At 37.4% G+C, this 129,339-nt stretch overlaps 6 protein-coding genes across 7 annotated transcripts in view; 4 read left to right on the top strand and 2 right to left on the bottom strand.

Annotated features, from left to right (window-relative positions):
• LOC6046596 (formylglycine-generating enzyme) overlaps positions 1-404 on the top strand; it is a 1,390-nt gene extending 986 nt beyond the window's left edge. Inside the window, exon 2 of the mRNA XM_038249294.1 lies at positions 1-404. This exon is cut by the window's left edge and continues 770 nt beyond it. Within this exon, the coding sequence (XP_038105222.1) occupies positions 1-248 (248 nt within the window). The 3' untranslated portion in view covers positions 249-404.
• A 3,465-nt stretch (positions 405-3,869) lies between these two features.
• On the bottom strand, positions 3,870-5,045 carry LOC6046597. Its single transcript, XM_001863736.2, has 2 exons — positions 4,927-5,045; positions 3,870-4,866 (listed from the first exon to the last, which is right to left on the bottom strand). Exons 1-2 carry the CDS (start codon positions 4,973-4,975, stop codon positions 3,920-3,922), a joined length of 996 nt encoding a protein of 331 aa, XP_001863771.1. The 5' UTR covers positions 4,976-5,045; the 3' UTR covers positions 3,870-3,919.
• A 10,072-nt stretch (positions 5,046-15,117) lies between these two features.
• On the top strand, positions 15,118-58,216 carry LOC6046598 (esterase B1). Its single transcript, XM_038248734.1, has 8 exons — positions 15,118-15,225; positions 27,934-28,199; positions 37,564-37,686; positions 37,740-38,041; positions 38,279-38,988; positions 39,046-39,224; positions 39,280-39,563; positions 57,618-58,216. The coding sequence occupies exons 2-8, from the start codon at positions 28,029-28,031 to the stop codon at positions 57,817-57,819; spliced, it is 1,971 nt and encodes a 656-aa protein (XP_038104662.1). The 5' UTR covers positions 15,118-15,225; positions 27,934-28,028; the 3' UTR covers positions 57,820-58,216.
• Positions 58,217-62,048: 3,832 nt separating this feature from the next.
• LOC119765265 (zinc finger protein 675-like) lies at positions 62,049-64,857 on the top strand. Of its 2 annotated transcripts, XM_038248787.1 has the most exons (6): positions 62,049-62,153; positions 62,424-63,513; positions 63,573-63,848; positions 63,905-64,276; positions 64,432-64,637; positions 64,698-64,857. In XM_038248787.1, the coding sequence occupies exons 2-6, from the start codon at positions 62,442-62,444 to the stop codon at positions 64,755-64,757; spliced, it is 1,986 nt and encodes a 661-aa protein (XP_038104715.1). In that variant the 5' UTR covers positions 62,049-62,153; positions 62,424-62,441; the 3' UTR covers positions 64,758-64,857. The 2 variants fall into 2 exon arrangements, with proteins under 2 accessions (XP_038104715.1, XP_038104716.1); XM_038248788.1 differs by lacking the exons at positions 62,049-62,153; positions 63,573-63,848 and having other exon boundaries at positions 62,314-63,513.
• Positions 64,858-66,065: 1,208 nt separating this feature from the next.
• Positions 66,066-84,028, top strand: LOC6046599. Its single transcript, XM_038253600.1, is given in 7 exon segments — positions 66,066-66,462; positions 66,539-67,044; positions 67,560-68,603; positions 68,664-68,985; positions 70,567-71,157; positions 81,825-82,670; positions 82,673-84,028. Coding segments are annotated over 6 exon segments (3,822 nt in total). The 5' UTR covers positions 66,066-66,462; positions 66,539-66,600; the 3' UTR covers positions 83,248-84,028.
• A 5,415-nt stretch (positions 84,029-89,443) lies between these two features.
• Positions 89,444-114,105, bottom strand: LOC6046601 (torso-like protein). Its single transcript, XM_038266746.1, is given in 4 exon segments — positions 89,444-91,177; positions 91,180-91,666; positions 98,120-98,599; positions 114,019-114,105. Coding segments are annotated over 3 exon segments (1,083 nt in total). The 5' UTR covers positions 98,375-98,599; positions 114,019-114,105; the 3' UTR covers positions 89,444-90,836.
• Between the last annotated feature and the right edge of the window lie 15,234 nt (positions 114,106-129,339).

Below are 129,339 nucleotides of genomic sequence, written 5' to 3'. Positions count from 1 at the left end.
GTCCGGTGGATCGGTTCTCACAGAACACCTTTGGGTTGCACAGCATGGTCGGGAACGTGTGGGAGTGGACGGCGGATCGGTGGGACGAGGAGGAAAAGGTAAGTCCGCCGAACAGGGTGAAGAAGGGTGGTTCATATCTCTGTCACGAGTCGTACTGCTACCGGTATCGGTGTGCGGCGCGGTCGCAAAACACCGAGGATAGTTCGGCGGGGAATCTTGGCTTTCGGTGCGCGGCGGATCCGGAGTAGATTCGAGGGTGATTATGTACCGGTAAAGTATTTTTAATGTTTTTATGCATAACATGGAGAAATCTTTGGATAAGTACATAAGTTCTCTCTTATTCTGCTATTCATGTCGTAGCTCGTCAAAATTAAAATACGAATGTATATCGCTATTCCACATAATTATTGAATATTGTATAAAATGTTTGAGAAATCCCTGAGTTATAACTTAGATTAAATTTTACAAGAAAGGAGGATGTTGCGAAGGGAGTTTTCAATGGAATTGTGGGGACTTAATCCAGAGCCGACGATTAAAACTAGGTTTAATAACTAACTAACTGGTTTTTATTGATTACGACTTGGAAAATAGTTATTTGCAAAAAATCCAAAAAACCCCGAGTTAATCCCACCAGGGGTGAGATAGAGACTTTCTTACTAAAGAATATAACTTCTTTCGATTCATAACATCGACGTGATACAAAAAATCTTATGATGAAAGCAAGGTATTATTTATGATGTGTTTTCCAAAAGAAATTGAAAACGCAATTTTCACCAAAAGAATATTTTTAATAGTACAAATTCTTAATCAAACAAGCGTTTATGACAAACGCAAGCATGGCAAGCTTCCCATGCGCCAGTGACGACGCACACCGCTGTTTTGGTTTTCTAGTTTTGGTACGAGCCCAAAAATCGAACAAAGCAAAACCGAGTTAACCGCACAGTGGGAAGCTTGCCATTCAGCATCTACGAAAGTGAGAGAGCCAGAGATAGCTATTTTGACGTAGACTTACGTCTTTGTCGAAGGTACTGGGGTGTCATTCCAAAAAACCCGGGACGAAGGCCCTGGAATATTGCGTCATCCGTCAATTGCTTATATCTCCCTTCCCTCAAATCGAATCGGCACGATTTTGGTTCAATTCGATTCGAAAATTATTCAGCAATTTGCTATGAAACTTTCATTGTTGGCAAAATAGTTTTACTATTGAAACAATTGAATGTTTTAAAATGTTTTCAAAAAGCAGAGATTTTGCAAGCAAAATGAGCGCTTCCCACTCACGGACGGGAATGTCAAGTACCTATTTTGAGGGGAAAATCATCCGAGTAACGCGACCGAGTGTCGGTCGCGAAAAAGGAGGGGAAGTAGCAGACCGAAATCATTTATAAGAACGCGCGCTCAGCCCATTCTATCATTCACGTCTCAGACGTCGGACCGGCAGCAGCAGCAGGAAAGCTCAGCCCAGAGCAACAGCAGCAGGAGAGAGAGGGACCAGAACTGCAAAAGAGGTGCGCATCGCCTTCTCGTCGTCACCGTCAGCCAGTTGCCTCTCGATGGCCGGACCGTTTGGATCGTCCCACCCGGGACGAGGCAGCAACAAGATGGGGCGCGCGCTTGCTGCCTTCTCGTCGAAAAGTTGCCTCTCGTGGGTCAAGCCGTGGTTGTGAAACTTCCAAATTCTAGTTGTTAAACTTCCCAACTCTTTGAGTTGCCTCACTCCCCGTCCCTCGTCCCACCCGGGCGAGGCAGCGCAATGAATAATTACAGTTTAAATATCTGGAACAAATTTTGGTTTTCGGGGGCGACGGTCTGCACAGCTTTCTGAGGCTGCTCCCGCCCCCAACTCCTAAAAACCTGGGCCGAAGGGCCTGGAATACTGCGTCATCCGTCAAACGCTTATATCTTCCTTCCTCTAATTGAATTGACACGATTTACTTCGGGGGTGACGAATTGCACAGCTTGCTGAGGCTGCCCTCCCCCTCATTCTGCTACCAAACATTCATTCGGTTCGCGAAAAAATCGTTTTTCGTTCTTCTCTTTCCTTCCTCCATTTGATGTTGTCTAGTCAAAGATTTATCAACACATTCAAAGTATGTTTACATGATAGCTGCGGTTTTGTTCGCATTAGATTTGCCAACTCTTTCTAGTAAAAGTCAATTCGAATCGTATATAAATTCTGTTTCAACAACCGGTACGTACACGGCCCGATTGAATTTACCGATCGCATTCACGATCTTATTCCGTTAATGTATTTCAAGTGTCTAGCTAATTCATCAAAATTAAGAAATGGTTCACATATCAAAACTTTACGTAGTCTACGCCATTCCGGTTATGTCTGTGACATAACTACTTTGACTTTTTTACAACCGCACCACTACACACTCAATCGCAATACCTTCCTTAGGTAGATAGCCATTGCGTCGCGAGCATTGAAAATTTTGAAAACGATATAAAGCTTAGAAGCTTAGAAAGCTTCTGTTGGAATCTAATGAACTCTGTTAAATAAACTTACGAAATCACAACAAAATGAAGCCTATTTAAAGGCGATTTTAGGAGCACACGGGAAACAAATTGTTTGTACCCGGATGAATGTCCTATGCCACAAAAGTTTTTGCATAAACATTGGACAGTTATGCAAAAACGGACAGAGCAAAAGAAACCGAAAAGCTACGATATCTTACATGTTGAAGGAAACATCGGTAGACAAGCTCCCGCGCCAGTATTCGAAGCTCAACTTGACAACTTGTCGACTTGGCAACGAGGCGTCGAAAATCAATGCAGTATCGTCTTATTTACGAAGATGAAAATGACGTCCAGCCATAAAATAAAAACTATACCTTTCTTTAGTAAGAATTGCAAAATAGAAAAAAATAGAGACCGCAGCCATATCTCCAAACGATCAGATAGATATCAGCGAGTCGTACGTTCTCACCGCGACCAATGAGCCAGCCGGTTAGGTAGACCATGAGGAGGAGGGCAACAAAACCGAATATCACAAGCTCGAGTATCTGGCGGACGTTTCAAATGAGAAGGTAGGCATTCCGTTGTCATCGAAGGCCAGATTGCTCAGCAGTACGAGATCTAAACGACGGAGAAACTATGCAGGCATAGTGACAGGGATGATCTTATTGCTAAAGGATATGTTACAAAAGGTTTCGAAAAAAACGACGATCTCAAGAAAAATTAAAAAAAAAGAAACAAAAAAGCTGCAAAAGGTAAATCAGTAAAGCACTTGGCGGTTTAAATCAATGAACAAAAAAAAACCTCTCTATTGAAAATAGTCTCCAAACAATCTTCAAGAGACCTTAGACAACATTTTCAATGTGTACGGATGAACTTTCATAAAATTTAATCAATCACCAATCTTTGTGATATTCATACTTTGCTTTTCATTCATGACGTTTTTCGTTTTCCAAAATATAGTCATACTAATCAGCTAACAACTCCAAATGGCTCATACAGCACTCGACAAAGATAAAACTTACAACGCAAACACGTGGTCAAAGCACAATAATGTTCATGGGATCGAAACATTATAGTTCGCAGTTGGATAAAACTAAAGTTTATTGATGCATTCTAGGTACTTGAAGTCCACATCTGTGTTAGGGAAGCGCTTTTTCGGTGGTCAATTTTCGTCGGTGCTTGTGAAGCGCTTGCTAGTTAATTCTCTGGTTCTCTGATAGTAAAACTGTTTTGCCCAAAGTTAAATAGAAAATTGTTGAATGAATTCTGCGTCGAATGGTGCAAACTCCGTTCCATTTCGATTTATCTAAACGGAGACATAAGTACAGAGAAATCCAAATCGATTTGAGGCGCGAGCCAAAATTCTCACTGGGAAAGTTTCTTTTTAACGCAACATAAACAACCCAACAAAATTCAACGAATTGCTTTTGTATTGATACAGTTCAACCCATTCGCAAGCTCAGATGTTGTGCAACCAGGACAAATCGTCCTCCACCGCCGGTTCCCCCTTAACCTTCTTCTCCTTCTTGACCTTTTTCCTCGCGGGCGACGGCACCACATCGACCTCTTGCTTGATCTGCTCCACCGGGATCATCATTTCATCGCCCGAATGGTCTGAAGCCTTGCGTTTCCTCTTCTTCTTCGACGGCGAACTGCTGCTTTTCGGTTCTTTGGCCGCTTTTTCTTCCTGCTGCAGATAGCACGCCTCTGCACGTTGCTGGGCCAACGAAAGGGATTTCTTGACCTTTTTCGGCAGTTTGAGTGCTGTTTTGTAATTTAAACCGAGAAGTGGGTGGCGATCGCGGAGGTTTTCCGGGTACGGAACGGAATCGTCTTCATCTTCTGGGAGTGGAGCGCCTTCCTGTTTCATTGAAGCTGTGTTGCTTTTGAGCACGTCGCGAATTTGAATTGTTCCCTCGGGGATAAAAGATTTGAATTCGTTCCCGGACAAAACTACAACCGGCTTCCGGCTTGTGTTTTCAACGGCGAAGCCCTCCATCGGTGGTTGACCTTTGAGCGTTGATTTTATTTTACTCGCTTGGCCAAACCGACACTCCTCAAATTTAGCACCGAGCAGCAACTTCTTCGCGTCCACCGAAGCCGGGCAGCGAACAATCCAGACCTCGTCATCCGGGTCGGTCAAATCAACGTCGACGCAGTACTTTTTCTTGCTTGGCCGGACGTATGGGAATTTGGAAAAGTACTTGTCCATTGTGGCGCCGGACCGTTCCGGATCGACGGGACTGGCGATGCGCTCTTGGGAGGCCGGTTGGTAGTCTTCGGAGTCGTCGTCGCCGGAGGTCGACCCACTGCTGCTGTTGCTGCTATCGGCATGGCGTTCGGCTTTCAGCGGTGATCGCTGAGTGGAAGCGGCTAGTGGAGTCGACGGAACGTCGCTGTCGGAGCCTGCAATGTGGTGTGGTTCACATTGGTTACCAGCTGAGTTGTTTGTTGTAGTTTCCTTACCTGTATCATCATCGGTGGACGGTCGCTCTACTTTGATTTTCTGTACCATTTTTTGGTATTTTATAGAATATTGATCTAACGAAGCGTGTTCGTGCTCCTGTTCAGAAGATTCCAACACCCTTACCAAAAATCATGATTTTTTGAGTTCCAAATCCCACTTTTCATACGAATTTTTCAGTTCAACCCATATAACCATTTTTATGGTTGTAGTACCTGAACTCAAAAAATCGTTTGAAAAGTGGGATTTGGAACTCAAAAAATCATGATTTTTGGTAAGGGTGAACACATGTGTTGGAACAAAAATAAAAACATCAACACTAGTACGAGGGGTCACACAAAGAAGTAGAGGTTACAGCCTGTTACCTACAATCTTTGATGCAAGCTTGCACACAACTTTGAAGATCAAGGCCAGTCGTTTAACCCTCTACAAGCCCACCCAAAAATCAAAATTTTACTTTAAAAACATTGAGCAACTCTGAATTATTCGAATATTACGAGTTTGATGGGGCCCGGGTTGAAGTGATAAAAGCTGCTCCGATAAAAAATGCACAAGATTGCTGGAAATTCTATATCTGGAGCAACATTTGAAAGGGGCGGTATGACATTGCTCTAACGGGTCTTACGGTCTCTCATTACACGCGATTGAATATTGTACGATCAGTACCTTGCTGGACTCGGTCGTTGGAAACGATCGTCGGCTCAACGACCGACGAAATAGGCGGCGGGCTAGATGTGGGCATAAAAATGTCAAACACTCTCCCCCTCTCACTTCGTCTCACCATCCAGCTGCAGCTTTGTTGACCAAATTTTTTTCAAGAAAAATATTATTATTCCGACTGAATAAAAAATTTGCGAGCATGTTCAAACAATTATTCCTAATGTCGGAGAAGTGATTAAAAATCAAAAATTTTATCCATATTTTTTCTATAACTTGAACATTTTCACTCCAATTGAGAACCCCTAGGTCTATCCACGACCGTTTCCAATGACCGTGAGAAGATGCCTGAAAATCCAGCTGCCAACTGAATCCACAATAACAGATTGTCAAGGAAAACAGATTTTAGATTAATTTTTTGACAAATGAAAGTGGGGCAAATCGAGTGTTAAAGTTTGACTTCAAAAAGAAAAAAATAATCATGAAACATCTTATAATTGCTCAGCTTGCATTTTTGTAAAACTTGCTGAAGTCTTTTTCTCTTCTCCGCATTTTATAGGTCTTTTGGAGCTCCTGAAAATGTATCATTTTTGATTATAACTCGGGACTACGGCAACTAAATTCAACCAAACTTGTTAAAAATTTTCGACACATTTTTTTTGCCGTGTTGTTTTCGTATTTAATTGCTGAAAATATTAATTTTATTATATATTATTTTAGCAACAGGGCGAAACCTTTGTTTGTTCTCCTTTGTCTCGTAAATTGATGACACCTTTGTTTTGGTTGAGTGGGTGGTGTATTCTGTGGGGCGTAATTTGAAACATGTTTTGCTGGTTGGTAATGCATCATTTTTTTTTAATCAAAATATTAATTGCTTAGCTTGCGATTTGAATTTCATTTTTTCCCATCGATTTTGCTCAGAGTGAAGGGACATAAACTTGAAAAAATATCAGTAACTTTGCAATTCAGTAACAACATTTCAAAAGGGCGAAACCTACAATCCTGCCGTTTCGGGAAAATCAACATTCAAAATTTTGCAATTTCGATTAATTCCTATTTCCACAAAAAAAAGCATGAAAACCATCAATTTTGTCAACACATAATAGAAAATAGCAATTATTTCATCATAGAGAGCAATTTGAAATTAATAACACCTTGATTAAAAATTGAGAAAAAGAAATTACGCCTGTTTAAAGAGTGTGCCTACATTTTCGCCCCACCGTATTCGCCACCCACTCAACCAAAACAACGGTATCGCCCGTCAGGTTACGCTGCAAAGCAGATGTAAACAACCGATTCGCCCTTTTGTGTATTTTTTCATTTTTGGGGGTTTTAAGGAAAAAAGTGGTTAAACAACTATTTTATCATTGTGAAACGTTACAGTCAGTGATAATACAGTGATGTTTGCAACCTCAGTGATAAAAAATGGGTCTGGAAAGCCTTCAGAAGGAGTCCGATTCAACCCAAAAATCGTTGGGCAAGGATCACGGCTATGATACACAGTAAGTAGCAAGTTGGTTTGAGGATGTGGTCTATATTGAAGTGACGTTCCTTGGGGTGTTCCCGCCGGAAGTGGAAGACATGGCAGCAGACGACTAGGCCACCCCGCGGCACCATCTTTTCAATCTTTGCATAGCTTCAATGGTTACGGAGGCGATGATTTTGTACGGTATTCCTCCTAAACCTCCCTACACTAACCTTTTGTCTTGCAACTGCTCGACCCAGAATCCCCGAATGTCCCAAGAACTGGTAAATTATGGACCTTCATGTCTGGATTGTGAAACCAGACCAGATCCGATACTACAATAATTGAAATTAAAAAGTTATTTAATTGGGACACATTCAGGATCATACAAATCTGTGTTTGTTGTGGAATTGTGGTCAGAGACATCAGAAACATACATTTTGATCCATTTTGAGGATTGTCAGGTTTAAATTCACTAAATTATAACGAAAATTTAGTGTTTCTAAACTTGCAGAAAACACTACATTCGCCCCTCGTGGTTGGGTGAAAACACAAGGGCGGAAACTCGATTTGGTTTGTTTTGATTGATGTTGTTGATTAGCCCTTTTGTTTTTTGCTTGTAAAACTACGTATTTTTGGAATTTTGAGATGTTGGAAGGTTTTTTAGAATCAGTTTTGTTTGCTTTACATGATTCTGACGAAAACCCAATTTGTTTACATCTGCGGGTTTCGCCCTTTTGAAAAGTTGTTACTGAATATTTTTTATCAATTTTTGATAGGTAAAATTCCTTAAAACAATTTCTAAGTGTTGGGTAGGTATTATGGTATTAATACTTTTCTCTTTTAAATTTTTGTTTTCATCCATTCTTGTAGAAACAGGATTTGACTAAACTTTGAATGTTGAATTTCTCGAAACGGGAAATTATGAATTTGCTGTTTTCTAAAAAAAAAATATCCGAACATTTCATCAGAGCACATCACCATTGGGGCTGTCGATGATTATCTTTAAGTGATGATCCGAACAAAGTTCTACAAAATATAAAAATTTTGTTAACAACAAAAGTAGAACAGTAGTCGTATGACCGCTACGCCATTGGCCGTGCTTTCGTTTTAGTCGCTAAGGGCATTCACATTTTACAGTTTTTTTTTTCGGGCCAAAACCCCAAACCCCTTAAACCACGCACACATGGCGCTCACTTAAAATTAAACCACTTGAAATGTTTTGCAACAACTATTTATGAGACACAGCACGATCTGAAGGGGGATTTCCTTTCACCTTAAAAAATGTAACCAAAAATAAAGGTTCGTCGTCTGCCCCCCCTCTTTTAAATATTATGATCAGCCAGCTGATCCAAGGTCAGTCACTTTACCGGATTGCACATGGTCCGGTTCACAAGACAGTTCAATTACTGTTCGGAAACCAATTTCGGTATAAAAAAACAGAACGAACCAGCACCAGAACACTCCTGAGCGCCAGATCAAATCATACGCATGGAGATCGTGGAACGGCTGAAGTTTAGTGCGTTTCTTTGTCCACACGAAGAATCAGCACGTGTGTGATGGTCAAGATGCAGTTTGGAGGATAATTGATCTCGGAAGATTTTTTTTTTGCTTCTGAATCTTGTAGAATCGGACGAGCACATGCGGCTCTGTACGCTGCACGCGTGGTCAAGGTTAAGCGAAGGAAGTAGTTTAGATCTGAGTTTTGATCTTCCATTGAACGAAATATCACCTGCAAGGTATAATTTACGGAACAAGCATTTTTTTTTTTAGTTTGGGCTTAGAGTATTTGTTTGCACTGCATTTGGCCAAGGTCAAAACGAACACATTTTTTATGTCCTACACAGAAAAAAATATGTGAATTTACTCGACACGGAAAAAATGAATCACATGTAAACTCAGTTGATGTAAACTTGAGATTCGATATAAACGGTTGAATCACACGTAAAATCATGTTTTTACGTATAATTTGTTGCAAATTTACATCAAATTGCATTTGAATTTAAATGTTTAATGACGTGCAAAAGTGTTGCATCATAAATGATGTAACAATCACAATTTTTTTTTGTGTGTAGGCTTAGTGATTTTTCACGCTCGAAAACTGACAATTTCACGGGGACCTCAATTTCACGCAAATTTCGCGGAACGTGAAAAATATTAAAATAACTCTGAAAATCTAAAGTTTTTCAAAAAAAAAAACAAACGAAACATAATGTGGGACATGCGTATTCTCATTTATTGAACTGCTTTTTTAAATATTCGACTAACAAATCTTACAAAAATGTTCGCTGATTTGCATCATTTTATTGAATTTCATATCAAAGCAATATTTAACAATCTTGTCCAGCCAAAATGAGAGAAATAATTTGAATTTTTGCGAAAAATAATTAATTCTAAATCAACACGCAAAAGTAATACATTAATTTGTAATAAAATCAAAATTTTTATTCAAAATGAAAACAAAAACAAAAAAAAAGTAGTATTTTTCAACTTTCACGGGAATTATCCACCCAACTAATGAAATATCGTTAAAATTAAACAGGACTCAGAAAAAAACCTGAAATGTTTTTAAAAGTTTATTTCAAAGATAAAGAATACCCTTCATTTTAATTTGAATAAAACAAAGCTTGATCTTTTTAATTTAATTTGAAACTATATCTTTCAAATAAAATAGCATTAACATTTTTATTACAGCAAATAAAAATATAATTTATTTTTTTCTATAATGGTTCATATAAAGCTTTTCAACTGTAAAATAATAAAATTTACATAAATACCTAGTCTGTATGGATGAAATATTTATTATGTTGTTATTTAAAAAAAAAGATTTGATAAATTGATAAATTTAACGAATTTTACGTCGTCCACGAAACCGTCAAAAATCACTAACCCACAAAGAAAAAAATATTTCTGTAAATTAACATCATTATCATGATACCTTTTGGTACATGGTACATGATGTATATTTACATTAGGTTCATTGGAAATTTACATTAGGTTCATTGGAAATTTACATTAGATCCATTGGAAATTTACATTAGTTTTGAAAATTTACATTAGTTTTGGAATTTACATTACTTTTAGAATTTACATTAGTTCAAATCAACTAATTCTGATTGGCCAATGGGAATGAGAAACTCGACTTGGATTGCAGTAGGAAAAGGGTGTGGCCTATGTTCTATTTTAAAATGAGTGAAGCGGGCAGCAAAAGGAAATTCGGATTTTAAAAAGTTGTTTCACAGGTAGGGGACGCTTTCTCGTCGACGGCCAAGTGGAATAACGCTGGACTGGAATCGAACGGATCGAGTAGAATGTTCAGTGTTACTGCTGCTACCCGCTGCCGACTGAGCCATCTTCGCATTTTATAAACGAGCGGCTAAAGCATCAACTTGTTCAGGGCGAGGCTCAGGCAGTGGGCCAGCGAAGTATGAGAGCGATAGAAAGTAGAGCGTCCAATTTCTCAGGTTACAAAATTCCCGGGAAACGGGAAATTTTCAACAAATTTTCCGGGAAATCTCCGGAATTCTCGGGAAATTTGAAATTTAACGAACATTATTCTAATCCTCTTTCTGATTGATCTTTTGCAACAAAATTGTATAGAGCAGCAACTTTAATGGTCAAAATGAGTGTGTGGATCAATTTATGAGTTGACTGCTTGTAAAAAATCATGCAACTAGTGCGTTCATCCCGGGAATTCCCGGGACAAGATTTCCGGGATTTTTTATAATTTGTCCCGGGAATTCCCGAAATTAAAAAAAAAAATGGTCTGGAAATACATCCCAAGTAACATTTTTTCCCAGGAGTTCTACAAGAGCTCTTCAAGATAACTACAGCATAGCAGTTTGGACCGCGGTAGGATAAAATTCTCTTCAAGTACTCTTCCAAACTCCTGAAGAAGTTTTGAAGAGAATTTTATCCTACCGCGGTCCAAACTGCTATGCTGTAGCTATCTTGAAGAGCTCTTGTAGAACTCCTGGAAAAAAATGTTACTTGGGATATTTGGTTGTGGAAATAGATGAACAGTAATCGATAATAATTTTAAAGCATTATAATCTGTATTCAGCATATATCAGCATTATATTGGTTTATTAGGCAAACTGTTAAAATTTTAGTTTACCGATCTGAAAAATGCCTTTTGCTTTAAAAATTTCCTATTTGATTTTATATATTTTTAAGAGATTGGAAATCTACATATATTTATGATTTGGAAACAATCAAATCAAATTATTTTTCATCAAACACCGGCATGTGTGGCAAATCAGGACAAATGAAACGAATTAAGACAACTATTTAGCTATTTTTTTGCATGATGTTTTGAATGACTTCGTTTAAAACAGGAACAGAACAAAACAATTTCACAGAAAACCGATTTCCAAATTTATTGCTCTAAAATTTCCTTCTCCTTACTTATTCAGGCTGTATTCCTGTTTTTCCTAGTTTGCGGTAGTAACTTAAATATAATTTATAAAATATTTTTTTTTTGCAATTTTTTTTTGGTGAAAGTTGAACTTTTCAGCAATAGTATCAATAAGTAAAATCTTATTTTATTTTTTCAAATTTTAACGGTGAATTTATTTAACACATTGATGTTTCCAAAAATTCCATTCAAAAGGCGTTGATTCAGGATTGCAAAAAATGTTGCAAGCAACTTGTTGTAAAACTTGTTTTTTACAGCACTTGTCGTATTTATTTATTTTAATTTCATTTAAGTTATTCAAAAACTGTCATCCTTGTTTAGATTGAAATGTTGATTTTCACCAGATAATATGATTGAGCTAATTCTATGAATTTAAGCTTGAAAACCATAACATATAAAATGAAAACATAGATTTTATTAGTGTTTCAAAAAATTCCCGAGATCCCGGGAATTCCCGTTTCCCGGGAAATTCAAAACCCTGGAAAATTTGACGCCCCTTGCAACTTTGAGAAAATATGTAAACTTTCTAATTTTTAAATCTTTCAAATCGTCCCAAATGAATGAAAATATTTTTAGTATTTTTGTTGAGAAGGATTTTTTTAAATCAAAGTGTTTGGACAGTGAAAATCTATGCTCCACAACCATAAAATTGCTTTTAAATTTGTCTCAGTGACCATAAAAATAAAATAAAAAAACCAAAAAATTCAACCTGTGAATAAATAAATAATCATTGAATTTACCTTAAAAATCTAATTTCTAGCGCTTTTTAACTTGAAAATTTGATATGAAGTTGTTTTTTAATTTTTTTTAATGGTTTTATGATATGATTTTAGTTATATGGTATTCAGCCTAATAAATCAATTAGATTAAAATAATTTTGAGTATTTAAAAGTGGTTGAAATTCAACGATATTTTTTTCATATCCTATATCCTCTTTTGCCCTTGGTAGCTCACGTGCTTCTAATCTAATCTAATCTAATCTAATCTAATCAGACCCTAGCGCAGCCAATCTTTCGAAGGGATCCTGGAGAGCGCCTTAGGTTAGATGACGCCTAGCACTCTTCTTGTCATTTATTAACATGTGTAGTGCGCCATTGCACAAAAAAAAAGCTCACGTGCTTCATAAATTTATAACTTCAATCTATAATTTCTCGAATACTTAGAAACAAATTCTTTTCACACAAACCTTTTCAAAAAAAAATATTATATCAGTTCAATTTCCATCCAACATGTTCAAGGTAAATAAAAGTCAAGCAAATCTCAATGTTGATCTTGGACGGAAGATGTAAATATCTTATTTTCAAATGATTTTACAAAAAAAAAACATTCAAAAAGGTTGTCAAAAATAAAATAGTTTATATTCATTCCATAACAGCGTAATTTTTTTTTATTATCTGAATTAAACCTTGACATGAAATTTACAGACAAGCTGATTGGTTCATTACATTGAAATAAATAAAATCAAATCAGGTTCTCCAATTTATTATTTTTTGTATAATTTCAAAACATTTGTGCCAAAAAGGTAGGAAAATTTATACTTCTGCTTGTATTTCGGGAATCTCCGGGAAATTAACAAATTTTCCGGGAAACGGGAAATATTTTTTTCCGGAAAATCCCGGGAAATTTTTCCCCGGGATGGGAAATTGGACGCTCTAATAGAAAGAGAACCAAATATTACTATTTTTAGTTAGGGTAGTTTTGAAGTCAACGTTTGGCAGAAATACATTGGATATATGATTTACATTAAATAGGAATTTACAGGAAGCCAAACACGGGTAGAAATTCATCAGATTTGAGTTTCCATGCTCAACGTTTCCATTAGATTCATGATTTACATTAGATTTAGATTTACATTGGAGCAATTTCCATGACTTTTTACTCTTTACATCATATTTCAACATTACATTGAGTGAGTTTACATAAGAAACAGTAATTACGTGCTGTGTAAATTTACATATTTTTTTCTGTGTAAGGTATCGCGATTGAGTGTGTAGTGGTGTGGTTGTAAAAATAGCTATCTCTGACTCTCTCACTTTCGTAGATGCTGAATGGCAAGCTTGCCTGCACTGTGCGGCACACGCGGTTCACTTGTACCTCGGTTCTGCTTTGCTCCTGCTTTTTTCGGTTTTTGGGCTCGTACCAAAACTAAAACACCAATTGGGTACTAAAGCCCTATGTCAATTTTTATGTACAACGGTAAAAAACACGATTAAAAACCATTTCTGATCACTTTTTTTCATTTTAATGCAAAATTTTTTTTTGGCAAGACAACATTTTTTCGATGGATCAACTATGGTCTCCTTGGAACGAACTGTCAAGTAGGAGCTTTTCTGTCAAGAAGGACCGCGAGGCTAATTTTTTAAAATTGATTTAAAAATCCATTTTAAACTCTTTGTGGTCGTACAAAGGGTCATTGTACTCAGAATAATAAGCTTTATCGCTGTAAACTATAATATCAGCAATCTAAGCTTCATTTTAGGATCCAATACCGCGGTTTTCGACGTCACTGGCGCATGAGAAGCTTGCTATGCTCGCGTTTGTCATAAACGCTTGTTTGATTAAGAATTTTACGATTAAAAATATTCTTTTGGTGAAAATTTCTTTTTCAATTTCTTTTGGAAAACACATCATTAATAATTCCTTGCTTTCATCATAACATTTTTTGTATCATGTCACTTTCTTTTGTGCTGACGTTATAAATAAACAAAGTCGATGTTATGAATTGAAAGAAGTTATATTCTTTAGTAAGAAAGGCTCTATCTCACCCCTGGTGGGATTAAATCGGGGTTTTGCTACTATACAGTAGATTGTTTAATTTACAAAATTACTTTTAAATTTTTTAGGCACTTACGTACGAAAACAGCTACAGTACTTGTTCGGTTACTGGGCGTTACCGGCCGGATATTTGAAGGGTACGGTCTGGATTTTTTGAGTTACGTTACTTTTAATTTTTTGTTGATAAAATATAATGCATCGATGATCCCCTCGTCATTTTTCGATGAGCCCAGTAAGCGAGCAGCATTCTATCACTGGGTACGTTCTCAGCCCGGTTACCGAACAAGTACTGTATTACCAGTAGTGCTTGGATTTTTTTCCATAGAAATAAGTTTCAAAATGGCGGAATTTCTGGTTGTATCTATTTGTCAACTAGGTATTTTAATTTTATACCTTTTCCGTAAGTACTTCTAAATTTAGCTTGAAATTTGAAATACAGTTTGCTAACTTCCGCTCCTTATACTCAATTCGGAACCAAGTAAAACATATTGTTATGGCCTTTAATTTAAAATAAACATTAATTCAACTTTAACTTCAAATTTGTGTCACAAACGCGTTCTAGCGCAACCAAAGCTAGTTCCTCATTCCGCAAATTCTTCTTTTCCAGATTCAGTCAGTCCAACCGCACTCTCACGGAGCAAAACTCCAACTTGTTTCTCTCACTACATTGCAAGCCTCAAACTTCACACGCCATGCACGCACGTGGCCGGTTTTGCGCCAAACCTTAACGGTCAGAGACTTGCGCCGTCAAACATATTAAGCCAACTTGCCTTGCCGGTCAGTTCTACTGAGCTGAGAGTATACTATGCTACTCCGTGCTTGACGTGTTGTATATACTAAGCTCGTGCATCGAGACAACTTTCCGTCAGTCAACTGCCAGCAGTCAGCTGGGACGGTCGTGGTTTTTTGTTGTTGTTGCAAAGTTCGGTTCTTCGGAGTTTCGGCGTTTCGGAGTGTGGCAGAGGCTGCTCGGCACAGTGGAATTGGGTAATTTGAGCAGAAGTGATTTTGGTTTTTGGAAATGGTTTCAAAATATTGCTTTTCATTAGTTTTCGTGGAAAAGGAAGTTGAACGAGGAAGAAGTCTTTCAAAATTCATACAATTCAATTTGGAGCGTGAACTTTTGAAGATGTCGAGCAAAACTGGAAACGCTTTTTTATTGGTGTTCCAAATCGTGACACCGAATTAGTGGTCAACTCGGTTGCCACATTTGAAACGTTTGGCAGGTCCGTGTACTACCCAAAAGTGTGACTAAAGAGGCTGGCAAAATGCACAAGAAGAAGAAGAAGATGAGAAGAAGGAAATTTTTAGCAAAGCAAATGGCAACGGAGACGAAGAACAGACGGAAAACTGTGTTGATAACAGAGTCAAAGCCGGGCCAGGATTAAGTAATAGTGTGTACAAGAAAAAAATAAGCAAAAAAAACGAACAAGTAAACAGAAGTAAACAAGCAAAGTACAAGAAGCGAAGAAAGAGTGTGGATGAAGTCGAAAACTGAATTGCTGCACGAGAGTGAGAGTGAGAGTGAGAGAATGAGCAAGTCAAAATGCGAAGATTTGCGGCGAAGAAATGGCGCGAAAAATAAACGGATTTTGAATGGATGCAGACAAGAGCTAGTGGGGCCAGTGTTTATTTCATTTACTAAAGCTTACCTTCGAAGCTAGCTCGAAGTGATGTGAAGGAGAGAGAAGTAAAAGTGCGCTGGAGTTGCTTAAATCGATATTTCGATGGTTGATTTTGTACTGTTGCACCCTAAACGTGAATTGAAAGATGGTCGAATTTATGAAATGGAGGCCAGCTTTTTCACGATGCTAATGTTGATTGCAGTTTAATTGTAGAAGCAGTTCGTAGCTACTTGTAAATTAATATTTTATAATTTGAACAAAAAAGTTTCGTATTGATTAGAGAAGCTGTCAAATAATGAAGTACTCACAATACATTTAAATGTGTCAAAATATACGCACGCGACTGCTGGTGGGTTAAAAAAAATAACTTTAACCTGCAAAAGTTGTCAAAAATTACTGCGCAGACTTAACACGAGAGGAAAAAACTTCCTTTGAAAATAGTTTTTTGATGTGTTTTTTTTAAATCGAAGCCCGCCTATTTTTTTTTCCTCACCAATTCCTAGATATATTTTTTTTTTGAAATTATGCTTGTTTAAACTTTTTGTCAACAACTTTTGTTTTCAGACAAAGATATTAGAAGATGTCTGACCTTTTTAAAAAAGAAACTTTACATTTTTGTATTGATAAAGTTTTTGATTTTTTTAAAATGCAGATTGATTTAATTTTCGTCTGAAAATCTGAAAGCAATGTAAAATGCATTTTGCCACATAAATAATCGTATTTAGCACTTTTGAGTTGGTTTAAATATTTATTTTTTTAATTCCGTAGTACAGCAACTTTTTTCGTAATTTTTTCTTAATTAAAACTTATTTGTTTCGAAAAGTTAAAAAAGCTTAATAACAAAATTAATAATATTTCAAAAACAAACCCTGTTAAAATAACAAAAAGTGTTATTATTTTATCCTGAACTTCAACTTTAAGATGATATAAATAATAACAGTTTCTGATAAAATAACAAAATTTGGTATTGGAGTGATATTATATTGAAAATGTTTTATAACACGCTAATAAGAGGAAATGTTATACATTTCAAAAACTCTGACTTAGAAATAAAATTACCATAAATGGCACAAATGGAAAAGTTTTAAAGTGTCCATAACACAATCAGTTATTATTTTTTCTTTTGTTAAATATGTTTAGAACTTTGGGATAATTTTGTCCAATTTTTTCGGTGTCATTATTTTGGCCATGAAATGGGGTCCTTAAGTTAAAATGATTCTTAAAAGTTGAAATTTTGAAAGTTGATTTTTTTAAAATTATTTGATATACCCCCTAATGGACTTTGTTCAAAATTGGCTAGAACTGTGGGAAAATTTTGACCGATTCGTCAGGGTCAGTAATTTGACCATAAAATGGGGTCCTTTAGATAAAATTAATTTTGAAAGTTGCTTTTTTTTAATCATTTGATATACCCCCTAAGGTACTTTGCAAAAATTGGCTAGAACTATGGGATAATATTGACCATTTTTGTCGGGGCCATTATTTTGGCCTTGAAATGGGATCCTTTAGCTAAAATTATTCTTAAAAGTTGAAATTTTGAAAGTTGATTTTCAAGGGACTTACTAAAATTGGCTAGAACAATGCTTAATATTGACCAATTTCATCGTGGTCATTTATTTGATCATGAAATGGGGTCCTTAAGCTAAAATTAATCCGATAAAATTATATTCCCTAAAGGAATTAATTTATTTATTGAGAATTTTTGAAATGTGAATAACAAAAACTGTTATTATTTTCACAGCGCGAGGAAGTCGGAGCTGTCGTTGAAGTACGAGGTGGAGTGAGACCTCGGAGACGGCATCGGATTCAGCTAGTTTTCAGCAACTTTTACTTGGAGTCGGAATCTGTGAAGTTGGGTATTTTTGGAGAGCTGAAGTCGACGTTGACGTCATATCCTGCATCCAGAGTCGGAGTTGTCTTCAAAGTATGGATTCAAAGTTGCTTGAAGGTTCCTTGAATCTGCAGCCCTGACTAATACAGAAGAGTTATGGCAACTGCAGGTTTATTTGCAAATTGCAAATAAACCAAAACAGTAACTTTTTTTTGTTATGGAGACGTACCAGTTCAATAACAATTTTTGTTATTATGCTGCTCCACCTCTCCGCACAAAATAACAAATCTTGTTATTCCTTCTGGATTCCTTCTGTGTTATTGGTTTGTTATTGCAATAACAACATAAAAACAGTTTAAGTTATTCTTCGAACAAATCTTTTTTATTGATTTTTGTTATTTTAAAAACTAATACGATCAACCCAATAACATATTTCGATCATCTCACAATATCAAAAACTGACCTTCCCAAGGTATTTTCGTCTGCTCGGGTAGTCAGCATTGCATTTTTATGGAACTCCTTTGACAATTTTCCATCAAAACCTGAAGAAAGTATTTTGCTCTAAAAGGTGCATAAATTAACTTAATAACTTTGCTAAATCCACCCAAACACCTACATGGTTGGTTCAACAGACTTCTCTGAACATCATAACTTTTTTGGTTGAAAAAAATCAGGTTTCAAATGTGAAGAAAAATGCAGTTTAAAAAATTTCATATTTTGGTTCAGTGAATTTCATATTATTGCGACCACATTTTATGAAAAACTATGAATTTTTACTACAAAACAAACACAATTTGATACAAAAAAAATTAGTTTGTGTATTTCGATTAGAATAAGTAAATCAAAATTATGTAAACAATATTAAATTAGCGATTTTTATGAAAAGTTTGATAGGATTTCATACTATTCAATGAGTTTTGCTATATCACAGTAAAGAATGTTGTCGAAACGGTAGTTAACAGCATTTTGATTAAAAATGGATAGTTTTATTGAAAATATTTTTCCTTTATCTACAAATATGTCTTAATAGTCAAAAACCGTCAAAAATATAACCTATATCAAATAAAATCTACAAATTACGGGTGGCCGTCTTACCCCCGGAGGAGGTGGCCGTCTTGCCCCCAAATAAATTATTTATTTAAACATTTTTTGTAAACAGTTCATCGCATTTTTTGAACTTTTTCGAGGGACATAATCTAGGGAACACTTCAATTTGACATGAAAAAATATTTGGAGACAGAAAAACATGTTGTTATTTAACAAAAATGCCTAAGTTGTAATTCATGAAAATTACATCCAGTTTTAAGTTAAAAAATATTTGTTTATTTTGAGCTATTTTTATACTATTTCAAACAATATTTCTGGCAAAGGTTACTCCATATGCATTATTTAGCATGAGGAACAGTATTGCTGAACATGAACAGTAATATTCATTAGTATACTTATTAAAACAGTGGGGTGGTCGTCTTACCCCGCCTGGCCGTCTTACCCCCAGCTCCCCTATTATTATTTCTATTCATCACCCAGATCCGAAGTTTTGATTATCCAACCTGAAATTTTTCCGAGGCCTTCGGATAATCGAGTCTGGACTGTATATCATTTTAATTTTTCGAGCTACCACCTCTGGAAGGATTAGTAAGGGTTTTACAAACTAAATTTATTGTTTAAATAGTTTAAAAAATGCAACATAAAAATGTTTTGCATGTTTTTCAAATTTTATTGCCTTTTTAGAAGTTATGTTTCCAACAATCAATATTATTTAAAAAAAAAGGTTCGTTCAGTTGTCTTGTAAACATTAGTTTTTCAAAAATCTAAATCTTAATTTGTTCTTCAAAAGAAACATAAAAAACATTGAAAGTTATTGAAAATATTTTTACGATTTAAAAAATATTTAAAATGCTGAATTTTTGCTTGTTTTCTCTCAAATTTTAAAAATTGCAAAGTTATTATTGAACTAAACCGACCAAAACAATAAGCAAGAATCAAGATAAAATAATAAAACAGACAATAATTCAAAATAGAAAAAAAATTCTTCTAAAATCGAAAAAAAGTCGGTTCAAATCCGGCCACACTTTCGTTTCAATTACATCAGCAAGTGCTCTCAGTACATCCGATCGCTTACAGCAAGTTGCGCAAAAAAAAAAAGTGATTTAAATTTAATATTTTCAATGCCACCACCCCAGGCCGGCTTCGTCAATTCAAGGCTTCCATCAGTCCAGTCAGTGGTGGTTGTCTCTTGGGCTAATACGTCGCGTCGTCGTTGTCGGTGCGGGTGTCAAAACACCAAGATGAATCAGTCTGCGGCTCTGCGGGTTGTAAACGTTAATGAAAAGAAGATGTTGATAGTGTGGTTTTGAGCAGAGAGTTTGTTTGTGAAGAAGATTGTTTGCTTTTTTCGTATTTCTTTTGTGTTCAAAATTTGGGTTATTCAATTGAACACGTTTACTTGATTTAAATTGATTGTTTTAACAACTTTAATTAACTTATTTTTGTAGGTGTAAACTTTTTAAATGAAAAACACAAGTTCATCCTTGGGCATTAATTTTCAGAAGCATAAATCATTCAAAGGGCACCACCAAACCGACTCTTGGTCTACCGGCGGCGGCACGACTGGAAAAGCTATTCATGTTCTTGAAGAGCGACTTAGTCCAGCAACCGCACAAAAGATGTTAAGTCTTTTGTAGCGTTTATTGTGGTGTTCCGTGCTCAAGTTCAAATTTTACCCCGAAACCATGAGGCGTGCATTTTTGCGTGAGGAAGTGTGTGAATGTGAGTTTTGTGTGTGCATGACTGAATGACACTGACTTGACGTGTCGTGGGCCAAATTTGACATTGGGCTTAACGAAGCTAAATTCAATAATAACACCCTTGTCCCACGTTTTGTAACTTTCACTGCTGGATTCAATTTTGCAAATTTACGACCAGACCAGTGACAATTCGCTCAGTGGGATACTATCATAATATTGACTCTTTATAAATTTCAAGACATACCATAAAGTTCTGTGTTTGATTTATGTATTGCTTTATGATTATTGTTTGTGGATTTGTAAATGCTCTTACAGATTTGACTAGTTAGTTCGATTTTCGCTACTTGGAATGTCCGCTAATTCAAATGCTAGCAAATATCACATTTCGGCCCCTTTGCTAGTCGGTTTCGTGCTTTTGACAGCTGTCAGTCGTTCCGATTAGCGAATTCGGATTCGCTGATTTGAATGCACCTTCAATCGAATTAACGAATCCGCACTGTTTTTTCCCATTAGCAATGCCCAATAATGTAATCAAATCAAATAAGAAAAAATGATTTTTTTTTCCAGCAGATGAAAATGGAAAATGGAAAATTTAATCTCTTGTTTTAAGTTTTACATTTCTTATGTTAAAAATATTTGTTTTGAATATTGAAGAGTGGAGACTTGATAAGAAAATGTTTTTAATTTTTACATTGTTAGCCAAATAAAAAAAATCCGAGCTTCCCAACAAATCAAGAGACAAAAAATTATTATTAAATACTAAATCAATTGTAAATTACTAAGCATACATCTTAAAACAATGATTTTCGTTCATTTCCTCAAATTGAACACTTTCAATTTGTTTTATGAATCATGATTTTTGAGGATGCACATTAAAAAACTGAATACCTACTACATGAAAATATTTTTTTTATAAATTCACGAAAATTTTGCAGAGATTGGTTCGAAGAATAACTTAAACTGTTATAATGTTGTTATTGCAATAACAAACCAATAACACAGAAGGAATCATGAAAGAATAACAATATTTGTTATTTTGTGCGGAGAGGTGGAGAGGCATAATAACAAAAAATGTTATGGGTAATTCTCCGCCAACTCACACAGCAGTTGCCCCGACCCCTCTTCGATTTGCGTGAAACTTTGTCCTAAGGGGTAACTTTTGTCCCTGATCACGAATCCGAGGTCCGTTTTTTGATATCTCGTGACGGAGGGGCGGTACGACCCCTTCCATTATTGAACATGTGAAAAGAGGTGTTTTTCAATAATTTGCAGCCTGTGATGAGATAGAAATTTGGTGTCAAAGGGACTTTTATGTAATTAGACGCCCGATTTGATGGCGTACTCAGAATTCCGAATAAACGTATTTTCATCGAAAAAACACTAAAAGTTTTAAAATTCTCCCATTTTCCGTTACTCGACTGTAAAATTTTGGAACATGTCATTTTATGGGAAATTTCATGTACTTTTCGAATCTACATTGTCCCAGAAGGGTCATTTTTTCATTTAGAACAAAATTTTTCATTTTAAAATTTCGTGTTTTTTCTAACTTTGCAGGGTTATTTTTTAGAGTGTAACAATGTTCTACAAAGTTGTAGAGCAGACAATTACAAAAAATTTGATATAGAGACATAAGGGGTTTGCTTATAAACATCACGAGTTATCGCGATTTTACGAAAAAAAGTTTTGAAAAAGTTGGTCGTCATCGATCATGGCCATTCATGGTCACCCGCGACAGGCACGGACGACGAAACAAAGAGAAACGCAAAAAGTAACTTTTTCAAAACTTTTTTTTGTAAAATCGCGATAACTCGTGATGTTTATAAGCAAACCCCTTATGTCTATATATCGAAATTTTTGTAATTGTCTGCTCTACAACTTTGTAGAACATTGTTACACTCTAAAAAATAACCCTGCAAAGTTAGAAAAAAACACGAAATTTTAAAATGAAAAATTTTGTTCTAAATGAAAAAATGACCCTTCTGGGACAATGTAGATTCGAAAAGTACATTAAATTTCCCATAAATGACATGTTCCAAAATTTTTACAGTCAAGTAACGGAAAATGGGAGAATTTTTAAAACTTTTTTAGTGTTTTTTTCGATGAAAAATACGTTTATTCGGAATTCTGAGTACGCCATCAAATCGGGCGTCTAATTTTACATAAAAGTCCCTTTGACACCAAATTTCTATCTCATCACCGATTCAGGCTGCAAATTGTTGAAAAACACCTCTTTTTTCGCATGTTCAAAAATGGAAGGGGTCGTACCGCCCCTCCGTCACGAGATATCATAAAACGGACCTCGGTTTCGTGATCAGGGACAAAAGTTACCCCTTAGGACAAAGTTTCACGCAAATCGAAGAGGGGTCGGGGCAACTTTTCCCGATTTCGTGTGAGTTGGTAGAGAATTACCCTTATTGAACTGGTATGTCTTCATAACAAAAAAAAAGTTACTGTTTTGGTTTATTTGCAATTTGCAAACTTCAACGTCAGCTCCGACTTCCTCGCTCTGTGAAAATAATAACAGTTTTTGTTATTCATATTTCAAAAATTCTCAATAAATAAATCAATTCCCTTACGGAATATAACAAAATTTTAAAAAAAATCTGCTTTCAAAAGTTAATTTAATCGCATTAATTTAAGAGGCAATATTTGTAAATTCTGCTCGGTTTGTTCTAGAGGTCGTATCGAGGTGCTCCGATTTGGATATAACATTCAGCGTTTGTTTGTCTATACATGAGATGAACTCATGCCAAATATGAGCCCTCTACGACAAAGGGAAGTGGGGTAAAACGGGCTTCGAAGTTTGAGGTCCAAAAAACCTAAAAAATCTTTAAATTGCTCGCATTTCCGTAAATCTTCATCAATTCCAACTCTTGTAGATGCATTTGAAAGGTCTTTTGAAGCACTTCAAAATGAGCCATAGACATCCAAGATCGGCTTGACTTTTTCTCATAGCTTTTGCAAATTACTGTTAAAAATTGAAAAAAAAAGCTAAAGAACCCCATTTCATGGCCAAAATAATGACCCCGACGAAATTGGTCAAAATTATCCCATAGTTCTACCCAATTTAAGCAAAGTCCTAGGCAAAGTCCCTTAGGGGGTATATCAAATAATTAAAAAAAATCAACTTTCAAAATTTCAACTTTTTAGAATAGTTTCAACCAAAATAATGACCCCGACAATCGGTCAAATTATCCCGAAGATCTAAACATATTTAACAGAAGAAAAAATAATAAAAGATTGTGTTATGGACACTTAACAACTTTTTCATTTGTGCGATTTATGGTAATTTTATTTCTAAGTCAGAATACCAATCGAATAACAAATTATGTTATTAGGAGAGTTTTTGAAATGTATAACATTTCCTCTTATTAGCGTGTTATTAAACATTTTCAATATAATTTCACTTCAATACCAAATTTTGTTATTTTATCAGAAACTGTTATTATTTTTTCTTTTTGAAGTTGAAGTTCAGGATAAAATAATAACACTTTTTGTTATTTTAACAGGATATTATTAATTTTGTTATAACCGTCTGCCCGGGTAATCTCTTTGCTGTATTTTGCTTTGTAACGGTACAAAACATTATGTTTCGGTTCTCTGAAAAACTCTATGATAAAAAATAAAAAAATATTTCGGTTTAAAGAATTCTGAAATCAGATAATCTAAACAAAAGTTTTTTTTTTTATTTTCAACCAAAACAGCAATATTATAACAAAAAAACTTAACTTAATCCACCATTAGGTGGTTGGTGCCATCCTCGCATATTTTTATCAAAATATCTAAGATTCGGCTCAAAAAAGTGTATAAATAACACTTAAGTGCTCATAACTTTTGATGGGGTTGTCAGAACGTCAATCTTTTACGCCTTGGAAAGGTCTTTCAAATACCTTTTCTAAAAATGTATAGCATGGCCGGTTTTTTTTTTTACAAAAACCACACTTTTCACAATCTTTGGAAGTTTAGCTAAAATCGTTTTTTAGCATATCTTTTGAAGTATTTTTCTAAACTTTATAACATTAACTAGGGTCTTGTGGGACCCCAAGACGGATCGAATGAGACCAAAACGGTCCAAATCGGTTCAGCCAGTCCAGAGATAATCGTGTGCATACACACGCACAGACATTTGTTCAGAATTTGATTCTAAGTCGATAGGTATACGTGAAGGTGGGTCTACGAGGTCGAATAAAGAAGTTTATTTTTCGAGTGATTTTATAGCCTTTCCTCATAGAGGTGAAGGAGGCAAGAACCATCGCAAGAAGCATATCTCTATAAAGTAGAAAAATTTGCTCTGATCTTGTTTAAAGCTATTCTAAAAATGAACATGTTTTAACTTGACACTAATGAAACTAAGTTCATAGTTTCTTTTGAAAAAGTAATAAATTCTTTATTTTCAATTCAAAATTTATATATTTTTCAGAATAAAATAGTTGATTGAAGAATCTGTAAACAAAACATTCAACTTCGTAGAAATGTGAAACATATGTATAAAAAACTTAAATTAGCTACAAATGTACACAACGGTGCGTTTTTTATAACAAACTAATATTAAATAATTCGGTATGTCTGATATTTGGCACCGTGAAAGAAGGGCTCGTCGGGGGTCTAGAGTAACTTTTTTTGAAGTTTATGTTTCGATTTTATGGGACATTTGTTCAAAAAAGTCACAGAAAATCGGTGCATTCATGTTGGTATCACTCAAATTTCTGTAAATATGCTTTGGACCCGAGCAGACGGAAATAACTTGGGAAGGTCAGTTTTTGATATTGTGAGAAGATCGAAATATGTTATTGGAATGATCGGATTAGTTGTTAAAATAACAAAAATCAATAACAAAGATTTGTTCGAAAAATAACTTAAACTGTTATTATGTTGTTATTGCAATAACAAACCAATAACACAGAAGGAATCATGAAGGAATAACAAGATTTGTTATTTTGTGCGGAGAGGTGGAGCAGCATAATAACAAAAAATGTTATTGAACTGGTATGTCTCCATAACAAAAAAAGTTATTGTTTTGGTTTATTTGTAATTTGCAAATAAACCTGCAGTTTCCATAACTCATCTGTACTAGTCAGGGCTGCAGAGTCGGGTACCTCCAAGCGACTTTGAATCCATACTTTGAAGACAACTCCGACTCTGGATGCAGGATATGACGTCAACGACGACTTAAGCTCTCCAAAAATACCCGACTTCACAGATTCCGACTCCAAGTAAAAGTTGCTGAAAATTTGATGAATCCGATGCAGTCTCCGAGGTCTCACTCCAGCTCGAACTTCAACGTCAGCTCCGACTTCCTGGCTCTGTGAAAATAATAACAGTTTTTGTTATTCACACTTCAAAAATTCTCAATAAATAAATCAATTCCTTTAGGGAATATAACAAAATTAAAAAAAAATGAATCCTCAAAAGTTAATTTTATCGGATTAATTTTAGCTTGAAACCCCATTTCATGGTGAAATAAATTGCCCCGATAAAATTGGTCAAAATTATTTCATAGTTTTAGCCAATTTTAGTAAAATCCCTAAGGGGGTATATCAAATAATTAAAAGAATCAGCTTTGAAAATTTCAACTTTTTAGAATAATTTTAGTTTAAGGATCCCATTTCATAGCCAAAATAATGACCCTGACGAAATTGGTCAAAATTATCCCATAGTTCTAACCATTTTAAACAAAGTCCTTTAGGGGGTATATCAAATAATTAAAAAAAAAATCAACTTTCAAAATTTTAACTTTTCAGAATAATTTTAGCTTAAGGACCCCATTTCATGGCCAAAATAATGACCCTGACGAGATTGGTCAAAATTATCCCATAGTTCTAACCATTTTAAACAAAGTCCTTTAGGGGGTATATCAAATAATTAAAAAAAATCAACTTTCAAAATTTTAACTTTTCAGAATAATTTTAGCTTAAGGACCCCATTTCATGGCCAAAATAATGACCATGACGAAATTGGTCAAAATTATCCCATATTTCTAGCCAGTTTTAGCAAAGTCCCTTGGGGGATATATCAAATAATTTAAAAAATCACCTTCCAAAATTTCAACTTTTTAAAATAATTTTAGCTTAAGGACCCCATTTCATGGTCAAAATAATGACCCTGACGAAATTGGTCAAAATAATCCCATAGTTCTAACCATTTTAAACAAAGTCCTTTAGGGGGTATATCAAATAATTAAAAAAATCAACTTTCAAAATTTCAACTTAATAGAATAAATTTAGCTTAAGGACCTCATTTCATGGCCAAAATAATGACCCCGACGAAATTGGACAAAATTATCCCATAGTTCTAGCCAATTACAGCAAAGTCCCTTAGGGGATATATCAAATAATTTAAAAAATCAACTTCCAAAATTTCAACTTTTTAGAATAATTTTAGCTTAAGGACCCCATTTCATGGCCAAAAAAATGACCCCGACGAAATTGGTCAAAATTATCCCAAAGATCTAAACATATTTAACAAAAGAAAAAATAATAACAGATTGTGTTATGGACACTTAGAAACTTTTCCATTTGTGCGATTGATGGTAATTTTATTTCTAAGTCAGTATACCGAACGAATAACAAATTTTGTTATTAGGAGAGTTTTTGAAATGTATAACATTTCCTCTTATTAGCGTGTTATTAAACATTTTCAATATAATATCACTTTAATACCAAATTTTGTTATTTTATCAGAAACTGTTATTATTTTTTCTTCTTGAAGTTGAACTTCAGGATAAAATAATAACACTCTTTGTTATTTTAACAGGATTTGTTATTGAAATATTATTAATTTTGTTATTACCGTCTGCCCGGGGAGACTCTAACCAACTATATTTGACCAATATTTGACCTCTACTAAAAAAAATCGAGCCAGATTTTCCATATTTCTAGCTTTCTTTGAAATTACCTGAAAATCCAAGCTGGAAACCCCGAAACGACCGAAAGTAAATCTTTTTTTTTTGTAAAATTTGTCATGAAAATACAGCAAAACATAGCCCGGATACGAATTTGAGCATTAAACAATGCAAAACATGGATTATTTATTTAATAAGCTGCCAATAGGCCCAATAGGCTCAGAAAATTATTTTTTCAATCCTCTGCCACATTACACCGTTACATTTTAAAACATTTTAGAATCAATCACATTGTGGAGACCAGTTTTCTGAACAAGTTCCATAAAAAGTATCATAAAAAGTATTCCTGAAATGAATGACATAATGTTTAGAACTAACTTATTTTGTGGAAATGCTGGTTACAAGAAAAATAACTTATATTGCAACTTGTATAATTGGAAAAGTAAATAATATAATTAAGAAAACAAGTGGAAAACAAGCACAGAGGTATAGGAGAACAAAGCTGAACCGAAGTGAAAAAAAAAAAACAAAGAAAAGTGAAAAGCTCTCGTGCCATCAAGAAGAAGGAAAAAAACAAGCAAAAAACGGTTTAGCCAATTTCTTCTTTGAGGTTTTTACGTTCAACCATTTCTTGCTTCGCCCCTTTCACAGATATCTGACCATCAATCAGCAGCAGTGTTCTCTAGAGAAAAAAAAAAGTGTCGCAAATACGAGTATTTTTTTTTTCGGTTGTGTCCAACTGGCCCATGTTCGGCAGATCGGCATGCAGCTTTAGGGGTGGAAAACTGTCCATAATGATGAAGCTGCTAATACTGTCACTGCTGTCGATTGGGGCTGCCCACTCGAGCTACGCGCTGCCACCGTCCACGTTCGGCGATGCCCTGGCCAGTGCCGGCCAGCTGTCCAACAAGTTGAAGGTAAGTTTGTCGTTAAATCTATCACGCATTGGAAGTCTTGATTGTTGGGACAAGCCAAATTTTATCATCTTCGCGCATGCAATCGCCAAGGTTCGTCGTCTGCGCAGCGACTCCCCGAGCAAAGCGTTGAGGTCTTTTGTTTGTTTGCAGGCTGATGAACGCTATCGCAGTGGCAATCGGGTCTTTGGATTTAGGTTTCTCCAAACAACTGATTAATTGGAAAGGGTGTTGCGTGGTTCTCGCGAAGGGACTGTCATTTGCATTTTGATTTTAAGGGGGAGACTCAAGGTGTGGTGAAGAAATTGTATATATTTTGTAACTTTAAATTTTATTGTTGACTATGTCAAATGCAAATCGTTTAATGTTGAAATCAACATAGGGGCTAAGGACATCCACCAGATTTGAATGATAAGTGGAGGTAGTGAATGAAAATCATATTTATAGACTGTCTAACATAACAAACTGCGAACCAGCCTCAAACTCAAAGAGTACACGACAAAAATAGAATCCAAGGAAAGAGACCCTCAGTCCTCACTTAGATTTTCTCTAAGTTCAATGTCAATGCTAAGTATACACTCCATTGACACTATAGCTTTGCAGCAAGTGCAAGACAAATTACACCACGTGTATCCGCTCTAGACTCGATTCCTGCTCCACTACACTCGGAAACAAGAAAGAAAACAAATCACTCCAAACATAAACCATTGCCACCACACGATGTCAATTCAAAACGAATGTTGGCGCGAAAAAAGCGGCTTAACATACGCGACACGCAACGTGTTTTAACGACCGCCGGTAATTACTTACTAGTGAGACGCGTGCCTTTCGTGAGAAAATTACGAAAAAAAGAGGTACCGGCTCAGCGTGGTTGGTTCGTGCCCACTTCTAATGCTTGAACAAACTGGCTAAGAATTTTTAACGCAACGGCTTCTGACATTTTAAGTGGCCGCGACTTTTGCGGTTTAGAACGCAAGCGTGCTTTAGTTGATGAACTGTAAATTGCAGTCCAGCTCGCCTAAGTTGAGTTAACGTTTTGCTCTTTAGGGTTTTAAAGGTTGCTTTCGACCAGTTAGTTGTATATTTAATTATGATTAGAAACTATTAGCAATAGTTTCCAACATTTAAATTGTTAGTCTCAACGAGATTTAACTTCACAACTTCACTGAAGACACCAATTCGATCATGAAAACTCTTCTCGAGATACAGATTTTCGAATATTTACGAGCCTATTTTGTATGACCAGCTCCCAAAAATGTATTGCCCGGGCAGACTGTAATAACAAAATACTGTTAAAATAACAAAAAGTGTTATGGAATATTCTTGCAAAATCCATTTTTGCATAAGAGTTCAATAACATTTTATGTTATCATAACAAAATTTGTTATTGGTCTGATATTGATTGAAATCAAAAACAACTTGAGAATGACATTGATTGTTATGGAAGAATAACTCCAACTTTTATTGGGATGTTCGGATTAGTTGTTAGCAGGGCTGCGGAGTCGGGTCATATTTCAAACGACTCCGACTCCGACTCCGACTCCGGCTTTCTCAGATTAGCTGACTCCGACTCCGACTCCGGCTCCGGCTTTAAACAAATGGTTGGCTCCGACTCCGACTCCGACTCCGACTCCGGCCTACCAACTCTAGCCGACTCCGACTCCGACTCCGACTCCAGCTTTCAATAAATGGTTGGCTCCGACTCCGACACCGACTCCACATGTTTTTAAATGTTTCAAAAGTTAGTTAACTATTATTAGTTAATTATTTTTAAAACATTGATAAGTAGGATTATTTAAATACTCTCTAAGCGTCATGTTTTTCTCAAGAAAAATAAGTTAAGCAAAAGTAAAATAAAGTAAATAAACGGAAAACGTTATGGAAACAGAAATCAAAAATCGAGCCAAACATTTCATTAGGGCACAAAACCAAAAAGTAAACATTCGGGATTATTCCACTATTCCACTCCATAGTACACTCCCTACATGCCCTCCAAGAATCAGATTGATAGCAAACAATTTCCTATTGAAAAAATCAAAAAAACTAAAGGGCACATAACAATGTTCACTCCAAACCAGAAAAAAAGTTCAATTGTGCCCTTTTCTTTTTCGTTAGTTTTTCGTGGTTAAGGAACTTTCTATGTTATAAAGTGAACTTTTCATACATTCTTAACACTAATTCTCTTCAAACAAAGTTTCACCAAGGGTTTCTGCAGAAAAAAAACTTCGTCGAAATACAATATTGAATACGGCCCGCGGCTGCTGTTCAGTACACTTTTGAAGAATTTTAATGTTTCACATACCTTATCTGCTCCATTCGATCATAAAACTTCACCAATTATCAAAATTTCCACTGAATTCCTCATTATTTCTAACTAAACAAAAGGGCCCATAAACATCATTCAAAACAACAATCCGGTGACAGCGCTTTAGTGCCCTTTTAGTTCTCTTCGAAATTGCATTTAGAAAGGGCCCATTATGAACAGCAGTTGGAAAGCTAAAAGGGCCTAATAACGAGATTTTTAAAATTATGAGTTTTATTGCGAAAATCAACATAAATTAAGAAGCAGTAAAGCAGAGTTGAGGATAATGGTGTGTTTTATCGAATCATCAGTAAAAATACCATCAGTCATGCTTATTTTTTAAATAGGAATTGAAACAAGTTGTCCATTTTTTGCAAGCGATTTTCTCGAATCGCGGTTTTTGCTTTTGTGCCCTAATGAAATGTTTGGCTCGAAATATCTTTAGTTTTAGAGGCATTTTGAGAAGAACAGTTTTGTAAGTAAATTTGGATTTACTTGCTTAACCTCAAATTTGAAAATATTTTTTTCAAAGCTAATAAATTTAAATATCAAATTGTTTTTTTTGAATGAATAACTTAAAGAAATCTGGCCTTAATGATCTAATGAACATTAAAATTCAATTTGCTCACTTTCAGGCTGACATTTGTAAGAAACAACAGTGACAGGCACCTTGTTTTTTTAAATGACAATTTTAAACGAAACTTTTTTTTGTTTTTTTTGTTAAGACGTACATGGACATCACGCCATGGCTGAAGGAGATTATTATTGCAAATCAATGTATCTAAACAAATTATTCGTGGAAAGGACGCTGGGACGTGTCTTTTTCAAATATCTGTGACATGGAAAATATTTTCAATTTATTTTAATTTTAAAATTTTATATACTTTAAAAAGGAGGTGCACGATACTTCGTGAATCTTCACCTAAAACAAAGCTTTATGGATGATCTTGCGCCTACATCAAAATATATGAAAAAACTTAAAATATAATAAATAACAAATGTCCACAAGTAAAATATTTTCTAGGTCACAAATATTTAATTTTTTTTAAGGTACATTGATTTGCAATGACTATCACCTTCCGTCATATTGGCGTAAGACATACAGTATGGAAAATTCGTACCAGTTGATAATATTTTGATTCTGTGATTTTTTTTAAATAAATTAAAATCCTACATTTTGTTTTATACATTTTTTATTAGTTCATTTTTGTACTGAATTCTTGAGATTTGTTCAACAATAATTTGCAACGATATCAAAATAGTTTACCTAAAATCAACATCAACATCAACAATCAATGATTATTTCAAATTTGTTGCAACTTCTTTTGACATTTTTTGTTAGTTTAAATTATTTTAAATGCAACACTTTGATTTTCTTGTACTCAGTTATAAACAAAATGCGCATGTCGAGTTCCAAGTAAGAATTTGTTATTATCGTTGATTATTTGTTACAAAAGTTGAACTGTCAGTGACTCTTTTTTGATATGCAAAAACAGTGATTACTATTTATAATGTTTTTATGTACCTCGTAATTTTTTCCTAAAACATGATTTAACTTAAAACCTCTAAGACATTCGCTATCGGGGTAAAAGATGACTTTGTGTGTACTTTTTTCAGAAATAACTGGATGAAATTCGGTCAAATTTGAATTGAAAGGGAACATAAATATAGTCTGACTACATAACCAATATTTTTTATTATTTTTTGAATTATGATACTTCATACTTGGGTAAGAGGTTATCATTTAGTGATTATAGTGTAATAAGTTATTACTAATAACACAGTTAGAGCTTTTCAATCACAATAAAAAGCTTCAAATACATAATGGCATCTGATAAATCAATTAAAAATATAAGTTGTTTTGTAAATTAAGCTGTTAGATAGGAAATACTGAACAATAAAAAAAACATATTTTTTTTTTTGAATTTAAGATAACTCCGGCTCCGACTCCGACTCCGGGTTATCAGAAATCTTCGGCTCCGACTCCGACTCCGACTCCAGCTCATAAAATTTAATCGACTCCGGCTCCGACTCCGACTCCAGCTATTCGAGTTTTGACGACTCCGACTCCGACTCCAGGTCCCCAAAAAGACCCGACTCCACCGACTCCGGCTCCGACTCCGACTCCGACTCCACAGCCCTGGTTGTTAGAATAACAAAAAATAATTACAAAGATTTGTTCGAAGAATCACTAAAAATGTTATTAGTCTGTTATTACAATAACAAACCAATAACAACAAAATCATAACGGCAAATACCAAAACTTGTTATAAATAACATAAAATGTTATTGGCCTAGTATTTTCAAATATAAAAAAATGTTATTCCCAAGTTATTTCCGTCTGCTCGGGTGAGCCTTTTTTGGAAAAAACTGAGAAATGCCGGGACCCGTGGTGTAGGAGTAAGCGTGGTTGCCTCTCACCCAGTTGGCCTGGGTTCGATCCCAGAAGGTCCCGGTGTCATTTTTCGAGACGAGATTTATCGCCTTCCATCGGAAGGGGGCAGTAAATGTTGGCCCCGGTCTAACTTAGAGGTTAGGTTGTTAGCTCAATCCAGGTTGTTTCTCTGGGTCCTGTCACGGTGGAGTCGCTGGTAGGCAGTTTGACTAAAGTCGTGAGTTTCGAATCCCGGGGTGGTTGGTAGCTTAGGTGTAAAAAGAATAATTTGATTTGATTTGATTGATGGAAAAACTAATGTTCCAAAATTACTTCTTGTGACATGAAAAAATCTTCACTGGAACCGGAAATGGATCTTAGTTATATATTTTTTGAGCTGGTTCGAATTTTCTGAGGCCCTTCCTTATGACCAAAGGAGCCATTTTGTCATAGGTTCACCCATGCAAAACTCCATACAATTTTGGCAGCTGTCCATTCAAAACGTTACTTAATCCACCGTAAGGTGGTTGGTGCCTTCCTCACACTCATATATTGAATTAATTTAGTGGAAATATCATCATTCTTCTTTAACAAGTTTAACACGTTAAGTTTTATCACTCATTTTTGGAGTTTTTTTTTCGAAAAGGTCCAATAAACCAAATTTCCAGTTTTTGCTTTTTGGGTGTTTTTTAATACCCCTGACTCAAGGCGCTTTCAAAAACACCCAAAAAGCAAAAACTGGAAATTTGGTTTATTGGACCTTTTCAAAAAAAAAACTCCAGATTTATTTAAATACCCTGACAGACGGACAGGGCCGAAATCCGCCCGACTTTTATTTGCTTTTATTGCAAACTATTCTTTTTTGTCTTTTGATTTTTGACTTTTATTTGCTTTTATTTGCAAACCATTCTTTTTTGTTACAGTTGTCAAATGAAGGTAAGGGTAATATGTCACATTTAATTTTTTCACCGGAAAATTTGATTAAACTAATTCTAATATAGCACAGATGCCAAGATCGGAACTCGGGTTCGGTAAATCCTTGGTCTTATCCTCGGTGGCCGTTTGTTTTTTTCAACTCCATCTAAAATAAAAGGTTTAACATGATTTTTATCAACGCCTGCCAGGATTTTTTCACGCACTAAATGGCGATCGCCATTCTGACATTCGATCAAAACGCACGACAAACGCTCGAAAATGGCAGGACTCAATCGACATCGAACAGATAACGCTTCAAATCGCACGACCGTGGGACTTCAGTCTAACAGGGTAAGGTTGACAGATCATCAACCCATCCAGACAACATATTTATCAAAATATCTGAAATCCGGCCTCAATAAGTGTATAACTTACACTTAAAGGTAAGAACAAGATTGTCCGTCAGGCCTGAACGCAAACGCAAAATTTTGCGCCTGTCATCATAGCCTGCCAGTCATCGACCATTGAACAAAGCAACCCCTGCAGATTGTTCGACTGACAGTTGATGGAAAAATCGAACTGGCACAGCGTTCTGCGTTCACCACTGCGTCGAACGGACTATCTTATTCTTAGCTTAAGTGCTAAGAACTTTTGATAGCATTGTCAGATCTTCAATGTTTTGGACTCGTTGGAAATGTCTTTCAAATACCTTTATACTGCAATTCCTCACGAAAACAGCATGATTCGAAAAAAAGTTCTCCGATCGGGCTCAAATTTGTTCTGGGGTTTCTTGGCCGAAATAGTTAGACCCTTACTTTATTGTTTGGTCATTAGGGTGACCTACGCCGTGTTAGGGTGGTCCAAAAAATGACAATTTTCATCGATTTTTGCAAAAACCACATTTTTCAAAAAAATCATAACTCCGCACCATTTCAACCGATTTTAGCTGTCTTGAGCGCAAACCTAACATTTGAAAAGGTCAAATGAAAACATAAAATGCTCTTTTGGTGGTCTCGGGACCAAAGAGCCTATGTCTGAAAATATTTGTAGCAGATTCTTCGGAAAATTTCACATAATATATCACAAAATGGTGAAGTTTTGTTTTCAATATTTATCTCATGAAATATTGTAGCTGTCGCTATTCAGTGGTTTCAAATGTAGAAAGTCCTACATTTACAAAAGGGAAAAGGGATACCTTAAAACTAACTTATAAACTATAAAAAGAGCGGATCAATGCAGCTGGAGGCTGCAATGATTTTTGTCGAAATGCATCAATTATCTTATTGGACATAACATCCAAAGTGTCAACTTCAGCTAATTTATGAAGCTCACTGGTGCTGAACCAGGGACGAAGTTTCAGAATCATTTTCATAATTTTGTTCTGAATCCTCTAAAGTTTTTTCTTCCTGATTAAGCAACAGCTTGTCCAGATCGGCACAGCATAAAGCATTAACAGTTTATTCTTGAGACAAAGTCTAGAATTTCTGTTTATAAGGAGAAAGCTACTCACCTCATGATTTCATGTTGTACTCAGTGATATTCTTCGCCATATAATTTGATATCCGATCAACGACAAATTTAGCATGTTGTGCAACATAAAAAACCTTAAATTGCTGTAATTTGGCAGCATAATCTTGCATAATCCTTTAGACAAATTTTAAAGGGTTCAGGAATGGAGTACCCGCAGTCGAGCAGTTTTTGACAGTTCGCTCCATAAGAAATACATTGTAGAAAAAAGCAAAAACTGCTCGAATGGAAATGCTCCATAGCATCATTTCATGCCAGAAAAAGGTATTTTTATGCATTTCCCTTGCTATTTACCTCTGCTCGGGTTATTTGTCCAAGTTAGGTATACCAAAACTTGCTATTCCCGTGTTATTTGACTCTGATCGAGATGTTTAAGTTCTTCCTCTGCACTCATTCCAAACCTTATTCACGAGATTTAAACAATAATTGTCGATACATGACTGCGGGTTTCGTCTCTTATTGCGTACTTCTCTAAGATTAAAGAATATCCATCACTTGGAATGAAGGATATGTAAAGCTAGTATCTTACACACGATCTCTGTAGCACGGTGGTTGTTCTGTTTTTGTTTCTCAACGCTATAGAGAGGAAGCATAAGAAATACTCTGTTCACTGCCATGGCCACTATACCATGGATCATCAGACGGCCAGTGCCGTTCTTTTTTAGCTTGCTGGATTTATTCATAAATTGCTCTCGAAATGTTTTTCTCCTTTGGTAGCAGCGTTTTTATGACCACTACTTTACGGCACTTGCAGCCGGCGGTGGCCACTCACCGGTTGTTTGGCTTTAATTTGATTATTACGATTTATCGCGATTTGTTTTTACATGGACGGAAATCTAACCGGAGGTGTCGAGTTTCGATCTCTTATAATCCATGCTCTTGATCAAGTGAGTTGATCTTACCGGTGAGGCATGCAGACTTGTCCTCGACATAACCAGCGGGGATAAGTACTTCCACTTCTACTTTTAAGATCAGATCGGCAGGTCTTGGTGGGCATATGAATGATAGATGCTCGAGTTGCTTAGGAATGTGCAGTGAGAGCGCTCGATTAACCTTGACCGGACATACCTTGACCATCGTGGAATGGATTTGCGATAAGTGAATCAAACTATGTACCGTGTTGTTTGTAGATTGGTCATTCAAAGGCTCACAAATTGGTCATTGGTCATTCAATCACTCAAAAATGAGCTTTTGAGCTATTTACGGCAAACGCTCCGTGTTCAGAAGGTCGTTTTGTGGAATTTTTTATAAGGGAAAATAAATATCATTTATCAGCTTCGTTTAACGAGGAAGTTTGCGGAGTTTAAGTCTACCATGTTTATATAAGTTTTTCGAAATAAGTTCAGGAATAAAACAAATCAACCAAATAAGATGCCACCAGAAGGCGTCATTAAAAACCCACTTCCAATTTTTAAAACAGCCATCAAAAACCACTCACCCTTGTGTTGACACGGGCACGCGCGACCTGCCTTTCGCGCTTCTCAAAACCATAAACTTGAGATTCTATTAGCGCCTTTCCGCTTTTGTTCGAGCTGGATGTTGTGTATATTTGTAGAGGATAAATATTGATTCAAACCAAGACAAGGGCAGCTAAATACAACCTAGAAATGTGGCCAATGTTGGCCACATGCGTTGTGCTATGAGGCTCTCGTGACAATGGACGAATCTAATCGAGAGTTCATTGAATAGAACTAATTGTCACGTAATTGCGTTTAGTGGCTGTTTAAAAGCGAACATGGGTAGTGCAAAAGTGCATGCATACATCTGATTAAAATCATGTTCAAACTACTTTCCGTGTGTTGTTTTGTTCCGCTTTTAAATTGATATCAATAACAATAAATTCATAGGCCCTTTTAACGACGTGCATCAACTGACAGTTAATGAGTGAAATTTAACGTTACCTTAATGATGATTGACCTTGAACCAGTTCAATGTTAATCAACAAATAGGTGATTTAAAGTTTTGTTTGGAAACTGTCAAATAAACCGTCAAGTTGAATTTATCAGCAAAATTTCTAAAAATTATCATTAAACTAATGATCTCAATGTTAAATTTGACCTTCCTGGAGAATGTTTTGTTTACATTTGAGGAAGGCAACGACGCTTATCCGTAATTCACACATTTTATTCAACAGTACTCAATTTCCCGCAGGTGTGAAGTCACGCAACACCTCAAACATTACTCAAGCGCTTACCTTCCTTCAAACTCATTTAGCAACTTTTTTTTTGCACTTCTCCGCTTACTTCCAGGAAACCGTCGCATGGAAGACTTTCGCCGGAATCGCACGCGAGTCGGACTCGCTCAACTCGCTGGTGAAGTTCATCCCCCGAACGACGATGGGTTTCGTGCGGGAAGTGGTCAACACGTTCCGGGTAAGCCGAATCACGGAGTCTTAAATGTAATTTCACTAACCGATTCTGTTTAGCAAAAGGACACCCGCGCCATCGTCCTAACCCGGTTGGGTGCCCTCGAGGGTCGGATCCAGAAGGTAAAGGGCGGAGCCCGCGGGGAGTTTTTCGCCTTCAAGGGTATCCGCTACGGACAGGCCCCGGTTGGGCCGTTGCGGTTTAAGGCGCCCGTGGCGGAGCTGCCGTGGAAGGGCATCAAGGGTGCCCTGCGGGAGGCGTCCGTGTGTCCCCACCGGAGTATGCTGCTGGACAACTTCAAGGGCAGCGAGGACTGTCTGTTTCTGAACGTGTACACGCCGGACTTGCCGATCGGAGACTAGTGAGTTGAACGCATTCTGACAGATTCTGACTTGACAGTTGACGTTACCTTAGTGTTGATTGACATTGAACTGGCATTATCCAAGGAGGCTCAAGGTGCATCAACATTGAGGTAGCGTTCGCAAAATGTTAAATTAGACAGAATTATGGCAGAATAATGACTATTACTGACGCCGACCTGGTCTAAATGCAGATTTTTGTAAATTCTGACTAACCCAACTGTATTGGCTATTTCCAGCAACCCCAACTTCCCAGTCATGGTCTGGGTCCATGGCGGTGCCTTCTCGTTCGGCTCCGGCAACGCCTTCCTGTACGGTCCGGACTACCTCGTCCCGGAGGGGGTGGTGCTGGTCACCTTCAATTACCGATTGGGTCCGCTCGGGTTCCTGAGCGTCGGTCGTGACGCTCCTGGAAACGCCGGCCTCAAGGATCAGGTGCTAGCCCTTAAGTGGGTCCGAGATAACATTGCGGCGTTCGGGGGTAATCCGAAGGAGGTCACCATTTTCGGTCAATCGGCGGGAGCCGTTTCGGTGCACATGCTGATGATGTCTCCGTTGGCGAAGGGTCTGTTCCACAAGGCGATCGCCCAGAGTGGTTCCGCGCTGAATCCGTGGGCGATGGCTACGAACCCGAAGGAGAGGGCGTTCCGGCTGGGGGCTCTGATGGGTTGTTATACGAACGATACGGAAGAGTTGTTGTATTATCTGAGGAGGGCAAGCCCGCAGAAGATCGTTGATCTGGCTTCGCGTACGATCACGCAGGAGGACGTTAAGCGGAGCATAGGGTTGCCGTTTGTGCCATCGGTGGAGAACTGGACCGGGGGGGACGCTTCCGATGAGGCTCCGCTGATTTCGGAAGATCCGTTGACGATAATGAAGAGCGGAAAGTACAACAATGTCCCGCTGATTGTGGGCTTCAACTCGCACGAAGCTATGCTGTTCTTGAGACGTAATGTTTTTCAATTGAAATTTGAAGAAGTTAATGTTCATGATCATTTAATTTCAGGAGTCCACAAGGATCCAAACCTGCTGCAAAACATCGACGGTGACTTCCAGCGGTTGATTCCGGTTGATCTGGAAGTGAAACGTGATTCTGAAGAGGGGGCTCGGTTAGCGCGTTCAATGCGCAAGTTTTACCTGAACGATGAGCACATTACCAACTCGACTGTTCAGAATCTGATGGACGTAAGTAACCCATTTCCCCTCTTAACATCCGTCTTCTAAAACTAATATTCCCCAGCTAATGTCGGACGTGATGTTCGAGCACGGGATCGCCGATATGGCCCGGCTGCACGCGGCCCACAACGGGCACGACTCGACCTGGCTGTACCGGTTCGCGTACGACGGTGCCCTCGGCATCTACAAGCGGATACTGGGCATCGAGTGGCCGGGGTCGTGCCACGGCGACGAGCTGGGTTACCTGTTTCACTTTGGCGTGCTCAACATCCGGCTGGACAACTCGTCGCTGGAGCTGCAAACCATGACCAAGATGACGCGGATGTGGACCAACTTTGCCAAGTACAGGTGAGGGGGCGAGAAAAGACCGGTGAAGCTCCCGAGCTGCCGTCGGTGATGAAGATGTTGCATGAAGTTATCGCGAGTCATGCCGACAAAATGAAAATCAGCGAAGCAAGACTTGCACCTAGACTGGCACTAAAAATAGTGTCTTCAAATCGTGAAGTGCGTAGGGTCATCATAAGACATTATTTTTTCCAATTACAGGGAACTTTCAAAGTCAAGGTTTGGCAAGGTCATGAGAAACAAGCCGACTTGATAACTAAACGTCTCGAAGACTTGATGACTTGGGACGACTAGACGACTTGAAGACATGACGATTGGACGACTTGACGACCTGGCGACTTGACGACCTGACGATTTGATGACTAGACAACATGGCGACTTGATGACGGGACGACTAGACGACTTGAAGACTTGACGACTGGACGACTTGACTATTTGACGACTTGACAACCTGGCGACTTGACGACTTGATGACTAGACGACTTGAAGACTTGACGAATGGAAGACTGGAGGTCTTGGCGACTTGACGACTTGACGACTTCGAATTAGTATTTTGTTGTTTAATGGTTGTTTACTATGTAAGAGTGCTTCTGCACAGTCGAACCAACGAGAAATTTCATAAAAGATCTAGTTATTGTGAACGGTACCTCATTGACGAATACCTACCCTCTCCCTAGAAAGTGCAACCTACTAATTTTACTCGCAATGAACCTGTTTGCAACTCAAGATACCCTTCGCAAACAACCAATTTTGCCTGCTTTGGACATTTCTTTGCCTTTTTCCATCAGAACCTCGACCAATTTCGACGAACCTGTCGAGCCAGAAGACAAAACGACCGATATTGCCATCAGCGGCTTACTCATATGCGTGTTTCTGCTTTCAGTAATCAGCGCACAGGCGGTCCAATCCCCATCGCGGGTAGGTCGGTTACATCACCCTGACTTGGTTGAAACACGACCGGCAGTCTACACGAAGATAAAAGGGGACATTTTTTTTTTAAACAAGAGAGAATTGCAAGCGCGACCTTTTTGTTGTTGTTGAATTTTAACAAATTTTCGATTAACCCAATTAAACGTGTATTTTTGACATCCTTAAAATGTCAAAAACACGCTTGCTAGAAATAACTTAAAATCTTTGCTACCTTCATGTTCGCTTCCACAGTATCATGAATAATTTTAAGAGTCCAACTTTTACCAAACCAAGCCGACTTTGCGCAACTTTGGTCGGTTGTAAATTAAACTCCAAACTGCAACACCCCCAGAAACAGCAGCCAGCAGCACCCTGTAGGTGGTGGCAGACACATTATTGCAAAAGGGTTCGCCGTGATAAGCACAGTGACTTAAACAAGTATATGCGCTCATATATGCTGCCTCTTTTGTAAGAAGGTTGCTTTTTTACTGCGACAAAAGAGCCTAATGTCGTAAAAAGAGGCACCAAAGGAGAGAACGCGCCAATGTGGCATGCACCAAGCAGTAGTAACTCAAAGGTAGGAAATTTTGCGTACGACTCCGGTAATGGGCGGTTTTGTTCGAAAATGAGCGTAAATCACCATCTGGGGGATGCGCGCGTGGCCGTAAAACGACCGTTTGGGGTTAAGTATGCGTCCCGACAATGGAGACATTACGATGCATAATCGGCAGTTGCGACGAAAGTTTGTTATCCAGCTGTGAAGTGATGTGTGTGTGTGAGTGCTTCCAAAATAATACCTGCAGGCCGGCAGCGAAATTATGGGAAAATTGAAATTTGGTTGCCGGAGTTATCGCTTGAAAATGTTTACAATAGTCGGGCATGTACGTGTGTCAAACGCGTTCTGACTAAAATCCGTTGGACCAGTTGTCGCACTTACAGCAATTTGCAGGGTGTGTCAAGATAGCTCGAACAGATCGAAAACACTTTCAAATGAAGAGTAACAACAATGCACGGAGTTTTTCCGGTTTTTGTTGGAAATCTCGGGACTGAAATCCTCAAATCATTTTGGTCCAAAATCGACGTGCAATAAGATGTGCTATCACGATCGCGACGCATTGGCCGAAATTACAAAAAAATCAATTGTGTTAACCTTCTTCCTAAGGTGTTAGGGTCTATATGACCCAGACGGCTTATAAAATGTGCTGTGACTTTTATTCATTCTAACATACAGACTTGAAACTTTCTGACTTTTCCTAACTTTGTAAAATAAACATTTTGCAACCGGAAGCAACCTCCAGCGCCACCTAGAAAGGGCGCTACAAAAAAACTTACGCCACACGCTAGGCTTTTACCAAAAAAGTAATCTGACCTCTTCCAGGGTATCCGGAACCGGTTCCGGAGTGGCCAGATATGGTCCAGTTGGCTTTTTGCTGGTTCCGGTGTGCATGGCTTGCAATTCCATTAAATTTGATATGTCGCACGTTAAATAGCCATTTGGCCACTTCCAGGGTATCCGGAACCGATTCCAGAGTGGCCAGATATGATCCAAATGGCATGCAACCTGTTCCGGAGCGTATGACTCGTATTTTTAGATATTATATATAGTTTATTATGCATTAATCCATAGCTAAATCTAATAAAACTCCGGAGAGCCGGTTTGCCGGAAAATTTGTTCCTTTGGAATCGATTCCCTGGAACCAAAGTGGCCAAATCCGCATAGCGCAGGTGCTTTTCTAGACATTTATACCTTTTATTTACGTCCAAAAGAACGAAAATCGGTTGCAGCGTTTTCAATTCCGGGATCATATAGACCCCTTGACACCTTTAACGTAAGTTTTTCTTAACACCCCAGGAAGGTTGATGAATTATCCTTACAAGTACGTAAAACCAAGAGGTAGGACAGTGAGTAACTGAGTTACTCAATTTCTCAATGTTACTCAATCTTACTCAAAGTTACTCTATTTTTCTCCTGAGTAATTTGAAGCCAGGTTACGGAATTCTCGAATGCTCATTTTGACAGTTGAAATGTTTACAAACAGTAAGGCTCAGAAAAGATAAAGAAATTAGTTGGTTTTGGTTGCAGTTTTTTTTGCTAATTATAATAATTGCACTAGGCTGGGATTGCGACTTGCGTCCAAATACGACAAAATTGCTGACCCGAGCAGACGGAAATAACTTTGGAATAACATTTTTTGATATTTGAAAATACTATACCAATAACATTTTATGTTATTTATAACAAGATTTGTTATTCGTCGTTGGGGGAGGGGGGTTGGAGTCTGTGTTACGCTCCATACAAAAAAAAATAAAATTTGCATGGAAATGTTGTTACGAGGAGGGGGGGGGGGGTCTAAAAATCCATTTTTTTGCGTTACGTAATAAAATAACGCTCCCTAATCAAACTTTTTTAACCGTACTTCTTTCCTTAACAACTGAAATGCTTTATTTTTTTGTTCAAGAGATTGCAAAAGGCAACTTTAAGCACTTTTTTCAATTGATTTTTTTTTTGAAAAATATGTATTTTTTTCATAAATTTGAGATTTAAAAAAAATCTAAATGCACCCCAAAAATTTTTAGAAGCAAAATCAAACTAATTATCAAAAAGTTATTTTTTTTTGAATAAAATAGACCGTATTCAAAAAAGAGCCATTAAAGGATTATTTAAAAAAATACAACTTTTTTTAACAATATGTCTTGTTTTATGAGACAGATCATTGCAAAGAATTGATATTGAGCTAATTGAGATTCATCTGGTGTTTTCCAATTATTCTAAAAAAAAAGATGAACATTGAAATGACTTCGATAATTATAATCAATCTACTTTATGCTGAGCAGGGTTGTTAAAATATCAAAATATCAGCTCTCAGCAACTACAATTATCTCGCCTGAATATTCATGCCTCAAATACAACTGCTCTTCTCTCTTCATTGAAACTCTCAGCGACGAACATAGCCGAACACGTTTTCGTGTTTACCCACTCGCGATTGACATTTTCCTTTTCTCTCTCATTCTCGCTTCCACGAACATCCTACCGCAACAGCGTTTAACCACAAAAGCCGCCATAAAACCAATTTTGCAAACGCAGTTTGAAGGGGCGTCATGCGTGGTCGGCTCCTAATCGCCATCTCGCGTTTTCTCATTGCAGTTTTCGGAGAGATTGAGAGACTCAGCGGTGAGAGCGCATAGTCGAGGAAAAGGGAAGGAGTGATAGAGAGAGAATGGCATCGCTGGGAATCAAGAGACACAAGAAGAGATCTCACAAGCTATAGTGACGGCTGCTATACTCTCGGATATTTTTGGTGCAGAGATAATCAATTGATAGCTTTTCTATCACTCTTTTGCAACACTGATGCTGAGCTAATAATATTAATCACTTTGTTCCATACATTTGAAAATTAACGGCAGGTTTGTTTGTCCCATCCGAAAAATGTTGAAATCTGTTTTTTTTTGTTTTTTTAAAAAGGTCAAATGAACCAAATTTTTAGTTTTTGATTTTTGGGTGTTTTTCAATACCCCAGACTCAAGGCTGTTTCAAAAACACCCAATGAGCAAAAACTGGAAATTTGGTTTATTGGACCTTTTTTTTTAAAAAAAAAACTCCAGAAATATGAAAATTTGTCCCTCTCAGAAATATTATTGCTGAAATTGGATAAGGGACATTTATGCCAACATGGACAGATACTTCATGAATGTTATGCTGATGTCAATAATTGGCGAAATGTCAATGAATTATTGATTTTTTTTCCAACTTTGCCGCTATCTTTCGATCTGTCGTTCCAAAATTCAGAATGCCAAATGTGCCAAAAACGACAGGTTTGAGAAATTTAAATTTAAAAAAAAAAAAATTTTTTTGGTTAGAGATAAACAATGAAGAGATTTTCTAATTGTTTATGTATTTTAAATTATTAAAAAAAATCAACAATCGACTACACTTTAAAAATATAACGTCTTATTAATTTACACTGTGCATCAGAGCAAGAAAATGGATTGGTTAATTGGGTCCTAAAATGAAGCTTAGATTGCTGATATTATTGTTTACAGCGATAAAGCTTATTTTTCTGAGTACAATGGCACTTTGTACGACCAAAACAGTGTATAAAATGGATTTTTAAATCAATTTTGAAAAATTAACCTCGCGGTCCTTCTTGACAGAAATGTTCCTGCTTGACAGCTCGTTCCAAGGGGACCATAGTTGATACATCGAAAAAATGTTGTCTTGTCATTATTTTTTTTGCATTAAAATGAAAAAAAAAAGTGATCAGAAATGGTTTTTGATCGTGTTTTTTACCGTTGCACATAAAAATTTACATAGAGCTTTAGTACCCAATTGGGTACAAGACAACATTTTTTCGATGGATCAACTATGGTCCCCTTGAAACGAGCTGTCAAGTAGGAGCTTTTCTGTCAAGAAGGACCGCGAGGTTAATTTTTCAAAATTGATTTAAAAATCCATTCTAAACTCTTTGTGGTCGAACAAAGGGTCATTGTACTCAGAAAAATAAGCTTTATCACTGTAAACAATAATATTAGAAATCTAAGCTTCATTTTAGGACCCAATTGAAATTAACTTTATCATTGATTTTGTTGACAGCTTCCAACAATCATGTATAAATTTAAAAAATATGCCAATCCTTACTTTTACATGATATAAAATTTATGCAAAATAAGTCATTCGTCGTCGTTGATTTTTTTGTTATTGGATTGTTATTGTAATAACAGAACACTTTTAGTTATTCTTCGAACAAATCTTTGTTATTATTTTTTGTTATTTTAACAACTAATCCGATGATCCTAATAACAGTTGGAGTTATTCTTCCGTAACAAAAAATGTTATTTCAAAGTTGTTTTGGCTTTCAACCAATATCAGACCAATAACAGATTTTGTTATGATAACATTGTTATTGTCGTCTGCCCGGGGATCTATAAAAAAACTGCCAGGTTCCGTGATATGGTAGAGCTGTTAGATACGCAGAAGGAGAACCTGGAACTTGCGATGTGGTTGGCGGCTTATCAGAAGACATGCTCCGTTTCCGTCCCCCTTCAACAACTGAATCTTCCTGCTTAAGAACACTTCGTACCAAGGGGTAGGACTGTGAGTAATTTTGAAACATTTTGAATAATTTTGAGTCAAATTGAGTCACTCTCGTTTTTTAAAGATGTTCAGTTTTTCACGAAAGACGTAACCCGTTTCGACACTGACGTTTGGATTGACACGTCACCAAGCATGATCGAAAAATATTCTCCCCAAATTCCGGGAGGTTTTCAAGCCGCTTGTGTTTCTTTTCTACAGCAAACGTAAAAAATCAAGCCGGATTTCAGTGACTGAAACCTGCGTAGAAGAAATGAACTGGCTTTTTTTTAGATTCGTGCGGTATTCTGCAGAAGAATTAGAATAGCTGGTGGGACAAGACTCCAGCGAGATTGGAGGGGCGCAACGGGTACGGAGAAAAGAGTAATGCAATAAATGATAAACAAGAGTAGACCAATTCTATTTTGACTAAATATTCTCAGACCAATACAACAAAAGGCATGCCCTAAAACATACAGCTCTTGCTCGGAATCAGTTTGGAATCAGCATTAGGTTGCCCTTTGGCGTGATGGTCACCTTTGATAGGGCGATGTTGAAGGGTCACTTTGCGACACAGTTAGAGGATTTTGTCCTAAATCTGAAATTTAAGTGTTTACGTCTTGCTAAAAAACTCAAACTGCAGCTTGTTGAGTGCAATTTTTGGAATCATTTCATATTTTGTTCTTACAGCACCTCTTCCTTCGGAACCTTTTTGTTGTTGTGGTGATCAAACTGGCAAGAAGCTCTTAAAGTCGCGGTCACTCAAAACTCACAAACTCAATCTTGGGCTCGACATCAACTTCCTGAACCCGTGTATCCGCAGCCAGTCTGTTTTCAATCCTGGTCGTTTTCGTCGGAATATGGCCCGTTGCAACACTCCAATGTGCTTGCTCACGGGCGGTCAAATTTTTGGTCCTCCCGGTTCCACGCACTGGCCCCCAAGGGGAAATCGAAAGGGGAAAAAGACGAGGATTTTGCATGGACCAATTTTACACAAAATTGAAAATTTTGGGCCGCCGAAACACGTTTTCTGCTCTTTATGTTTTTGTCGATCATGCTTGGTGACGTGTCAATCTAAACGTCAGTGTCAAAACGGGTTACGAGAGTGACTCAAAAAATTTCAAAATGTCTCAAAATTACTCACTGTCCTACCCCTTGTGTAAAACACTTTGTCATTTGGCTAACATTGCCACAAATTACCATTGCATGGATGACCGGCTTTGTGTGTGGGAGGTGCTTTGGCAACCACAAACTTAAACCGCAAGCAATCGGAACTTACATTTATTTCCCAATAAATAAGTATCCGTCGGTGGTTTTGCCCAACCCGACCATACTATGAACTCTGCTCAACCGATAAGCCCCCGAGACGGGAAGTAAGTCAGTTATGCCAATTATACCCAAACCGAAAAACAAACGCAAGCTTACTTTTCTCAAGTCTGCTCATTGCATCGCGTGACACGATTTCTCGTTAGACATGAAAAATTGGCTGCTGCTGCTACTGCTCAAGACTGCCTTAAGTGAGTCTAGGGTAAGTGCCAACAAAAGCATACTAAAGGGGTTTTAACCATCGGGCTAGCCGTTGCGACCATCAGAGCTTTCATCATCCCCGACAGCGATGTGAAGCGAACCTGAATCAACAGTACAAAAGCATCACGCGCAATTATAACACGTTGTTGTTGGTTAACCCCTTTGGGCAATGGTCAGTTACTTCATAGTAACCGATTGCCATTTAGTTTTAATATAAGTAACTAATTTTAATGAAGTTCAAAACTAGTTTTATTTAGAATATAATAATAAACTATATTGATAAAAAAGTAGTGTTGCACCCCTAGTACATAACCTAATTTGTCCCAATTTCAGGTAGGCATTATCCAAGCCCCTGCAAATGGCGTGATTGTCTGCCTAATTTGATCCATCAAGTGGAACAATGACCATTGACACCTCTCAAGTAGCGTTTTACACAACAATTTGTACAAATTTGGGCACGTGTGATTTACATAAGACCAGATGCACACTTGTTTTTTTTCTCCATGGGAATCATCATCGCAATGTTCTTCACAATAGGAAACCGTGTGGTCCGTGCTCAGTTCATGTTGAGGTGTGATCAAGCCAAACCATAAAGCATGCCATAAAAACAAGTCACTTATGTGCACTCTGCTGATCGACATCGCGCCGTTGAGCGAGCTACTTGGCAAATGTTTGTAACACTTTGAACCCGTGTAGACGTCAGATGGTTGAGCTTACGCAGTACCTACAATGAGTGTGCTAATTTGTTAATGAGCTTAATGTGTGATAAAATGTTGGTAAGTGAGTTTAGCATTGCGAACATGAAGGGTGAAATTCTAGATTCAGTTCATTTTTTCAGCTTATTTTTTCATTTATTTTTTGTCTTTTTGTATCTTTGCAGAATAACAAGAATGACCCTAATTCAATTCAGTAAAGATTAACAAATTTACTGTTTTACAATGTTTCAAATAAGGGTCATTATTGTTATACTGCAAAGTTACAAAAAGACAAAAAAAAAAAATAAATAAATAAAAGAAAGTTGTATGTAAAAAAGGATGAGTTGTTGATGATTCCGGAGGAACATTAAATTTCCCTTCTTATGACACAATTTTTGACAGCTGAAAAACGCAAAATGGCTGCAGTTTTAGAACTACAGTCGACTCTCTGGCTGTCGATCTTCTCGATATCAATATTGCACCAGCTGTCAGTAAATTGTCGCTTTAAAAAGTATGATAGTAGTATGCCTAAGGCTACCAACTGATTTTTTCCTTACTATACGGATTTTCGAAATTCTTCACGCAGAAAAATAAGGAATATTTGAATCAACAAAACCTTTTGTTGATTTGAAAATCAAGATATTTGTGGAATCAACGCTAAATGTCAGAGTAACTTTTTCAAAACAACAAAAGATTTTTGTGGAATTGAAAAAATCAAGGTTTGTTTCAACGCAAAATCGGCGTTGATTATATTCAACAAAAAATTTGTTGAATTAAACCTCGTACAAAATATTTTTCTGCGTGTTCGCGGATTTTTAACAGGCCTGAGTAATACCGTTGGTTATACGCTGGAAGTGGGGACGCGTTGTCGTGATTACTCAGGTTAATTTTTTTTGTGTGCTTTTGTGTCGCTGTTCGTATAGGGTGAGTGATTGTGGTAATCGAATGAGAGTGCATAATTGGCAAGAGAAGCGCGATGTCGTCAAAAGATATTTGGAGTGAAAAGTTTATTTTGTGTGCCTTTTGTTTCGCATTTTTGTCGTTAATTGTATGCTGCGACGAGGCCACGCGCTTGCCTTACTGAATTATTTGCGTGTTTTATGTGCTTGTATAATCTTAATTAACTGTTTTGTGATTTTCAAAGCCCTTTCTATATCAACGTTGATTGGACGGCACGACGTTGTGTAAATTGTGTTTACATTTTTTGAATAAGGTTTTATTTTTTTACGGTGAAAAAGCCATTTCTATACAATGATCGAAAGACGCGCTGACATTTGGGAACGTCGAGATAATAGTGGAGCAAAATAACTATGTGTGAGTGATTTTGTGTGTTAACCAGAAAGAACTTCCCATAGCATCGTTACTCGGAAGGCTCGCCGACGGGACTGTTATGAAAGTCCTCCCCACAAAAATATTAATCACGTGATGCTTGAAGGAGATTCTGTGGATTCAACGGTCTCATGCGGTATCAACAGGTATATAGCGAAAAGCTGTATGCTTGATGAGTCTGCAGCTTCAATTATCGGACTAACATTCCTCCCTTTCGTTGAGGCTGCAGGCTTCTTGGGAGGGCGCCGGTATTGACTAATAAAGTAGGGATCTTCAGAGGTTAAACAGTGCATGGATGGTTGGCTCCCACTGATCATTTTTGATTCATTGTTTAACTTCAGCTGATCTGTCAATAACGGAGTAGCAGCTCATTGGCTGTCAACCATGCTCATGCTCTTCGCGGATTTTTAACAGGCCGGAATTTTTGTAGAGAATTTTACGCATAATTCGGATTAGTACGGAATTTTAACAACTTTTTAAATATTGAATTGCTTTTTTGATTTGGTCGAAGCTTTTGTTAACTAGAAATTTGTATTGTTCTGTGAGTTAAATTTAAAAAGGGAGAGTTTTCCGGGGTTTCTTCAATTCAAACTTGATTATCAATAATTCTAGAGTTTTTGAACTATCGTCTTTCATATGTTGATAGGACCTTTAAAAAACTCTAGAATTGTTCTTTTAGAAATTCCTTACTAAATATATTTATCCATTTCCAAAGGCTTTCTAAAACTTGTGAAAACATTTGAACATTTGAATTAACAAATCTAGAGTTTTTTAAAGGTCCTATAAACTGTTGTGTTTCACATGTTACAGGACCTTTTCAATAAAAAAAACTCTGGAAAAGTGTTCGTGAAAACACTAAGAACAATATTATTCGTAAAAGCAAACTTGACATTTCGTAAACTTTTAAACGTTTAACAAAAAATATTTAAAAAAAATTGATGAATGATTTGATTCAAATCACGGTTTATTTTATGAATACTTTTAAACGTGCAAATCATAAGCACTCTGATAGCATTTTGTGAAATTTGTTAGCTGTAAAAACGACATAGTTTTATATTTTTAATTCTCAAATTTATTAAATTTAATTTATCTAAATAATTCATTGACAGTTTTTGTTACACCATGGTGTCATATCGGCAAAGTGTACGGATTTTTGCTCAGCAAGAGTTGGTAGCCTTATGGCCTATCTACAATCACTTAGCTTAGAACATCTAAGTAAAGTAGTTACTTAGGAAAGTCTGCAACTTACGTTCATCATCCACAATCAACTTAGAAAACTTGCTGGGCTGATATACGTTGCTATGCAGTTGTTTGTTTACCTTTGATATGGAAACGTCAACTTACCGTAAATTTTGAAATTTTCCAAACCAAACGTCAGTTTCTAATTTGATTACTTTTCCATTGTAGAAACTCAGATTCATTTCCATTGATTCAAATTCCTAAGCTAAGTGAAATTTTCTAAGCTAAGTGATTGTAGATAGGCCATTACAGTATGCCTAGTATGCTTTGATTTTCCGTTCTATAATTTGATACCTCCCGCTCTCGACGGTCCCATTATCGACAACGAGAGGGTCCACTGTATTTTTGGGTTTTTAGATAATTGTTTTTGAGTACATCACAAATCGCGCATCAAGCTTTTTTTTGAGTGTTAAAAAATTAAAGAGTGGTAAAAAATTAGTGCTTAAAAGTTGAACTGGTATTTAGAGGTTGTTTTTTTTTTGGTACAGAAAAGTAGGCCATTTCGTCATTCGAAACGACAGGAAAAGTAAGTTGTTCCACGACGGAATTGCAAAGTATTAGTCTATACAAAAAGTTTCCAAAAGAAGTTTTTTTTCCCAGCGCGAGTCGTACTAGGTTCACCGAGTTGGATAAATTTGCTGAGTGCTGAAAAAATCAAGTTTCGCTACGAGTTTCATACAATTTTTTTTGCTATTCCAAACAAATCCTTGAATGGAATTGTAAGTCAAATGTCCATGTATCGAGAAATTCAATTTGAGAGTGTGTGCGTGCAACTTGGAGTTAAACCTTCCGAAGTGCCATGGGAACCTTCACAACAACTGCACAGAAAGTTTAACTCCATGTTGCACACACTCTCACTTTTAATTTCTCGATTCCAGGGATGCACTTTGTTTTTTGAAAAGTCTGTGTTTTTTTTTTTAAATTCAAGTACATCAATTTACAGTCATGGAAATTCATCTGAAATTGACTTTTTACGCACGAAAAATTTTGCTGTTGATATTTTTACAAAATATTAATTTAATGAAGTTTTTAAACAGTCTGAGCACCTCAAAAATTTTCTGACACAAGCTCAAATGTCTGTGAGACACAGAAAAATCTGTACATTTGGCATGATTGATGTATTCAGTCAATGCATCGTTTAACTCAAAACATTGTTGAAAAGTATAACTTTTCAAAACAAGTGCTGAAAAGTTGGCATCCAAAAGTTCTTCTTTTCAGCATTTGTTTTGAAAAGTGTTTCTTTTCGCTTCTGTTATTTTTAATAGAGAAAAGAAGGCTATTCAAACCCCTACCAAATTAAACGATCACTTCAAATCAGCATGTCGGCATTGTCATCACCCTTCAACCCGCATAAAGTTCTCGGTTCACCGGTTCTAGGTTAGAACTTCAGGTGCATTCCACTCACTTCAACAATGAGGGAGGGTCATTCGCTGGTAACCTCTGGCCATTCTTCAGAACCAGATGCAATTATGCTTTCGTCGCGCACGGTGCAACCCTCTAATTACCGATTTGCCCACGCAAAACAGCTCGTTGATTAATGACCCGACATTACCTGCCCCTACCTGTGTGGGGCTCACTCGGTGTTGAGAAGTCTTCTTGTAACCAGATTTAATGCTAGGCGGGAGCTAAAGTGGCAAAAACTGTACCCCTTGAAGCTTAGCCGATCTGTCGTCGAGTGTAAAGTTTGCAATTTTTGCAGCCAACTTATGTCATAGACAAATAGAGACAAAACGGTTGGCATTATGGGCTGTATCTGAACAAAGTGACAGTCTAAAGTCTGATTATCTGTGCTTGATCGGTTGATCATAGAGACGTTAAGTCTAGTTAAAGAAAAACCTAACTTGACACGATGAGGAAGATATAGCGATATAATCTGCAATGTTTGTGGCGACCATTCACCGGTGGGGTGAGAAAACCTCACCACCTCGAGCTGTAGTAACTGATACTAACTAATTCACAGCTACGGCAAAAGCCAGACCAGTCGGCGGCGTTAGAGGTCATACCTTGAGTCAACTTCCCTGCAGCTATCAGGGCACCAAAATCGCAAGAACGGCAGTTTGTGACGAATCGATCGATTTTGCTTCTAGTAGAAATTCTATTGGTTTGCAATTAAGTTGTAAAACGTGATTGGTATCTTTTTGTGGCTGTTCGTTGAAACTGTTTACCTTGAACCGAATTGAAATGGAATCCTAAATCTTTGTTTATTTAGATTTCTCAAAATTCATGAAAAATTTATTTATCATTTTGTTTAAATTATTGAAAAACAACCATTCTAGTGAATTCAGACAAGAGAATGCGTATCGAAAAGCAGGGTGGCCACCTCGGGAAAAAACCGGGAATTTATTCCACCGGGAGAAAACCGGGAAAAACTCGGGAATTCGACTGACAAATCGGGAAAATATTTTAAGTTTTGTCAAAATTTGACAAATTCCTCTTAAATGACTTCAACGTATACTTTTCTCTATTAGAATATTACTCTAGTTATTGTAAATGAAGAATTCGGGAAAATAATGTTTGAATTTGTGTAATAGACTCAAGCTACTAGGCTTTGATTGTTTTTTTTTTTGTTGGGTATTCTATTGTATATTTCTTTGGCGAGGGGGAGAAGCAACTATGATTACCACTTACACCACCGGACCCGGTTTAAAAAACAAATGTTTGATAAGTTGCAATTTTTCTGATCAAGTTCGCGGTTCAATAGAAAATTTACTCAGCGCTATGATTTTTGATGTCGTATTTCAATAATTATTGAATTTCATAAGCATAATAAACAATTTATTTTTGTTTGATTATGTATTTCAATATCAACTTGAGGGTGCACAGCAGCCAAGGAAGTTGTTGTCTTTTTATTCCAAAATTGTCAAGCTTACGGATTTAACCCAACAACAATATGATTGTTAAAAGAGTCAAAATCAGCTTTGACACATTCTCCGGCAATGTACACCTTAGGATGAAATTTTGAAAAGCATGTATGAGCTATTTGGATATTTTTCCTCGATTCTAGACTACTTGAAGCTTCAAAAATCATGGTTTTCATTAATTGATCATTTGAATATCATTTTGTACAAGTTGGTTAGGTTATGCATCAATTCGTGATAAAATCATCGTTTTAAAACATTTTTCTAAAAACTCCTGGTTTTCAGCGAAACAAAATCCAAAAAATATTCTTTTGATTGAATTTTGTAGGTTTTTAGTTGTACTAAACGGAAATGTCATGGGTTTGCAGTTTATCTTAAGTTAAGTATTTTTTCAAACTAGTGTAAGTTTACCATTTTATTGCGTTGCAACGTCACGAAAAAGGGACATTTGTTTATGTCAACAAAAAACAAAACACTCAATCATTTTGATATTTCGGATGCTCTTTGTACTTGGAAAGAGCTTTCAAATGCAATCTAGAGCGACTTAATTGGTTGTCTAGATCCAAAGTTACAACAGGTTTAAGTTTGCGTTGCAACGTCACAAAATTTTAAATCATATTGGTCACATGGCAAAAAAGGTGTATGCGTAGTTGGTTGTTGAAGATAAAAGGATACTAAATATTATATATTTGTTAAATAATGTTTCCGAGCATATTTACAGAAGAATTGTACATGGGTCATTCACAAATTCCGTCATTTAAGTTTGATGCAACTCGAAAAAAAGTATTTTATGAAACTTGATGAACAAACCAAAATAGACCGATGTTCACAAGGGGGAAAAATTCTAAAACTTTCAAAAAAGTAATCACGTAGTTACTGGATGGCCCCTTTATGATAAACTGATTTACGTGAAGGTTCATTCTAATACAACGCAATGATTTTTTTTATCTCACACCCTTATGTAAGTCAAATTACAGTAAAATTCATTAAACAATAAAAATCACGTGATTCGATTGTTTTTTTTTCACAAACTTTTGTCACTCTGTTGTTGGACGAACCCTTACTTAAAAAAGTTGTATGCAACGTTTTGTTGTTCACAATTAAAAATGTTATGTTGCGCAGTAAAACAGTTATATTATTTCCTCAAATTTAATTTAAAAAGCACAAATGTCAACAAAATAAGTTACATTGTTTGCAGATCACCCCTTAGGGGCCATGAACAAACGATATGGGCACTTTATTTATAAATTCAAAATAAGCCCTCCTGAAAACTTGAAGCTCCTCACCTCCCTTCTAAAACTTCCACGTGTTTTGTAAGTTGCCCAAAACCATTAAAATATTAAGGGAGCGTTCTTGCATTACGTAACAAAACATTTATATTTTTAGACCCCCTCCAATACATTTCCGATACACTTTTTTGTGTAAATCCTCGAACCCTCCTCCCTCCCCCTTGATATTACTCCGTTACGTAATGCATGGACGTCCCGTTACCTGGATAGAGGACGGGAGTGGGGGTTTCTTTCGTGATAATGGAATAATACAAAAAAAATATTTTGAAAACCCTTTGGAAAACTTCGAAAATCGTACTGCAACTGTGAAAGCAGAATAGGGGGAGGGGGGTCTAACATGGGCAGGCCAATCAATTCACATGTCCTTGTACTGTCTATTAATGTCTTATAATCAAATCTTAACCTACAGTTGTTCAGCCTAACAAAAACTATGATTTATTTTGAAACTATAATTTCGTGACGTTGCAACGCAACGAAAAACCCTGTTTTCAAAAACAGAGCGTTGCAACGTCACGAAATGTAAGCGGTCTTCAAAAATCGAGGTTAAATTTTATCGAAAAACTAATGATTGCATTCGATTTGTTGGCCAATTTTACACTAAAAATTGAAGAAGAACTCCTAATTTGCCGTTTAACAGAGCAGAGTTAATGGCGAAACATGAATTGGGTCAGGATTGAGAAAAAGTCATGCGTTGCAACGTCACGCTACATATCCCCCTCTCAAAAATAGAATATGTGCTTAAAATAATGTTTTAACATTGTTTCTTATAGGAAATTTAATGTACTTTCCGAATCTGTAATAACATATGTACCTTTTCAATGTAATTTTGAGTTACAGCCGAAATACTGAAAAAAGAAAAGTCAAAGCGTTGCAACGTCACGGCGGAATGTGTCTTTATTTTTTTTTTTGTTGGCAGTAACTTTAGGCAATAAATAACCGATAGTTCCCATAATTTCGAAGATACTAAAATATGCGTACCGAAAATCGTGGTGCAAAAAGCTTAGCTTGATGTGCGCCGTTAAAAATAAGAATACAGTTCAGACTCGATTATCCGAAGGCCTCGGAAAAAATAAAAATATATAAATATTGAAATAAAACGCCACAGTTTCAACATTTGCATGGAAAAAGTGTTTTAAAATGCATTTTACACTTGTTCAGTTGTTTTGCAATCATTAGTTTTCAAATAATGTAAAATTTAACGAAATCAAAAAATTAGCGAAAAAAAAATAATAAACATAGACAATTTTCAAAAATTCTAATGATTTTTAAATCAACCCAAACATGCTAAAAACGATTCTGAACGCAGGTGAAAACATCTAAAATTGATTTCAGTTGATTCCACTTAAATTTTCATTATAATTTAGAAGTTTTTTGAAAAAAAAAATTGCCCCCTGATTTTTCGGGCCAATTTTGAAGGGGGGAGGCTAAAACTAAATAAAATTTGTACCAGCCTAAACTATTTTAAAATTATTTAGAATTATGAAATTCAAGATGGCGGCCAAAATGGCTGAAATAAAATATTGAAAAAATGCATTTTTAAATTTAATAGGCAATCAGCCACTCAACAGTGACTAAAATTAAGGCGCTGAACTCGAATTTGATGTTAACAGTAAGAAAATAAAAAAAGCCAATTGTTTTTTTATTGTTCAAACCTTCGGATAATCGAGACGGACTGTTTACAATGTTTACTGTAAAACATTTGGTGGAATTTCAAAAATCTGTTTTCAGTAGTATTTTATAAGATGATTTTTTGCTTTCTCAGTCAAACAAATTATTAAGGACAAACTGCCATGAAACTTTGTGCTTGTGTTTTTAAATCAGATTTGAGTACTTTTTTACAATTTTAAAATGTCGGAAATATTTGGTATTTAAGATATTTTTTTATAGTTATTTGGGAATCTTTCAACAGTTAAATGCCTATCAAATTGTGTTCAGATTCAGAACATTTGGAAAATATCTTTTCTTTAAAATTTATTTTATAAATTGTAATTTAAATTTTAAATAAAATTTTGAGATATTTTAAAATTACAATATTTTCAGAGTTCAACTGCATAATAGTCATTTCAATACAAACAGTCACTTTTTATTTTTATTCAAACACAAAATTGAGTTTTTGTTGGGTTTTATTTAATTCTCATCTGAAAATTCCGTAAAAAAAGATTAACTGAATTTTGGCTGTTTTGGTTGTGTTGTTCAGAAAATCGCAGCACGGTCAATTGATTTTTTATCATTCTGTGTTACTCAAAAATTTAAAAACATCCAAACATATTTATTTTTTTCTTTTTTCAATAAATTTGGCACGGCTCATACAAAGGATGTATCGAGAATTATGTTTATGCTTGCGCGATCTGGGAGTCGCGATGAGGGGTTGAAGTACAGGCCAACCCAAAGGGGTTTTTTTGACATTAATATTTTTTCTAGAAATCATCTCATCAATACCTAAATGCTTGCCGAAGATACTAAATCGATCCGCTAAAAATGTTTTTAGTTACCGATTGTTTAAATATATGGCACTTTTTCTCTGGGAATCGTTCTTCTTGGATTTACAAAAGCTTTTTCAAAGAATACTGGAGAGTATTTGCATAAATGTTGTTGTCTTTTGCAAATATTTTCTACCCATACTCATACCCAACATTGTAAATGCTATTTCCTGCTTTACAGTAATAATTTATGTAATTCTTAAATTTAATACAAAACGATTTTTTATTGATTTTAAGTTAAGAAAAATGGTGGAGCATGGAGATGAAAAATCACAAGCATTATGGAAAATAAGGATTTGGACTAAAAACTTTTAAAAACGGCTTCTTACTTTTTGTTCTCAATTTGAAAGCTCCCTTGAGAAATAAAAATATTGAACCAAAAGTATACGTTGTGTATGCGTTTAAAAAGTATTTTGATACTAACGTCAGTCTATAAAAAAAACATTGTAATTTGATTTAAAACTATATGGAAAAATTCCTTCAGGCCTCGGGAGAAAACCGGGAAAAAACCGGGAAATTGAAAATCCAAAACTGGTGGCCACCCTGCGAAAAGTTAAACTTTTCAGATGAGTTATTCATCTTGACAGCACCATGAAAACTTGAGCAATTCTCAAAAAAAAAAAAAAAAACTAACCTCAATTTCCCCTCTTTTCACCCCGCCAGCAACCCAACGCCGTACGGGGCGAACGACGCCGTGGTCGGGCTGCGCTGGCCCTGCCTGATTCCGAACTCGATGACGGACCTGCCGTACCTGGACGTGACGAACAGTATGACGGCACGGCACAACCCGGACGCTGAACGGCTTCGCTTCTGGGATCGCACCTACGAAAAGTACAACGGCCCCATCCTGGAGGGGCGCAGCTAGACGCAGATTCCGAGGGTGTTTTTAAAATTAGTGTTTAAAAAAAAAAGAAGTTGAAAATAGCTATTATTTCTGCAAAACAAAACAAGATGGAACTTTTTTTCCAGTGCTGCTATATTAGAAAACAGAATCATGTATTTTTAAACATTGCTTTTCTCGCGGTAGATAAAAGTATGAGTGAGATTGAGTGAGTCCGATGCCAGTTTTAATAAGTGAGAGGTTTTTGGCGGAAAACTTTCTTGTATTTGAAAATTCTAGTTTCCTAGTTGAGTAAGCCTTTAGAAAACTAGTGAATTCGTTGCGTTTTTTTTCGGATAGTTTTAGGTGAACCAGATTATTGACTGACTGACGAAAATGTGTTTTAAAAGAAGATGAAATAAACGATACCTGTTCTATAAAATGTTGTTTTTTTTTGTTGTTCCGAAAACCGAATAAAAACAAAACATAATAACCAATGTTGATTATCCGACACACCTTTGCAATTTGCATGAAAATTCCTTCGGTGCACGAATTCAGTACACAGTTGGAACATTAATTTAAATGTTTAGTAAATTTAAAATTAGGCGATAGCAAATATGTTCAAATGTTTATGTCACACTCCTCCTTCAAAATTCAAAATTGGTCCTAAAAGTCAGGGGTCAAAATAATATTTAAAAAAACTTTAAAAGTTCAATGAAAGTAGATGTCTAATCAACTGGAAACAATCGAAAATACATTTTTTGTAGCAATTTTGTTTTTCGCAAAAACGTTTTTTTCGACTTTGGAAACGAATAATTGCAGAACAACTGGACAGGAATTAACAGTTTTTTTAGGTTATTGATAGACCTTTCCGATCAAATAAAAAAACTTCCACTGGGAGACCTTTCCATTGTGCTCTGAATTTGGAAAATCTGAAAACCCTATCTAATGGTAAACATGATTTAGTTAAATTGATTGAGCACCGAAAGTTGGATTAAGTAACGTTTTAACCTGTAGAAGTCATAAACAAGCTTCTTTAACCTTGCTTCAAAATGTCGTGATCGGAGACATTCTTTTATAATAAAAACACAGCTATTTTGCAATTAACAAACGGCACATCTTATTTCACACAAATTAACCACAAAACTGATTCTGGTTAAAATGTCTCTAAAATTTCAAAATCATGCCTAATTTTAGTACAGTTTTATTTTTTTGGCTGGATACAGTCCAGACTCGATTATCTGAAGCCTCGAATATCCGAAGTTTCGATTATCCGAAGGTTTGTATGGGACTTCGGATAATCGAATCACCAAATTTTTTTTCTCTTTCTTGTTTTCAAATTCGAGTTCTGCAACCCCATTTTAGTCAAATTTGAAAAGTTGATTGTCTATTAAATAATAAAATCCATGTTTTCAATATTTCAACACCGCCAAATTGGCCGCCATCTTGGTTTGAAAAGTCTTAAATCACTTCAACGTAGTTTAGGGGTCATACTTAAACTTGACAATAAAAAATTAGGCAACGAAAAATTATTTTTTTCGTGATTCGATTATCCCTATTATCCGAAGTACCTTCAAATAATCGAGTTTGGACTGTACTAAAATGTAAAAGTGGTTTGAAAACAATTGATGATCTCCATTTGAAAACATTAATGATCTCCTATGGTACGTTCGTTTGAACAGCCAGTGCGGCACTGAGTGCCACACTCGTCGGTGCCAGTTTTGGTTCAAACGAACACTCTTTTTCAGTGTGCATGGAATTCGCACGAAACTATTGGCACTACGCCCCCCGGGGCATGGCCTTCCTCTAACGTGGGATTTCTGCTCCAGCGCCTCTGACGAGACAGGAGAAACAGGAGAAACCGGGACCGACGTTTTACTTCACCATCCGATAGAAGCTCAGTGGATAAGGCGGGAATCGAACCCGCGTCTCATAGCATCATCGGGATCGGCAGCCGAAGACCCACATGGAAATTCGCATGAAACTGAAAAAAATATCGAGTGCGGCACTAGAGTTTCAGTTCCAAGATGGCGACGAAACTCGTGCGGAACTAGCGCGAGTTTCTTCAAACAAACACTTTGACAGCTCTGAGTGCGGCACTCAGTGCGGAACTAGCAATCAAACGAACGTACCACTAGATTTGCCAGCAGTTCCAAATAAACGTGCATTGCGGGAGTGACGATCACGACAAAGCTAAACTTCAACACGTCTGTACCAAATCTGTGTGAACGTGTTGCAGCAATAACAACAACAATCATCCGTACGTCAAGTTTGTTTTGGTTTGTGTGGTGAAAATTTGCACAAAGTGTCAAGTGTTGCATCCAGCCCTCTGTCACGACGGCCGTGTTTATAAAACCTAAATGTTCGACGCGAACATGAAGACAACAAAGAAAATGAAGAACGCATTTGCTGTCAAAATTTGAAAATAAACAAACCGCGTGGTAAAAAAGGCATAGGGTACGTTAACCATTAGTGGACCCCTTTCCTATAGTGGACCCTCTGAGGGGTTTTTGATGAAAAAATCAATAAAATCACAATTTCAAGCGTGTTGTTGTCTACAAATCTTTTATTTGGCATGTTCAGCATCATTTAAAACAATGTTGACTGACATTGAATCGTCCTTTTCATCAAAATAATTGTTTTGAGTTCGACATCTGAAATCAGCCATGGCCACTAGCATTTTCACAACAAAACAGCATTTATATTTTATTATTGAATTAACTATCCAATCATTTTTGACTGATCATTTAACTTCAGCAAGTCGAAATAATGTAAGTTTAAGGAACTTTACTAAAATAAAGCGAAGAACTGCTCATTTTTGAGCAAAAATTAGGGGGGTCCAATATAGGACAACGAAAATCCAAACTTTTCCAAAAGTGGACCCTTGTAAATTTAACCTTCAAAAATGAAGAAAACGTTGTATTTAAGCAAAAGTTTGTCTTAAACATACAATAAATACTTGTTGTAATCAACCCAAACGCATATTTTTTCAATTATGAGTATAAATATAGCTGATTTCATGTTAAAAGTACCAACAATTCTGAAACCGTAAGAATTTAAAATTAATCGAAACTATAGTTAATTGTACTTAACTGAAGCATCATAATTGTCGTTTGAAATGATATTTTATAATAATAAATCAATAACAATTTTTTTTTAATAAACGTGAGTGGTTTTATCAGCAACTGTAAAGCAACTGTATTGTTTAGTTTCGGTCCACCATTTATGTAATAAATATGGAAAAATTTGAATCAAAATAACATTTTTAAATTTATTTTTATTTTAACAGTAGTTTTTGAAAAGTTTTCTCTGATCTTTTTCGGAAATAAATGTGTTTAAATGTCTGTTAGATTTTTTCGTTGTTTAAAACCAAATTTGTTAACAAAACATATTTTCTTATGATGAAAAGTGAGCAAAATCCATCTTTTATTCATTATATCTATCATTAGACCTACACCATGCATCAAAACATCCAAAATCGTTTAAATTTGGTATAAAAATAACAGTTTGCCTATAGTGGACCCGGGTCCACCATCGGATTATGGACCCGGGTCCACTATAGGAAAAGGGGGTCCATAACAGGCAAAAAAAACTTTTTTTTCAAATGGCTATTTTTCTGCTCAAAAACGAATAACTGATGAAACAAATAGTCAAAATTGTTCAAAAGACTTCAGATTTCATTGTTTTGTACAGAGGGTTATGAAAAAGTGCTTAAAATATTAAAAATTTGTAAAAAATGTGCTTCGGCTCTACTAGGGGGTCCACTAATGGTTAAAATACCCTAATTTCATGATGTTGAAATTATTTCCGACACGGATTTCCAAACACAAGTTCCCGAAAGACCCTATCCGCCAGAGACTATGGATAAAAGCCCCGCGAAATTGCGATAAAGACGGTCACGGATGTTTCTGCACTTGGTCGGTTAATCCCTGCCGGAGATTGCAGCGAGTTGTTCGGAAGGATCTACAGCGGGACTTGGCCAGTCCCCGGTCCAGTACTACCCGGCAAATCTTCCAGGTCAATCGGAAGCAACAGTTCTCACCTTTTTTCGTAACAGATTTACACACACAAAAAGTGATGTTTCTTGAAGATTTGGTGTAAACAAACAGACAACACCAATACTGCTACACTCACAGAGCCCACGCAGCAGTATTAGTGAAGAGCCCACGATAAACAACGTGGGCTCTTCACTAATACTACTGTGGGGCTCTTCGAGGTTTTGGTGACTGTCAAACGTTCTAGCCATTTACAGTGGTGCCAGAGGGTTGGTTGCATCGGTTGCATCTTTGCTTTTATTCAAGTTTTAAACATAACTCAGTTCTGTTTTTGATGATTCAAATGATACTTGTAGTGTGATTTTTATGTAAAAAAACATTGGAGTAAGTAGGGGGAAATCCTCAGCAGATTAAGGATTCGGTCCAATGAGAAGGGAAAGGGTGTTTCATGTTCAGGCGTTTCATTTCGCTTTACGAAACTTCGGATTGCTACCTAGTGTGAGCTCTAAGACGAAGTTTTTGTTCAGAAAATTGTTGAAGCAATTAATTAATAAGCAAATTATTTGTAGTGAAAGAACGTTATTGAACAATATATTATGTATACATTTTATTACATTCAAACTCATTTTTTTCAATATCCGATTGTAAATTCAGCTGTACTAATCGACCAAAATGGACAGCAAAGCAAAGATTAAACCAGAAATGGCAGTCATTAAAACTGAGCCTGTCGATTTCGAAGAAGCTCAAATCTTTGAAACTCCTCTCGAGCCAATGCAAGATCCAGAAATTCCTTCGTTCCAACCGGAACCGTTCTGCTCACTTTGCCTTCGGGAACGCGTCACAAACACCGTGTTTTACACGTTCGACGTTGAATGTTCCGGCTCACTGCGCGACACGCTCAAGGACACCTTCGGGCTGGAACTTGCTCCGAAGAGATGCCACATCTGCACACCCTGCCGGAAGCTGCTGAAGCTGGTGGAGAGCTTTCGGGATTGTTGCTTGAAGGCTAATAGTTGGGCCGAACAGCACATGCAGGTCGAGCAGAAAGCAACTGCACCGCCTGGAATTTTAAAGTTGGGTGGAGATTCGTGGTTTTCCGATGGGACTGTGCAGGCGATTGATTTGGTGACGGATGCGATTAAGGAGCGGACTACGTTGATTGTGGAGTACGATAGGGTGGAGGTCAAGATGGAACTTGGGGAGTCGATGGTGGATGATGGAAGCAACGCTGGATCGAAGAGTCGGATTAAGGAGTGTAGAAGGTGCCACCGGAAGTTTGATGGACTGAGGAGTTATACTTCGCATAAGAAGTGTTGCAAGGGTGTTGAGGAGGATGACAATCTACATTGCTGCAGCATTTGCTCGGTGTCGTTCCGAAGGGAGCAGGACTTGGAGACTCACGTCAATATGCACGAAGGTAACAAGCCTTACGAATGTCGGGTCACGTGTGGCGAACGGTTCTACGGGAAGAACCAGCGCTTTCGTCACGAGAAACTTTGCCGGAAGCAGCTTGGCATGGAGAGGGAACCTTCGGAATGTTCAGATCCAGAGACGGACCATGAACCGATGGAGATCAACGAGTGTGAGCGGTGTAAGAGAAGGTTTGACGGCAAGCAGAGCTTGATATCACACATTACGCATTGTCAGAAGGAAGGTGACGCTAGAAGACTGTTCAACTGCGATATTTGTTCGATTTCGTTCTCTACAAATCAAATGCTTAAGGCACATTTGAACAAGCATAAAGGTTTGACTAATTGTGGTTTCCGCTTTTGCTAAACTAGTCTAAGCTTGATTTATTTTAAGGGATTAAGCCGTACAAATGCCGCAAGTTCTGCGACAAGAAATTCTACGGTGGAGTTTTCCGATACCGACACGAGAAGGTCTGTCGCGAGCTGGAGGTAAAAGCGGTCGAGTGTGCGGATTGTCATCGATTCTTTTCGGGCCATCGGGGACTGCAGATGCACGTGAAGACATGCCGGAAGGATCAGCAAGACGACCGCTTGATGTATACGTGCGACATCTGCAAGATATCGTTCACCAACAAACTACAGCTGGATGAGCATCGTAACAAGCATAAAGGTTGTGACGAAATTATGTTGAGGGTAAAATTACCTTCAAAATAACATTTATTCCAGGAATCAAACCATTTGAGTGCGAGTTCAACTGCGGGAAAAGTTTCTTCGGCCCAGGGTCTATGAGAACACACGCAAAAATCTGCAGCCGAAAGCCGGCACTTTTGCGACCAGAACCACCCGTCGAAGAAGTGCCTCCAGCAGAGCCGGAACCTAAATCAGACCGAGAAGATCCAAACGCACCGTTGGAAGTGATCCGGTGTGAAAACTGTGACAGGCTGTTTGACAGTAAAGGTGCCCTCATGGGTCACCTGAAATTCTGCCGACCTGGAAGCACGCCGATCAACAACGATCAGCTCTTCTACAGCTGCCCAATCTGCTCGGTATCGTTTACGCGGAAGCCGCGACTGGAAGCCCATCTCAACAAGCATAATGGTGAGTTGTGCTTCGACCCGGTCTGAAACGTGTACGTACCCGCTGTTGCGTTTGAAACGGACTACGTAAACGATTCGAATTGGATTCCGTTTCAGAATTCCGATTGAGTTGACTGGGGAGGAGTTGTATCGATTCTATTCAAAATTCCGTTTTAGGCATCAAAGCATTCAAGTGCGGCAAGTGTGGCCAAGAATTTTTCAACTTGAAGCCGAAAAACAAACACGAGAAAAATTGCAACGTGTATCGGTGCAAAACTTGCAAGGTCGAATATTCTTCCAGTCAAGCGCTGGTAGATCATGTGAAGGAAGTTCATGCACAGGAAAATTACGTGCGAAACGTGCGGAGCACAGTTTCTGAGGAAGTTAGTTATTAGATGATGCAAGTTTGAGTTTTTTTTCTAGCTAACAATCTTAAATTTCAGCTTCAACTTTATGCGACATCGACGGCAGAAACATCCGGAAGAATTTGCCTCATTAGTTGAGCAAACTCCGGAGCAAGCGGCTCTCTAATCTTGAGGTTCTAACTGAAAACGGCACCAAATTATCCCTAAAATGAAAAATTCAAATCCAAACATCTAGTAATTAGACCCGTTTTTCTTTTCGGTGTATCACAAAAAGTCCTTTAGGTTATTTGGTGGTTGGTAGAAACTTCCGTTCGAACACTCCAAGGGCAACCGAGCTAATCAGTGTCTTGTCTTGTCAGGTCAGCTTCATGACTCGTTGCACTTGGTCCGATGTCAAGTTTTTTCGTAATCCATCGTAATAGCTCGATCCCTCTGTGCTCCCTTAAGTTGATAGATGGTGTCTTTCACTTTTGAGGCAATGACTGTCAATGATGGATCTGAATTCTGGGTTCAGAAATAGTAAATTGAAATGAAAATAATAGTGATTATATTTTCATTTCAAATTTCACTGTATTATGCTTCACAATCAACACAAAGAAACCCATTTTTTGTTTGAAACATTCTGAATCAAGATTTTGAATATTTTTCTTCTAAAACAAACATGGCCGCCAAATGGTCGATCGGGAATGATGCCTTTCAGAACCTCAAGCCAACTAGATAGGAATCCCAGCAAGCTTAATGCAAGAGTCTTATCTATCGTCCTTGCATTATGGGGTCGTGTGTCAATTTATAAATTCAAAAATTTGATAATGTTGATGATCATGATGGTTGATGAAGATCTTCTGGTGACCTTGTTGTCCTTCACTTTACCAGTTCATTTCGATAGTGACTTTGGGTTTTCTCACGTGTTTTGGTAATTAATTACTGAGGATCTAGCTGCCACCGAAAAACACAATGGCAAGGTGACCAACGGGGGCTCCTAACCTTCTGCTTGAAACTCAGTTCGCTTAACCTTATGACTTGCCATCCTCCAGTAGACGGGTTTCACCTTGTAAGCGGAGATTCATGGGTTCATCTCAGGGTAGCAGCTTTAGGTTCACGTTCTCTTCTATCATGTGATCAAACTTGGGACATTCCTTTGCGCTTCTTTCTAAAAGCAAAACATATTAACCAAAAGCACAGCAACTTAAAAGTTAAAACACTCGGAGGCAAAAGGGTCGATGTTTTGTTGCGAAACGTCAAACGCAAACTGACAGTCACGTGCGTGGTTGCTGTGATCACACCTCGCCATCTATTTACACACCATCAGCATTAAGTTGCTCTTGCTCTCTCGCCAAACAAAGTTCTCTCTCTCTAAAAATGCGTTCATTCAATATGATTCAACAACACAAAGCAGAGAGGCACAGAACGTTGCATACCATTACACGTTTTACACGTACACAGAGTCAGTCTTTCATAGTAGCAGCACAGGTGTGTTTGTTGCAGTCACACACAGTCGTCAGTGCGCGAAGAGAAGAAGGCAAGGTTTGCTGCGATAATTTTTTCCTCCAATACAATTCGTCGTCGTACAATTTGGAACGGAACTATTTTTTGTTTCTAATTGGCCCTGGCCAAACGGAACGCAACGGACCTAGGCCAGGTGTTACGCGCTCGCAGCGAGATCGGAAGTAGCGCGACTTGGTCGTGGCTTGGGGTGTGTGAAGCGACTCGGAAACAGGAAACCCCCGTCTTCGTCACGTCTATCGATTTTGGCTGGTTGGCAGCTGCTCTGCTGGAAAAATTCCTCTGAGCTGGTGAAACGTCATATGACAGCAGCGAAAAGTTGGAACTAATTTGCGCACAGGTACCTAGCTGCAGGTTGCTTTGTTTTCAAGGGTTACTTTGATAACAGTTCGCTAGTAACACTTGCCCGTTTCTAGCTGGTTCCTGCGATTCATTGAGGAAATTAGTACCGTTCAAGGTCACCTGCACGAGGACGACCATGTCTAGCCAAATTCCGCCGCTCGTTTGTCACACTCCGCCCCCGGATTTCGGAGACGAGGAGGACGACCTGCCGGACGATGATGACGAGCAGGACGAGTTTGATGATTACGGATCGACGGGGCTGCCCGCGGTGGCCAGTACGTCCAACCTGCCAACCCCCATTCCTCCGGCCTTTTCCGACGGCGAATCAGCCCCGGTGACGCCTGCAAAAGTGCCAGCGCCTCGGTTAGAGGACGTTCCGGATGATGACGAGGACGAGGAGGTGGGCAATGACAGTCACAGCTTGGATCTTCCGGTGGTGGTTACGGCGACGGTGACGGCAGCAGCACCGATAGCTACGCCCAGGATGGAAAGTCCGCCGTCGTTGATCCTCTCGCAGCACAACTTTTCCGAGAATGATCTGCCAAGCGAGGACGATCAGGATGACGACGAGGAGTTCCAGGTGAGTGACGGAACTGGGATTAACTTGTTAACCGTGTAAGGCAGCATTGGCTGAGGCACGAAGTGATTTGCTTACAATTTTTCGACTCTCCCCGCAAACGTCAAACCATACAAAATTGCTGCGGAATCTTTTCGGAAAGAGATCCGGAAAAATATCACTTACCTCCCAACCGACCACTGACCTTATGTAATTTTCTTCGTGTAGACAATCCAGACTCCGACAGTCGATTCTGACTAAACTTTATCATTTTCACAGCTAAATTTTACCTGTTCAAAAGTGTCAATATGCACGCTTGTTGTGAAATATTTTATTTCTTTACACAATCAACCGAAATTACGTAATGTTTGTATGGTTATCAAAGGTTATCAACCCCCAAATTTATATTGTTTTTCATCAAGGGGGCATTCATGCATTCATGCACGCTTTCTGAGGACTACTTTGTTTTGGGTTACTTTACACGGTTAACACATATAGCACAAACAAACTTTACGCAAAATCCAAACGCAAATTTCCAGGATTTTGCCTTCCACCCGCACGTGGCACCGGAAGAGGACGCCGTGCCGACCGGTGCCGAGGACAACCTAAGCATTCCGTCGCTGCACTTGGACACCGAGCTGTCTAAATCCACCACGCCGGTGCAGCTGTCCGAAAACGAGGCAAGCGAACGGAACCTCTCACCGCAGGAGGACCCCGCCGAGCATCCGCAAATCGAAGACGACGACGACGGCGAGGACGTTCCGGCCGAACTGACTACGCCGGTCGTGGCGGAAGAGCTGGGCTGTCGGTTCGATGACAACACCGAGAACGATTTCACCGACTTTACGACGGCGTCGAACGACGCGAGGTCCTCGGCGGTGCTGGAGATCCCGACGGCCAACGATGTGTCGTTCGACGATGACTTTGCTCAGCTGGAGTCGACGCCGTCGGCGGACAGCAACTTTGTGTCCGGGAGTCGAACGACGGACTTTGCCACGTTCGATGCGGATTTCAGCAAGTTTGACTCATTCCAGGCGTCGTTTCCGGCCACGTTCGACGAACCGGTGGCGGCCGTGGTCGCGGTTGTCGTCAAAGAGGGAACGATCGCCGCGGAAGATCCCGCCCAGGATGATTTCGATGATTTCCAGGAGTTTGCCAAATTTCCCACCGGTTCCAGCGCTAGTTTCGCTCAACCAACTGCCACGGAGGAAGATCCCGTTGAAGATGCGGGTGACGACGAAGACGATTTCGGCGAGTTTAGCGACTTTAAGCAGTCGGAAGTGGTGGCTACGCCGGTGATCGCTGCTCCGGCCGTTAGCATTCCAACGTCACGATCGGCACTGTTTCGATCGGACAGCATTTTGGCGGTCATTACCGGGATGTTCCCGTCGGTGGCGACTCCGGAGGAGGAGCAGAGTGATACCGGACAGAAGGATGGCGGAGGAGGACCTGCTATGGAAGAGGACAAAGTCTGTCGCGAGCTGCGGGACATGGACTCTGCGCAAGCGCTGAGCTACCAGTACAACAGCTCGGAGAGCAACAAGGCACTGGTGAGGGCGCTCGGGATCGACTCCAGGAATATCGTAAGTTTTTTTTTCCATCCGGAAGTCATTTCAAACAACTTAATTCCGTAATTCTTGCAGCTCTTTGGACCCAAGTGGAACAGCTCGATGCCGCGTTTCGCGGCGAATCTCAGCTTTAGCCCGCTGGAACCGATCAAGCCAACGTCACAGGCTCCGCCGGGTTCCAGTGCTCCTCCTCCAGCGATCGCTGCCGCAAGCAACATCAGCAACAGCAATGCCTCGGTAATTCCGATGACCGGCAAGCAGGAAGCGGCCACCGTCCGACATCATGCGTTCGGGCTGGACCCGCTGCAGCCACCCATCAGTGCGGGCGCCGTGCCGGGCACCGTTCCTGCCGTGCAGTTCGACTGGAACAGCTCGGGGCTGGTGAACCCGCTCGAAGGTAATTATTGTCGGCCCCCTTTTAGATCGCTCCCTCTCTCTCTCATTGTCATCATTCGACCCACTTTATCCATGGTCTGATTTTATTTCCCGTTCACTTGGTTTTGGCGCTGAAGGAGGACACTGAATGCAGAAATTAGCGTTGAGACTGTTGGCCGTCGATGTGCCTTCCGAGCAGCGATGTTAATCTTGGCTGATCGTTATCGTGATCGTGATATTGAAAATTGTTGTAAAGCTCGTTCAGTTCTCTACGATAAAATCCTTTAAAATAATAAATTCCGAATTGATACCTAATAACATTGACGAGAAGCCTTCCGAGTTAAAAAGCTACGAAACGAACTACCACAATCTTGATACGGTGGAAGAAATGCACAAATCGTGCCTTCCATTGCATTGAGTGAATGGGAGACACTCTTGTTAACAAAAGTTATGTGTCCTTCTGAAATGTTAGGCTCCAAATTTTGTGTTAAAGTATCAAAATTTAGTCGGTCATTCAAATTTTGTTGATACACATGCAATCTGCTATCGCTTGAATTTCTAACTCAAATTTCCTACAATCAAAATTAGTGTGTCATGTGTCAAATTTGATTAACTGTCAAATGAAATCAAAGTTTGTCAATGGATTATCTTCAAATGATGAGAATTATTGTTGAATTTTTATAAAATTGTATTTCAATGTCATTATGTAAATATGTTATTTTGGAAATGTTGACATGTCACTTGATATTGTGAAGGCACTCAAAATTAAAATCCATCGCAACCTGTCAACTTCGGTTTGGTGGTGCGCGTATAATAAAATAATTGACAATTTTAGACGCTTTCTAGACCCATTTCGGTTTGATCGGAACTGCCCACTTTCGGCAGATGGTCGCGAATTGATATAATGGTATCTTTTGACAATTTAGAACCCTAACTACAAGTGTTTTGACACGTCGCTTTACAGATTTGACAATTTTCGAACAGTATCTCTGTTGGGACCGATTCCGGATTGACCGTAACTGGTTACCACCTGGTAACTGGGGCATTACAAGAGTTTTGAATTTTAATAATAAAGAAAAACTTGGTCTACTGAAACAGACGATGTGCCTCCCAAGCTATGATGTTACGGAAAAGACTGAGGTTATTGTTGCTGCATTCAATGTTTTCCTAAAGGCTTAGCCATTTAATCCCACTTGCATAAAATGAATTGAACCAATCTGACAATTCATTTTAAGTGTAACCACCTTTCCCTCTACTCCACCTCCGTAATAGATGCAAATCCTACTAGAGAATAGAAAACAAAACAAATCCAAAGCTTGGAATAGTCCTCCCTTTGTTTTAGAAATTTCTTATACTGTGTGTTTGGCCAAATAACAACTCAAAAAACTCACGCAAAACGCTTGATTCGCTAGTTGGATTTGTGAAGTGTCTCCACCTCAAACAGTTTGTTTTCGTTTGTCCTCGTTTTAACCAAACGTATATCATCATCTCTTGTGTTCTGTTCTATCTCATCGCATCACACATCCATACTTAAACTATCTTTGAAACCATGTTTGAATAATTTTTATTGAAATGAGTATAAATTACTGTAAACATATCCCAGCATCACACGCACACACATTATTATTGGACCTAGAACAGCTAGAGGTGATGGCTAATCTAAAAGATAAAATAAATATTGATTCCTCCTCCTCCTCATGTAACGCTAAAATTGTGCAAACGTTACCGCCATTAACCTCCTCGACAATAACGAACGCAACGATGGCTACCAACAACAACTACAACAACACTTGCAATGCTACCAACCACCCTACCAATACCACTACCACTACCACCACAAACCAAAATGGCGACCGGTCCCTGTTGGATGAAATGAACATGTTTTGCACTACTACCAATACCGATACTACCACGCCCAATCCGCCATTACGGCTCAAACCCACCGCCACCTCCTATTGCTACCACCAACCCTTTGTGTTTGCTACCAACACCACAACCACCACCTCTTCATCGCCATCTGCTACACAACAACAACAACAACAAAACGAACTAACAACAACAACAATGGTGACGGCTTTGGCCACGGTACCGCCGGTGGCCGTTGGTGGCGGACCATTAATCACCACTAACAACAACTCCAACTCGAACAACAACAACAACCTGCAACAATCGTTTGATGATTATTTGGATCTTAGTAAGTCCCGTGTTTCTTGCAGCGCACCACGCTTCTGTAACATAGTTGTTGTATTTAACCGTGTAGACAATCCAGTTTATGTTTAGCATCCTGCATGTGGGAAATAATTTTAAGGTTTTGATAAATGCTTTTTTTTTCTTTTCCATAAATGGTTTTAGTTAGTTTTTTTTTATCTACATGCTTACTTTTTTTTATTGCGAAATTTTTATCTTTTTTCAATAATCTGGTTACTCTATTGTCCATACAAAAATATATGAAAATATCCAAATACCTTGAGAAGTGATTCTCTGATCGGTTTGGTGTCTTCGGCAATGTTGTGTGTCCAGAAAAATAAAAGTTGCACTCAAAATGGTTTACGGCAAATGTTGTTTTTTGGGCAATTAGGTTTTTTATTTGATTTTTGAATGGTTATCTACACTAATTATTTTTCAAATATAATTTGCAGTCGAAAAAAAAACGTTAAAATCTTGCTTAAATTTCTAATAACAGTATTTTTAAGATAAGTTTGGTTTAATAAGTCTCGAATTTCAAGAGAAATACGGTGATTACCTGAATGAATTTCTGAATTTTTCTTGTGATCGTTCACTTGAACAAAATTCTTATAAGTTATAACCACTTTCAAGATTTCAGCACTCCAGTCTCATTTCGTTGACGCTTTTTCATTTTTCTTTTCTCTGAACCACTTTATTGTTTGTCAAAATGGACTTTTTGAGACAACTTTGCTGGACAACTTTGGAGGTCAGGATTTGTTATTGAAACATCCAGATTAGCTGTTATAACATCACATATAACACATATAACATATAACAGAGGTTTGTTCGATAAATAACTAATTCTGTTATCAAATGTTAATACAAGAAAAAAAAATGTTCCCGAAAATTCAATTAAGTTTTGGTGAGATATGATATCATAATTGACAACAGGGTGGCCACTCATGTCGGGAAATCGGGAAAGTCGGGAAAAAGTCGGGAATTCGTCAAAATCCGCCAAAAATCGCCAAAAATTTATGATTTTATGTCAAAAAGTCGGGAAAGGTCGGGAATTCTGAGCTTTTTTAACTCTTGAATAAATTTTGTTATATTTTGTACAATTTTCAAATTGAAATTACTCATTTCTGCTTTAGTAATTTACTTTAAATTTCAATATATTTGAGTATGGTTTTCCATACTGCCCATAATTGAAAATTCGGCTATTATGCCAAATCAAGTATTCCGAGAAAAACGCGTTTTAGTGTTTGTCACAAAATCTCCTTCAAGGCAATTTCCCATAAGAGTGGCATATTAGCCGTTTGGTTTTTCGCATCGGCAGCCAAGTCTAAACACTATTTCACTAAAATTCAAGTTCCAGAAGATGCGTTGGAACATCCTCTACCACCTGGTGCTAATATCTCGTTTTGCCAAAAGTGGATATTAGCCGTTTTTTCAATGGTGGGCAGCATACTGTTTAAGACCTTTAAAATCTTTATCTTTATTGGAGTCTTTGACACAGATTTTCATAATATTTTTTTTTATGAATCAAATGATCGCTTTTAATTTTTGTTCACAAAACAAGAGGTACAGTTGATGAAAAACTAATATAAAAATAGAGCGTAATGGCCAGCTTAGAATTATGATTCTATTCCATTTTGTCACATAATTGAATATTTGAAACAGGATTCGAACTTGAGTTTGGCAATAGTTTTTTTTTGGGTAAATATTTGTAATTGTTTAACTAAATTCATTAAGTAATTGAAAATGTGTTTTTTCCCAAATGTTGCCCTTGAACTTTTTTTTTGTGAGTGTTCGGTCTACACCCGAACGTTCTGCAGTTGCGCGATTCTACCCAACTTCGCGCATACTGTTTTCAGCGTGCAACCGACGCAACGCTGCCAACTTGACAGCGACGAAAGAGGAGGACAGAAAACGGCGCGCGTTGACGAGCAGGAATTTTTCACACTCGTCTCGTGGAACGCGTACAGTTCGGACGTTCCCTACCACTTTTACTTCAATAAATAGTTAGTAGTTTAGTTTTAGTGAAAGTGTGTAGTTTTTCTTCTGTGGAATCGCCCCCTAAACACAGTGTTTACAGTCCACTAAATTCCGCCGTCATAATTCCACCGCCAACCGAGTTGCGGCGCGAACAGTGAGTATGGGTAAATTACCTACCATAGATGAAGCTTGATTTTCAGTTTGCGGAAAACTTAAATATCAAATAAAATCCAAAATTGAAAAAGATTTTTACGTTTGGAAAACATTAATAAAATATTGAAATTGCAAAAAAAATCCAAGAAATTTTGAGTTCTTGCATAATTATTTAAAAAAATGTCTCTTCAAACAGTCGCTTAAAATAAGTGGGATAACATAAAATCATATCAAACAGAATTTTCATTGAAAAAAAAACAGTTAAATACTGACCACTAGAAAAATTAACATTGATTAAAAAAAATTATATCAAAAATTACACAATTAAAAAGGAAACTTGGAATTCACAACAACGCAAAAAAGAACGAGCCTGCGGATGGGGTAGATGCAGACGAATTGAACACCTTCTTCACAACCGGGCATCGGCAGCTGAACGCGGGAGACACAAACGAGCGGCCTGTGGAACCGAGTCACAGAACTGCTCATGATCCAGGTGAACCGAACTTCGTTTTTCGTCACACGGATGTCAACGAGGTCTGCTCTAAGATCCTCGAAATTCAAACAAACGCAGCCGGCTGTGACGACATCCCTATCTCGTTCGTGAAACTACTGTGTCCGTTCGTCCTTCCCCTCCTCGCTCATCTTATCAACAACATCATCGACACGAGGACTTTCCCGACTAACTGGAAGAAAGGAATTGTGACTCCAATCCCGAAGGCCGCCAATCCTTCACAGCCAAAGGATTTCCGTCCGATCAGCGTTCTACCAGCTGTGTCCAAGGTTGTCGAAAAAGTCCTCCTATCCCAGATCACGGAACATCTGAACGCTGCTGACCCACCACTCCTAGCGCCGAACCAATCGGGTTATAGGAGAGGCTACAGTACCACGACGCCCTTGACAAAAGTGGTCCACGACCTGTACAGCAACCTGGACGAGAATCGATGCACAGTCATGGTCCTTGTCGATTTTTCTCTGGCCTTCAACTGTGTCGACCACCGGCTGTTGAGGAACAAGCTGCGCGATGAGTTCCGCTTTTCTCGAGCTGCATGCGACCTGATCGCATCTTACCTTAGCGACCGCTCTCAAGTGGTTCGCCTCGGGAGCGCCGTGTCAGCAGCGATGCAAGTCACCGACGGAACACCCCAAGGCTCGTGTCTGAGCGCACTGCTGTTTAGCCTCTACGTAAACAGCTTACCAAGAGCGCTGAAATGTCACTGGCAGCTTTACGCCGATGATCTCCAGATTTATCTGTCGGGGCCGATCGCGAATGTTGATCAACTGGTGCGTGACGTTAACGAAGACCTGACCTCGATTGCGCACTGGGCGAGGGCTAATCGACTGTTCCCAAACCCAAAGAAAACGCAAGCTGTAATCTTCTGCAAAACCGGCGCGGTTGTTCCGACGGAGGACGTCGTCTTCTGCAACACCAAGATCCCATTGAGCAGCCAAGTCACGAACCTCGGGGTCAAGATGGACAATAACCTGACCTGGGAACAACAGGTGAACGATGTCCTGCAGAAGACCTACAGCACACTTCGAACCTTCCACCGTTTTGGACCAGTCTTGTCACTGGAAACACGTCGCAAACTAGTACAAGCTGCTGTGATGCCATTTTTCACCTACTGCGACGTGATATACTACCCTGGACTGACTGCTACTCTCCGCGACCGTCTGCATCGATGCTTTAAATCGGGGTCATTCCATCTGAAGCGGAACAGCATTTGAAAATTACCCTCTCCGATCCTGCTCAAATTTGGCAGGGCTGTTGATACTATCAAAACATGCAAGAATCCCGAATTTCATCCAAATCGGACCACCCCCTCCATTTTTGTACCTCCTCAAAAAATCGACTTTTTGGAGATTTTCGACCAAACCTCCTAGTTTCAAACGACGATAACTCTGGAACCACAAATCTTAGAGGGTCGGTCTTAGACTCAGTTTTGAAGGAAATTGGACGTAGAATCCTTTTTTGTGATCAAAATTTTGATTAATTTATTTTTTCTACCTGTATTGCGCAATTGAAAACTTTAAACGGCCGTATCTCAAAACACCCCAACTTATTTCTTTTATTTGACCTCACCATCGTGTTCCCCGGCCAATTTTACATAAGAATCACTTATCGACAGAAATGAATATGTTTCGTTCCAGAGATATCGAATTTTAAAGTTTTGTGTTTTCGAGATTACCTACATCAGCTTCATTCGCCGCATCTGCTAGAAGCACACAGGCGGGCTGATCAATAACTGCTACCTGGTCATTTATTGAAATAATATTTCATCATAAATAATCTTTATCAAATTGGGCAAAAATTAACTGTATAACACTGTAGGAAACTGGAGTTTAATCGCGAATGTTCATCTGTTAAAAACAATGAATGAAGTGAATTTCTGTGCTAACCCACAGGACAGAGCAATAACGACACACAGTAAAGGGCAGAATTGGATTCCGATGCAAAATGCAATTAATCTTGTTAGTAACACTGAACAATAAGTGCACGATACATTATTGAGTAAAAAATATGAACTAAAATTAATAAAATTTGTTTATACGTTGTACTCTAGTGAAAGACGATCACAAGGAGCAGGAAAAGGATTTCTGGAAAGTATAAAACTGAAATATGTAAGAAAATCACAAAGTTTGATCAGCTGCAAAGCGGCTAATTCCCCAAATTTAGTTGCGATGATTTCGACACCGTCCGAACAACAGTATTTTTTTCTTATATCATTCTTGGATTCTTTTAATCAAATGGAGCTGAATCACAATATAAAAATTGATTTAATATGATCAATCATAAATCGGATTTGCCAAATTATGGTAAAGTGTCAATAATAAACTATAATAATAATAATAAAGCAGGTTTTGGGGTTTTTGCTGAATGGCACTATTTTGCTACCGCCCATGATGAAGGCCCTAGTCATGGCCTCGGAGGTACTCTAAAACGGTTAGCAACACGTAAAATTACCCAATAAATATTCCTTTCACAAAAATAGATTGATCAAGGTAGGGGAACAGCATCTAATTCCAGCGTTCCTCTAATGTTGCCATATCAGCGCTTTGGCATTCAATTACAGCTGATTAAAAGCGTTTTCAACTGAAATCGAGTGATAAATAGCTCAATAATAAGTGAACAAGCAAGTTTCTATCAAAAGTTTTGCAAAATTTGTTGTTTAAATAGTGAAAATGAGCAAATTGGACGAAACTAGGAGCGAGGACTTAACCTGCCAAACATACTAGAATTTCTAGGTATTAGCTATATGAATAAATATTTGCGTAAAATTATAAAAATATAAATTAAATTAATCATCTCTCAGAACACTAGGTAGCAGTTATTGATCAGCCCGCCTGTGTGCTTCTAGCAGATGCGGCGAATGAAGCTGATGTAGGTAATCTCGAAAACACAAAACTTTAAAATTCGATATCTCTGGAACGAAACATATTCATTTCTGTCGATAAGTGATTCTTATGTAAAATTGGCCGGGGAACACGATGGTGAGGTCAAATAAAAAAAATAAGTTGGGGTGTTTTGAGATACGGCCGTTTAAAGTTTTCAATTGCGCAATACAGGTAGAAAAAATAAATTAATCAAAATTTTGATCACGGAAATGGATTTAACGTCCAATTTCCTTCAAAATTGAGTATAAGACCGACCCTCTAAGATTTGTGGTTCCTGAGTTATTGTCGTTTGAAGATAGGGGTTTCGCTCAAAAATTGCCAAAAAGTTGATTTTTTGGGAGGGTACAAAAATGGAGGGGGTGGTCCGATTTGGATGAAATTCGGGATTCTTGCATGTTTTGATAGTATCAACAGCTCTGCCAAATTTGAGCAGGATCGGAGAGGGTAATTTTCAAATTTGCACTTTTTCGTGCACAGTTGAGATGGAATGACCCATCGGCGATTCGCTTCGTGCACAATCTGCGATGTCGTGACACCACAGCGGCGGTCCGCGACACAATACTCGGACATGACCTACCCACCAACTACAGAATAAGGATATGCTGCTTCATGAAGCAGGCATACGAAGGACGACTACCCGGCTACATCGCGCAACACCTTCAACGTGGACAACTCGAACGCGCGTCGAATTTTATCGTTCCACGACACACGACTTCCAGTGGAAAAAGCCTGCTGGTGCACGGGACGTCCAGCTGGAACCAACTACCTCTGGCTATAAAGAGAGAAACACGTACTAATGCTTTTAAGCGTGCAATTGTTCGTCACAGTCAAAATTAGTTTTTTTGTGTGTACACGATTTGTAACTATTCGATTTTACTTGTCCTAATTTAAATTTCCGGTTTGTACACCTCCTTGCCCTGATGAAAAGTCTGACTAACAGGATATCGTTGTCAAATAAAATTACAATTACAATTACAATTACAATTACAAAACATTTTCTTTAATGAATTCCTTGACATTTTTCTAAATCCTTTGAATGAATAATAACAGCAATTACCTACGTTTTAATCATTCTGTGATTTAAAATGATGATGAAGTTAAAAAAATCAAAAACTATACGTTTGCCAATTTAAAAAATACCAACGAAGTATTGTTGAACTTTCGATAATTTTTCAAAGACTAATTGTTTGTGTTTCTACTCTGAATCATAATAATGAAATTACATTTTTGAAGTTTTCTTTATAATAAAGAAATCAATTAATAACAAATTTTGTTGTTTAGTTTCTGTATTTTCAAAAAATGCCTATATTTGGTTTTTTTTTAATTCATTGAGATTTTTTTTTCGGTGGTTAATATTGACTTCTCTTATAGAAGGTTTTTTGTTTGAAATCATTCTTTAGATAAGAAATGCATATTATTTTATCATTCTGGAAAAGTCTGGAAAAAAGTCGGGAAAAAGTCGGGAATTTGAAAATGGAATTTGAGTGGTCACCCTGAATTAATAATATGATATGTTTTTGCAACGATAAATAACTGATTTTGATATTGTTTTCTAATGATTTGCTTATTATAAAATTTTCATTTTTGCTTGGCTCCAATCAAAAATTACATATTTTCAAATGCTGATTATTCAGGAAACATTGGTTAACGTCTAACAAACTTTATTGAACGTTTGAAAAAATGTAAAATTTAACTGAAACAAGACAAACTGTCCAATTGAATCCTATTTATATAGGACCTTTTTCGAAAAATAATCCAAAATTCTCTGAAATTCGTCTTATAAGACTTAGTTAATCAGACTGCTGTTTGCTGAGATATAGCCTTAAAATTTGAGAATTTTTTTTTTTCAGTGTCACCTAATTAGCTATAATTTTTCCACAGACGACGTCTCAGAAATCATAAGATCGATTTTCAACGTAAAAAAAATGAAATTTGCTCTTTTCATAAAAAAATAGTTTCATGTCTTGCATTTGAAAATGCCCAAATAATCGTTTTTAGCTCGCCTCGTTGGACTTTTTTCAGACTGTAGTTCCGATTCGCCCCAGTTGACGGTTCCATTTGTTGTTCCGTATGATTCTTTTTTGGTGATATTTGACCCTTTGTCTGAAACCATTGGAAACATTGTCAACAATTTCGCTGAAATTTCAATAAGGTTATATCGTAGAGCAATCGTTATGGTAATATTACATCTGAAAATGTGTAATTTTACCACTTTTCTGGTGTAATGTCACTTTTTTAGTCAAAATTGAGGTAATATTACAACAAAAACGTTACTTAATCCACCATTAGGTGATTGGTGCCTTCTTCACATTTTGAGTGTAATGCTAGGTAATACAAAGTTCATAAATAACACTTAAGTGCTTATGACTTTTGATAGGCTTGTCAGATCTTCAATCTACTGAACTCGTTGGAAAGGTCTTTTGATTACTTATCCTGTGACAGGTCGCATGATAGATCCGAACAAATTTTTTTTTGAAATTAAATATGTCTTTATTGAACTTTCTTATAATAATTACATTTCATTTACATTCTAAGTGGTATGGCTACATGCTCTTCATCTTTGTTATATTTTTCGTTTTCTTATTAACTGTTCACATTTATTTTATTTACTTCAAATTGTTTTACATTATTGCATTCAATCAAATGCATTTGGGTAAAAAAGAAAAAATCACTTTAACAACTAATCCTAACTAAAACTAAAAAATAAATTCATTGAAATATTCAAAATCACTAGAACGAGTAAACTACGAACTGTATTTTAAGATGAATGCTCCAAGCGTTCTTACTTGTTCCTGGCGAGTTTTGCAACCACGCAGTGTTGTTGTCATCTCGATGAAAATGTTCAGAAGTTCTTGTGGTGAAAACAGGTCACTACTGCCTTCATCCGTTGATGCTGGTTGGTTTTCCTCGGTTGCTGACTGAAGCCAGGAGGTGTTGTATTCTCTGCAACTTTTGCCGCTGATTCAACGGCAATGGCTGCAGATTTGGAACCACTCGAACAGATCCCGCTCCAGGTGACGCCAAAGCAGGAAAATCCACGTCCGTGTAAGTTGGTGGTGTTTTGCGACGATTTGGTTGGTGCCTCGTCGTCGCTTGCTGCCGAATTTTCACAAACTCAGCTCGTTTTGGGCAGCTTCGATTCTTGGTCGAATGGTCGCCGCCGCAATTGAAGCATTTGGCTTCGATGTTCTCGTTGATTGTGTTGCAGGCTTGAGTTTTGTGCTCACCTCCGCAGGTTGCACAACGACTCTTGATGAAACAGTTCCTTCCACCATGTCCAAACTGCAAACAGTTCGAACATTGTGTCACGTCACGGTGCACTGGACGATAACGTTCCCAAGTCACGATGATGTTGAAAATTGCCCGAACTGCTTTCAGCTCAGACGGCGTTGTCGATCCTTTCTCGAGATGAACCAGGTACAGTTGATCACGATACTTGATGTCCTTGTTGTGCCTCGTCATCTTGAAGACTTCGATCACGTTCAACTTAAGAGTTTTGAGCTCTTCTTTAAGCACACTCACATCCATGTCGTACAGGCCTCGGAGGACCTGTTTCATGGGGCGTTTACCTGGATCATCATGGCTGTAGTATTCAATCTTTGTGTTGTTCAGGAAATCCCGGACGTAGTTGTAATCCTTTCTGGTAGGTAGCAGAATTTTGAGTCCATCAGCACACAAGCGAATGGAAGCTCGTAAAGCACCAGATTTGATAAACCCGGTCAGCCACTTTCGCACCGAATCCGATGACGATGTTTTCACAAAAATGGGTGGCAACTTTTCCCGTCGTTCAAATTCTTCCTTCTCGCTCACGTCCACAGGTAGGGTAGCGAACTGGTTTCAGACGAATTTTGAGCGTCCTTGCTCAAACTGCCTGGCTTTGCAGGTAGCGCTTCGGCATTCTTTAGCTTCTTCAAATCTGCCGATCCTGCTGGTGAGGACCGCCTCTTTTTCTTGCCGTGAGGCATTTTTGCACTTTTTAAGCACTTTTTTGGTTTGTGAGGGACGCACGTCTGACTCGTTTCTCTGCTGATCGCAGACTAGATCCGAACAACGTTTTCATCAACTATATGAGATCCTCTAAAAAGTTCATAAATACCACTTAAGTGCTTATAACTTTTGATAGGGTTGTCAGATCTTCAATCTTTTGAACTCGTTGAAAAGGTCTTTCAAATACCTTTTTGAAAATGTATAACATGACGAGGTTTCTTTCAAAAACCACTTTTTTAACAATCTTCCGGGCTTTTGTAAAATTCGTTTTTTGCCTTTCTTACTAAAGAAAGGTATAGGTTTTACTTTTTTAGCATAACTTTTGAAGTGCTTAATTGAACTTTATCATTTTCAATAGCGACTTATGGGACCCCAAGATGGATTAAATGAGACCAAAACGGTCCAAATCGGGTCAGCCAGTGCCGAGATAACTCAGTGCAATTTTTTTTTTTTTTTTATCAACATCCCACCACACACACAGACATTTGCTCAAAATTTGACTCTGAGTCGATATGTATACATGAAGGTGGGTCTAGGAGGTCAGATAAAGAATTTAGTTTTTCGAGTGATTTTATAGCCTTTCCTCAGTAAGGTGAGGAAGGCAAAAAGAGGTGATATTCAACCTTCCAAAATTACTCCATCCAAATTAACACATTTTTTTACTGCCAGGCCTACTGCGTCAAGTTTACCGCAGACATTTTGATCACGGAATATTCTAAATCTAATGCAAAGGATGATTCGGGGGGGCTTCAGATCTTTTTGCGTTGTAATACAAATTATTCGCTTTTAATTGTTCTCTGCATTATTTGAGTTCAGCTCTAATTTAATCTCATTTAATGACAATAATGCAAGGCCGTTTAAGAACCTTTTCTGAGTTTGATGTAGCTTCAGGTATAATTGAGCCTCAAGCGTTTATAGGTTTTGGTGTGGTTAGGCCATTTAACAATCATTTGCATGCTCATTTTCCGTATTCCTGCACGATAATCCGCTTACAGCAGTCACCTACGCCGCTTCTCTGCACCATTATCCGTTTGCACCAATTCCGCGCGTTCATGTAGCGTTGTCTGTTTAGCTGTATCTCGAAACAATCTCGAACCACCCCAAGTAACACTGCTTCCCTGTTTCTATCGTCCACCTCGATGACCCGATCAACCAACGTTGCTGCAGGTGTACAAGAGATCCTCCAAGAGGGTAACAACGGTGGCGGCCAACAGCAGCAGCAGCCCGACAAGAATGGGCCAAAGGGCCAAGTTTTGGATCCGAAAGTCACAGAAGACGCAGGCCCGGCTGCTGCAGATGAAGTAGAGGCGGGACCTCCGGAAGAGGTCGTCGTAGACGACGATGAGGAGGACGACTTTGAGTTTGTCCCAGCGGTTAGTAGCAGTAGCAGTAGTAGCGTAGTGGATCCACCAGCGTCAATTCCTTCCGTGTTGCGGACAATCAAGCTGCCGGAGACACACATCTTTACGCCGAGCAAGGGAGTTAGTCCTGTGTCGCGTGATTCGACGGACCGGATGGGGCCGGAGGTGCGGGAGTACCACGACGTGGAGTACAGTTTGGAGAAGACGACCGGTTCGAGGGTAGGGGTGGAGAAGGTGGTAGACGAGGAGGAGTTTAGCGAATTTCAGGCTGTGAAGAGTGAGGGAGGGCACTTGGCGATCGGAAGTGAGTTCAACTTCCAGCGGGAGAGGAAGGATAAGGTTAGCAGCTATTCGAAGCCGGTATTTGGCCGGTCGCCGACGGAGGAGTTGGAGCAGATGGACGATGAGTTCAGCGATTTTCAGGCAGCGGTTCCGGCACCGCAGGTCGTGAACAAGCCGTTGAGCCAGGTTCAGGACCAGCAGGTCAATCGATCCGCGACCAGTTCTCCGCTGTTGTTGAGTCCGTCGATCTTGTTGCCGCAGCAAGCGCAGCCGGCGCAGTCGTCCTTCAACTCGAACCGCATCACGCAGATCAACTGGCCCGATCCGGGCGTTGACGCCGACGAGCTGGCCCGCTTCGAGGCCGCGTTCCCACGCCAAAGGTCTCCTCGGTTCCGACGATCTCGTCCAACCATTCTTCACCAAAGCATTCCCAGTCGGCGTCGGCGAGTTCTGCCGCAGCTCCGGACGACGACGAGTGGACTGACTTTGTCTACTCGAAACCCGCCCCGGAGAAGCCCTCCCCGACCAACAGCAGCAAATCCGGTGGCCAGCAGGAGGAATGGACCGACTTCATCTACAGTACCCCGCCGTCCCAGCAGAGTCTATCGTCTAGTCAGAACAAGTTCAACTTCCAGAACTCGTTCGCGAGCGGGCCCAAGTTCAGCTCCTGGAACTCGCCCCAACTCCCGCCTCCCCAGTTCAACTCCTGGAACAGCAACAGCAGCAGCGCCACCCCCCACTACTACGGTCAACCCCCGAAAGTGCCAACATTCCCTCCAAGCTCCGCGTCTTCAGCACATCCTCCCGCATCGCAACAACGCCTCCCAGAGCTGTCCTTCATCACCCCGAACTCCACGCCGTCGGCGATGCCCACCGCCGGAACGAAGCCGATGACCCACTCGTTTCTCAGCAACGTCATATCGAGCAGCAGCTTCACGAAGAAATGATTATTGTTGTACGGGAGTGGCGAGACCACCGGAGGAGGAGGAGGATCGCGGCGCGCCCGGAACGTGGAGGAACCGGTAAAGCAGCGTTCCGGACGGGTCACCCTAGCCGGGGTCACCGTTGGGGACGTTATCATGTAAATAGTGAGCGGGTTTCCCGGGCAAATGCATCACAAAAAAATGCGAGCAAAAGATGTGCTAGTATATGTATGCAAAGATTGTATATTTAGGCGAAATTTCCTGTAAACAGCTAGTGAAGAAAAGAAAAGACATCCACTTAAATTTAATTTGTTAGTGAAAAAGAAAATGTGATTTGCTTGATTCCACCGCGAAATTTGGTTGCGATTTGTTCATCTTTTTAATGTTTTCTTCTTAAAATTAACTGTAGCTGGACTGCGCCCTCCTTAACTCTTGTATTAGTTTATGTACTTAAATTAAAATCAATTTCTTTCCTCGTATCGGCGTACCTACTTACCTAAATATAATAGGGGAAAACAAATACCAATTAGTTTTTCGAAAAAGAGAAAATAGTTCGAAAATGCAAGCAAATTACCGAGCGTAGAGTTATGTGTATAGAGATCTAGCAGCAGCAGCTAAGGCAAGAAAGTAAGTAATTAATTAGCAGTTATATTTAACAAAACAAATATTTATGTGTAAACGCGTGGTGCTTTGCTAGTTTGAATGCAAGCAGATTACACACAAACACACATTTTTAATCAAGTATAAAAAATGGGGTAAAATATTATTTATTTAGCGAAAAATACACAGGAACATTAAACTTTAATGATTTTTTTTTTCTTTTTGTGGTTCTTGAATTCTCCATTTTTCGTTTTGAATATCACAAATCCCGCAGGTACCAATTTTATGTAGTGTCTCAAACAATAACCAAAGACAGCGAACAAAACAGCAACTCTCTTTCCCGCAATGGTGACGAAAGACCACCTTTTGCTTACACAACAGCAATAACTTTCCCGCAGATTGATCTCGTCGCGCAACGGACGCCGCAAAGGAGACGGTAGGAATCAAAAGGAAAGAGAATTGCTCTCTTGCTTACTGTCTTCCATCCAGAGATAAATTGAGATTTGCTCGCGTGATAATGACAAGAAACACGTGACGTAGTAAATGAACTCAGTAATCATTTGGTTAGTGAATGTTTATTGGTTTGACAGCTGAAATTGCCATTCCCAGGTATTTAGCTTTTGAACATTTTTTTTGTCGGAAAATGTTTTTTCTCGTGTCCCAACTACCAGTGTTATAATTAGCAGAACGTGTGAAGAAAAGAGATGGTCGCAGGTTCTACGGTTGTATTGGGCGTAAATCATGTGATGGAAACTTAATGCAAGTATTCCAAATTCAAATTCGTTTGACAATTTTCCAACTTTTCCATTTTTTGTTCAATTTGAGGTTGCTACTGAAACAAATGTTGAAAAAATCGTCAAACTAGGCATTTCAAGTATAAAATAATCCCACAAAGTTGAGAATTTTGATTGATTCAACGAGAAAGGCAAAAGTTCCAACAAACTAAATTTTTAAAGCTGCCATAATTGCCCATCATCAAAAACCAGTTATATTAACTTTTTTCAATTTCGATATTTTTTTGCTCCTGGTGGTAAAAAATGGTCCAACGCATCTTCTGAAACATGAATATCATTGAAATAAAGTTTAGTTTTGGCTGCCGATGAAATAATCAAGCTGCTTATATACCAATCTATCGGGAAATTGCCTTGACGAAGGTTTTATGAGCAACAATACCGATTTTTTATTCGCGGAATCAAAATATTTTATTGGCATATTTTTAGAAGACATTACAATTTAACGATTTTTTTCCGCAAAATTATTAGTCTTCGGAACGACATTTTAAGTCAGGGGTGCCCAACCTGAGATCTGATTTTTCTGAAGCAGTGGCGGACCGGAACTAATATTTGATAAAAGTTGAAAAATGAAACACTTTTTGTAATTTTTGTTATGATTGAGTTCTTTTAAAGTAAGTAAATAGAAGAACAAGTGTTGCAAAAAAGATTCATAAATCTTGATTTTAAGAATGAAAAATAAAGATAGCATTCAAAATTTGTTGAAACTTGTTTTAATTTTAGTTTGTTTAAAATTGTTTGGTTATTGTTAGGGTTAGAGAATTTTTTTTTCAAATCAATTCTTTAAAATAATAACAAAACCAGTTTTTCATCCATAAAATACTTTTTAAGTAAATTTTATTAGTTTTCAACTGAAAAATGTGATATGGACCATTTGAAAAATTGTTAGCAAAACTTACATTAACATGAAATTGATAGAACATTTACTAAGAAATGAATGCTGCGAAAACTCAAACGATGTTAACAAAAATCAGTCAAAGAAAAAAAAATCTCGCATTTTTTTATTAACTCTCGAAACGTGTTAAATTTGATTGAACAAGTATATTGTGGTAATTTTTTAAGACTGCACAGATTTTTTTTTAAATATTTTTAAAAGTTTTTGTCACCCCCCCCCTTCAAAAATGGCCCGAAAAATCAGGGGGCAAAAAAATATTTTTACAATAAACTTCAAAATTTCAATGAAAATTCAAGTGCAACCAGCTGAAATCAAATTAAAATACATTCTCCTGCGTTTAAAATCATTTTTAGCATGTTTGGGTTTATTAAAAAATCTTAAGATTTTTTGAAAATTTTCGATGCAAAATCTTTTTTTTCGATACAATTTTTGTTTTTGTCAGATCTTAGATTTTTTGAAAACTAATGATTGCAAAACAACTGAACTAGTGTAAAATGCATTTTAAAACACTTTTTTCATTTAAATGTGAAGACTATGGCTTGTTATTTAAATTTTTATATTTTTTTATTTTTTGCCCCCTTGACCTCGGCCAGGGCCGAGGGACAAAAACTTTTTTAAATATTTGCATCGGCCTTAAAAGCAAACATTCTTTTAAAAGTCGTCTTCCTCTTTTCCATCAGTCAAAGATTAAACGGAGGAGCAAAAAATAGATTGAAAAAAATAAATTAATCAGAGTAAAGAAAAATATTGAGAAAATAGATTGCTATTTACTTGATACCTTTAAAAATATTTTTTTATCAATATTATTTAGGAAACTAACTTAATTTAGCAATATTTTTATTAGCCGTAATGACACTTTAAGCTTTATTTAATTTGAGATGTGAAACATATAATTTTAAAAGAAATTAAAAGATTCATGCTTGGTTTATTCAACATTAAATTTATATTTATTAGTTAGTTTTTTTCGATTTTTTTTTATCTTTAAAGTCAGCTTTTAAGAAAATTTTACCTATTTAATTTTCACGATATTTAATTATTTGGGTAAATGGCTCTCGTGGAAATTAAAAAAAATTGTTTTCTGTTCGGATTTGAATAAAATTTTGAAGATTACAGATTAAATTATTTTTGCCTATTGATTTTAAATTAAGTTTTTGAAAAGTGAGATGAAAATTCTAAAAATATTGTTGGATTGTTTTGTTGAATTTGGCTTTGAAATGAAATCCAATAAAATGTAAATAATAAAATAGTAGCAAATCAGCGAAAACTGTTTAGCTATATTTGTCGAACATTAAAAAACCAGCTCAATAAATGACAATACGCATGCCCTACATTTTAGTTTCAAAATAGATCTCCTCCAACAGAGCCATCTAAAACCAAGAGGATTTTTTTAAATTATTAAAAGTTTTTTTTAGTGTCACGTTGAACGTTAAACGTTGAAAGTTAGGATTTTTAAAGTTTATTCCAAACAATGTATAATAAAGCAAAAAAGTGGTTTCTGTAGGTTTAACATAAGATTTTGATAGTTATTTTAATATTTTTCATGTTCCGCGAAATATCCGTGAAATTTGATGTTTTGAAATTAAGGTCCCCGTGAAATTTGCAATGTTTGAGCGTGAAAAATCATTAAGCCTAGTTATTGTTTTTGAAGATTGCACTTAAATACCGTGATATATTTTTTTATAAAAAAAAAACATTCAAATTTCAATGCTCGTTGCATTTTTTATAGTTTAATATCCTCAACACTACGATGTAAAAAAACTAATGAGACATAATATTTTTTTCAGGCGAAATTTTGATTCGAATATCCTTTACAAATAATCAAAACTGTTTGCGTTGTTGTGCACCTTTGTTCAAATATTTTAAAATATGTTTTAACATGATTTTAAACACACATCAAATTTAAAAAGTGTTATTAGTATATATATAATATCATTTTCAATTAGTTATTCTTCAAAATTCATATTTAATGAGAAAATATATTTTTGCTCCCAAATTTCTTGACTCACTTTGAGAAATTTTCAAAATATTTGTAGCGATATATTCACAGTATGAATAATATGCCTTTTTAAGCTTTATTTAACCTTCGGGAAGTCGCGTGTTCTCGGCTTTCTTACAAGTGCCCTTACAAACTGTGTACAATGTACACCAGGCCTGCCCAACGTCCGGCCCGCGGGCCGGATCCGGCCCGTGAAGCCATTTCATCCGGCCCGCAACGGCATTTCAAAATAGTTCTGTGACTGGCCTTTAAGGCTGTTAATGAAATATTCGATAAATAAATTAAGAATCTTTATTAAAAAATAAGCTTTAGATCAAATATTTACATATTTTAACTAAAAATTAAATGAAATCATTTAGTTTTTTTTTTGCTTTAGCAGTGTTTTTGTTTAAAATTAAAAAAAATCTTTATATTTGAATTTAATTTTTATCATTTTTACATTGATGTTTTCAGAATTAAACTGAAACCTGGGAAATATACGATAAAAAAACTTGGATTGTTGTACAGAATAATTCTACTATTGATTTCATACTATTTTGAATGTGTTCACTTAAAGTTTTGGTTCTTCTGTTTTGAGGAATTTTATCCAAATTGATTTTTTTATAAATAAATGAGTAATCAAAAAATAATGTAGTTTTCAGAAAACTAGAAAATTATTTAAGAAATAAATTTTGTTAGGAAAAAGTTTAAAAAAGCAAATCAATTATACAGATAACAAAGTTCGCAGCAAATATTTATGAATCATTGAAAAATGTCTCAAAATGAGTCAAGAAATTTAGCAAAAAAAATATTTTTAAAATAAGTTTCAATAGTTTGAAGAAATTCGAAGAATAACTATTTAAATTGTGTGTGTGTTGAAAGACATATTATTTTTTCAAGATATTTGCATCAAGTGCACAATAACGTAAGAATTGTTATTTTTGTAAAGAAGATTTGAATCCAAATTTCGTTTAAATAAATTATAATGGTGATTTTAATAAATATTTTTTGTGATAATCAAATCAATCAAAAAACACATTTAAAAAATATCTTAGTATCCAAATAAATTAATCTTATTTGCAACGCTTGTTTTTTTATTTTTTAAAAGGATCTGATGAAAATAATGTTATAATTTTTTTCAAATCCGTCGTGAAACTACTTACTTTTCCTGTCATTCTTGAACGACGAAATAGCCTACTTTTCTGTACCAAAAATAACAGAATCGAATAGCAACACTTTTCAAAATAAATGCTGAAAAGTTCTACTTTTCAGCACTCAAATGGGTGCTGAAAAGTTGAACTTTTCAGCACTTGTTTCGAAAAGTAACACTTTTCAACATTTTTTGATTTAAACGATTTATTGACAAAATACATGAAAATTTGACATAATATTTCACTCAGTGTGTGTTTTTTGGAATTGCAAAAAATGTTGTATGGAACTCGTTGCAAAACTTGATTTTTTCAGCACGAGTCGTATATTTATCCAACTCGGTGAACCTCGTTGGATAGATGTACGACTCGTGCTGAAAAAAATCCTCTTTTTGCAACTTGTTGCATAAACTACTATTACATTTTCAACTATTATCAAAAATTAGTTCCGGCCCGCCACTACTTCAGAAAAATCAGATCTGGCCCGCAGGGCCAAAAGGTTGGGCACCCCTGATGTACACGTACGCGACCTCCGGTGGGTTAAAAAAACATTATCACTGAAAAGTTGTTCTGGAAAAATAAACATAGTTTTTGCTTACTTATTTATTTAAAAAAAAAATAGAAAATAGAAAAAAATTCAGACATTTAATTTATTTATTTAATATTTCATGAACAGCCTTCCAGAACTATTTTTAAAAGCCGTCGCGGGCCGGATGAAAAACTAACTGATGAGATTTGGAAGGAATTCGTTTGGTGATATAATCAACGAATTTATTTGGGGATTTTTCTCTCATGAAACCATAAAACAATGTTACCGTACAATTATATTATTAAAGCTTGTTTTTATTGTGTTTTCCATTAAATTATATTTACACTTATTTTGATGGCGACTAACTGAATGCATAATTAAAATTGGTCTTAAATAGCTATACACTACAATCTACTCATGATCCACTGCTCTTCCTTCTCTTCTGTTATTTGTGGTGGCTGCGGTGCAAACTAAATGCTCATCCCCAATTAAAGAGTGTTGTTCTACCTATTAGAAGACTATTCGTAAACCTAACCGCGGTACATGTGCTTAAGGTCTAAGTCGGGTGAGGAACGTTTCTTTATTTGTTTTGTCCAGTTGCACTTGTTTAAAATTGCACGATTCTCTACTTATCCGTCGTCTGTCTTGTTTCGTCCCAATTAGTGTCAATCTCGGAAGTGAGGGGACTCTTCTTCCGGCACCCCGGAAGGTGTCCCCTCTAGCGTCATTAGATAATCTTGTCATGCGCCGCACACACGAAACCCAAGGACGTCGTTCTGGTCAGGTGGCGGGAAGAAGAATCTTACCATTTATACATCAGTTACTATCTAATCTATCACAGCAGTGAAGTAGTTGAATTGATTGCTCTTATGTCCACACGATGTAGTTTGTAGTTGTTGTTATTGTTTAAGTTAAATGTCAACCTTGCTCCGTTCGATTGTTCTGTCTGTCTCGGAGCTTTGCACAATTTGGCCAATTAATTCAATTAGTTTAAATGCTCTGGATGGGTAATGGTGAATGTTTTAAATGTCGGTAAAATTGATTTTGCTCTGAACTTAAAAGGTGGGGAAATCGTGTGACATCAATCTAACGTCACAGAAAATTCTTTACAGTTAAATAAAATTGAAATTCTATGCAAGTCAAGTCGAACTATCGATTCCATTGGTTTCTCCATACAAACTTAGAATTTAGAAGTTTATTCTATCTCGGAAAAAAAATGTTGAACCGAAACTTTTGAAGTGAAACACCAAAGACGTCAGAAAAAGTCATTCAATTTAAAAATTGAACTTTTTTTATCCAATTAAAGCACTTCAAAAAAAGGGGATTCACTAACATTACCACTGCTCTTGAGCACGTGTCGTGGAAATTTGACCTTTGTTTTTGTTATTCGCGCTCGCACACGTGCCCGACTTTCGACTTTCAATCTCAGTTGGCGACGTCGTTCCGAACGAGGAAGCCTCCTTCGACCAGCAGCGATTTTGCTCCACATTCTTGTGCATTCTTTGGCCCATTCTTCAAGTCTCACTGGGACTGGCCAAGGTTGTTGTTGTTGTTCAGCAACTCTTCTGGTCTAGATTAGGATTATCTTGACTTGTTGGCCACATTAGGCCTTAGCACCGTCAGAGTTCAGCTCTGTCTTTGAGTCAACTACGTTACACCCCGCACTTCCCTTCTTCTACATGTTCACCTCCCACAGTTTGAGATAGTTGTCGAGGATTTCCTCGAACCAGGCACGTTTCGCCGGTTCCTTGAAGATGACACTGAGCGATTTGAGGTCCAGCTGCAGGATGGCCTCGTTCTGGAGCAGTTCGCTCAATATCCGCAACAGCGCACCATCGCCGTGCAGCTTCAGCAGACTGCTGTACGTGAACACGTAGTACGATAGCCGCAGCTTGCGCGAGGCCCACGCTTCCACCGTGGTGTTCCCGCTGGCACAGCGAATCTTGCCCATGTGTTCCACGTACCACGGGGCAAAGTGGTCGTACAGGTCCACCTTGGACAGTGCCAGCACTCCCGGGACTTGAGCTTCTCCTTGATGTGGGCGTAGTTTCGCTTGTTGAACACAAACACCTGGTACAGCGAGTTGCCCGTCACGTACGAGTTGATGTAGTGCGTGCCGTACTTGTTCATGAACTGCACCGCCGACGTCGTGTCCCCTATCGTAACACCCTGAACGCGCCTCGCAACGTCACTCTCCAGCACCTGGTTCGGCGGAATGACGCGGGCGAACTTGGCGCTGTCCCGAAACCGGGACACCCGCACCAGCACGTAGCAGTAGTCGTCCCGCTCGAGGTACTTGCTTTGGATGCCTAGCTTTTTGGCCGCGATCTCCGTGTGCCAGCCCTCGGTGTACGCCCGCCAGGGGCTGTCCAGCCGCTCGATCTGGAAGTCGCGGAAGTACGCCTGGAACAGCTGCCGCTTGTTGTCGCAGAACTCCATGTGGAAATCGCCGTTGAAGATGCCCGGCTTCACCTCGTACTCTTCGGTTTTGAGTAGATCGAGGCCCTGTGGGGGGAGAGAGAATCGATGTTAGATTACTTGATACGGTAAGAGCATCTCCACCGGAAGGATTTAATGAAGGGGCAAGGTTCTTGCTTTGTTTCAGGACAAAAGCACTCAAACGCTCGGGTAGTCATTTGACCCCTATTTTTTTCTTAAAAATTTCATAACTGTTGGTAGAATTGACCAATTTGGATGCTTCTGGTTATTCCCCATCTGACTGATATAGATAAGTCAGATGGGGAACAAATATGGCCCACTTTTACCGGAGATATTCCGGATTCCGTTGGGGTACCTCGGCCCTCCTATTTGGGTTTTTGGTCATTATAACAAAATTAATTCCACAAAACAAAGCCGCAAATGATGCAAAACTTCAAGACATCATCATAATACATCATCCTGCATAGATACATGACATGGTCAAGTCCTTCGGGCACCGGAACAGGTTCCAACCGGAAACGGTTCACTGAGCTGATGTCGATTGGTGCCCAACTGGACTCCGGTGCCCCGTAGGAATTAACCATGTCAATTATTTTTGCAGAATGATGTATTAGAATGATGCTACGAAGTTTTGCATCATTTGCGGCTTTGTTTTGTGGAATTAATTTTGTTATATTGACCAAAAACCCAAATAGGAGGGCCGGGTTACCTCTACGGAATCCGGAATATCTCCGGTAAAAGTGGACCATATTCGTCCCTCATCTGACAGTTAAAAATATAGAAAAATCTGGATATTTTGCAACCAGAAGCATCCAAATTGGTCAATTCTACCCAAAGTTATGAGAATTTTAAGAAAAAAAATAGGGGTCAAATGACTACCCGAGCGTTTGAGTGTTAAAAAACCAAAATCGAGTTTCACTTTCAAACCGCATAAACTCGGGGCGTCCAATTTTTCCAGCTTTTGAATTTCTCAAGAATCGAGAAAATATTTTTCAAATCCCGGTAATTCCCAGGATTCCGGCAGGATTTTGAAAAAAAGGAGGGATGGCTAAAATATTTTCAGATACTAGCTTTTTGGTCCCGAAACCTTCAAATCGGCAATCAAAATTTTCATATGACCTTTTCAAGTACTCTGCTAGTTTTTTTTTAAAAACCTCAACATATTTTGCCTTAAAAGTCAAACTAATAATCTTTCATTTGAAATGTGGCGCTTGAATATTGGTTCAGCCGTTTCGGAGATATGATTTATTGAAAAGTCTGTTTTTTGCAAAAATCGACAAAACCGTCATTTTTTTTGATCACCCTATGGGCCAACAAAAAAATAATAATAATGGTCTTATTATTTTGACCACGGAACTTCCATGCCAAATTCGAGCCAAATCACTTTCTGTTTAACGTGGAATCGCTGTTAGGTCAGTTTTGTCTTCTTCACTGAGGTAAGGCTATAACAATTACTCGAAAAATTAACTTTTTGATACATTATTTTTGTTTGTTTATATTTTTCAAGATTAGAAAAGCTTGTTTTTTTTAATCTATGGTAAAAAACGTTACTTAATCCACCTTTAGGTGATTGGTGCCTTCCTCACATTTATGAAGAAATTTTATCCAAAATAGCAACATTTGCTCTTTCAGTGTTCTATCAATTTAACTCAGTTATTCTTACCACTTATCATGGGTAGGATAACGGTGGTCAGATCTTCAATGTTTTAGGCTCATTTGAAAGGTCTTTCAATTATGTAACAAACGACGGGTTGCATAAGGGACCCGGACATAATTTTCCTCAAAATATCTGAGATCCGGCCTTCAAAAAGTGTATAAATAACACTTAAGTGCTAATAACTTTTGATAGGGTGGTCAGATCTTAAATGTTTAAGACTAATTTGAAAGGTCTTTCAATTATGTAACTAACGACGGGTTGCATAAGGGACCCGGACATCATTTTCATGGAAAAATCTGAGATCCGGCCTCTAAAAAGTGTATAAATAACACTTATGTGCTAAAAATTTTGATAGGGTTGTCAGATCTTCAATGTCTTAGGCTCATTGAAAAGGCCTCTTTAATACCTTTCTGAGAATGTATAACATGACAGGTTTTCTTGCAAAAACCACCCTTTTTACAATCTTCCGGACTTACGCCAAAATCGTTTTTTTAGCACAACTTTTGAAGTACTAAACTAAACTTGCTGATTTTAAATAGAGACCTATGGGACCCCAAAACGGATCGAATGAGACCAATACGGTCAAAATCCGTTCATCCAGTCCGGAGATAATCGAGTGACAATTTTTTGTCCACCCACCTACACACATCCACATAGACATTTGCTCAGAACATGATTCTAAGTCGATATGTATACGAGAAGGTGGGTCTACGAGGTCGAATTAATAAGTTCATTTTTCGAGTGATTTTATAGCCTTTCCTCAGTAAGGTGAGGAAGGCAAAACGGGAATGTCAAAGCACAGACAAATCTGTTGCCAAAGACAAATCGGAACTCGAATCCGAGTAAGGATTTTACAGCATTTAATTTGGAAATCGGTGTACGAATGGTGTTTGTGTCTTCCTGTTTTCAATCAAACTAAATCAAAATATCAAAACAGTATTTGATTTGATTTGATTTGATTTGTTAACCAACAGGGCCACAAGGATGACCTATGTAGCGGTTGCCTAGAATTACAGTGGCTCCGACTTAAAGGGAGCATCTTCAAATTACTGCCGTATGAAGGGCCAAAAGGGGGTGGTTGGACGCGAACAAGCAAAATCACTCACGGTGTCCTCAGGGGAAGAGAATCTCCTTCCGACAGTAACCTCCAATAACTCCGAAAAAAGTCTGACAAAGCTGAAAAACAGGGCTCGCACCCTGTTGGGGGCCTAAAAGGGCGCGGCAGACAGCTGGAGACTGACAGAGGTCAATAGATCTAGTAATTAGACAATCCTTTAGAATTGTATAATTAATAAACTATTTCCCCCTTGTGACGTAGTTCTGGTCTTCCACTATCCACATCCAGTCTCCGCCATTACAGCATACCGTCCACTGCCCTGATGCTCCCTCCCCGATCCCCGGCTTTGATTCTAACTACTGAAAAAAAAGGAAAATCATAGTTGAGAAAAGGTCAATGCGGATGGAGAGCAAATCGAGCTCAGTATCCCCTCACAAAGACTGGTAGTAAGTGTGAAAAAAGCAATGAAAATGTAATGAAAGATAAAAAGAAAAATGAAAAAAATAGTATGTCAATGCGGATGGATCGATGATCCCCTCACAAGGACATAAAAGAGACAGATGGTAGGGAGAGCAAAAGAAGAATAGAATATCAGGGTAAGAAATAGTCAATGCAGATGGAGAGCAAATAGAGCTCTGTGTCCTTTCGCAAGTTAAACACTTTAAATACTTAAAATACTTCAACAACCATAAATACTATTAATACGTTCAATACATTCAATACATCAAATACTCTTAATACTTTAAATACTTGAAATACTAAAAAAAAACATTAAATACTTTCAATACATAGAAAACTTTAAAAACTTTAGATACTTCAAATACTTTAGAAAAATTAAATACTTTAAATACTTGAAATATTTAAAATACTTAAAATACTTTGAAAACACCACTTGAATATTTGAAATACTTGAAATACATTAAAAACTTTAAATATTTTGAAAACTATAAATACTTTGTAAACTTTAAATACTTTAAAAACTTTAAATACTTTAGAGCTTTAAATAATTTAAAAACTTTAAATACTTAAAAAACTTTAAAAACTTCAAATGTTACAAATACTTTAAATACTTTAATTTCTTTAAATACTTGAAATGCTATAAAAACTTTAAATACAATAAATACTTAGAATATTTTGAATTGGTATTAAATTTGGATACATATTTTTACTTTGAATACTCAGAATACTTAAATTTCTTTGAATATTTTCAATTCTCCATGGAAATACTTTGATTACTTTAAATACTTAAAAACTATAAATACACTATTTACTTTGAAAACTTTAAATACTTAAGAGACAACGCATATTTTAAGTGCTTGAAATATTTCAGATAAATTAAATACTAAATTTTTGTTTAATATTTCAAAAACTTTAAATACTTTCAGTACTTCTAATACCTTTCAATACTTCAAATAATTTGTTTTTTTTTTTACTTCAAATGATAAGAAAAATGGTAGAACCGATGGAGAGGAAATTGAGCTCCATAACCTCTTAAAAACATCAATTTAGAAAAATATTCAACTCACTACTTCAGTCATTTGAAATGTTTGTAACAACCCCTTTATCACCCATACTTCCTTTTTAAAATTTGAAATAACAAATTAATCAAAACGGCGATAATAAATTCTCCAATGTCCCATTGATTTGAATTAGTTTTTTTTATAATTCTGAACATTTTAACTCTGGATATAAGTTGTTTTGATTTTCAGGTGTCGTAACAAAATATAAATAAACACGGTCATAATATTTCATGATACAAATTCCAGCAGAAACCATATCGTACAAAAGTTTTTCTTGCTTTTGATTTTATTATATTCAAATTATAAAATCAGAAAAACTGAATCCAATTTCGACCACAATTTAAACAAAGAATAACACATTAATAATTTTATATTAAATTTGAAAAAATATATCATGTGAAATTTTTGCACAGTACAGAAAAATTAAATTGAACAAAACTCAATCAAAACAGTGTGGATTTAAAAAAAGTCAAGAATGCCATGAAATTCTTAACTTTGACAAAATAAAAAAGATGTCAATGCCTTGACAAATATGAAAAAATATAAAATATGTTAAATAAGAAAAATGGAACTTCCTCACCGGGATTCTGCAATTCTGCTGTACATCCGCAAACTTATTCCGTTGCAGTCAATCCGTCTAACAGCTTTCGACTGCGGCAGGGACTTCAAAACCATCGCCATCGGACTCTTAACCGATAGCCATCTCCTTTCAAACATCCAGAGGTCACGACTCTCTTCGAACACTTCTAAATCTCTTTGATCCAAATGACACTCCGTAAAACACCAGGCATTTTTTTTTGAACTGCACCCTTTGAACCCGTTGATTTTTTCTTCGCAAAAATTCTTTTCTTTTGAAAACACTAATCCATTTGGTAGGGGACACTCCTCTTCCTCTTCGGAGAATTGACGGTACGCGGCAAACCACGGAACAGATCTTAACCGACGACTTTTAATAATTTAATCTTTTTAATTTTTTACTGAAAAATATTTTTTCATCAAAAATGACGCGAGAAAACCTTTTCACGACCTTCCTGTTGCGCGACCTACTTCGATCTCAAATCAAAATATCAAAACAGTATTGTTCCTAAAATAAAGAATCAACAGCTGTTCAAAAACATATTTAAAGCGGTAGGCACTTTGCGAATCTGTATACTAAAACTTCGGCAATTTTTTATGTCCAATTAAATTATTCAAGCTTTAAAAAAAAAAATCGACAACTTAGTTAACAAATCATTCACTATTTTAATACATTTTTTTTAAATGCTCTCTTTTTTTTGCTTTGTTTCGGAACACAAGCACGTTTTTGTATAGCTTGATGGCAAGGATCTAACACGCAAGCAGTTTCCTGAAGTTTTTGAAAAGATCGTTTGAAATAAATAAATAAATTTTGTTCCCAAATTATTTTTTTGCCTGTTTTTTTTCTTCTGCATATATTTGCGAGATAATTTCAATTATTACGTTAATTTTTCCACATTTTACATTTATTAGATCATTAAAACAAAGTTCTACTTGACGATACAATACAATCAAACTCACTGAACTAAACTAAAAATCTTAATATCTTCAGTTACCTTTAAATTAGTTTGATTCTTCCTGACCGTTAGTTAAAAATGAATAGAATACTTATAAAATTTCAGTCAAAAAAACTTTAAAGCAGCTGTCACTGAACACCACAGTGCTGATATAACAACATTAGGTGCTTGACGGAATCAAAAGCAGTTACCCTAGTTGTCCCCTGAGATTAAATATTAAAAAGAAACTTATGTTAAATTTTAAAAAGTTTTTATTTTTGTTATTTATGTTCGATGCGCATACGACATTTTCAAAAGCAACGCGCCAAAAACTTGATTCGATCTTGGTACGATTTTGACTTTATATGTGGATGACAGTCGTGGCGCAGCCGTGCCATTTGGCCACATAACCAAGTCCAATGGGGGTTTTAACTAATTGGTGGGGCAAAAACTTGAAAAAGTATAAAAATTGAAATCACAAGCCATAGTAATACCATTTGAATAAAAAAAAATTGTTTTAAAATGTATTTTACATCTGCCTTGTTGTTTTCATAATATCTACAAATTGACGAAAATGGTTTTTCGCTGCACATAAACTTTTATGGTAGGAAATGCACGGACAAAAAGTATAATTGTGTATCGAAAAATATGTCAAGTTTTAGAGGATTACTCAATTTGTTTTGCCCCTCAATGGAGATGCCCTTAATGCTAAAAGACCATGCACCTTGCGTCTCCATTAGGCTTCATGGGGACGCGCGGTACCTCAACACCAACCTTGAAGATATTCTTGGTCGGCTCCTTGAACAGCCACGTCTCGCTATCGTTGTACGAGATCACCTTCATCGAGATCGACAGGTAGCCGTACCGGATGAAGATGTTGATCGCCTTCCCGAGCCGCAACTGTGACTCCCGCTGGCCATCGCAACTGTCCGGGTGGGTCGTCAACAGCAGCAGCGCCAGCAGTGTGGCCACCAGCGACGGCCCCAGCAGTGTGCCCAGCACGTTCGGCCATCCGCCGAGCTTCGTCATGCCAACTCCGGCCGGGCACGCCCACGTCGTCGTCCTGCCTGCCTGGGGGGGTAGATCGCTCAGAGGTATCGCCAGTCCATTGGCGTTCGGCGTGGTCAAGAAGAAGGGGCACCACCGGGTCACACCTTCATCGACGTCGTTTTCAAAGTTGACGAACAGGTCTACAAAAAAATGGCCGACCTGTGTCAAGGTGGTGACCACTCGCCGGGCTCAGGTGGTGGTGCTCTGAAAGTGGAGAAGAAGAAGAAGTCGAATTAATTATGAGAGGAAGGTGAAGACGAAGGTAAACCGATGACGACGAGTTAGTGCTTCCAACCCTACGACGATGACGATTGCTGCAGTGGAGAGCATGAACAACAATAGCTTGTGTAGCATTCGCCTTAGTGTACCGTGTATCTGTATCTGGAGTTCAAGATCATGGTCACGCAACGCCGGCAAACCGGCCTGCAGGCAGTTCAATGCTGGCGGGTACGTTCAGCTCATAGCTATTATGAGTTCCTCTTTCAATGGAACATGGTGGTGTCAACAAGTCGAAGCTATATTTGCAATGGTGATGATGATGTGACGATAACTGAACGATCAAACAGGGGATTAAAAGCGTGATGACAAGTCACGCGGAATTTACTTAGACGATTGTAAGTAGAGACAGCGACAGCTGTTAGGAATCGATCTCCGGTTGTTGAGTGGAGCAGGTAGTTTGAGGAAAAGTCAACAAGCTGCACTTGAACGGTAGCAGAAGCAAGTGGTTGATGATAATATAGCACACTCGATGTTTGTTTTGTACATTGAACAAGCAAGAAAGAAATTCGAAACAATCGAAAAATAACAGAACTAAGGAATTAAGAAAATGTTTTTTATAGACAAAAGGTCTAAAACTGGCTAATAAAAATCTTTGTTGTTGCCTGATTGTAAAATAATCAGATTGTTTTGGGAAGTGTTCCTCGTTAGCAAGACTCATCAGCTACAATATATATTTTTTTAGAAAATCATAAAATCCGGTCGGTTGCAAGTAGAGTGTTCAATATCCCGGGTTACGAAAATTTTTCAACAAATTTCCTGGGAAATTTGAAATATTTTGAAATTCAATCTGATCCTGGTTTTAGGATGAATTGTTAATTGTTTTGCAGTTAAGCCCACTGCCTGTAAACAAACCATACAACTTCTAGAAAAAATATATTATTAATATAAAACACACAAAATAGTACACTCAAACCCCGATGGTTTGACACCAACTGTTGTTAAAAGAACGGGGACACTTTTTAGTTTGACACCCCTTTTACATTGAGTTCACACACACTATCAAACGTTTGTTTTGATAGTGTGCGTGAACGCCGTGTAAAAAGTGACAGTTCGTCACTTTTTAGTTTGACTTTGACCAACCAAGATTTTTTCAGCACGAGTTGTACATTAATATGACGAGCAGACATGCATCGGCACTATGAGCTCTTTTTAACGGCACTCAGCTTGTTCTAGATGGCATTTTCGTTTAAAGCAATGTTATGCTTGTTGCTAGGTAAAAATCTCTTGGTTTTGGCTTGAATAATGTGTAGAAAATATTGGTTCATTGGAAAACCCGATTTTAGCTATATTTTCATGTAAATGTTCTCTTAAGCTCTCAAGAAGAACTTCTTAAAAGCTCTTTGAGTGCAATTAAGAGTTCTTAACCTATATCTCGGTTGGGTTTCAAAATAATCTCTCAGGGTCTTCGGGAGCCTAAAAGACAAGCGTAATTAGCGTATTCAAATCACTGGCACAACATGCTGGGTATCTTCTACGTGAAATGCCAAACAAGTTCTTCTAAAAGAGGAGTTAGAGCGGATGCATGTCTGATGACGAGTGCTGAAAAACCAAGTTTTGCGAAGAGTTGCTTACAACATTTTTTTTCATTTCATTCCTTTGAGAGGTCACAGATAAAACTAAATCAATAAATAAATATAAATAAAAAAAAAGGCAATGAAATGCCGAGGTCCAGAATTCAGGGGCCATTGAAGCTTGTTATGGGAGAGAATCATGGCAACGTTCAGCAAACAAAACCAAACAAATGCCAAAGCTTCGTTTCACAAAAAAAAGTCTATGCAAGCCATGAAAAAGTGAAATTATTGAAAACCGGAAGAGATTTCAAAAGCCAAACGACCGTCGAGGAAAAGAAAGTATCAAGCAAGATTCTTCTATAGAGGAGAAAAGCAACTCGCGACAAAATTTTGAGGCTAGGAATTTTGACAGGTATGATTTTCATAAAGTATTCGCCTCCTTTTCTCTCCCACAGAAAACCTGGGAACGAGGTAGCTGTCAAACTAGGCCAAAATGTTAAAGTCACTCACAAAATGAACTTTGAGTGATTTGAGTTCATTTCTGACGTCACAATTTTCTCCTTTATAGAGGAGAAAAGCAACTCGCGACAAAATTTTGAGGCTAAGAATTTTGACAGGTATGATTTTCATAAAGTATTCGCCTCCTTTTCTCTCCCACAGAAAACCTGGGAACGAGGTAGCTGTCAAACTAGGCCAAAATGTTAAAGTCACTCACAAAATGAACTTTGAGTGATTTGAGTTCACGATTTTCTCCGTGACGTCAGAAATGAACTCAAATCACTCAAAGTTCATTTTGTGAGTGACTTTAACATTTTGGCCTAGTTTGACAGTTACCTCGTTCCCAGAATTTCTGTGGGAGAGAAAAGGAGGCGAATACTTTATGAAATTCATACCTGTCAAAATTCCTAGCCTCAAAATTTTGTCGCGAGTTGCTTTTCTCCTCTATAGAGGAGAAAAGCAACTCGCGACCAAATTTTGAGGCTAGGAATTTTGACAGGTATGTATTCGCCTCCTTTTCTCTCCCACAAAAAAAATGGGGACGAGGTAGCTGTCAAACTAGGCAAAAATGTTAAAGTCACTCACAAAATGAACTTTGAGTGATTTGAGTTCATTTCTGACTACACGATTTTCTCCTCTATATCTAGCAATATTGAGATCGCGAAGACATTATAATCAATAGTTGAGTTCTGAGTCGGGCGGAGAAGAATACACCTAATTGTCAGTGTCAGCCACTTGCGAACTGTCAGTGAGAGCCGCCTTCAATTTTTGTTACTGTTCTTATTTGGTTAGAGCAGTATTGTGTTTGAAAGAAAATAAATTTTAAAACAGTTTATAAATTTGCAAATGTTTTTTTCGGACTGAGACAATTTATTAAATACAAAAGAGGCTAAAATAAAATAATTAACATTATTTATTTGTCAATTTTTGCAAATTTTTGATAAGATCTAGTTGAATATATGTATTCATGAGATATATTTCCAATATGACCATAAATCAATCAATGTTATGTCTTACATACATGTACTTAAACTAAGACTTATTTAGTTAGTAGTAGTTAGTCAATGTGTTTAAATATATAAATCGTTCAGTACAACCCGAGCTGTGGAGGAAGTGAAGCAAATTCTCTGAACGAAAATAGGAACAAAGAGGGGAAAACGGCGAGCTGGAGGTTGACATGAATAAAAAGAAAGCAGAACGTTTTCTTTTTTTTTGGAAAAAAATCATCGTAGGTAAAATTTGACTAAAAATTAAGATCGTTTAATTTAACATTAGCCACCGTCTTTTAAACAATCGCTCTGCAAAGCCGGCATCTCGGAAGAATTATCATGTCACAGCGAATTCACTTCACTTCCTCCACAGCTCGGGTTTTGCATTTTATTGCAACCAGAATGGAAAATGACACAAAACAAAGTCCGGCAGTACCGGCGCTTACGGCGCTGTAGTTTCCTCCGCTGTCGGGTGCGGTTCCGGATAAAAACAGAAGGATCGCCTTCGACAAGCAGAAAGCAGCAAACAAAATACTGGCCCCTCACGCCTGTGGAGTCACGAAGGAACAAGGCAAGAAGGTACTCTACAGTTCGGCTGAGCTGTGGAAGATGTTCAACAAGTTCAGCACCCAGTTAAAAAAATCCTTATTTTTTATGTAACTTTCATGATTTCCGGTCCTACCCTCGTATCGGCACCGAAGAGGACCTGATAAAAATAAGTTATGAATAAAAAAAATTGGCGGAGAAAGTTGCATCACATGAGTCATGCACGATCTTGAGCACTATTTTGAAATGTGCTGCAAGAAAATTTGTATTGTCAAGAAGGGCAGATGACAACTGACTGGAAATTTAAATGGGAAGAAAAATTATCTTGCACAAGAAAACAAAAACAACAACAAGAAAATTAATAAGAATAAGAAGACCTCTTCGCTTCTCCCTCCCAGGTTGAGTTGAGTGGATCTATAGGCAAGAAAACCGTGACGTAGCAAATGAACTCAAAGAACTCAGTATTCATTTTGTGAGTGCCATTTGAGTGGTTTGACAGGTGTCAAAACGGGACTTAGCATTTTTTTGAATTTGAATTTGCTTCCGATTGCGCGAAACGTCATAACCCGATTTTTTTGCGTATTAGTGCTCGTGTGCTTGTCCGTGCTTCTGGCCGTGTTCGTGTACGACGTAGGTGCCTGTTCCTGGTCGTTCCCGTGGCCGTGCTCTAGGCCGTGTCCTTGTCCGGACTCCTGCCCGTGTTCGTGCCCGTGCTTCTGGCCGTTTGCGTGTCCCTGGCCATGTAGGTGCCTGTTCCTGGCCATTCCCGTGGCCGTGTCCATGCCGTGTTCCTGGCCGTGTTTGTGTCCATGCGAAATGGAACATCCGGAACAAAATCATAATTTTAAATGCTAAGTCCCGGAACTGACACCTGTCAAAAAAGTTCATTCGGTTGTTTACCTTTGAGGTTAAGTTCTGAGCTTTTCTCCTTTATTGCCTTTACTTGCATGTTCGTTAAAGTTGGAATATTTTCATTCATAATCGTTGCTGTCCTTGAATCATTCACCGTATGGTCTTTGTTCTGAATAAAAACAACGCTTAGTTCCTTCTAAATCACAGTTATTTTAACTGTTCAGCTGATTCAACTCACTGATTCGCCGGTCGTTCGGCGACCTTTCCGGCTTATATACAAATGCCACCCGTGTTAGGCCAAAGTGTCCTATTACTCAGTTATTTTAAACCCCGCTCCTAACGGCACACAAACAAATCGTCCATCAGGTAATAAAATGCCTAGTCGTACCGTGTAGTGGACCGCTACTTTACCTGCGCGGTGCGGGCATAAAAATGATACTTATGCTAAAAACAGAGATAGAGAGAGCTAAGCCAAGGTCAACACAAAACGGCAAAACATCAAGTAGGCTACGACCAACCGTCCGCGTAGATCAGCTGCGCACGAGATGCACTTGAAATTCGCCTACTCGGGGACAGTTTGTCAGCCGGGCCAGAACTGCCGCAGCCTACTGTTTACTACCTATGCCGGCTAAAGCCGTTTGAAATGACCCGCATTTGCGCAAATAAGTAGTGCCATAAAATTCCAACTCGACACAAAGTTGACGAGGCTGAAAAAAGGTACGAAATTGAATTGACAACTGTTTCGAAGTAAAGATGGTGCACTTGGACTTTTGAAGAAAATCTGTGAAACATAGAAGCCCAATGATTGCCGTTTAGATTCTGACAATTCTGACCTGAGAACATCAAATCACCAAATTACGCAAGTGATAGAACAATGTAATTTTAACTATAAAATTTACAATAAATCACGTGTAACGCTCGAAGGTCATCCCACCAACTACGATCCTTCCCCAAACCAGTAAAACCGGCCAATCAAGCCGACCTTCAGACACCATCGTCGAGTGGCCTTCGGGTGGCGTCACAATTTCGTTACGACCCATTGGGCCCAATTTGGGACACCTTTCCATTTAGCACACTGCACAGTTACCTTGCCTTTCCCTTTCATTGGGCGAAATTCAATCTTGCAAAAAAATGCAAAACAAAATAAAAATGAAAATCAGAAGGGGCACGCGATTAAGCAAATTTAACGGGGAGTACCGCACGAGCAGAACTGGGTCAGTAGAACTCAAATTACAGGAGAAACTCACTAATTTTCTCAATTCAGAATTGTGTGATTGTCAAATAAAGCCTTTTTAATTCAAATTGTAAACTTAAAAAAACATTTCACTTTTTCCAACAAAGGGTTAAATTCGCAAAATTTCTTAATCATTTCATACAAAATGCTGAAATTAATAACTGAATGTGATTCAGTAATAATGACTTTTGCTGAAATTCGGCAATGAACAAAAACATTGCTGAAAAATCAGTAACTGCATTGTTTCCGTGGACATCCCTAATAATCTCCTTACTGTTGATGCGCACCCCTAGGCTTCTGACAGTTGGTCTGTGCGCGCGAAGAGAAGAACAGCAAAACCATAACATCACTCTTGTACGAACACGCGAAGTAGGTGGACGGAAATAAAGGAGTTTAGGTTTTAGTTTATCTCGCTCGTGTCTTGTCTTTTACTCGATCTGCGAAGCCGGTCCAGTCCAAGTGTCCGCAAACATGCAAATCTGTCAAACTGAAATGTCACTTTTGACTTATTGGTGGATGCTGCCGAGAAAAAAACTCTTTTATTTAGAAACAAAGGTAAGAAAAATGTGAATAACAAATGCCTCGAACCACCTGTTTTTTTAGGTTTGGGGGATTGATGAATTAAATGTATGAATAACAGTACTTGAAACATTTCTAATGGCAAGCAAAATAAAATTTGGAAAACTGATATACCAGCAACGATTGCTTAATCTTCAGCAAATGATCTATCAAACTGACACAAGAATATTACTGAATTTTCAGCAAAATAATTTGACGTTTCTTTTGCTGAAATTTTAGTTGTTTTGACAATTATTTTCCTGAACTTTCAGTAAACCATCTGTCAAAGTGACAAATGTCAGTTAACTGAGAATTCAGTAAAATCATAATTACTGAATCGTTTACTGAAATTTCAACAGATAAAAATTCAGTATTACTGTACTGAATTTCGGTTAAACATTTTTCTGCTTGTTACAATAAAAGTTATTTAGAAACTTTAATAACCAGCTGTAGGTTTTAAAAGGAATCTCGTATGAATTTCTGCTTAGTTTGCACTTAAAAACATCAAAATTCATAGAAAATTTTTAACCAGCGACGTTTAAATACTCGGATTTCAAGGAAAATAAGAAAGAATAAAAAACCTGACAAATTTTCAAGGTTTTTCCCCTGTCTCTTTCCGTTGCACCCTTAATTTTGTGCCATTTTTTGGCTCAAAACTTTTGCCAACCAAGGTCCACTGACCGTCAATAAATGGGGCTTGTTTACTTCGATTTTTCAGGTCTTTTTTTTTCTCTGTCGAGGCGAGGGTTTGTTTCCATTTCAGCGCTAAGCTTTTGTCTGTGGTTACTTCGACGACGATGGCGGTGAGCAAACCCCAAAATGAAAGTGTGTAGGTCGTTGCGCCAATTGCAATCGTAATGGGGAGGGCGTCGCAACGAATTTTGCCCACGTGTTCAGGGCGTATTGGTGTTTGTGGTCAAGCAACGACATTTGAATGTCTGATTAATTGTAATAATAAAAAAAGCCACTTCCAGTGTTTCAATGAAACGTAACTGTACCGTGCGTTAAAAATTACGATCGATCAGAACAAGAGCAAGATCGGACCAGCTTCAAGAAGACGGCTACCAATTAAGAGCAGGTTCTCCGGACCGGATCCCGCGGTTGACCTTGGGCACGTTCATTAATCCTTTTACCCTCCTTTTTTGTGTTGTGTTCCATTCTCACGTGTGTCTGTAGAACAAATGAGATAATTATCGTCTGTGACGAATAATTGTAAAAAAACCGAATAAAGAAAAAACTGAACGAGTTTTAAAGTGATATTATACGCTGTAAACTGGAACGACCCCGGCCAACCCCAAGATGGGCTTGACTTTGTTGAATTATGATTCGTTCTGGTCCAGTGTAAGGCTTTGACGGCTTTATAGAGTTCTCAGAATAGAACAAGTGAGAGACAAAAAGCATCTGTATACTAGAGTTAATTACAGGTGACGTACGTTAAGACTTAACTTAACATTTTGCCCCTCAAAAATTTCAACTTAGAGCGTTCCAAGTATTTTCAAAGTTTTTAGAGGTTTGCCACAAAAAATCAACGGAAATTCAAGTGGAATCAACTGAAATCATAAAAACATGCATTCTCCTGCGTTTAAAATCAGAAAAAAATCACTTCAGATAGGGTACGTTATCCATTAGTGGACCCCTTTCCTATAGTGGACCCTCTGAAGGGTTTTTGATGAAAAATTCAATAAAATCACAATTTCAAGCGTGTTGTTGTCTACAAATCATTTATTTGGCATGTTCAGCATCATTCAAAACAATGTTGACTGACATTGAATTGTCCTTTTCACCAAAATAAGTGTTTTGAGTTCGACATCTGAAATCAGCCATGGCCACTAGCATTTTCACAACAACACTGCATTTATATTTTATGATTGAATTAACCATCCAATCAATTTTTGACTGATTATTTAACTTCAGCAAGTCGAAATAATGTAAGTTAAAGGATCTTTACTAAAATAAAGCGAAGAACTGCCATTTTCGAGCAAAAATTAGGGGGGGTCCAATATAGGACAACGAAATCCAAACTTTTCCAAAAGTGGACCCTTGTTAATTTAACCTTCAAAAATGAAGAAAACTGTGTATTTAAGCAAAAGTTTCTCTAAAACATGCAATAAATGCTTGTTGTTATCAACCTAAACGCATATTTTTTTCAATTATGAGTATAAATATAGCTGTTTTCATGTTAAAAGTACCAAAAATGCTGAAGCCGTAAAAATTTAAAATTAATCAAAACTATAGTTAATTGTACTTAACTGAAGCATCATAATTGCAGTTTAAAATGATATTTTATAATAATAACTAAATAACAAAACATTTTTTTAAATAAACATGCGTGGTTTTACCAGCAACTGTAAACAAATCTATTATTTAGTTTCGGTCAACCATTTCTTTAATTAATATGGAAAAATTTGCATCAAGATTACTTTTTTTAAATTATTTTTATGTTTATAGTGGGTTTTGAAACGTATTCTCTGATCTTTTTCGGAAATAAATGTGTTTAAATGTCTGTTAGGTTTTTTGTTGTTAAAAGCCAAATTTGTTCACAAAACATATTTGTTTATAATGAAAAGTGAGCAAAATCCATCTTTTATTCATTATATCTATCATTAGACCTACACCATGCATTAAAACATCAAATATCGGTTAAATTTGGTATAAAAATAACAGTTTGCCTATAGTGGACCCGGGTCCACAATCGGATTATGGACCCGGGTCCACTATAGGAAAAGGGGGTCCATAACAAGGCAAAAAAACTTTTTTTTTCAAATGGCTATTTTTCTGCTCAAAATCAAATAACTTATGAAACAAATAGTCAAAATTGTTCAAAAGACTTCAGATTTCATTGTTTTGTACAAAGGGTTATGAAAAAGTGCTTAAAATACTGAAAATTTGTGAAAAATGTGCTTCGGCTCTACTAGGGGGTCCACTAATGGTTAAAATACCCTAAGCGAACCAAGGTTATTTTTCGTTCTCCTATTTTTGTTTGTTTGTTTGTATTTTGTCCCCTGAACTACGCTCAAGTGATTTAACATTAACGAATCCAAGATGGCGGCTAAAATGGCGGTGATTAAATATTAAAAAATGCATTTTGTATTTTTTGAGGCAATGAACCATTCAAATTTGACTAAAATGTAGTCGCAGAGTTCAAATTTTATATTGGGGTAATTCTCCGCCAACTCACACAGCAGTTGCCCCGACCCCTCTTCGATTTGCGTGAAACTTTGTCCTAAGGGGTAACTTTTGTCCCTGATCACGAATCCGAGGTCCGTTTTTTGATATCTCGTGACGGAGGGGCGGTACGACCCCTTCCATTTTTGCACATGCGAAAAAAGAGGTGTTTTTCAATAATTTGCAGCCTGAAACGGTGATGAGATAGAAATTTGGTGTCAAAGGGACTTTTATGTAAAATTAGACGCCCGATTTGATGGCGTAATCAGAATTCCGAAAAACGTATTTTCATCGAAAAACACTAAAAAGTTTTAAAATTCTCCCATTTTCCGTTACTCGACTGTAAAAATTTTGGAACATGTCATTTTATGGGAAATTTAATGTACTTTTCGAATCTACATTGTCCCAGAAGGGTCATTTTTTCATTTAGAACAAAATTTTTCATTTTAAAATTTCGTGTTTTTTCTAACTTTGCAGGGTTATTTTTAAGAGTGTAACAATGTTCTACAAAGTTGTAGAGCAGACAATTACAAAAATTTTGATATATTTACATAAGGGGTTTGCTTATAAACATCACAAGTTATCACGATTTTACGAAAAAAAGTTTTAAAAAAGTTGGTCGTCATCGATCATGGCCGTTCATGGTCACCCGCGACAGACACGGACGACGAAACAAAGAGAAACGCAAAAAGTAACTTTTTCAAAACTTTTTTTCGTAAAATCGCGATAACTTGTGATGTTTATAAGCAAACCCCTAATGTCTATATATCAAAATTTTTGTAATTGTCTGCTCTACAACTTTGTAGAACATTGTTACACTCTAAAAAATAACCCTGCAAAGTTAGAAAAACACGAAATTTTAAAATGAAAAATTTTGTTCTAAATGAAAAATGACCCTTCTGGGACAATGTAGATTCGAAAAGTACATTAAATTTCCCATAAAATGACATGTTCCAGTCGAGTAACGGAAAATGGGAGAATTTTAAAACTTTTATTGTTTTTTCGATGAAAATACGTTTTTCGGAATTCTGAGTACGTCATCAAATCGGGCGTCTAATTTTACATAAAAGTTCTATCTCATCACCGTTTCAGGCTGCAAATTATTGAAAAACACCTCTTTCGCATGTTCAAAATGGAAGGGGTCGTACCGCCCTCCGTCACGAGATATCAAAAAACGGACCTCGGATTCGTGATCAGGGACAAAAGTTACCCCTTAGGACAAAGTTTCACGCAAATCGAAGAGGGGTCGGGGCAACTTTTCCCGATTTCGTGTGAGTTGGTAGAGAATTACCCATTGGGAATATGGAAATAAAAAATAAAACATTTTTAAACAAATACAAACCTTTGGATAATGTCTTGTTTTTCGCCAAATTGCTTTTGCCAGGTTTTACATTTTTTGACAACTGACAATTGAAAATCAACTGTACAGATGTAAAATGCCTTTTTAAACACTTTTTCACTAAAATGTAGAAATGTTGGCCTATAATTTCAATTTTTATGTATATATTTTTTTAATTTTTGGCCTAGATCGAGGGACAAAAACTTTGAAAAATATTTTCATCGTTCCGTTTCCAAAATCTCACGGAATGAAATTATAGGTTTGTGCTTTGTTTGTTCTTGCAGTGAAACTAAAGTGTCGGACACGACAGTCTTATTTTCATAATAAATCTTTTTAAATATTCAAAATCCTGATATTGAGATGTAATTCTTAATTTTAATATTGTTTAAAGATTAGACAAGTTCACGAATGATTGATTTTTGGCATTGCCAACCAGACCTATGTTTTCAGTGATATCGGAATAAAAAATAAGTGCAATGTGGGTAATCCTTAGAAAAGTTCAGTTTTACATATTTTGAAGTGCTGCATTTTAGAAACGAAAAAAGCCCAATCTTCAATGTTTCTTAAACCATTGTATTGGAATTTTCTCAGTTTCTTGAAGAATAAAAATAAAGCACTATTTAAAAAAATCAAGAAAATGTTGATTTTTTTTTCTCAAAATTGAGCCTTTAGTAGTAATGATTTTGATAAACTTTTTTTTGTTTTTTCATCATCCCGCTACTAAAATTGAACTCACGATCTCTTGATTGGAAACCCATTCCCTACTGGTCAGGATTCCCAGTGAGCAGATTTACTCTGGGATCTGACTTTGGTCTGTTCTACAAAGTTGTATAGCATTACATTTTCTATAAGAATCTCACTTTTGGGCATATTTGGATGGAAGTAGTGCACCGTGCAGATCAAACCGTAAGAAAGTTGAGTTTTCCATACGTTTTTTTTTCAATTTTTCCCATACAAACTTCACCTTTGAGTATCAATGCGTAAATGTTAACCAATGTTGCTCATATTTGGCCCTGAGTCCTAAAATATCTCAAGGAACAAGAATCAGCTCTTGTGGAGCGAGGTTTTGAGAAAAAGGTCCCATATTTTGGGCACCCTAATGCACAGTGACCCAGATCGCAAAATTAAATGGATGGATTAATTTTCCGAAAAATGAAGACGTTCTGAAGCTTTCATGTCTTCAAAAGAGTTATTGCCAACGAGATGGGGCAAATTTTGATTTGATTGAAAATTATGGTGGCTCACGATTAGAGTGCTTTTTTAAATTCTAACTTTTAGCAATTCCAGCCCAAAACAGTAATTTTTCAGGTACTTTTTTCCCGACCCTCTCCGATTTCAGTGAAACTTTGTAGACATGTAATCCTAGGGATATATAAGCCATTTTTGTGCATATGGAGCCAGTTTGACTTGATAATGACATTTGAGAAGGACGTTAGTGTTTTAAATATTTTTGTATTTCGTAATTTAAATATTGCTGTATCTCGAAGCCGTTGCATCGTATCAAAAAGTGGTCAATGACAATCTTGTAGGAAATTTGACGATTTTTTGATTTTTCAGTTTCAAAGTCAATTTTGAAGGTGAGTCCACGGTTTTTTGTATTCAAAATTTTTGTGAAAATAGCCTAAGATGTTAAAAAAAGACTCACGAAAAATGCAGGATGGAGCAACTCACCTGAAAAAAAAAAATCATTTTCTGAAACTGTTTGTTTTTTCAAAAGTGCTCTAAACATCAAAATTTAAAAAAAAACGGACACGAGTGTCGATTCTCCGGACAATTTCAGATAAAAGTCTCCATATTGACCATTGTCCTGAGTCCAATTCTTGTGAAGTTACAGCGGTTTTAAAAATAAAAATGTTGAAAAAATAGGTTTTTTTATTGTTTTTGGCGATTTATATATGACAGACTTGATTTTCCCATAAGTTTGTCTTTGACCACATTTCAATTGGGCTTACAGATATAAGCTAATTACATTGCTCATAAATAAAAACATAATATTTTTTTTCAGTGTAGTATATTGTGGATTTAGCTCGTAGCTGAATTTTCTGGCATCTTCTCACGGTCATTGGAAACGGTCGTGGATAAACCTAGGGGTTCCCAGTTGGAGTGAAAAAAATCAATTTGTAGAAAAAAATATGGATTAAAATTTTGCTTTTTTATCACTTCTCCGACATCAGGAATAATTGTTTGAACATGCTCTCAATTTTTTGTTCGGTCGGAAAAATATTATTTTTCTAGAAAAAAAAAATCATTTTTAATCACATGATCACTCCTAATTCTGGCTCGATGCCGCCATCATGCGACCGCGTGCTCCGTTTGTTTGTCAACAAAGCTGCAGCTGGATGGTGAGACGAAGTGAGGGGGGGAAGAGATTTTGACATTTTTATGCCCGCATGTGGCCCGCCGCCTATTTCGTCGGTCGTTGAGTCGCCGGTCGTTTCCAGCGACCGAGTCCAGCTAGGAACTGATCGTACAATAGTAACCTGAAGAATAAATTAGCTTAAATCATCTAAAAACGAGTTTCCGGTAAAAAATATTTTCGAGACTGAAAAATCGTGTCTGTCTTATATAAATTGCTAAAAACCATCAAAAAACCTATTTTTTTCAACATTTCTATTTTTAAAACCGCTGTAACTTCACAAGGATTGGACTCAGGACAATGGTCAATATGGAGACTTTTATGTAAAATTGCCTGGAGAATCGACACTCGTGTCCGGTTTTTTAAAATTTTAATGTTTAGAGCACTTTTGAAAAAACAAACTGTTTCAGTAAATGATTTTTATTTTATTTTTTAGGTGAGTTGCTCCATCCTGCATTTTCGTGAGTCTTTTTGTAACATCTTAGGTTATTTTCACAAAAAAATGAGTACAAAAACCGTGAACTCACCTTCAAAATTGACTTTTAAACTGAAAAATCAAAAAATCTCATAAAAGTGGATTGAAATGGTCAATATGAAGACTTTTATGTAAAATTGACTGGAGAATCGATTCTCCTGTTCGGTTTTTGAAAATTTTGATGCTCAGAACACTTTTGAAAAAAAAAACAGTTTCAGTAAATTATTTTTTTTAATTGTTTAGGTGAGTTGCTCCATCTTGCATTTTTCGTGAGTCTTTTTGTAACATTTTAGGCTATTTACACAAAAAATTTGAACGAAAAAAATTGTGGGCTCACCTTCAAATTTGACTTTTAAACTGAAAAATAAAAAAAATCTCATAAAAGTGGAATGTTTTTTTGTTTCAGTGTATTTTTTTCGGAAATCCCGTAAAATTTCCTTCAAGTTTGTCTTTAACCACTTTTTGATACGAGATACAGCAATATTTAAATTACGAAATACAAAAATATTTAAAACACTTACGCCCTTCTCAAATGTCATTATCGAGTGAAACTGGCTTCATATACACAAAAATGGCTTATATAAGCGTAGGATAACATGCACGCAGAAAAATGTTTTGTAGAATCAGCCTGTACGAGGTTTGAATCAACAAAATGTTTGTTGAATATAATCAACGCTGATTTTGCGTTGAAACAAACCTTGATTTTCTCAATTCCACAAAAGTCTTTTGTTGTTTCGAAAAAGCTGCTTTGACGTTTAGCGTTGATTCAACAAAAATAATGATTTTCAAATCAACAAAACGTTTTGTTGATTCAAATATGCCTTATTTTTCTGCGTGTGTCTACAAAGTTTCATTGAAATCGGAGAGGGTCGGGTACAACCGATTCCCTATTTAACATGGAATTGCCCCTTTGCAGGAATATGTTTTCGTCCTCTAAGAAATTGTCGAACTTGTCAATTAAAGCAACTTTGACGAAAATACATAAACTTTATCTCGCAATCCCCGCTACTACAACCAAATTTGGAGAACTCATTTACGTAAACATTCACATTTTGAACACCCAAAATTCAGAGTCGAGATAATCGTTCTCTCAAAATTTATTGAGGGCTCAGTGCCAAAATCGATAGAATAATGGTACCAACTCACACCATCATAACAAATGAGTTCATTCGTTAGTTTAATCAATAAATCTCCAACAAGTGTCATACATCGACTTCTGACTTCTCCTTGGTCACCAAGCTGTGGTGGCCGAGGCAGCTAAGTCATTGGATTGGTTTGTCAAAGGTCTCTGGTTCGATTCCCGTTGTCGACACTTTTGGTTTTTTGTTTGACGGATGAACTTTTTTTGCAAATTAACCTCGAGAGAATAGTTCTATCGCCCATCTCGAGCTGTGTTCTCTGCGTCCGTGAATGGTACCACTATTATCTCGACTCGAGACCATAATTCTCTCGGACTAGCGCTGCCAGTTTTGGGTGAACGTAGCATTTCAGGGTTAAGCTTTAAAACAAAGTGATGTTGGAGGCACTTTTAGAGCTCTCAAAACAAACGTTTTAGTATTTTGAAAAATTATTTTGAACTTAACGATCAGGGTGTTAAAAATTTCAAAATCATCCAAAATATTCAATCAAGTCAGAATTTGGGAGGGGTAATAACTCTTCCGGAGACATCAGACTACAGAATGGCACAATTTTTCGGAAAACCCATTCTCCAATTTATCAAAATCAAAAATACAAAAATAAGATGTCTTGAAATCGAAATCAACATTACTTTTTTTGAGATTTATGTATGTATTTTAATTTATAGTTAAAAAGGGAACTTACCTTTTTAATATTAATATTCAGAAATTTCGTGTTGAACGCACACAATTTAGAAGTTTAACTTTAAAGTTTCACTAAAACAGCAGGTTTTTCTTCATTTAACTATGTTATGTCACCACGTTGCAACAATTCAAATCAGAATTGAAGTGTTTTCGCTTCCACCTCAAATTAATAACTGTTCCACTCAAAGAATATTCACTCTAATTAATACGAACTCGATCTTCTACTTGAATCACACTTTGTATTTGTTGAGTAATCGGAACTTCTTAAAATGCCAACACTTAACTCAAACACAATTATTCTCTACCAACAGATACCTACTCCAAGAACCAAGAACTTTTCCGCCAAACGATCGCACTACCTGGTGAACGGTAGTTGCACGACTGCTCCCCGATGTCCGCCGTCGGTTATGATAAAGAGGTTCAAGGCTAGCGACGTGAAGTTCAAACCCCGACTGCCGCCGCCACCGCGTGGTACGTCAGCACAGAATTGCGCCAAGATGAGCAAACTATCACGAGCTCGTTGAAGTGAGTGAGAGAAGATCGCAAAGATCACCGGCAGCTGCTGAAGAGGATACACTCGGACTTGAGCAGATCTCGGAGACTGATGGGAAGTACCTGCTGCAAGCAAATCGAGCGAGCAAGCCAAAGAAAAAAAAGGCTTAAAACTGGTTACGAAGCGATGATGACAGACGCCAGGCAGGTTCCGTATGTTGCCTCAGGTGACATTTTCACTGAGGCTAATCATCGTCATCGTCGGCAGCGGGCAGCCGCACAGGTAGAATCGGTAAGCGTTCTGAGAGATGAGCACGGATTTGACGCTGTTCTTCGTCTGGAGGGGGGATAATTAGCATTGAATAAGCGGCAATTTTGTGCTGTTTGAAACTATCTTTAAAAATGGGGTTTGAAGAAGGTTACTTTTTCAATTCGAATTGATCTTTTTCAAATAATTTAAACATTCATTTTTCCAATTACTTACTGGCTTTTTTGATTTTTTTTTCGATTTTCAATTAGTGTTTTAATTAAAATTTAACATTTCTGCTCCAGAATGTTGCATTTACAATTCCGATATTTGGAGAACCTTTCCACTGAGATCAATTCATAAGCCTTTGCAGGAAGGGGACATGTTTCTAAATTTAGATTTTGCTAGCTGAGTGCTCTTTCTGGGAACTTTTAGAAATTGATTTATTATTAGTGGTAAGCTTTCAACTGATATTAAAAAAATACAAATTAAAAAAAAAACAAGTCATTACGTAATAATTTTCGCTTATTTTTTCCCTTGGAGCATTGGTGGTTTTGAAAAAAAGGAAACATTAGTCCTAACATGCTTAACAATCAAATTGAAGAGAAGAGATCCTTTTGGCCCTTCATACGGCAGTAATTTGAAAATGCTCCTTTCAAGTCTGAGCCAGGCAAACGCTAAATAGGTTATCCTTGTGACCCTTTTGGTTATCAAATCAAATAAAACCAAATCAGGTCAGTAGGGAGTGAGAAAGTAAGTCCAAATCGAAAGTTTTGCAGTACCTATAATTTTGAAAGTAAAATATAGCTAATTGGAAAGAACTTAGGACCAGATCCTCAATCTGCCAAACACATGCGAATTCCCGCTTGGGACCATCCTAGAGCGTCCGATTTCCCGTCCCGGGAAAAAAAATCCCGGGAATTCCCGGGATTTCCCGTAAAAAATATTTCCCGTTTCCCGGGAAATTTATAAATTTCCCGGGAATTTCCGAAATATAAGCGGAAGTATACAATTTCTTAATTTTTTGGACCCAATTTCTTTTAAATGCTATAGAAAAAATGAAGAAACCTTGATTAATGAAAATAAACTATTACAATTCAGGTAAACTTTTTAAAGAATAATTGGATACCGAATAAAGAATATTTAAACCCTTTACCGCCAAAGCAAAATTGAGATTTTTTTACAAGAAGAATTACTTCAATTCGATCAAAAAATCTAAATTTTAAGTAAAAGAATTATGGAGCACTGGTGCAACAATGGGTGTTAGAAGGTTCAATATAAAAAAGGTAGAGGGATGATGTCAATTTATCTTAGAACTTAAATCATGCTTTCGCTCTATGAAAAAAAAAAAAATTAACAGTAGTCAACCTGAAAACCATGTGGAAATAAACATTACAAAATCATTTAAAAACTACTTTGTATTGTATAAAGGTGCCCGAAAATGCAAACATAGTTTAAAAACTTGCTCCTAATATGTGAAAATATTGAGTTGTTTGATGTAAAACAAACACGAGAAGTTTAATTTTTAAGGAAAAACTTAAAAGCTTAACAATTTTGTTCAAGAGCTGAAACCAGTATAACTTGGCTTAGAAAAGTTATTTGTTATGAAAAGATAATTTCTGAATGATTTTATTCGATTCAACATAGGGTATATGACCCTATTTTGGACCTAGTACCTATTTTGGACCTAATGTGTCAAACCATACACTCTCAAACTGGTCACAGAGGCAGGTTAAAAAAAATAAGATTGTGGATGAAAAAATCTTCTCAACAAAAAATATCATGATCAGTTTTTTGATTTATTACACGATTTGAGCTTAGAAAATTAGAAAAACAATAGACATTTTCTTGTAGTTGCATGAATTAGTTGATCTTTACACTTATTTTAACCATTAGAGTCGCTGTCCTACTCAACTTTTATGCAAAATATGATTCAGAAACAAGATTAGAACAATTTTCAATAAATTTAAAATTTCCCGGGAAATTGGTAGAAAATTTCCCGTTTCCCGGGAAATTTGTAACCCTGGAAATTGGACGCTCTAGACCATCCAAAACTACGTGGACACTTTTTTTGTAAAATCTAGACCAGATTTGGAGTATTCTGAAAAAATGTTTTTTGTTTTGGATTTTTTAAGCTTTATATTTACAATGGTAGACATTTGTTTTTTGTCGACTAGTTATTTATATTAAATTAATTATTCCTGTACACATACTGATTTTTTAGTTTGTGATCTGAAACCCTGCTTTTTAGACATTATTACAGATGGATGTGAGACAAAGTTCGAAAGACATAGAATCAAAAAGACGAAAGGTTTAGTTCCGATAGATTGAAAACCGTAATAAGGTCGAAGGTGGGAAATCAGGAAACGTCCTTATTCGAACATGTTTAAATATCATTTCATAATAACTTAATTCTTTTCCTGTAATATTTCTTTGAGCCAAAAAATGAGCAAATAATTCTGTTTGCTGAGATAAAGGTTGGAATGCAGGCAAAAAACTTTCTAAATAATTTATTCATGCATAATGTATTTTGCCCTGTTTTTTCAACTGATTGTTAACTTTTAAAATGCATTGTTTAACGTTTATTTTTAAAAGCTTCAAACATGTAAAACATTTTTTTTTGGTTTATTGGACCTTTTAAAAAAACTCCAGAATTTTGCAATCCCACTGTGGGACTGTCAACTTTTCCTTTCCGTCTACCAAAATTAACGGATTTGAAAACACAACTTGACATTTTTTAAGTTGACGTCAGTAAACGCCTCAGTTTCTTCAAGGTATGATAGATTTGGGCTCCCTAAACAAGCTTCAATTGACAGAATTAAATTTGAGTGGGTTCCCTGCCTATAAATAAAATTATAAGCTTAAAATTATAACTTATTATCTATGGGGGTAGTAAAAATAAGGGGGTGCGCATGGTTGCTTATATGAGGGAACGCGTGGTTGGTTAACATGATTCCATAGGTTTTATACCCAAATTTACCATTTTATTTATTTGCAGAGAATTCACTAAAATTCAATTCTGTTGATTGGAGCGTGTTCTGGGAGTTCAAATTTATCATACCTTGACGGAACCGAGGCGCTTACTAACATCAACTTCAAAAATGTTGAGTTGTGAAATCAATACCTTTTTAATACCAGTACTGAAAATCCTACTTTTCAGCACTGAAATTGGTGCTGAAAAGTTGAATTTTTCAACACTTGTATCGAAAAGTAACATTTTTCAATATTGTTTTGTTTTGAACGGCGAATTTATTTGACACATGAATGTGTCAAATAAAAAAATAAAATCAGGAAAATTGATGTTTTCTTAGTCTCACCCAAACAACCCACCATTTTCTAATGTCTATATCTCAGCAGCTAATGGTCCGATTTACACTGTTAAAATATGAAACATTCGTGAAATTTTCCGATCTTTTCGACAACAATATTTTCAAAAAAACAATACTAACATTTCAAAAGGGTTCAAAATTTAATATTACGTCCATTTGAAATGTTAGTCTTGATTTAATTTTTTTGAAAATATTGTTTTCGAAAAGATCGGAAAATTTAACGAATGTTTCATATTTTAACAGTGTAAATCGGACCATTAGCTGCTGAGATATCGACATTAGAAAATGGTGGGTTGTTTGGGTGAGACTAAGAAAACATCAATTTTCCTGTTTTTAAATCTTTGTATCAGCTCCCTCCGTGTACGCACGAGAGCATGCAGCTAGTGCTCAGTGCTCCATCGTTTTTTCGATTTTTTTCGCCGTAATTGATTGTGGTTACCCGCGAGTTTGCTTCTCCAGCATGCCAAAGGCCGGCCGTGGCCGTGGCAGTTCGAGTGCGGCCTCGAAAAACCCGCGAAGTTCGTCTACCGGCCGTGTGCAAAAAGGTAAACAAACCAACGCCGTGTCGACCGCCATCGCGCAGGGGAGCGTCAGCGCTGAAGGCATCGACAAAAAGTTACTACATCCCGGATATTTCCCAAGATCACCAGTGCGAACCCGTTCCGGTACTTCCGGTGCCACGACCAGTGGCATACCAACATCCGCCAACATCCCCATCAGGAACGAGTTCCAGATGCTGAGCGACGACGAAGAAAATAACAACTCTGACGGTAGCAGCACTACCGACGACGACGACGACGATGATGGTCGTGCACGGAAAAAAGTGCCGACGTCAAAAAAGAACAACTCTCCAGCGGAACGTAGACCACCTCCAATTTTTGTTTTGGACACGTTAGCGGACGATGTTGACGAGTTGCTGGAAGGCCTCGGATATTGTCTGAAAATCGGTAAGTCGGCAGTGCAAGTGATCACACTGACCAAAAAGAATTTCGACCTGGTGTTTGAAGAATTGAAGCGTAGCAACTTAAACTTCTACACATTCAACCCCGAGAAGCCCCCTGTTAAGGTCGTCTTGCAGGGTTATCAAGACCTTAAGGGTCACCTTTCGGACGCCGGAATAAAACCGCGGGAGATAAAAGTGCTCTCGCGCAAGACAACGGTAACAGGTACACACACACTGTACCTGTTGTACTGCGACCGCGGCACCGTCAAGATCCAAGACCTGCGGCGGACTAAGACGTTGGACGGTTTTTGGGTAAACTGGCGGTTTTACGCCAAGAACCCGACGGACGTAGCGCAATGCCACCGTTGCCAGAAATTCGGCCACGGCTCGCGGAACTGAAACCTCCGGCCCCGCTGCGTGAAGTGCGGTGAGTCACACCTCTCGGAGGCGTGCGCACTGCCACGAAAGGCGGACTTGGGGGACAAGGCAGAACAAACCAAGCCGCGCGTAAGGTGCGCGAACTGTGACGGCAACCATACCGGCAATTACCGCGGATGCGTCGCGCGCAAGGCCTACCTCGAGGAGCAGGAAAAGAGGAAGAAGAAAGCGTTCCACCCTCCTCGAAGTACGAGCGCAGCCGTTCCTGCAGCTGGACAGCGTACGGTTCCAGCAGAAAACTCAGCGTTCTCTCCTGGTTGGGGGCGTTCGTTCGCCAGCGTGGTCGCTGCTGGTAGCGGCAGTACGGCCCAGCAAGAAGTCACCGGGGAAGATCTCTTCACCCTGCCGGAGTTCTTTGCTCTCGCGGGGGAGATGATGACGCGGTTTCGGAGCTGCCGGAACAAGGCAGAACAATTCCTGGCCCTTGGGGAACTGATGATAAAACACATCTACAAAGGATAAATTACCTGTGATCTAGATATAAGCTTTCTCTTCCTCTATCCCCTTTCCTTTGCAATTTCTGTAAGTTTTTTAAATAGTTTTTTCTTACTGTTGCTAGTGCCTTAGTTAAAGAAATAATTGTTCCTAAATGGATTATGATGCAACACACAGCTGTAAGGAACTCCAAAACTCTGTTATGCACTTCAAAAGAACTCATTGTATCTTGATTATTCACCAATAAAACCGAATTGAATTGAATAAATCTTTGTATGGCAATATCTCAGCAACTATGGGTCGTATCAACAAAGTTCAATAAAGTAAAATGTAGAGAATTTTCTTAGCTTTTCAACATGGGCACTAATTAAAAAAAATTAATAACTGCGACTATTTTGAAAAGAGTTAGGGGAAATATACCCATTTTAATCACACTAAGCCGTTCGACCAATTCTCATCACTTTTGCCGTTTCTGCTATTAAATCAACATTTTCAGATGTTTCAACAATGGAGAGTTGCTTGCTCACTTTTATTTGAGCTATTTATTACTTTGGAACAGTCAAAAACACTTTATATAAGCTGTAATTCATGATCAAAGTGCTGATAGGCCGATAATAGAAATAGGCTGAGAAAGGGTATAGTTCCCCTACCTAAAAATGGCTAACACTGGAAAACGTTGCACTTTATCAAAATGTCATTGAGGTACTTTTTGATTGCAAATTAAATTTTACATCAAAAAATTAAATTAAAAAAATTTTGCGACCAATTTTTCGATTTTTTGAAAAAAAACATTGTATTGATTCAAAAAAATATAACTCGGCCAAGGTTTTTTTGCCCATTCTGGAAATTTCTGAAAAGTTGGCATTTTATGTCCCCTAAAACATATCAGAAAATAAAAAATAAAAATAGTGTTTTATTGCAAATCAAGTTTAAGTAACAAAAAGTGAAATTAAAAATCACAAAAAAAAATTTACCGGGTATCATTTTTTTCCAGTGTAGTCCATACCTACAACTTTGCCGAAGACACCAAATCGATCAGAAAATTCCTTCAAAAGATACATATTTTTGAATTTTCACATATCATATTTATATGGACAGCTGCCAAGCTGCCAAAAGTTTCAGTCGGATTAGAAAATACAAAAAAAATCGAATGACCGAAATCTCAGAAAATTGCTCTAAAGTTACTCAATGTAGATAAAATGTCCATTAGACTCAGAAAATGCATGATTTATGTTTTATCAACATAAACTGAGGATTTCTTATAAATCCTAAAGAATTAAGTTGAAAAAAATCCTTAGAAAAATCCTGAAATCTTTGTGTATGGAAATTTAAAATGAAGAGGAAATTTTGAATAGGGACAAATAAAATAAGGATGAAAATACAGTATACATCTGGAGAACAAAATTCCGCTGGGCAAAATAATAACTCTTTGTCCCGGACCCTTTGATCACCACAAACAGCAGTTCAAACGTCCGGAAATGGTCAATCTAATCCATCGATACCTTATAGAATCAATCACGTAACCACCTCCCTTGTGCAAATCCGAAAAAGGCAAACACGATTTAGCGATACCGTCAATTATCACAATCATCTGCCGCTAATCAAAAGCCAGCCAGCCAGCCTCAAACCGGTATTGTTCCAGCAATGATGTTACGATCAAAGTTGGGTTAAACTTCATGCTCTACGATTTCCGCCCATGGAGTCAGAAATCGGCGGCAAAAAACGCGCAAATATTTGCCCTCCCACCGCCGGTGGCGGCTCCCACGCGTTAGGCACCTGCCGAGACCTTTGAGAAGGTCCGGCGAGCACAAACATCCATCAATGGAAGATAGCTGGTTTTTTTTCCTCTCTCGTTCAATTGTTCCTACCCCGTGGGAGATTTTTATTTGCGATGTTTGTGTTTGGCCGGTAGTTTCAGGGTTAATCGCAGCGCAGTAGCTCTGAACTTGGGGGCTCGCTTCCAGGTGACCTTAAGGGGGTAGAGAGCCTGGAGATTATTAGAGAACGGTCATCTCAAACCAAAAGTACCAATCGAAGCACGAGAACTGCCAAACGGAGGTACCAATCGAGCAAAATCCTTTGTCTTATGCTCGATTGATACCTCCGTTTGACAGTTCTCGTGCTTCGATTGGTACTTTTGGTTTGAGATGACCGTTCTCTAATAAGCTCCAGGCTCTCTATAAGGGGGTGGGCGTATTGTTTAGTGTTTTATGAAATAGTCTGCTCGGAAGAAGATGAATAGCTCAGATTCTAATCGAGGTGATGTAGTTTATTCGGATAAGAAGGCAAAGTTAAATTTTTCATACAGATTACTAAATGAAATTTAATATATTTGTTTGTTAACCTGTCCTTCTCTTTTCAATACAAACGTTAACATTTTGTAACGTAAATTCAAAACGGAAACGATGCCCTCATTATGAAATCCTATCTCTTTTGTAACTGGGTGAGTGGAAACAATAACATTTGGTTTACATTTCTTCTTTCAATTTCTAAAAAAAAAGTAATGAAACACTGTAAAAACTTTGTGTCTTGTGTTGATGTGTTTTTTTTTTATAACATGTTGTTTATTTCTTTCACAAATGTTTTGATAAAAATAACCAACTTAGAAAATTTATAAAAAAAAATGACACTGCTAGATGGTTCCACCTCTGTGTCACTTTGTACTGTTTATGTTTAACTTTTGGGCCAGTCTCAGCACGCGCCAATTCACCGCAACCGTGTTTACAAACGGTGCTGGGCGTGTTTTGGCTTTTTCTGTTGCTGCCCGATCTCTACGGCTGGATTGCAGGTAGGAACATAGACTAGTATTTAAGACACAGCTGAAGCTCAAATTTACTCTTCAAATAATAAACTATGAACTTGAATTTGAGTCCGTAAAGAGCTTTAAGGTTAAACAATGGCAAATGTGTCAATTGATATTTATTATATTTGGTGGAATTGTAAAATGCATTGAACCACCTTTATTCAAATATTTTTTTTTTGCAATTTCGTCGTGAAACTACTTACTTTTCCTGTCATTCTCGAGCGTCAAAACGGCCTACTTTTCTCCACCAAAATCGAAAAATTAGTGCCTGTCAATACCAGTGCTGAAAAGTTCTACTTTTCAACACTGAAATGGTGCAAAAGTGTTACATCATAAATGATGTAACAATCGGAACTTTTTTTGTGAGTAGCACATGATTTTTTGACATAACATTCCACTGGATAAATGTACAACTCGTGCTGAAAAAATCTTCTTTTGCAACTTGTTGCATAAACTACTATTTCGAAACTGGACCCAAATTGATCTGAAGAATGATCGAAAGGTGGTTTGAGTTTGTTAAATTCAAGATGGTGGGCAATATGGCAACAATATTTTTTTAAGAATATATTTGCGTTGAGCTGAGTTGAGTTTTATTTTGGGGCATTTCAGAGACCATAATTTAGTTCTACTACATTAAATTTGGAGCTTTAAAAAGTATTCACAAGATCGCGTATGGGTAGAGGGTGACAATTCTCGAGATTTTCAATTTCCCGGGAATCGAGAGTTGAACTTGGCAATTTCCAGGGAATTCCCGGGACCCGGGAGTTGTTTTTTACTACGCCGAAGGTGTCAAAAATTTAAAATAAAAAGTAATAGATTTGTTTCTTTTTAATGAATTCAGTTACTGTTAATTCATACTAATTCTATGAAACGCTAATTTATGCAGCCTCATTGTTTTGAGGAACTATATAAAACTTTTGATTTTTTTTCTGAATCTGCAAAAACAAAATCGTTTCTTGAGTTTTTTAAGACTCAAAATTGTAGTTTCAAATATTTGCGAATCTTAATTCGCACTGAGTGATTTTTCAAAAGTTTCACAAACTTGATATTAGATTTTTGTAAAAAAAAATTACTAATATATAATTTCCCATTATCGGGAATTTTGCAATATGATAAACAACGACTCAAAACAACAAATTAAATTGTTTTTTTTTTGTAATTCTTAAGTTCAACATTAAATATTCATTGAAGAAATATTTACAGTTATCAGGAAAACCCAAATGTTCACAAAAAACAAGATTAGATAGCTATGCTCAAGAGAAGATATGGAAATTGAACTTAACTTGAAAAAGCTTTTCCCTTTTACAAATAATTAGAATAAAATAATATTTGAAAATAAAACATTTGATTTCATACCTGGGGTGTAACTGCTAAATAATTTTTAAGGTAAATTTTGGGGTCCACCTTTTTTTGGCTTCTCTAAATTATTGGAATTTTGGACAAGTTAAAATTCACACTTTCTGAATAAGAAGATTAGAGAAACATTGGTTTATTCGAACTTGAACATCGAACACTGGACATTCAATGTTCTAAACAATTTTGAATTTTTCAAATGTTTTTCTGTTTAGTTTATATAATTTTGCTTCAATATTTATAAGTTTAAATTTCCCGGGAGTCTCGACCGAATTTCCCGGGAATCGAGAGGTCCAAAAATGGTCAATTTCCCGGGAATTCCCGCTCGTCACCCTCTACGTATGGAGTTCACATGCCGTTCAACAAAAAGCCACTGAGCAATTCTTTCAAGATTTGAGATATCTTGCAAATTTATTTGTTGTATATTTGTACTTGGATTTAACTTTGTGTGTACCTTATCTATGACCAATGAAGATATGCATTATTAGTTCATCCATACATGTCTCCATAAAATTTTGGATCTGTTCATAAAAAGATTGTAAGAATATTCAAAAATCTACACAGTAGAAAAATCATGGTAATATTACATCTAGGAAGGGGTACATCTTTTAGGTAAGAAAAATATGTAATTTTACATCGGAAAATGTGTAATTTTACCACATTTCTGGAGTAGTGTCACTTTTTCAGTCTAAATTGAGGAAAAAATACAAAATAAAAGAGGAAAATTACATCATAGAACAAGTAATATTCAACCTTAAGAAATTACTGTGTAGCATCTGAACATTTTTTAATTTGACTGTTTACCCGAATTCAACATTTTTGGAAATGTTGCCAAAAGAACAAAAAATATACAAATTTAAAATACAAAATTCAAAAAAAATAATGAGGAATAGCCCAAATTTCACAACTCCTCCAAAAGGTTACGTTTAATGTGTCGGATCAGGTGTCAGGTGTAATTTTTAAACTAAGTAATGAGTTCTGTGGTCATAGAAAAAGTAAAAGTTCCATCCAAATAAAAAAAGAAAGTAATCGTTGTTCGGAGTCTTAAAGAGTAAGTTTAAGCTGCAGAGATATTAATCAAAATTTCTAATGCTCCATCCACTAATGACGAAGCATTTTTTCGTGGATTGTTTGAATTTGCATTGTATTAGTGAATTTACATTTCTTTAATCTGTTGTTTTTACAAAATATTGTTATTCTGAGACAGACTAAAATATTATGGTTGTGGTACATTTCCTTTTGCCAAAAATGTCATCCAAACGGTACTTAATTCATTTTTTCTTTTAAAATGTTGTTTGATAATTAAGGAGCGGCCGTGGCTGACTGGTTACGGTGTTTGCTTTGTAAGCGAATGGTTCTGGGTTCGATGCTTCCAACGAGAAAGTTAAAAACACATAAATTTGAAATGATGAATATGAACGAAAATTCAAAGTCGCTCGAGGCGGGGTTCGATCCTCCGTCCTTTGGATTGGTAAGCAAAAATGCTAACCACTAGGCCATGACGACTTGGTGAGCGTGGACTGGAATTAGAAATACTGTTACAGAGAGCTAGTTGTGGCGCTATAACCACGGCAAATAGTGTCCAGGGCATTCGTGGAAATAAAATGTCCCATCCCAGAGGGTCCCGGAGTACCAAACCTTCTTAGCATGGTGCTCCCAACGAATACAACCAAAATCTCGGAGCGTATAGGGACGTGGCGTTACATCGTGCTGCCACCTGGTTTTTTTAAGTGCAAGAGTGTAAAAGTGCTGAGTCATCGTCTAAAAATAGACGGCGTCCTATCTCGCCCAGCAAAATGAAGTCGATAAAGTAGTCGGTTTCGATGAGAAAAAGTGGAAAACGTGGTCTAAAAATAGCGACGCCATCTCCCTATGGTGGTGTGTCTCCACGCTCCTTCCTCCCCTGTCGATTCAGAATTGTGTTGTTGTTCGAACACTCAGTGCTCAAACTCAACCCAATTACAAATCATCTCTGCGATACGGCTTTACGCAGTAGGCCTGGCCGCTTTAACGCTTGTGATGTTTCAATGCATTCCGATGCAATGGCGCACTACAAATGTTAATAAATGACAAGAAGAGTGCTAGGCGTCATCTAACCTAAGGCACTCTCCAGGATCCCTTCGAAAGATTGGCTGCGCTAGGGTCTGATTAGATTAGATTAGATTAAATGTGCCTGATTATCAATCAGGCTAAAATTTAACACAAGAAGTTATAATTTAATAATTGACGTTGCTTATGTGCGAGCAGAAATGTTTGAAAACGTCGTGTTGCCAAAAACGGGAAGGCAGAACCAACAATCTTCTACTCTAGTCTATGGTAGCCAAGTGTTGCAAGCTTTATTGATATGCACTTTTCAAAGCAAACACGTTTTTTGAGAGGTTTGCAAAAAGTACTTTTCGCGAGACATGGCGGCAACAAAATGAATATTTAACAACAATGCGGCATGTGAGAAGCATTAATTAAGCATTGATGTTGAGTAAAAAAGACGAATCTTTGAACAAACGAAATGTAGGAAGATTGGGCATCTTTTTAATCAAAAAAATATCCAATATCCCTTAGTTGGCATGATCTCATCACTTTTGAAGTAACTGCCTATCACATTTTGTTTATTTTCATTCGTTTAAACAACTTTAATTGCCTGCTTCAAACAAAAGGATCGACTTCCGCAATTGTTTTTGTTTATTCTGATTGGAATAAAAATCAAATAAAAAAGCTCTTTAGTAGTTTTGTGCAGTCAAGTCATGCTCCGTCTCCTTTTTTTCTCACTCTTAAGCTATCAAGAATTCTCCACCCAGTACCTACCACCGAGTTTGCTCTGAGCAACAGGAACCGTGTACTTTACAAACAGTTACTTTCCGTTTTCGCTAGAATTTGCATATCGCCGTGATGGATGGCTTTACGGGCGCATTATTTCTCGCTGCTGATGTTCTACCCGGTACGGTCTGTGAATTACAATTTAGTTCTTCTCAGAAAGTCACTTGCTCTTTCTTCCGAGTTTTTTGTTGTTGTTTTCCAAACAAATTATTCAATAAAGATTTAAAATTCCATTCCGTTGAGATGTTCCTGCTGCAGTTGCACTTGTTTTGCATAATTCAAGTATGGTTTGATTGCTTGATTGGCTCGTTTATTTATTAGTTGATTATTCAATCTAAACAAGAGCAGCGCAACCGCCGTCAGCCAGCAGCGTCGTTGTGAGATCAGATTCTGAACCTGGACCCTGATGTCACGGCATCTTTAGCGATTTAAGTGATTCACTCCACTTTGTTTAGGGCGCAAATTGAGCTTGATTGTCGTGATTTCAATAATGATGAGAAGATGTTCTGGTTACTTTTTGGTACTTTTTTATTTGAACAATAAAAGAATTTTTTTCTTTAATAAATAAAAAAATCTACTTTCATCAAATTAAGTAAAATTACACATTTTTTGTACTTGTGAAAACTTTGAACAAACAAAAATTTCACCAATTTTCTGACTTGTACTAGCATTGAAATTACCGGGCATCCACCAATACTGCTCATGATGGTGAAAAGGGAAAACCAAGCATGGCCAACTTTGTGAAATACAGTGGACTCTCTGGCTGTCGATCTTCTCGATAACAATATTGCTCCAGCTGTCAATAATTTTTTCAGTCCCTTCAAATAGATTGCTTTGATTTTCCGTTCTATAATGTGATAACTCCCGCTCACGACTAGAGATCCTAAATAGGGAGACTGGTCGAAGTGAATTTGACGTACCCAAACAGACACGAGTTTGACGTATCCAAACGAGCATTTGCCGTTACGCCCAGCAAAACTTATCAGTGTTGCCAAGCTCAAATCATATGTTGCCAGATCGATTTAGCCAGCTTAGACCAGTCTCCCTATTTAGGGTCTCTACTCTCGACGGTCCCTTCAATATCTACAACGAGAGATCCCACTGTAGCTGGTATTAATCTTAAATTACCGACGGTTTTGCAGACATGGAAAATTGCACGAATTATGAACTTTCTGTGAAACTACCTAGGGACCATCCAAAAACCACGTGGACACTTTTTTGGGAATCTGTAAGCCCCCCCCCCCCCTTCGTGGACAATTGTCCATACAAAAAAAATCTTTTTGTATGGATCGTGGACAATCGTCATACCCCCTCCCCCCCTAATGTTTCCGCAGGGTTTATGGATGGTCCCCTATTTGTTTAGCTTTAAATTATTTTTAATTGTGTTTACGATATTTGTTAACAAAATTAATCTAAATATTTGTAAAATTTCTAACAGGAAAAGAAGTTTTCATATCCTGATTAAACCTTATTTCCACTTTCATAAGGTTCTTTGCTCTTCTATACTTCTATTCTTCTTGTATCTATTCTATGTTACAAGTTTTTAAAATTTATAAGTGACAATTTTGGAAGTAGATTTTTTTTATTTGGCTCAAACATTTTAGAGGCCTTTCCTATAACCAAAGAAGCCATGTTGTACCATTGATTAACCCATCCAAGTCTGCATACAATTTTGCCAGTTTTTAATACAAAAACTAACTTAATCCACCTATGTGGTTGGAGCCTCCCTCACTTTTTACCAACAATGGGTAATATGAGTGGTTTGTACACATACTTCAGCTATTTTTTTAGATCCAGAAAATAAGTACACAGATATAATTTAAGTGGTAATAACTCGATACAGGGTTGCCAGTTCTTCAATGTTTTGAACTCGTTGGAATGGTCTTTTGATTACCCAACCAACGATGGGTCGGATGATGGATCCGGACATCGTTGACATACATTTAAGTGAGATCCGGCATCCAAAAAGTACACCAATATCACTTAAGTGGCCATATCTCAAGACAGGGTTGCCAGATCTTCAATGTTGTGGACTCGTTAGAAAGGTCTTTCAATTACCTAACCAACGATTGGTCAGATGATGGATCCGGACATCGTTTACATCCATTTAAGTGAGATCCGGCATCGAAAAAGTACAAATATATCACTTAAGTGGTCATAACTCGAGACAGGGTTGCCAGATCTTCAATGTAGTGAACTCGTTAGAAAGGTCTTTCAATTACCTAACCAACTATTGGTCAGATGATGGATCCGGACATCGTTTACATACATTTAAGTGAGATCCGGCATCGAAAAAGTACAAATATATCACTTAAGAGGTCATAACTCGAGACAGGGTTGCCAGATCTTCAATGTTGTGGACTCGTTAGAAAGGTCTTTCAATTACCTAACCAACGATATGTCGGATGATGGATCCGGACATTATTTACATACATTTAAGGGAGATCCGGCATCGAAAAAGTACAAAT

Source organism: Culex quinquefasciatus, chromosome 1 (genome assembly GCF_015732765.1).
Source record: "Culex quinquefasciatus strain JHB chromosome 1, VPISU_Cqui_1.0_pri_paternal, whole genome shotgun sequence".
NCBI classification, from domain to species: domain Eukaryota; kingdom Metazoa; phylum Arthropoda; class Insecta; order Diptera; family Culicidae; genus Culex; species Culex quinquefasciatus.
Note: the sequence above shows the minus strand (reverse complement) of the source record. Positions and strands in the feature narration are given on the sequence as shown.

Bases quoted from the DNA above. Each gene is read 5' to 3' on its own strand.
- LOC6046598 (XM_038248734.1), top strand. From the start codon at position 28,029: ATGTTCGGCAGATCGGCATGCAGCTTTAGGGGTGGAAAACTGTCCATA. The intron at 28,200-37,563 runs GTAAGTTTGTCG...GCTTACTTCCAG, and splicing joins AGCTGTCCAACAAGTTGAAG to GAAACCGTCGCATGGAAGAC. The intron at 38,042-38,278 runs GTGAGTTGAACG...GGCTATTTCCAG, and splicing joins GACTTGCCGATCGGAGACTA to CAACCCCAACTTCCCAGTCA.
- LOC6046597 (XM_001863736.2), bottom strand. From the start codon at position 4,975: ATGGTACAGAAAATCAAAGTAGAGCGACCGTCCACCGATGATGATACA. The intron at 4,867-4,926 runs GTAAGGAAACTA...ACCACATTGCAG, and splicing joins GTCCACCGATGATGATACAG to GCTCCGACAGCGACGTTCCG.
- LOC119765265 (XM_038248787.1), top strand. From the start codon at position 62,442: ATGGACAGCAAAGCAAAGATTAAACCAGAAATGGCAGTCATTAAAACT. The intron at 64,277-64,431 runs GTGAGTTGTGCT...ATTCCGTTTTAG, and splicing joins CCATCTCAACAAGCATAATG to GCATCAAAGCATTCAAGTGC. The intron at 64,638-64,697 runs GTTAGTTATTAG...CTTAAATTTCAG, and splicing joins GGAGCACAGTTTCTGAGGAA to CTTCAACTTTATGCGACATC.